Source organism: Pongo pygmaeus, chromosome 19 (assembly GCF_028885625.2).
Source record: "Pongo pygmaeus isolate AG05252 chromosome 19, NHGRI_mPonPyg2-v2.0_pri, whole genome shotgun sequence".
Lineage (NCBI taxonomy): Eukaryota > Metazoa > Chordata > Mammalia > Primates > Hominidae > Pongo > Pongo pygmaeus.
The window spans coordinates 76,868,837-76,991,701 of NC_072392.2; the positions used below are offsets into that span (position 1 = coordinate 76,868,837).

Genomic DNA, 122,865 nt, shown 5'->3' on the forward strand with positions numbered 1-122,865 from the left:
CTGCATGTACCAGCAGGCAGACGAGACACAGGGCCAGTGGGAGCTGCATGGTGCCAGCCAGAGGAGGGCACGCCACCTTCCAGTAGCACCGGCTCTGGTCTCCAGCTGAGACACGGTCGCCTTTTTAAAGCCCCCCTCTGCTTCATGCCAGCCAATGAGGACAGGCTGGGGCAGGGCTGGTCCCATGTTTCCCTCAGCCCAGGGGGGAGGGAAAGGGGTGTGCTCAGAGCAAACCCTCCCCAAAGACTTCTCCTCTAGCTCAGCAAACTTCCAAATTGCTGCTGGCACTCCCAGGTGACCCAGAGAGAGGGGGCGTGTGAGGCAGGGCCCAAGCCTGCTCTCCGGCACCTCCCACGTGCTGGCGGCTGTGGTTTTCAGATATCAAAATGAGCTCCGGCTTTTAATTGTCTGTCTCCCTGGGCCCTCGGGCATTCTCAAAACAAACTGTGGACCCGCTCAACAAAGAAAATGTGCAGTTCTGAGTGCTTCACGGGGCTGGCCCGGCCTATTCCATTTCTCAGGCCAAGTTCATTTGTCCCCCCACCAACAAATGGCCCAAGGGGTGTCTGTTTGACCCCCATAGACCCAGCCAGAGGCAAAAAGATGCTTTTAAAGAAATCCCATTGGCCCCAACTCCACAAGTCTCAGCATTCATTGTCCTAACCAAGAAAGCCTCTCTTGGTATTCTCTGGAAGGCAAGAGAGAGAACTAGAGGGTCAGAGCAAGGGTGCCCACTTGGGAGAGGGGGCAGGATTCTGGTTACAAATCGAGGATGCACTGGTCACTCAGGCTCCTGTGATGGACAGCACAGAGGAAATCCCAGCTCATGCTCTTCAGGGATCCTGTGCACTGTAACAGGCACTTCTGAGCCAGGGCACTCACTGTGGCTCGCAGGGTGATGTGCTGAAGACAGTCATTTCCTCAACCAGGCTGTGTGTGCGAGAAGACAACACCAAATTCCTTTCCTTAGCAAAAGCCACAGCCAGCGTTTTTAGTGCTGACATTTTATTTTCTTGTCTTCCAGCTGGTTACATTTTTCAAAAACCGTTTTGAGTCGTGTATGGAAAGCTTCATTGGTGCACACCACAAGATGTGTTCCATGAAGCCATCCCAGGACCAACTGGTCACAAAGAAGCTAAGAGAAATTGCTGCCTTGGCCCTGCATATAATGAGCCATGCAGGGCCAGGGGCGGGGGTCGGGGCGGTGGGCAGGCAGAGGCATGGGGGAGAAGGGTTCACACCTGAGGTGCAAGAAGAGAAAGGAAGGCCAGAGGAATCTTTCATTGAAGACAGATTGTTTGAGGACAAGCAGCTCCTGTGAAGAGGCTGCCCAGATCCTCCTGGTATTTTAACTGGGCAATGAATCAGTATGCCCCACCTGCAGAGCCTCTGCAAGCCCTTTGCCACCTGCCTCAACTTGCAAGTCACTGTGTCCATCTGCAGCCGACTGTCCTCCTTTCCATCATCCATCATCCGACACATGAATGCAGCTGCTCTGACAGTTTTACAAGCCAGACAGAAGCCCCCTCAGGAAGGGCCCTCTCTGATACCTGCTTCCTAAGTCAGTTTCCTTCAGGGCAGATGAAAACAGCTGTGGCCATTGTTGGGGGTGATCTATCTCTCCCAGCAGAGCCGGTAGTGTTGTGAGAAGCTGGCCCTCTGCGCCCCTTCCCCTTGTCTATGACCCTCCAGCCTCCTTTTCCCTTGCTCTGGAATGTGGACTGTTAACCCTCTCGTGGCCAGACGACTGCCTTTCGCAATGGACTTGGAAGAGAGCAGTTCTGATGCCTGGGTTCCTTGAGCAGGTAGGATGGATGCTTACAGCCCCACCTGCTGTTGGGAGCGGCTGGACCATCTGCATTAAACAGAGGCAGTGGGATTCATCGCTGGAACGCGTCTGCCACCTGCTGGACACAAAAGGAGGGGTGACTGCAGGATGGCAAGGCTCAGGACCGGACGTGATTTCCTTTCCTTTCCTTTCCTTATTTGGAAGTGAAGTAATATTAAACGGAAGAAGAAGAATCCAGTGGACTTGAACCTCTAAATGATCACCACCCCTCTGAATGGCTCAGCGAGAACCTGCTGTGACATCTTCTGCCGTTTCATTTAATGTTAAGTCATTGACAGCTCTTTATTTTTACTCAGTCCACAAACTTGTCTTTGTTCACAGTATTCCCTGGAATTAAACCCCCAGGGTTTTAGCTGATTCCTATTGTGAGTAGTTTAGGTTATTTCCAATTTTTTTTCCTATTTTCGGCAAGGCTGCTATGAACATCCTTGTACGGCTGAAATTTTTTTTTTTTTTTTTTTTTTGGCAGATTCTCTCTGTGGCCCAGGCTGGAGTGCAGTGGCACAATCTTGGCTCACTGCAACCTCCACCTCCTGGGTTCAAGCAATTCTCCTGCCTCAGCCTCCTGAGTAGCTGGGATTACAGGAATGCACCACCACGCCAGGCTAATTTTGTATTTTTAGTAGAGACGGGGGTTTCTCCATGTTAGTCAGGCTGGTCTCGAACTTCTGACCTCAGGTGATCTGCCCAACTCGGCCTCCCAAGGTGCTGGGATAAGAAGTGTGAGCCATAACACCTGGCCTCGGAGTAATTTTTTAAATTAAAATTTTAAAATGTGGATATAATTATAAATTTAAATATACTTAAGAAATACAAGCCTGGGCAACATGGTGAGACCTAGTCTCTACAAAAAATTTAAAAATTAGCTGGGCATGGGGTCGCACACCTGTGGTCGTAGCTACTCAGGAGGCTGAGGTGGGAGGATCACTTGAGGTTGAGGTCGAGGCTGCAGTGAGCCATACTTGTGCCACTGCACTCCAGCCTGGATGACAGAGTGAGACCCTGTCTCAAAAAAGAAAAAAAAAAAGAAAATACAGACTCTGTGTATCCTTTATCCAGTTGCCCACAACAATAACATCTTGCGAAACTATAGGACAATATCACAACTAGGATATTCATATTGACACAATTTACCAATCTTACTCACATCTCCTGTGGTTTAACCTGTACTGTGTGTGTGTGCACATGCATTCACGTGTGTGTATACTTAGTTCTATGCAATCTTGTCACTAGTAAATTTGGGGATCCACCACGGTCAAGATAAAGCACAGCTCTGTGACCACAAGTCTTTCTCCTGTTGCCCACCTCCTTCCCTCCTTTTCCCTCCCTCCCACAACTAACCCCTGGCAACTACTCATCTAATCTCCATTTCTGTCATTTTTTTTTTTTTTCACTTCAAAATTGTTACATAAATGCGGCCGGGTGCAGTGGCTCACTCATGTAATCCCAGCACTTTGGGAAGCCGAGGCAGGCAGATCACTTGAGGTCAGGTTCGAGACCAGCCTGGCCAGCATGGTAAAACCCTGTCTCTACTAAAAATACAAAAATTAGCTGGGCATGGTGGCACACATCTATAATCCCAGCTACTTGGGAAGCTAAGGCAAGAGAATCGCTTGGACTCAGGAGGTGGAGGTTGCAGTGAGTTGAGTTGAGATCACGCCACTGTGTTCCAGCCTGGGTGACAGAGTGAGACTGTCTCAAAAAAAAAAAAAAAAAAAAAGTTATGTAAATGGAATCAATTAGTATGTAGCCTTTGGGGATCTTTTTTTCACTCAGCATTATTTCCATTATCTAAGTTGTACATATCAGTAACATGTTCCTTTTTCTTTTTTTTTTTTTGGCTGAGTAGTATTCCACAAAGTTAAAAAAAAAAAACTTTAGAGTTATTTCTAGAAGTGAATGCTGTGTCTGAGGGAGTGTGAAGAGTTTGGTGGGTCTGATGAGGGTATTGCAGGGCTGTTTTCCAGAAAATCCAGCCCAGTCCCCGCCCTTACCCGCAAAATAGAGGCTCCCATAGGCGGCACTTTGATGAGGCTACCGTAACTAAGTACCACAAACTGGGTAGCATAAACAACAGAAGTCGTTTCACAGAGCTGGAGGTTAGGAGTGCAAGTTGAAGACGTTGGCAGAGTTGGTTCCTTTGAGGAAAGTGAGGAAGGCCTTTTACCTGCCTTCTGCTGGCTGCTGACAAGCTTTGGCATTCACTGGCTTGCAGAAGTGTCACCCCCAATCCCTGCCTTCATCTTCACATGGTGTTCTCTCTGTGTTCGAATTTTCCCTTTTTTCTAAGGATGTCAGGCATATTAGATTAGGCCCAGCCTAATGACCTCATCTTAACGAATTCCATCTGTAATAGCCCTATTTCCAAATAAGGTCACATTCTCAGGTACTGCGACTTAGGACTTCAGTATATGCATTTGGGAGAAATGTAGTTCAACCCATAAACAAGACTGTCAACACTGGGTTTGGGCTGTTGATTTTTTTTTTTTTTTTTTTTTTTTTTGAGACAGAGTCTCGCTCTGTCGCCCAGGCAGGAGTGCAGTGGTATGATCTCGGCTCATATAACCTCCACCTCCTGGATTCAAGCAATTCTCCTGCCTCAGCCTCCCAAGTAGCTGGGACTACAGACTCCCGCCACCACACCCAGCTAATTTTTGCTTTTTTTTTTTTTTTTTTTTTTAGAGATGGGGTTTTGCCATGTCAGCCAGGCTGGTTTTGAACTCCTGACCTCAGGTGTTCCCACAATCCCACAAAGTGCTGGGATTGCAGGTGGGAGCCACCGCACACAGCCGATTTTTTTAAACATTGAATTTAATAGTTGAACCTTAATTTCTAGAAAAGCTGCTCTTCCACGTGATTTTTTACTAGCTTTTGTTTCTATCGAGTTGCTTCTTCCAATGTTCACTTGCCAAACATTTAATAAAGCAAGGGGGACATGTACTCCCTCTCCAGGAGCTCGCATACCATGGAAGAAATAATTTCTGCATCCAAACAACTCCACTACCAGATGGAAGGTGATCAATGCCACTGAAAAAAAGGTTCAGATGCTTTTTTCTAAAAAAAAACTTTATTTTTTTCTGGAGCACTTTTAGGTTCACAGCAAAACTGAGTGGATGATACAGAGATTTCTCACTTACGTCCTGTGCCCACACATGTATAGCTGCCCCCGATATCAACATCCCGCCACCAGAGTGGTGCATTTGCTATGATTGATGAGCCTGTATGACATATCATTACCACCTGAAGTCCATGCTTTACATCACAGCACTAGTGTTGTACACTCTGTGGCTTTGGACAAATGTATAATGACATACATCTACCATTATAGTATCATACAGATGGGCAGTATTTTCACTGTCCAAAAAAACTATGTGCTCTGCCTATTCATCCCTCCCCGACTTTCCCCAACCCCTGGCAGCCACTGATCTTTTTACTGTACCTTTATTTTTGCCTTTTCCAGGATGTCATATAGAGTTGGAATATAGCCATACATAGTCTTTTCAGATTGGCTGCTTTCACTTAGTAATATTCATTTGGAGTTCCTCCATGTCTTTTCATGGCATGAACAGCTTATTTTTTTTTTAGCACTGAGTAATACTCCATCGTCTTGATGTATCACGGTTTATCTAGTCACCTACTGTCATCTACTGAAGGACATCTTGGTTGCTTTCAAGTTCTGGCAATTATTAATAAAGGTGGTATAAACATTTTGTACAAGTTCTTTGTTTTGTTTTGTTTTAAGATGGAGTCTCACTCTGTCTCCCAGGCTGGAGTGCAGTGCCGTGATCTCAGCTCACTGCAACCTCCGCCTCCTGGGTTCAAGTGATTCTCCTGCCTCAGCCTCCCGAGTAGGCGGGATTACAGGTGAGCACCACCACACCTGGCTAATTTTTGTATTTTTAGTAGAGAAGGGGTTTCCCCATGTTGGCCAGGATGGTCTCAAACTCCTAACCTCAAGTGATCTGCCCACCTCAGCCTCCCAAAGCGCTGGGATTACAGGCATGAGCCACCACGCCCAGCTGTGTGCAGGTTTTTATATGAACGTTAAGTTTTCAAATCATTTGAATAAATACCAAGGAGCATGACTGCTGGATTGTGCAATAAAAGTATGTGTAGTTTTGCAAGAAACTAAACTGCAAACTGTCCTCCAAAGTGGCTGTACCATTTTGCATTCCCCACTGAAACAAAGAGTTCCTGTTGTTCCACAGCCTCACCAGATGCATTTTCAAAAGGACAATTTTCTTATGGGCCTTCAAAGGAGAGAACAATCTCTTTCCCATGGGGAGGATCTGGGATCCTTATGGTAAGATGTGGCATTTGGACCAGACTTTGAATGACAGGCCAAATTTGGAAAGTATATTATGCTCCTTTGACTCCTTGGGATCATAGAATCTTTGATCTGGAAGGAATCTCAAAGGTCATCTGGTTTCATTCTCTTACTTGGTTCTGGAGGAGACCCCTATCTCTACTGAATGGAAACTGAGGATTCTCCTTATTGACTGCATTTTAAAACAGATTTTGCTCCCACTGGTAGGTGGTAAAAAGGAAATATCTGGATTGGGAGGGCAAACTTCTGCTTTTAGGCAGTAGCCTGCATTGACGGACGTCCAAATCACCTTGTCTTTATTTACACATCCATACACAATGGAATGCTATGCAGCTGTTAAGATGAAGGGGGTAGAACAATAAAAACAATAACCATAGTATAAGCTAAGCAAAACAAACAAACAACAAAGCAGAGATATCTCTGTATATACACACGTATGCACATATGTGTGCTTATATATGCTTGACATTTTCCTTTAAGGATATGCTTATGGGGAGAGAGATGGAAGGAGCAAGTGACTCACTTTCCCGTATAAGCCTTTTGCATTGTTTAAGTGTATTACTATGTACATATAGTATTATTTTTAATGAAAATTTTTTAAATTATACTTAAAAACTTTTACCTGTTTTATATTTTAGTACTCTGCCTTAAGATTTTGTGTAGAACCATAAAGATTATGTTGTCAGAGGCTTGACAAATAGTAAGCAAGTCCAATTGCTTCATGTGATAGAGGGAATGGGAACCTCGAGAGGCTTTTTCTCTGCCCAGACTTCTGTCTGGGAGAAAAGGCACCCACTTTATCTAAGGTTCTTTATTCAAAGGAACATAGCACCAATAGTGGAATTTAAGGCATCTGGGGGAAGGGGATATGTTTAGGGACTGTTCATTTGCAGGATCACTCAAATCTCAAAATGCCACCCAGTCATCACGTGAGGCTACCTTGAGATGAACACCCTAGTCCCCTGCTTTCTTAGAAGCACAAATCTTACCTCCTTTATTCAGGACCATTAGGGCCATTTTACCTAAGAATATTCCTACCAGAACATTTCTGATACTGGAGAGGTGTTCATCAATATCTACTGCATAAACAGTGCCATTATGGAACCTATAACTAGCTCAGAACAGCTACGTTTTAGATTATTTTTAAAAAGTTAGAAATAGCAAATATAAAAGCTAAGCCCAAACAAAAAAAGCTAAGCATAAAAACGTAAAAGAAAATCAACTATGATAAGAAGGACAAAAAAACAATACCTTTGTAATGTAAGACATTTATTTTGGCTAAAGTTTTGGTGTTTTAACACTGATTTGTGATACAATGGACATTAAACTTCCTTTAAAAAAGAAAAAAACAATTTGGTAGCTCTCCCTTTTCTGTCCAGAAAAATTCACTCTTTCACAATCAAATTACCCTAAAATTTGGCGGAGTTAAGAGGCAACAAAAGTTAAGCTTCCAACGAATCTGTTCTCTCAACCTGAAATGTCTTCTATTTCCAATCAGGATAACACCTTGACTTGCAAGGACCATCACGGTTAGCCCTTCAGTGATTCCTGATAACAGTTCTGTGAAAAAGAACATTTCCTGCGAGAAAAGCTCATGTCTTCATATTGAAGATCAGTGCTTTTTTTTTTTTTTTTTTTTTTTTTCTTTAAAACAGTAGCATCTTAACTTGTGGCACAAAAGGCACCAACATTCCCTTTCCGAACCATCCATCACCATGGGTGGAAGGCAGCGCCACCTGCTGGCCATCATATTATGACTCACATACCCATAATTTCCTTGCGGTGCTGAATTCCAAGTGGGGATTATTAGAGACCCCTCAGGGCCAAAAGGGACCTTAGAGGTCTTCTAGATGAGTCCTCTCATTTGTAGGTACTGGTTTCTGGATAATTCAGAGTGGCAGGGACACAGACCAGCCTGTGGAAAGGTATAGTGCTTTAAGATTGAGAAGAAAACCATTTGGCGCTCTAATTTTGCCTGGATGGCGCTCTGTCAGTCAAAGAAAGGGAACAGGTCTGGGGAGGGGGTAAGGGCACCCTGAGTTCCTGTTCCATCACTTCCCAGGCGGTAGAAGGCTGTCCAGGAACAGCTCCCATCCACAACTGGGCATGTGTTGGCTCTTACACAAGAGACTTTAATTTTACTTGAAGAACTAAGAGCTAAATCTCGTTAAGTAAATACACGGGGTTTCGGGGGTGAAGGACTATCAAGAAATCCCAAGTTATCAGCATAAAAGTAGTCCCAAAGTAAAGGCAGTAATTCTCCCAATGGCCTTTTCTCCCTCATGCCCCCACAGAGACTTTCGAGAGGTCCTACTTAGCCAGCCACACCAACCTGCTGTGTTTGCGTAAGTAGTTGTGCCTGTCCCATGGGGTGACCACTGCCTGGGCATGGGAGGGGAGCCCCAGCCCCAGCTCCCTAGCCTGTTCCAGGAGCAGAGCAGAAAGCTCTACTTCGGGGTGCTACATCCCACCTGGAGAAAGAGCTGCACATTCTAGCCTATGAGGGACCCACCCTTTTTACTTGCTTCTCCGGGGCTGGATCGAGGGCAGGTGCAGTACACCTGGAAATCCCAGGGAGCCCCCTTCTTGAGAAAGAGTATCGTATGAAAGAATCCAGCTTCAGGGAGCAGCAAATCCAAAATCTTGCCCAGCTCCACCTTATGGAGCTGGACAACCCTGGGGGCCAGGCCCTTAATCATTCTGAACCTCAGTTCCTTTTTTTAAAAAGGTCACAATACAAGAACAAGCTCTACTAACTTTATAGGGTTATTGTGAGGCTCAAGTTAGATTAAGTTGGAAGGCTACCTGGAAGCTGTGCAGTGAGGTACCCAGTTTAGAGGATGGCCATTTCACTTAGGTGGGTTTATCTGGACATCTTTTTCACTATCTGGAGAAGAAGACACATACTGCTTGTTCAGGGCTGCTGTGGTCGCAGAGAAAAGCGGACAGCAAATGACCAGGGTGGGCAGGGCTGCTCCTGTGTGATCAGAGACCTTCACAGCCGGGAGTGAGGCCTTACGCCACACCTGCTTCTCCGTGTCCCAGCCAGGAGCTCCTGGCCAACTCTGAAAAAGGCACATTCCCTACCTTGGCATATTAACACTGCCTGAATTTCAATGTAAAACTGAGTTGTAAATAGTCAACAAAAGTCCCTGATATTTCTTTCATTTTAGGTAAGACTCCTTCACAAGGCCTTGCAAGTGATCCTACCATGAATTCAGTCTTCTGGGAGCGTGACACACCCACCAGAACAATGCCCTATATATATTTGGTGCTCAAAAAAGTGTTTAATTTCTTAAACTTTTATCAGACACCTATGTGCAAGGTGCTGGGGGCGTGGCTGAGGACCTTCTCTTTGCCCAGAGTGACCCTGAAGATAAATAGCATCACAATCACTTTCCATAATAACAATAATGTAAAATCCTAACAAGACTGTGTTTAAAACAAAACTCTTATATTCTGGCAAATGTGCACACACATGTGAGGGCTAGTGCATTCCAATATCATCCTCTGAAAGTCTTTTGAAAGGTTTATCGTGTTTGGTTTTTTTTGCTCTACCAATAAAGGATCGATTTGGACACTCCTCCATGTCTCATGTCTGCCTGGCTGAGTCACTTCAGGGATCCCGTGCTGGCACCAGAGAGCTGTAAGAGCGACTTGCAATGGGCAGGGTGTGTGCCTGGGACCTTTCACTTCCCTGCTCGTCTTCTGGCCGCCTTTCTGAGAGGCACACCCCCCACACACACCCATGCACGCACGCTGTAATTGGCCAACTTCCTCCTTCTGTTCTTGGAATAGCAACCGAGACAAAAAGCAGTTAGCACGAGTGGCTTGGGCTTGCCAACACTATAATTCAGGACAAAACCCTTGTAATTCTCCAAATGGTGGGGTTTTTAAATAGGTTGGACTTCAACACCCTGTTTTCTAAAAAAGAAAAAAAAAAAAAGCATGCCCAAGGCATTGCTCTTCTCAAAAATGAAGTGACTGAGATAAGATCGAAGGGAAATATTCCAGAGCAGCAGATTCTGAACTCAAGGCTTCCAAAGATTCACATTTTGAAAACTCTATGGATTTAGGAGGGTTCTCCAGGTTTGCCCACACAAGGCCTCTTTGTGTAGGGACCATTCATCCTAAGGAAATCATTCAAATGCAGCCTTGCTGTGGGAATCTCCATCCACTAATAACTGACAGACACCCCCGCCCCAGCTTCAGACCTCAAGACGTGAGACGGCTGCCTATGCACAGGGTGTGGAAGGCTGTGGGGACAGTGCGGGGCACAGACGTGGTGGGGAGAGTGGCCTGCATTTGCATAGTTCCTTTACTAGGGCTCAAGGTGTTGAGGTCCCCACTCAAGAGAGGATTCGGGAGTTGGGGAAGGGAGGTCATGAGGGACCTCTGTGAGCGTCCTAGGCCTTACACTTCCACACACCTCCTGCCCTGGGCCATCGGGAAGCATGCAGGCCACAGGCCTTCCCCCTCTGAGCCCCCATCTCAGGGAAAAGACATCGTAAGTTACAGAAACAGGACAACTGGGGAGCAAGGACGCCCCCCTTGGCAAGCTTCTTTATGTGCTCCCCAGGGTGGGGAAAGTGGCCCAGGACTGTGTTGGGACAGACTTGTAGACAAGTGCCTTGTGATGCTGGGAGCAGGGTACAGTGTGTTTCCTAAACATGGCAGCTCGGGACACCTTTGCCCACGGCCTCCCCCGTGGACCTCTCGAGCAGAGGCATCGGGGGTGCCCTAGGGTTTCAACTTCCCCTCCTTGGCTAGTCTGTCATTGAGTTGGCAGAGCTGGGCCAGGAAGCCATCGTTGGGGCCGATCTCACGGTTCTGCCTCACGATGCTCAGGGCAGACTTGACGTCCATCTTCTGCCGCATCATGAGGTAGGCGATAACTAGCGTTGGGGAGCGGCTGTAACCTTCCCGGCAGTGGACGAGCACCCGGCCTGTAAGAAACAGGGGAGACGCCGTGAGCTGGGGGCGTCCCATCACACCATGGCGTTGGTCAAGACTCTTCCGTGAAGTGCCACTTAAAAGCACAATGTCATGCCACTGTGTGCCCACCAGAATGGCTAAAATGAAAAGGATGGAAAACCCAAAGTGCTGGTGAAGATATGGGGCAACTAGAACTCTTCTGCGTGGCTGGGGGAGCTGGGGCGTGAATTGGCACAACCACTTTGGAAAGCTGTGCGGCACGGCGGTATCTCCTCAAGCTGAACACGTGCATCCCCTCTGGCCCAGCAATCCCACTCCCAGGCCCAGGTCCAATAGAGATATGCATTCACATTCACAGACATGGGCCAGAATGTTCATAGGCAGCACTGTACATCATGGCCCGCAGTTAGAAACCCCCAAAGGCCCATCCACAGTAGAAAGGATAAATACAAAGAATGACCAGCCTGTCACTTAGCAGAAGCAACACGGAGGCAGCACACACATATGAGGTGGATGAGCCCACAGAGTAGGAAAGTGGGCAAAACCCATCTGTGCTGTCAGAAGCCTGCAAGGGGCTGGGCACAGTGGCTCACGCCTGTAATCCCAGCACTTTGGGAGGCCAAGGTAAGTGGATTACGAGGTCAGGAGTTCGAGACCAGACTGGCCAACATAGTGAAACCCTGTCTCTACTAAAGATACAAAAAAATAGCCGGGTGTGGTGGCGTGAGCCTATAATCCCAACTACTCAGGAGGCTGAGGCCAGAGAATTGCTTGAACCCAGGAGGCAGAGGTTGCGGTGAGCTGAGATTGTGCCATTGTACTCCAGCCTGGGTGACAGAGCGAGACTGTCTCAAAAAAAAAAAAAAAAAGCCTGCATGGCAGAGGCCCTGGGAGCTGGGGATGGGGGTGGTGGAGCATAGAGAGTGGGGGTGCTTTCCAGGGTACTGGTAGTGTTTTGCTTCTTTTTTTTTGAGATGGAGTTTCGTTCTTGTTGCCCAGGCTGGAGTGCAGTGGCGTGATCTTGGCTCACTTCAACCTCTGCCTCCCAGGTTCAAGCAATTCTCCTGCCTCAGCCTCCTAAGTAGCTGGGACTACAGGAGCATGCCACCATGCCCAGCTAATTTTTTTGTATCTTTTAGTAGAGATGGGGTTATTTTAACATAGTGTGTGTGTGCGTGTGTATATATATATATATATATATAAATAGACACCATCTCTCAATATCCACAGGGCAGATTAGTTCCAGGACCTCCTGCCGATACCCAAATCCACAGATGCTCAAGTCCCTGATTATAAAATGACATCATATATGCAAATAACCTCTGCACAGCAAATCCTCCCCTATACTTTAAATCATCTCCAGATGACTTATGATACCCAAGACAATGTAAACATTTATTAGATTGTATCATCTAGAGAATAATGACAAGAAAAAAAAGTCTGTACATGTTCAGTACAGACATAACATCTTTTTATGTTGTTTTCAATATTTTTCAGACTGCAGTTAGTTGAATCCACAGATGTGAACCCACGGATATGGAGGACCAACTGTATATTCTATTGGTTCTGTTTTTTCTAGAGAATCCTGACCAATACACTGGTTATTAACTCATGATCCACCTAACCTCAAGGTGCCTCAGTTTTCTTATCTGGCCAATAGTACCCATTGCACAAGGTGGTTAGAAGATTAAAGGAGATGACACATGAATCCTCTAGGTTAGCACCTGGCATCCATGTGCACTCAATAAATGTTACCCAATACTGGGCAACCTCTGATGGCACCTAGTACACCCTCAACTACAGCAGCCCTGGTCCTGTGTCATTGCCAGACATGCGCAGATCGACTTTTCTCTCCCAGAGGATGAATTCTTTAAGAGCAAGAAATGGCCGGACATGGTGGCTCACACCTATAATCCCAACACTTTGGGAGGTCGAGGTGGGTGGATCCCCTGAAGTCAGGAGTTCAAGACCATCCTGGCCAACATGGCGAAACCCCGTCTCTACTAAAAATATAAAAAATTAGCTGGGCATGGTGGCACACGCCTGTAATCCCAGGTACTCAGAAAGCTGAGGCAGGAGAATCACTTGAACCTGGGAGGTGGAGGTTGCAGTAAGCTGAGATTGAGCCACTGCATTCCAGCCTGGGTGACAAGAGCGAGACTCCGTCTCAAAAAAAAAAAAGGCAAGAAATGTGGGGCATTGATTTTTGGATGCGTTACAATCTCTAGCATACACTATGTGCTCAATAAATATTCGCTGATTAGCTGAGTGAATTATTACCTACTACCACCTCTGTAAGGCCATTGTTTGGCAAGGAATCTGCTCGCCCAGAGTCCAACAGAGTCTCTTCTGCTCCTATCACCCTACCCCCAAAAACACCACTCTATTTTCCCAATGCCTTCCAAATCAGGAAGCAGGAGTCCTCCACTTTCTTGCCCATTCACCCTCTGGCCTGTATGCCCGAAATATTCAGAGTGGGGCTTCCCCTGCCCCACCCTAGGAATGAGACCCTCTGCAGAGCAGCCACCTTACCATCTAGAACATACTCTGCATGCCCAGTGCACACAGAGCCTACTGGGAAAGGGGCCAGTTCAACCTCCCATTCCTCTAGGCTCAGCCCAGATGCCACCTCCTCCATGAAGCTGTTTTCCCAGCTGGAAGTGACTGCTCCCTCTTGAGCACCCTCAGCCATCCCACCCAGCTCTCAGTGATGGGTCCCTGGGCCCCACACACTGTCGGAGGCCAGCATGTTTCTGTAGACTCACTTTGCCATTCATTCTTAGAAGCATTTATACTTGGCATTAGAGCCCACGGAATTCTTCATCACTTGCTCATTAATCATTTGCAGTGTACCTACTATGTGCCTCATGCTACATCAGGTGCTAAGGAGACAGACAAGGAACAAAGTGGACCCAGCCTGAGGACAGGCTTCATGGAAGAGAGGACACCATGCCAAGGACACGGTGGAGTTTGCCAGAGGAAGGGGTAGGGAGAGGCAGAGAGAACTTTTCAGACTGAAGACCCAGCACACCTGGACTGAGACAGGTCAAAAAAAGGGCATGTTCCTAGTTGTTTGGAAAGAGGAAACAAAGTCAGAGAGCTTGAAATTCCCTGAATGAATAACCAATTGCTATTACATGAGAATAACAAAATCCTTCCCCTTCGCCCAGCCTATGTTTACACAGGGTGAGGAACTCAGTACAGCTGGAGTGGAGGGGGTGAGCAGGGTCGGGGGGTGACAGTGACCAGAAAGGACCATGAGGGGGCCTGTAAGCAAAGTCTGCAGATACTCCGCAGTAAAGCTTCTCTCTGAGCCCTGAGCGTTCACTGTCCAGTGGTCTAGAAAATTCTGTTTACTGGAAATCATTCAGACAGTGAGCCTGCTGGGCCCAAGAATCATCAGTGTAGTAGAGCCAAGGCTGTTCACACCTCATGGGGGTCCCCTCCGCTGGGAGGGTTTGGGGTGTGGAGGGAGGAAGAGGTAAAGGGAGGAGCTGAGAGAAACAGCTAAAAGCAGAAAGGGAGAAAGGGCAAGTGGCCCAGCCTGCTCAGCTGATGTCTGCTTTGTGGCCTTCTAGGGTTTCTTGCTGGAATGCCTTGGTGACTGCCAGCGCCTTGGTAGTTCTCCTTCAGTCTTATCTTATATTTGGGGGCTACAGGAAGTGTTTTGTAAGTGGCTGAAAGATTTGGCCAGGGGGGCTGTGGTTTGCTGACTGCCTACCTAAGCCGACCACAGCTACCCCTTTTCTCCTTGCCAAGCAGTCACGTGAATCTCTAGCCAATGAGATGTGAGTGGTGTTTCTGGGAAATGTTTTACTTGTTCTTAAAGAGAGAGACCGGGCATGGTGGCACGTGCTTGTAGTCCCAGCTACTCAGGAGGCTGAGGTGAGAGGATTGCTTGAGCCCAGGAGTTGGAGACCAGTCTAGACAACATAGCAAGACCCTGTCTCTTTAAAAAAGAGAGAGAGAGTGGCCAGGCGCGGTGGCTCATGCCTGTAATCCCAGCACTTTGGGAGGCCGAGGGAGGTGGATCACCTGAGGTCGGGAGTTGGAGACCAGCCTGACCAACATGGTGAAACCTCATCTCTACTAAAAATACAAAATTAGCCAGGCGTGGGGGCACATGCCTGTAATCCCAGCTACTTGGGAGGCTGAGGCAGGAGAATCGCTTGAACCTGGGAGGTGGAGGTTGCGGTGAGCCAAGATCGTGCCATTGCACTTCAGCCTGGGCAACGAGAGTGAAACTCCATCTCAAAAAAAAAAAAGAGAGAGAGAGAGAAGAGGAAAAAAAAAGTAGGAAGAGATGGCTGCAGTGCCTCATCTGCTGTACTTTGTCCTGCTTGGATGTGGTGACCGGATCCCATCTTGGGACCATGACGGGAGCACCCAACACTGAGGTGGCAGAAGAGAGAAAGGGAAAGGGCCTGGTCCAGATGCCACCATGGAGCTGCTGAATCAAGCAGCCCCTTAATCAACCAGCCCCATGCTCCTTCACCTCAGGACTTCTTGCCATGCACATTAACACATTAACACATCTTCCTCACCGTTACAGCTGTTTGAATGGGGGATGTGTAAGCAACCGGAAACCAACCTCTAGCCAAAGTACAATCAAACGCAAGGACCCTGGGGCTGCCACGGTGTGAATGAGTTGCACATCCTCTGACACATGGGGCCACTTGACAGGCAGCCAGGTGAGCAGAGAGAGACCTACAGCTCTGTCATTCACCCCAGAAGATGGGAAACAAGGGGGTTTCCAAGAAGAGACCTGTTGTGGGCCTGTTTTCCGGAGGGACAGTCCAGTCAGAGCTGCCTCCCATCTTTTCCTGGTGGGAGGTCCCTTACCATTCTTTTGAGCCAAAGCCTGGTCAATGAAGTCGGCAGCCCTTTCAAAGTAAGCGCTGAGATTGAACTCCTGTGTGTCGTTGGCCTTGATGCCCAGGTATGTGATGCCGGAGTCCTTGTAGAAGTTGGCATTGGTGTTGACGTGCATGAAGGACCTGCCCTCAGCCGCGTTCAGCACATGGGTGATGCCTAGTTTCTGCAGCTTGGGGATATCCTGAGCCACAGACCTGGACAGGAGACAGTGGTGGGGATGATTAACCAACCAAATGGCAACCCCAGGGGGAGGAAGATGGAGAAGGATTTAAGCCTCTTGGCAAAGCAAAGAAACCCTCCATGCTCTGGCCCCTGCCAGCTTCTCCTGCCTCATCTTATTACCTCTTCCCTCACTCTGGCCATATAGAATTGCCAGCAGCTTCCCCAAATAGACTGGTGGTTTCACAGCCATGCTGTCCCCTCTGTCTGGAATGCTCTTGCCCACCTTCTCTGGAGAAATGTGCCCTCTCATCTTTCACACCCTCTGCAGTGTTTGTCTCCCCTCCATTCCATTTGGCCCCATGTTCCCTAAGCTGTGGTGGGGGTGTACATAGCCAACTGGTTACAAATGGGCTCTGGGACCAGACTAACTGGGTCTGCATCCAGCCCAGGTACTAGCCAGGCAACCTTAAGCAAGCCATTTAACCTTTCTGTGCCTCAGTTTCCCTCTCTGTAAAATGGGGATAACAGTGCCTTCTCCTTGAGGTTGTTATGAGTATTAAATGGGCTATTCCGTTGACAGAGCCAGACACGGTAGTGAGCACTATGATTCTAATGCTTGATTGTGCTTCTGTGTTTAGACATCCAGGCTGTGAGCTCCTTGAGAGAGGAACCATGTCTGCTTAAAGTCTGTTTCCCCACCATCTGCTATAGCACCTGCTACATAGTAGGTGCTGAATAAATAAGCGGTGAATAAGTGCAGAAGAATAAATTTGTCACGTGCCAGGCAGCCCCCTCCCTGCCCCCAGAGGGATCCTACCTGCCACATTCCACTGGCTACATTTCCAAAGCTCTTTTGGGTGATTTAGTACTTGGGGAGTAAGTGGCCCCAACAGAACTATGGGAGGTTACAAAATAATTTATCTAAGGTCGGGTGCGGTGGCTCACACCTGTAATCCCAGCACTCTGGGAGGCCGAGGCAGGTGGATCACCTGAGGTCAGGAGTTCGGGACCAGCCTGGCCAACATGGTGAAACCCCATCTCTACTAAAAATACAAAAGTGAGCTGGGTGTGGTGGTACATGCCTGTAATCCCAGCTACTCTGGAATTACAGAGGCTGAGACAGGAGAATCACTTGAACCCGGGAGGTGGAGGTTGCAGTGTGCCGAGATTGTGCCATTGCACTCTAGCCTGGGTGACAGAGTGAGACTCCGTCTCGAAAAATAAAATAAAATTAAATTAAAATTAAAATAATAATTGGTCTGAATGGTGAAAAGGCCCCTTTATTTCATCTCACAAAACATCCCAGTCCAAATGGCAGTTTATACTTTATAAAATGCCACCTCCTATGTGATCTTGTTTGCCCACTGCGAGCAGCCCTGTGAGGAACAAGGATGGCAATATCCCTGCTTAACAGAGCTGGAACTCAGGCCCAACAGGATGGGCAGAGGGACGGGCACAGGCCCCATGTGCTGCTGGTGGCAGATCTGCGAGAAGACCTCCTTTCTCCCGACATCCAGCCCTGCTCTATCTTCCACCTCACTCTGCCCCTCATGCCCACATCTGCTGCAAAACTCCCAAGGCCTGGCACATGTGGCTCACACAGGCTCTGGCTCTGCCTTGTGAGGACGTTGCTGCGGCCCCGATTTTGTTAAGGGGATGGAGCCCAAGTCCTCTTGGTGCTTGGTGCTTACTGGTCCTCCCTGTTGAGGAACCCCCACACCCCTGGCCAAGTCAAGGTCAGAGGTGCTTAGAGGGCAAGGGATGTATTTTCTACAGTGGCCATCAGCAATTGCCACTCTGGCGACACCAGACGTGTACAACCTTGGTTTCCACTTGGGAAGTGATGACAGCTGAAAGGCCAAGCTGCCCAAGCAAGTGGGATTCCTGAGGCTAACAAGGCCTGCCTGCTGCTTGGGGCAAGAGGAAGGGTGTCTCTAGAGCTTTCCAATTCCTGAAGCCTTTGGCTGACACTGTGGGACTCTGTTTATTCCTGCTTAGGACACCGCACAAGACTGTGAAGCAGTGGCTGATAGAAAAAAACACTTTGAAGAGTCACTCCCATTCATCTCCCTTCTCTAATACTTTTTTTTTTCTTGAGATGGAGTTTCACTCTTGTTGCCCAGCTGGAGTGCAATGGTGCGATCTTGGCTCACTGCAACCTCCACCTCCCGGGTTCAAATGATTCTCCTGCCTCAGCCTCCCGAGTAGCTGGGATTACAGGCACTGGCCACCATGCCCAGCTAATTTTTGTATTTTTAGTAGAGACAGGGTTTCACCACGTTGGTCAGGCTGGTCTCGAACTGCTGACCTCAGGTGATCCGCCTGCCTCGGCCTCCCAAAGTGCTGGGATTACAGGCGTGAGCCATCGCGCCAGGCCTCTAATACTATTAATAATTCAACATTCAAAAAATGTACTATTATCATTATTACTATCCCTACTATGAATGAACATTGTACAGTGCCTGACATAAAGCAGGTGCTCAGACTGCTGAATGAATGATGGAATGGATGAGAACTGTCCCCATGAGGCTGGGGCCTGATGGACCCCTTCTAGTTCCACGATGACCCCCATTTCTGTGGCAGTCCTTGGCAGGCTAAACAGCAGGTCATAGTGGAGGTCAGGAAATACATACATGAACAAGACATTGACCCTGTCCTTGTAGTCCCTCACACACTCTGAGCCACCATTTCCTCCTCTGTAAAACGGGAGGAGGGTTAGTTTTGAGTTTTCAACATGCCATTCTTGGGCTGAGCCATGAAGCTTAGGATTTTGGTAACTGGGTCCTCAGAGTCTCATGAAAATCCAACCTGAGCCTTTCCAAGGCTGTACAGGCATGCTAATCTATTCTTTCTTGTGGCTCCTGTTTCACATCTCAGAATGTTAACACTGGTTCTCTCCTGCTGATTAGACATTCTTACTAGAAAAAAATTTTTAAATTTAAATTAAAAAAAAAAATTTCTTACTGGCGGGGTGCGGTGGCTCACGCCTGTAATCCCAGCAATTTTGGAGGCCGAGGCGGGCGGATCGCGAGGTCAGGAGTTTGAGACCAGCCTGGCCAAGAGACCAGCCTGGCCAATATGGTGAAACCCCGTCTCTACTAAAAATACAAAAATTAGCCAGGCGTGGTGGTGGGTGCCTGTAATCCCAGCTACTCGGGAGGCTGAGGCAGGAGAATTGCTTGAACCCAGGAGGCAGAGGTTACAGTGAGCCGAGATCTCGCCATTGCACTCCAGCCTGGGTGACAGAGACCGGGGGTGAAAGGTCAAGAGCCTTTTCCAGGTGGTGGCTCAGGTCCTTAGTGGGGTTATCACTGGACCGTTCCAGAATCTCCTGTAAATCAAACCACATCTGGAAGGTGGGGGGCCTGGAAATCCTGGCCCAGCTCCCCGGACTCGCTCGTTGGGGGTGTTTAGGTTCCCTGATCCGGGACTGCCGGGCCGGGAAAATTCCATGCCCGAATTGTGACGTCGGCCCGTTGCCATGGCGGCGAAGGCAGACATTCCGCGGTGACCTCACTGCAGAACCAGGCAGCTGTCACATGACGCGCGGGCAGGAGACCGGCCGGGCGACCGAGGGCCACCTGTTAAGTGAACATGGTAGCCCCAACCCCGCCCAAGGCCAAGCCCCAAGCAGGTGGCTGCTGAGGACCCGGGCAGGCGCCCCCCGGGCTCCGTGCACCCCGCCACGGGGAAGGGCCGCGCCCGGCCAGGCAGGGTTCCAGTTCCTTGGCCCCACGCGCGGGAGTAGGCGTCGACTCCAGCCCCCTCCCAAGCCCCCGCTGTGGCTCCCGGACGGGCGATCGCGCCCGGGCTCCCCCAACCCAAGACTCGCGACACCCCGACCCCAGCCTCGGGTGGGCGGGGCGTCCCGAGAGGGACGGCGGGGCAGGGCTCGCGAAGGGGACTCACGCGTTGCCCACGTAGATCCGCGGGGTGACCTCGTTGCAGGGCTGGCTCGGGAGGCTGTAGCAGCCGCTGCCGTCCGAGAGCAGGTCGTTGAGATCCTGCACCGAGAGCTCGAACGAGCCCGACATGGCGGCGGCGGGGCCCTGCACGCCCGGCAGTAGCAAGCGAGGCGGAGAGCGGCGGGTCAGCTGGGCGGGGGCTCGCGCCGGGAGCCGCCCCGTCCCGCCCCTGGGGCGGGCCCGCCGGGCTCCGGGAGCTGCGGAGCGCGGGCGCCGTGACGCGGCGGCCCCGCGCGCCACTCCTGGGCGCGTCCCGGGGGGAAGACGCCACCGCCCTCGAGTCTCAGGTGTCCTCGCCCCATCCCGGTCCAGGCCGTTTGTGTATCTTTGTAAACTGGGAAGCGCGGTAACTTCCTTCCCTGAATTAAATGCAGGGCCCAATAAACATTTCTGTGGCGGGGGTACACCTAGGGGTCGCTTCAGTCTTTCAGGATTACACGGACCGCCGGGTTCGGCTCGTGAGTGGCTGCCTGCTGTGGAGGCACCACCCAGGCGCTTGACAGAATCCCCGTCCCAGCCCAGCCCTGCTGGATCGGAGTGGACATTTTACGGACCCCAGGAAGTCCCTACGAAGGTCAAAGTCTAAGAAGCCCTACTCTGGGGCGCATCTGCTTTCAACATTCATTGTCAGTCATCGCCGTGCTTAAAAGCAGTCAGGTTTGGAATTCTGAGGAATTACTTAACCTGAGCCTGTTTGCAGAAAAAAAAAAAAAAAAAAAAGTGGGGGGGGATAGTAATAGTACCTAATTCTAAGGTTGCTGGAAGGGTTAAACGTGACATTCAAAGAAGGCACCCAGCACTGCATGGCAAGCACTCAATAAGTGTTGGTCCATCAACAAATGCGTTGAGCACCCAGTGGGTGCTATACCCTGTGCTGGGGTGGAGATAAATCAGACTCCTGCAGCCCTTCCTGGAGCAGATGCCAGCCCACCATAAGCCACTCAGCATTTCCTGAACTCCCAGTAAGTACAAAAGATAGTCTCTGTACTGGAGGAAAGCCGCCCTCCCCTACTGCCATGAAAAACTGGCACTTCCCTTCCTGCAAAAGGGCAAATTTGGCCTTGAATTCAGGAACCCCACATCCTGAGCCTAGCCCTGCCACCAACTTTGTTCTTGAGTAACATTGCTGCTGCTGTGGCCTTCAGTTTCCTCATTTGCAAAAGGAATTGGATCAGATTATCATTAGGGTCAACTTTCTCCTCCCCCGAAACTTGTGGTCTTGCACCTTCAGGGGAGCTGTTGCAGTGGAGACTACTTAGCTGATAGCCCAAGATGTGTAACCAAGGCTGGAATTTCTGTATCCCTCACCCCACCCCGTGCCTGCCCACCCCTCCCAGTGCACCACTTCTTTCCTTCTGGTGTTGGCTGGCAGCATCTGCATTCTAAGCAGGTGGGAAAGCTTTCGAGTTCCTTGACCTTCATCTTGACTTGAGCCTAGGTTAGCATTAAAAACACAAGCCCAGAGGCAGCCAGCCATGCTCTGCTGCTCCTACTCCCTTCCCGGGACCTGTCCCTGATGTCATAACTGGGTAACTATGACAGCTTGTCATGGGGACAGCTAGGCACGTCACACAGGAGTCTGGGTACCTCATTTCTGAAGTGAGACTAGGAAGAGAAGATGAACAATTCCCTGGATTATCTGGCCTACCCTGTTATCGTCTCTAATCACAGGCAAAGCACAACCTTCAGAAAGAAACTGGACTTTGGCCACTACGTATCTCACAAGAATAGAATACAAATAGGTATGTGGGCAGTTTGGGCTGGACACTGCTATTAGGGATTTTGGAATGGTACCCCATAAAGAGATCGACAGTAAACCAGACCAGGTCACAGCTTTGGGATGATATGGCCTTATCTGCTGAGTTTGGGGAAGAGGGCATTAACACCAATAACAAAATGTATCTTCCACCAGGGAGTTCACTGGATGGAAATACTCCTTTAAACTCCTTAAAGCCGAAGTACGTTAGAAAGAGGATAAGACTTTAGAAGCCAATAGACAGGCTAATAATATTGGAAAAAGATTGGAAGAGAGGCTCTTTCATTGGATTAAAAGGACATTTATCTCTGTAAATTTTACTTTCACTATTCTTTTGTTTCTGCTCAAAACTCTCCAGAGATGTTCATCTGATAAATCAAACCAAACTTCCTGAGTCGCATTAAGGTCCTAATTCAAAATTGTTCATTAGTCAAGGACATTGTCTGGTGCTGGTTTTCTGAGGCCGCTACTGGAATTCCTGTGATGTAACATTGTTCCCTTTTATCCCCCTTCTCTAGTGAAGCCTACTGTTGATACCAAACCTCCAGTGGCGCACACAAATCACATTTTAAAATTGAGCAAACTACAGGTATTTTTTCTTGCTGCTTGCAGATGTGCAGATGTGTTTTATTGACTTCCAGTCTGTTTCCTAAAGAGGTTCAATTTCCCAGAGCCTTCTAAATACCCATCTACTCAAAGATTTGTTAATACTCCTCCTCCCCACAAGTCACCCCCAGTCTTTTTTTTTTTTTTCCCCTGAGACGGAGTCTCGCTCTGTTGCCCAGGCTGGAGTGCACAATCTCGGCTCACTGCAACCTCCGCCTCCCAGATTCAAGCAATTCTCCTGCCTCAGCCTCTGAAGTAGCTGGGATTACAGGCATGTGGCACCATGCCCAGCTAATTTTTCATATTTTTAGTAGAGACAGGGTTTCACCGTGTTGGCCAGGATGGTCTTAGTCTCCTGACCTCGTGATCCGCCTGCCTCAGCCTCCCAAAGTGCTGGGATTACAGGCGTGAGCCACCGCGCCCAGCCGCCCAGTCTTTTAAGTTCTGCTCCCAGTCTCCACTGTGGCCTTCAATGCACCCCTTTTCCACGATCTCAGAGGAGGGGGACACTAAGTCATTGTGTGTTGGGGCAGTGCACTGATGGTGTCACCATGGTGAGGTGTGGTTTCTTACCAGGGTGAACAAAAGAAAATCAACAAAATCGAGTATGAAAACAAGCAACTGTGTCAGAAAATCGCAAATGCCCATCGTGGCCCTGCCAAGGTGGATTGCTGGAATGAATATTTTTCCAAGAGGTAATGTTCTTTGTCTTCATTTCAGTTTTGAAAAGTCAAAATTGGCTTTCCTCTTGGGTTTTAGTGTGAGGTTTTCCCAAGCCAGAGGAGTACTTAAGGGAAGTTATCTTGAGAGAGAACCAAACAGACCATGTTACACAGAATGAAAACTTTAAAAATGGGGACGTTTCTCTAGCATTAAAGAGCTTTTATTTCATCTAAGAGACTTTTCAGAGTCCTATTCAGTGTGTCACAAGAATGCACTGCCTACTTTTATAAAATGGTGGCCATGCGTCTTAGTCCATTATAGGGTGTTATAGCAAAATGCTATAAACTGGTGGCTTATAAACAACAAAAATTTATTTCTCATAGTTCTAGAGGCAAGGAAGTCCAAAGATCAAGGTGCCAGTAAATTCGGGATCTGATGAGGGCCTGCTTCATAGACAGCCATCTTTTCACTGTAACCTCACATGGCGGAAGGAGCAAGGGGGTTCTCTCAGGCTTCTTTCATAAGGACACTAATTCCATTAGGGTGATCTAATCAGCTCTCAAAGGCCCACCCCCTAATGCCATCACCTTAGTGCTTAGGATTTGAACATAAGAATTTTGGGGGACACAGGCATCTGGACCATAGCACCGTGGCTGGGGCTATGATGTGACATTGTTAAAATCAGTTCCAGAAATCTTTCCTGAACAACTGCTATGTGCTAGGTACCAGGAATAATAAAGATGAAATGAGATGTATATTTCCTTACCTCAAAGAACTCAAGGTCTTATAGGGGAGATATTTATGGAAATAATGACAATGCAGTGTGATTAGGGATACAAAAGAAGCGCATGCAAGAGAAAGAATTTGCTGGTGGGGAGGAGATGGGCAAGATGCCATTCTATATCCTGGTATATTCTGGTATAAGTTGAAAGCTGAGAGGAGTGAGGTGAGCCAAAACTTGTCACCAGCCATTTGTGATTTATCCACAGGGAGACCTTCCCCCAACCAGAAGTTCTCAATCCTGGTTTTACACTATAATCCTTGGGGAATTTTAACAAAATGTCAGTGTGCACGGTTCACCTCAGATCAATGAAGTAGAATCTTCTCATGGGCAACAGGGTTGAGGACCACTGATATAAACCTGCGAATGCGGAGCATGTTTCCCCGAGTGCAGTGTGAACCAACAGGCTGCCCCAGGGGCCTGTGGGCTCAGCAGGACAGTTTACTCCCTGCACTTAGACAGTCTGGCATTTACGATCTCATGACTTCATCTCCCCCATTCGTCAAGATGAGCATTTTCTTCTTCACCCATCTTGGGGTTTTGTGTTTTTCAGCTTAAACAGAGAAGCAAGGAACCGCGAGCTAGTGAGAATCACCATGGAAAACCAGGGCATTCTGAAGAGGCTTGTTGATCGCAAACCCCACTATGACCGCAGGGCATCTGAGATAGACTGGCAGGCACGTGGGCACTCATGTTATACTCCCAGTCACACACAGAGTTTGTCCGTGTTCAGCCTAGAGACAGTCTCAGAAAGATCCCTAAACAGCTAGAGTCAGATCACATGAAATGTAACAGTCGTTAAAAGAGAAACCATCCAAAGCAAATAAAGCTAATAGGCACAAACAATCAAACAAACAGCTAAAACAGCTTGGTAGCAAGGCTATTATGTGTCAGTTTCATAACATAACAATTATGTGTCAGTTTCAGAAAAATAATCTAGTAGCATCTTCCCTCACCCCTTAATTCATTAAGAAAGGCTGAATGTACAAGGATGAAGGGTATAAGATTCAGTCAGTATGCGGTTGGTTTGCTTCATTTAGGAATGACCCTTAAAAAGGCCAGGGGAGGGGAAACCATCTGTGGTGTTTTAAAAAACCTCCACTTACCGAATTTGGTCTTTAAATCTTTTCTAAGTCATCCCTGGGATTTAGAACTTCAGTAATAGCACCAATGCCCTGGCATTGACATAAACCAATTTTTTTCCTTCAAGAATTCAAGGCGCTATATCAGAAATACCACGAGATATCTTCTCTCCCAAAATGAATAGGTATGTCTCTCTTACTATCAAACATTGTGACCACAGCTGATACCAAAGCCCTGAGAACCCCATAAATGGTGAATGAGAGGCCCAGTTAAGGAGACAGATTTTGCTCTTCTCATATAATTTGACTAGTCCTCCATTTGGGAAACCTGGGGCTCTCTGACTTTATTTCTTCTCTCCATACAAGAAGGAAATGACATTGTCTTTTGTCATCGTCTTTGAGGCTTTGTGGGAGTCTAAGGGGAAGTGATTTGTTCCAATAAGACATAAACTGGAAGACCTGTGGCTTTAAAGTTGTGCCAAAGTTACATTCCAGGTCTCTGTCAGTATTCAAAAGTACCGGCATGTTGTCATTTTGTATTATTTAACATTATTAGTAATGACTAAGTGATTTCCCCCACCCAAGGGAGAAGGATAAATGGACATTCAGGCGTTCCAAAGAATAGTTCTGTATAATTGATGTGTCTCCTTCTCTCTTCTCCACTGAATACAAGGTTACTCACCATGGAAAAGATACAAGAGAAGGCCCTAGGATTTCTTGGCTGCTTAGAATCTCAAGACACTCCTGAGTGGCTGAATGCTCCATCTTCAGATGCTTCAATAAAGCTTGGAACATAAAATGAATAAGTTACATTTAGGGGACTCAAAGGCTTTACGTTCTCATTCCAAAATGGGGCAGACAGAAGGAAAGATGCAATGAGCATTTTTATTTGGGACTATGAAAAGAAGTTTTAACGAGAGAAAGAGAGAGAGAAATCTGAGAGAACTCTTTAAAACATACACCATCATCACCATCCCATGGAAGAAGAAAAGCTGGGGTGAGATCATCCAGCCACAAGTACAGCACTGTCAAAATGGAAAACAAAATCACATGACAACATCAACGTTCAGAAAACACAAGGAACAAATGCCATTAGTTCCTCTGTGAATACACACAATCGGAAAAGAATGCCTCATTGAAGTTTCCATGGACTCTGTTCATTTATAGGGAGCAGCAGCAGTGAAAATGTCTCAAAACATACGGTGAGACAATGTTGCAGGCCTGCTACGACTGGTCATGCTAGTTTTCAGCCCAACTATATTAGTGAGCATTTGCCAAAGAGACAAACTCAATAGGACAGAGAGAGAGAGAGTGAGAGAGAGAGGAGAGGAGAGGATTTATTTGGGGAATTGGCTCACAAGATCAGGGAAGCTAAAGAAGTCCCACCACAGGCCATCTGCAAGCTGGAGACCCTGGTGGAGCAGGGCAGACAACCCCCAAAGTGGGGCTTAGCCTGTGAGGGTTCTTGGCTTCACCCAGGAAAGAATTTAAGGGTGAGTCAGTGGTAGGGTAGAAGAAGACAGTTTTATTGAAGCAGCAGTGTTACAGCTCCGGCAGTGTTATAGCTCCATGACTGCTCCTGCAGAACAGGGCTACCCCAAAGGCAGAGAGTTTTGCAGTCATAGTTATACGTACTTTTAATTACATGTAGATTAAGGAGCGGTTTGTGCAGAAATTCTAGTGAAGGAGTAGTAATTTTTTTTTTTTTTGAGATGGAGTCTCACTCTGTCACCCAGGCTGGAGTGCAATGGTGTGATCTCAGCTCACTGCAACCTCCGCCTCCTGGGTTGAAGCAATTCTCCTGCCTCAGCCTCCCAAGTAGCTGAGACTACAGGCACGCACCACCACGCCCAGCTAATTTTTGTATTTTTAGTAGAGACGAGGTTTCACCATATTGGCCAGGCTGGTCTTGAACTCCTGACATTGTGATCCGCCCACCTCAGCCTCTCAAAGTGCTCGGATTACAGGCGTGAGCCACCATGTCCGGCCTATAGGAAAGGATAGTAATTTTTGGGTCCTTGGGTCATTGCCCTGGAAAGGGGTGATAACTCCTAGGTGTTGCTATGGTAATGGTAAACTGACATGGCACACTAGTGGGAGTGTCTTATGGAAAGCTGCTTCCACCCCTTTCCTGTTTTAGCTAGTCCTCAGTTGGATCCTGTGTCCAAGCCCCGCCTCTGGAGTCAAGGCCTGCCTCCCACCTCACTGGGATGCGGGTAGCATGGCTTGGTCCAAGCCCAAAAATCTCAGAACCAAGAAGAAGGTGGTGTAACTCTCAGTTCGAGGCCAAAGGCTGAGAACCCACAAGGGGGACAAGGGTGCTGGTGTGAGTCTTGGAGTACAAAGGCCAAGGAGCCTAGAGTTGTTGTCCCAGAACAGGAGAGGAAGAGTGTATTCTAGTTCCAGTAGATAGATTGACATATTCGCCTCTTGCCTGTTTTTGTTCTCTCTGAACCCACAACAAGTTGGATGATGCCTCTCCACATTGAGAGTGGATCTTCCCACATAGTTCACTCAGACTTACATGCTAATCTCCCTTGGAAACACTCACAGACACACCCAAAAATAATGATTTACCAGGTTTCTATTCAGTCAAGTTGGCACCTTAAATTAACCATCGCACTGACTTTTTAAACTTTCTATTTTGAAATAATGAAAATTCACAGGTAGTTACACATAAAGGAACACGGAGGCCTCCTGCACCCTTCACCCAGTCTCCACCAATGTTAGCATCTTGCATAACTGGAGTACAATATCAAAACCAGGAAACTGACATTGGGATGATGCATGGAACCTATGCAGGTTTCATCAGTTATACATGCACTCATTTTCGAACATATATGTATAGCTCCATGCGGTTTTTCCCACATGTATAGCTTTGTGTAACCACAACCACATTCGAGATACTTAAAAGCACTATTATCAAAAGACACTCTTGTGCCATCCTTTAGCCACAGTCACCTCAGACCCTCAAGCCTAACTCTTGGCAATCACAATCTGTTTTCCACCTCTCTGTTAGTTCACGGTATTATGTAAATGGCATCATGCAATGTATGTCCATCCTTTTGAGATTGGCTTTTTTCACTCAGGATAATTTCCTTGATGTTCATCCAAGTTGTGTGTGCCTTTTTATTGCTGAGTAGTATTCCATGGTATGGACGTACTACAATATATTTAACCATACATCCATCAAAGGACATTGGGGTTGTTTCTAATTTTTCAAACTATTATTATTAGTAGTAGTATTATTATTATTTTGAGATGAAGTCTCATTCTGTTGCCCAGGCTGGAGTGCAGTGGCACGATCTCGGCTCACTGCAACCTCCGCCTCCCAGGTTCAAGCAATTCTCCTGTCTCATCCTCCCAAGTAGCTGGGACTACAGGCACGTGCCACCACACCTGGCTAATTTTTTATTTTTAGTAGAGAAAGTGTGTCACCATATTGGCCAGGCTGGTCTTGAACTCCTAACCTTGTGATCCGCCTGCCTCAGCCTCCCAAAGTGCGGGGATTACAGGCGTGAGCCACCACACCTGGCCTGAATATTATACGTGAAACTGCTGTGAATATTTGTGTGCAAGGTTCTGCACAAAAATATGTTTTCTCTGGAATAAATGCCCAAGAGTACAATTGCTGTGTTGTATGGTAAGTCCAATTTTAGTTTTAAAAGGAATTACGAAACTTTCATGCGCGTCCATGTGAAGAGGCCACCAAACAAGCTTTGTGTGAGTGACATGGCTATTTATTTCACCTGGGTGCAGGCGGGCTGAGTCCGAAAAGAGAGTCAGTGAAGGGAGATAAGGGTGGGGCCGTTTTATAGGATTTGGGTAGGTGAAGGAAAATTACAGTCAAAGGAGGTTTGTTCTCTGGCGGGCAGGAGTGGGGGTCGCAAGGTGCTCAGTGGGGGAGCTTTTTGAGCCAGGATGAGCCAGGAAAAGGACTTTCACAAGGTAATGTCATCACTTAAGGCAAGGACTGGCCATTTACACTTCTTTTGTGGTGGAATGTCATCAGTTAAGGTGGGGCAGGGCATATTCACTTCTTTTGTGATTCTTCAGTTACTTCAGGCCATCTGGGTGTATACATGCAAGTCACAGGGGATGCGATGGCCTGGCTTGGGCTCAGAGGCCTGACATTCCTGCCTTCTTATATTAATAAGAAAAATAAAACAAAATAGTGTTGAAGTGTTGGGGTGGCGAAAATTTTCACGGGGTGGTATGGAGAGAGAATGGGCGATGTTTCTCATGGCTGCTTCAAGCGGGATTAGGGGCGGTGTGGGAACCTAGAGTGGGAGAGATTAAGCTGAAGGGAGGTCTTGTGGTAAGGGGTGATATTGTGGGGATGCTAGAAGAAACATTTGTCATATAGAATGATTGGTGATGGCCTGGATACGATTTTGGATGAATTGAGAAACTAAATGGAATAACAGAAGGAGAAAAACAGGTATAAAAGGTCTAAGAATTGGGACGACTCAGGATATCTGATTAGAGAGTGCCTAAGGAGATTCAGCATAGTCTTGCCAGCAAAGATTATTTATTTACTTCAAGAGTTTAGAGTGGCAGCTTGGGGATAGCACCAGGAGATTTCAGCTGTGATGGCTTGGAAAAACAGTGTAAACTGGCAGTGTAAACAAGAGCAGGGCATGTATGAGTAGTTGAGAACGGTGAATAGGAGTACGACTAGACAGAAGATAGTAGGGATGACCAGTTTTTTTGGGGCACAGTCTAAGTTGGTCTGGTGTCTGGAATGAGACTGGGGCCTAATAAAAAGGAGCGTCTATACAGGAGCTTAAATGGGCTGTACCCTGTAGCATTCTGAAGACAGGCCTGAATTCTGAGAAGGGAAAGTGGTAAAAGTATTGTCCAGTCCTTTTTAAGTTGGTGGCTGAGCTTGATGAAGTGTGTTTTTAAAAGACCTTTTGTCCATTCTACTTTTCTTGAAGACGGAGGACCATACGGGATATAAAGATTTCACTGAATACTAAGAGCCTGAAAAACTGCTTGGCTGATTTGACTAATAAAGGCTCATCTGTTATCAGACTGTATTGAGGTGGGAAGGCTAAACAGAGGAATTATGTCTGACAGAAGGGAAGAAATGACTGCGGTGGCCTTCTCAGACCTTGTAGGAAAGGCCTCTACCTATCCAGTGAACGTATCTACCTAGACTAAGAGGTATTTTAGTTATCTGACTCAGGGCACGTTGAGTAAAGCTAATTTGCCAGTCCCGGGCGGGGGCAAATCCTCGAGCTTGATGTGTAGGGAAGGGAGGGGGCCTGAATAATCCCTGAGGAGTAGTAGAATAGCAGATGGAACACTGAGAAGTTATTTCCTTGAGGATAGATTTCCACGATGGAAAGGAAATGAGAGGTTCTAAGAGGCGGGCTAGTGGCTTGTACTAAAGCATAACCTGCCTTTGCTGGTGTGTGGCGATTAGGCCTGGTGGAACCGCCATCAATAAATCAAGCATGATCAGGGTGAGGAACAGGAAAGAAGGAAATTTGGGGAAATGGGGTGAATGTCAGGTGGATCAGAGAGATACAGTCATGGGGGTCAGGTGTGGTATCAGGAATAATGTGGGAGGCCGGATTGAAGTCCGGGCCAGGAACAATGGTAATTGTGGGACTTAACAAAGAGTGCGTACAGCTGAAGGAGCTGGGGAGCAGAAAGTATATGCATCAGGTATGAGGAAGAAAATAGATTTTGGAAGTTATGAGAAATATAGAGAGTGAGTTGAACATTGTGATTTTTAGGGCCTCTAAAAGTATTAAAGCAGCGGCAGCCACTGCACGCAGACATGAGGGCTAGGCTAAAACAGTAAGGTCAAGTTGTTTGCACAGAAAGGCTACAGGGTGCGGTCCTGGCTCTTGTGTGAGAATTCTGACCACACTATGCCTAGGAAGGAAAGGAGTTGTTGTTTTGTAAGGGATTGAGGTTTGGGAGATTAATCGGACATGATCAGCAGGGAAAGCACGTGTGTTTTATGAGAATTATGCCGAGATAGGTAACAGATGAGGATGAAATTTGGGCTTGACTGAAGTAATGGGGGCTGTCTGTGAAGCTTTGCGGCAGTACAGCCTAGGGAATTTGCTGAGCTTGATGGGTGTCAGGGTCAGTCCAAGTGAAAGCAAAGAGAGGCTGGGATGAAGGGTGCAAAGGAATAGTAAAGAAAGCATGTTTGAGATCTAGAACAGAATAATGGGTTGTGGAGGGAGGTATTGAGGATAGGAGAGTATATGGGTTTGGCACCACGGGGTGGATAGGCAAAACAATTTGGTTGATAAGGGGCAGATTCTGAACTAACTTGTAAGGCTTGTCTGGTTTTAGGACAGGTAAAATGGGGGAATTGTAAGGAGAGTTTATAGGCTTTAAAAGGCCATGCTGTAGCAGGCGAGTGATAACAGGCTTTAATCTTTTTAAAGCGTGCTGCGGGATGGGATATTGGCATTGAGTGGGGTAAGGGTGATTAGGTTTTAATGAGATGGTAAGGGGTGCATGATCGGTCGCCAAGGAGGGAGTAGAGGTATCTTATACTTGTGGGTTAAGGTGGGGGGATACAAGAGGAGGACGCAAAGGAGGCTTTGGATTGGGAAGAAGGGCGGCAATGAGATATAGCTGTAGTCTAGGAATAGTCAGGGAAGCAGATAATTTAGTTAAAGTGTCTCAGCCTAATAAGGGAACTGGGCAGGTGGGGATAACTAAAAAGGAGTGCTTAAAAGAGTATTGTCTAAGTTGGCACCAGAGTTGGGGAGTTTTAAGAGGTTTAGAAGCCTGGCCGTCAATACCTACAGCAGTTATGGAGGCAAGGGAAACAGGCCCTTGAAAAGAAGGTAATGTGGAGTGGGTAGCCTCCATATTGACTAAGAAGGAGACAGACTTACCCTCCACTGTGAGAGTTACCTGAAGCTTGGCATCCGTGATGGTCTAGGGGGCTTCTGAGGCGATCGGACAGTGTCAGTCTTCAGCTGCTAAGCTGAGAAGATCTGAGAAGGAGTCAGAGAGCCTTGGGCCAGAGTTCTAGGGGCTCTGGAAGTGGCTACCAGGTGAGTTGAACAGTCCAATTTTCCGTGGGGTCCTACACAGATGGGACACGGCTTAGGAGGAATCCCGGGCTGCGGGCATTCCTTGGCTCAGTGGCCAGATTTTTGGCACTTGTAGCAAGCTCCTGGGGGAGGAGGTTCTGGAGGAACGCCTGGCCGCTGCAGTTCAGGCATTTGGAATTTCTTGTGTGCTAGAGACGTGGCTGGGGTTTGTCTCACAGTGGAGGCAAGGAATTGCAACTCAGAAATACATTGCTACTTGGCTGCCTCTACTCTATCATTGTACACCTTGAAGGCAAGGTTAACTAAGCCCTGTTGTGGGGTTTGAGGGCCAGATTCTAATTTTTGGAGTTTTATTTAATGTCGGGAGCAGATTGGGTAATAAAATGTATGTTGAGAATAAGATGGCCTTTTGACCTTTTAGGGTGTAGGGCTGTAAAGTGTCTCAGGGTTGCTGCCGAACGAGCCATGAACTGGGCTGGGTTTTTATATTTGATGAAAAAGAGCCTAAACGCTTCTGATTTGGGATAAAGAAAAAGGAGCATTAACCTTGACTATGCCTTTGGCTCCAGCCACCTTTTTAAGAGTAAATTGCTGGACAGGTGGGGGAGGGCTAGTCACGGAACGAAACTGTAAGCCGGACCAAGTGTGAGGAGGGGAGGCGATAAAAAGATTATAGGGTGGAGGAGCGGAGGCTGAGGAAGAATTGGGACCTAGCTCGGCCTGGCGAGGAGCAGCCTGGGGAGGAAGGGAGAGGTCAGATGGGTCTGTAGAAAAGGAAGATTAGAAAGACTCAGCGACACTTGGGGTTGGTACTGAGGGGACAGGCAGGAGGGAAAGAAGGAAGATTTGGGACGAGTTGCACAGGGCACAGAGACTAGGAAGGGACTGATGTGTAAAAGAATGCCTGGACGTCAGGCACCTCAGACCGTTTGCCTATTTTACGACAAGAATTATTTAGAACTTGCAGGATGGAAAAATTCAAAGTGCCATTTTCTGGCTATTTGGAACTACTGTCGAGTTTGTATTGGGGTCAAGCGGCATTGCGGAAGAAAATAAGGCATTTAGGTTTGAGGTCAGGTGTGAGTTGAAGAGGTTTTAAGTTTTTGAGAACACAGGCCAAAGGAGTAGAAGGAGGAATGGAGGGTGGAAGGTTGCCCATAGTGAAGGAAGCAAGCCTAGAGAAAAGAGAGAGTAGAGAAACGGAGGGAAGGGGTTCGGGGGTTCTTACTTTCCAGAAAAGTGGGAAAAGGGGTTGGGGTGCAGAGATAAGAGGTCGGGGCACAGAAATAAGGGATGGGGTGCAGAAATAAGGGGTCGGGACATGGAAATAAGTGGTCGGGGCACAGAAATAAGAGGTTGGGGCACGGAAATAAGGGATCGGGGCACAGAGATAAGAGGTCAGGGCATGGAAATAAGGGATGGGGCACAGAAATAAGGGGTCGGGTACAGAAATAAGGGTCAGGGCATGGAAATAAGGGGTCGTGGCACAGAGATAAGGGATTGGGGCACAGAGATAAGAGGTTGGGGCATGGAAATAAGGGATTGGGGTGCAGAGATATAAGAGGTTGGGGTGTGGAAATAAGGGATTGGGGCACGGAAATAAGGGATTGGGGCACAGAGATACAAGGTTGGGGTACTTGCCCCTCCTCTAGAAAAGCGGGACTTGCCGCTAAGAGTGAAGGAGAAGGGGTTGGGGGTACTTGCCCCTCCCCCAGAAAAGCGGGACTTGCCGCTAAGAGTGAAGGAGAAGGGGTTGGGGGTACTTGCCCCTCCCCTAGAAAAGCAGGACTTGCCGCTAAGGGTGAAGGAGAAGGGGTTGAGGGGTACTTGCCCCTCCCCCAGAAAAGCAGAGAAGGGGTAGAGACAAGGAGAGAAGGGGTTGGGGTACTTGCCCCTTCCCCAGAAAAGCGGGACTTGCCGCTAAGGGTGAAGGATCAAGGCAGGCGTCCCTGCATGGTCTGACACCTTTGAAATGTGGATGAATAATCAGAGAGGCATCCCTGCAATGATTAAACACCAAGGGAAGGCTGCCTTCCCAGTCCGTGACTGGTGCTGGAGTTTTGGGTCCACAAATAAAACATGTCTCCTTTGTCTCTACCAGAAAATGAAAGGAATTGAAATTAAGAGAAGGGAGAGATTGAAGTGTGGTGCCAAGATTGAAGGGAGAAAGAGGTTAAGGGATAGTGGGGGAGGTTGGAAAAGAGAGTAAAAAAGGCTGCTTACTGGATTTGAAATTGGTGAGATGTTTCTTGGGCTGGTCGGTCTGATGACCTGAGGTCGTAGGTGGATCTTTCTCACGGAGCAAAGAGCAGGAGGACAGGGGACTGATCTTCCAAGGGAGGTCCCCCGATCCAAGTCATGGCACCAAATTTCATGCGTGTCCATGTGAAGAGACCACCAAACAGGCTTTGTGTGAGCAACATGGCTGTTTATTTCACCTGGTTGCAGGTGGGCTGAGTCCGAAAAGAGAGTCAGCGAAGGGAGATAAGGGTGAGGCCGTTTTATAGGATTTGGGTAGGTAAAGGAAAATTACAGTCAAAGGAGGTTTGTTCTCTGGCGGGCAGGAGTGGGGGTCGCAAGGTGCTCAGTGGGGGTGCTTTTTGAGCCAGGATGAGCCAGGAAAAGGATTTTCACAAGGTAATGTCATCACTTAAGGCAAGGACCGGCCATTTACACTTCTTTTGTGGTGGAATGTCTTCAGTTAAGGTGGGGCAGGGCATATTCACTTCTTTTGTGATTCTTCAGTTACTTCAGGCCATCTGGGCATATATGTGCAAGTCACAGGGGATGCGATGGCTTGGCTAGGGCTCAGAGGCCTGACAGAAACAATTTTCCAGAGCAGCTATACCATTTTATATTCCCACCAACAATGGATGAGTGATCCAGTTTCTCCACATCCTCACCAACATTTGATGTTATCACTTTTTTTTTAATTTTAGCCATTCTGATATGTGTGTGGTGAAATCTCATCTGTATATCCTCTTCAGTGAAATGCCTGTGCATGTCTTTTGCTCATTTCCTAATTTGATTTTTTTTTTTTTTTTTTGAGACAGAGTCTTGCTCTGTTGCCCAGGCTGGAGTGCAGTGGCACAATCTTGGCTCACTGCAACCTCCACCTCCGGGGTTCAAGCGATTCTCCTGCCTCAGCCTCCTGAGTAGCTGGGATTACAAGCATGCACCACCAGGCCCGGCTAATTTTTATATTTTTAGTAGAGACAGGGTTTCACCATGTTGGCCTGGCTGGTCTCAAATTCCTGACCTCAGGTGATCCACCTGCCTTGGCCTCCCAAAGTGCTGGGATTACAGGCATGAGCCACCACACCTGGCCTGATTTTTTAAGTAGCAAATTTTGAAAGTTATTTACATATTATAGAAATAAGTCCTTTGCCTGCTATGCACCTTGCACGTATTTTTCTTTCAGTCTATAATTTGTCTTTTCATCCTCAGGGTCTTTGACAGAGCAAGATATTTTTATTTTGATGACAATCCAATATATCAATGATGAAACTGTTCTGTATCTTGACTCTATCAATGTCAATATCCTTGTTGTGATACTGTACCATATAGTTTTGCACTATGCTACCACTGGGGGAATCTGGTAAGGAGTTTACAGGATCTCTCTGTATTATTTCCTACATGCATGTGAATCTACGGTTATCTCAAAATAAAAAGCTTAAAAAAAAAACATGCCTAAATACAAATTCATTATTAACTGGTTCCAGTTAATCTCAGTTTGAGGAACAACCATTCTTCTAGACACCCACGTTAAAAACCTGAGGTCATCTTTTACTTCATTCTTTCTCTTTCCTCCTATCCCCCTCCTACATATCTTTGTTTTTTTTGTTTGTTTGTTTGTTTAAAGACAGAGTCACTCTCTTGCCCAGGGTATGGTCTATGGAGGTGATCTTAAAGCTACAAGTCTTATGTCTCAATCTCTATATGAGCTACTGCCATATTTCAGGCACTTGTGATTTGCAACTTGTATTACTAATGCAAAAATATATCCATATCACTTTCCAGCTTAATGGCTTCAGTGATTTGCCATTCTTGCATAATGGGCTGGAGCTTTAAATAGAGCATACAAGGCTTTTCATGATCCAGCCCATGAACTGCTCAGGTTATATTAGTTATAGTTTCAAATGTTTGGAGATTTTCCAGTTATCTTTCTGTTATTAATTTTTAATTTGATCCCATTATGTCCAGAGAATATACTCTATCATTTCAATTCTTTTAAATTTGTTAAGGTTTTTTTTTAATCAAGGTGAATATTTTATGGACATTTGAAAAGAATGTGTATTGCACTGTTATTGGGCAAAGTGTTCTATAAATATCAGTTAGGTCCTGTTGGTTGATGGTGTTCAGTTCTACATCCTGATGATTTTCTCTCTAGTAGTTCTATCAATTGCTAAGGGTGGGGTGTTGAAATCCTCAACTGTAATTGTGGATTTGTCTATTTATCTTTTTAACTCTGTTTTTGCTTCATATATTTTGAAGCTCTGGTGTTTGGCACATACACATTAAAGATTGCTATATATTTTTGGTGGATTGATTTATTGATTTTTTTTTTTTTTTTTTGAGACAGGGTCTCATTCTGTCACCCAGGCTGGAGTGCAGCAGTGTAATCTCAGTTCACTGCAACTTCCACCTCCCTGGGCTCAAGCAATCCTCCCACCTCAGTCTCCCAAGTGGCTGGGACTACAGGCATGCACCACCGTGCCCAGCTAATTTTTGTATTTTTTTTTTTAGTGGAGATGGGGTTTCACCATATTGCCCAGGCTGGTCTCGAACTCCTGGGCTCAAGCGATCTGCCCACGTTGGCCTCCCAAAGTACTGAGATAACAGACGTGAGATCTCTTTATTATTATATAATGTCCCTCTTTGTCCCTAGTAATTTTCTTTCTCTGAACTTACTTTATCTGATATTAACATACTCAGTACTGCTTTCTTAAAATTAGTGTTTGCATGCTATATTACCTTTTATCCTTTAACTTTCAACCTACCTGTCTCATCATGTTTGAAGGAACATATACTTGCAGATAGCAGATACAGACAGTCTCTGACTTACAATGGTTTGACTTAAATGTTTTTTTTTTTTTTTTGAGATGGAGTCTCGCTCTGTTGCCCAGGCTGGAGTGCAGTGGCGCGATCTCAGCTCACTGCAAGCTCTGCCTCCCAGGTTCACGCTATTCTCCTGCCTCAGGCTCCCGAGTAGCTGGGACTACAGGCGCCCGCCACCATGCCCAGCTAATTTTTTGTAGTTTTAGTAGAGATGGGGTTTCACCATGTTAGCCAGGATGGTCTCGATCTCCTGACCTCGTGATCTGCCCGCCTCGGCCTCCCAAAGTGCTGGGATTAGAGGCGTGAACCACCGTGCCTGGCATGATTTTTTTTTTTAACCTTATGATGGTTCAAAAGCAATATACATTCAGTAGAAATCATACTTTAAGTACCCATACAACCATTTCTGTTGTTCACTTTCAGTACCGTATTCAACAGATAACATGACATATTCAATACTTTATTATAAAATGGGCTTTATGTTAGGTAATTTTGCCCAACTATAGGCTAATATAAGTGTTCTGAGCATATTTAAGTTAGGCCTGGCTAAACTATAATGTTTGACAGGTTAGATGTATTAAATGTATTTTTGACTTTGAATGTTTTTCAACTTACCATGGATTTATTGGGAACATAACCTCATCATAAGTCAAGGAGCATCTGTACTTCTATTTTTATGTATTGTGTTGTTTCTTTCTTTCCCTCCCTCCTTCTTCCCTTCCCTTCCCTCCTCCTTCTCTTCCCCCTCCCATCCCCTCCTCTCCCCTCCCCTCCCCTTCCCTCCCCTTCCCTTCCCTTCCTTCTACCTTATTTCCCTTTCTTAGGTCCCAGCCTCCTGTTAATTTATTTCTGTTTGGAGAGCTTCCTTTAGCCATTCTTTAAGGGTAGGTCTCAACAAACTGTTTCTCTTCATCTGAGAATGTCTTCATTTTTCCCTTTATTCCTGAAGGCCAGTTTCACCTGATAACAGGATTCAAGATTGATAGTTTTGTTTTCAGCACTTGATAAGTGTTGGACCACTTCCAGATGGCCTCCATCATTTCTTTTACAGGTAGTGCAAAAAGTACAGTTTGAATTAACATTCCTTCCTGGTTGTTTCTCCCTGACTGTTTTAAAGATTTCTCTTTTCTTAATCTCCAGTTTTTAGAAGGTTAATTATGATGTGTCAGTATGGCTTTGGACTGTTTTCTCTATTTGGAGCTCAATCAACTTCTTGAATCTGTAGGTGTTTGTCTTCCACCGGATTTGGGAAGTTTTCAGCCATTATTTCTCTGAATACTTTCCAGTCTCACACTTTCTTCTTTCCTGCAAAGACTCTGATGATACAAATGTTAGTAACTCTATCACGGGATCCTTAGGGTGTCACTTTGCCAGCCAGAAACCTCTGTGGCTAGTGGCACCTTCTGCCTGAGTATTGCTTGTGGCCGCTGGGCTTGTTCTGCCCACTCAGCCCAGCAGGCTGCGCTCAGCTCACACTACAGGCCCAGATCCCACACCTGCCAGGGGTGAGCCAGGCATGGAGTGGCGAGGCGTGTGTGGGCAAGTGAGCGCAGGGTCTGGCCACTATGCACAGCCAGGCATGCTGGCTGCTGTGGTGGGGTGGGGAGCTCAGGTGCTGGCACAGATGCCAGCTCCATGCAAGGCTGTGGCTGGACCAGATGTACTGCACACGGCTTCCACTGCAGGCATCCACGTCTGGATGAGGGGAACACGGTGGCACCCAGAAGCTTGGAGATGCCAGAAATCGCAGAGCCCCAAAGAGGGTGTCACAGCCCTAGTTCAGGGAGCTGCAGCTCTTCTATCCTTCTTGTCACCCACAACATGGAGAGCAGGGGTGGCAGCAGGGGGGTGTTTCAGCCCTATTTGTGTTACAGCTCTTTTAGCCCTGCCATTTGAAGAGGAGGAAAAAGTGATCCTATACCATCTTGTTCTGAAACCATAAGCCTGGCATTTAAAGGAAGCAGTGGTTGGTGACTGTATTCAAAGGGCAAGAAAAATGGAGTAAGAAACTGATCAGTGGCTGGGCACGGTGGTCCACACCTGTAATCCCAGCACTTTGGTAGGCCAAGGCAGGTGGATTGCTTGAGGTCAGGAGTTCAAGACCAGCCTGACCAACATGGTGAAACCCTGTCTCTACTAAAAATAAAAAAATTAGCCAGGCATAGTGGTGGATGCCTGTAATCCTAGCTACTCAGGAGGCTGAGGCAGGAGAATAGCTTGAACCCGGGAGGCAGAGGTTGCAGTCAGACAAGATCATGTCATTGCACTCAAGCCTGGGCGACAGACACTCCGTCTCAAAAAAATAGAAAGAAAAAAAGAAAGAAATCGATCAATATTAACTCCACCAAACAGAGAAATGCTGCTCATTGGTTCTTAACTATCTGATTAAAAATGGGCTTTGTGCATATGCTGAACTCTGCAGTTATTAAAGAAATCATCAAGTGTTATCATTGTTTCAATGCATGGTCCTGTGATTGGTAGCATAAATGATGTGATACTGGATAAGTGGATACAAAATTTGGCCACATGTTTTAAAGCATGTATTTGAACATACAATTGGCTAATATATCTGAGCACTGCCTGTAAATGACAGATGGTTCTAACTTTCTTAAACCCATCTTCCACAGGGAGTAAAGTGGATAGCAGGGAAGGTTACAAATCAGTGGATTGAGAATGGCAAACAGGAATAACTCACTACTAATTCTGCCCAGCTGATACTGAACACGGTCCTGAAAGTGCCAAAGACATTACTAATTGATGACAGCACTCTCCTGTTGAGTTTAGTTGATCACAATAAGAGTGCTGTGATCACAATAAGAGAGTGCTGTGATCAATTAGTAATGTCTTCCACAGGTGCAGGAATGGGCATTGGCTGCCACATATGCCACCTATTTAACACTTCTGACCTAGAAAATTCCTCTAGAGAGCACATCCTCTCTGGCTGTAGATACAGGCAGCCAGCTTATCTGTTTGAAGACCCAAGGATTTAAAAAGGTCCATCTTGAGGGGTTTGTAATAAGGAGATTTATTAGTGTTGGGCCCAGAGTGATGGATGGAGTTTTTCCAACATTTTGCCCAGGGGCTCAGAACATATGGACTGCTAGTTGAAATGGGGCTTGGAATTACATTTACACACATTCCACCAATAAATATTTGAACACAGGTGCATTTTTTAACAATAGTTTTCTGCATGAACTGCAAAAATGCCTTCCAAATGACCTCTGTCTCTGGGGTCCTACCCTTCCTACTCCCATAAATCTGGTAGCCAATAAACAGCTGTAGACACAGCTTGTCTTGGGGATTAGGGGCTGCCTTGACAGGAAATAAAGCAAGGATCACTTTTTATTTTCTTCTTGAGACAGGGTCTCACTTTGTTGCTCAGGCTGGAGTGCAGTGGTGCAATCAGAGATTACTGCAGCCTCCATCTACCTGGGCTCAAGCAATTCTCCCACCTTAGCTTCCCGAGTAGCTGGGACCACAGGGGCACACCACCATGACCAGCTAATTTTTAAAATATATTTTAAGTTCTAGGGTACATGTGTACAACATGCAGGTTTGTTACATAGGTATACATGTGTCATGTTGGTGTGCTGCACCTGTTAACTCGTCATTTACATTAGGTATATCTCCTAATGCTATCCCTCCTCCCTCCCCCCACCCCACGACAGGCCCTGGTGTGTGATGTTCCCCACCCTGTGTCCAAGTGTTCTCATTGTTCAATTCCCACCTATGAGTGAGAACATGCGGTGTTTGGTTTTCTGTCCTTGCGATAGTTTGCTCAGAATGGTGGTTTCCAGCTTCATCCATTTCCCTACAAAGGACATGAACTCATCCGTTTTTATGGCTGCATAGTATTCCATGGTGTAAATGTGTCACATTTTCTTAATCCAGTCTATCACTGATGGACATTTGGGTTGTTCCAAGTCTTTGCTACTGTGAATAGTGCCACAATAAATATATGTGTGCATGTGTCTTTATAGCAGCATGATTTATAATCCTTTGGGTATATGCCCAGTAATGGGATGGCTGGGTCAAATGGTATTTCTAGTTCTAGATCCTTGAGGAATCACCACACTGTCTTCCACAATGGTGGAACCAGTTTACAAACCCACCAACAGTGTAAAAGCGTTCCTATTTCTCCACATCCTTTCCAGCACCTGTTGTTTTCTGACTTTCTAATGATCGCCATTCTAACTGGTGTGAGATGGTATCTCATTGTGGTTTTGATTTGCATTTCTCTGATGGCCAGTGATGATGAGCATTTCTTCATGTGTCTGTTGGCTGCATAAATGTCTTCTTCTGAGAAGTGTCTGTTTATATCCTTTGCCCACTTTTTGATGGGGTTGATTTTTTCTTGTAAATTTAAGTTCTTTGTAGCTTTTGGATATTAGCCCTTTGTCAGATGAGTAGATTGCAAAAATTTTCTCCCATTCTGTAGGTTGCCTGTTCACTCTGATGGTAGTTTCTTTTGCTGCTCAGAAGCTCTTTAGTTTAATTAGATCCCATTTGTCAATTTTGGCTTTTGTTGCCATTGTTTTTGGTATTTTAGTCATGAAGTCCTCACCCATGCCTACGGCCTGAATGGTATTGCCTAGGTTTTCTTCTAGGGTTTTTATCGTTTTGTCTAACATTTAAGTCTTTAATCCATCTTCAATTAATTTTTGTATAAGATATAAGGAAGGGATCCAGTTTCAGCTTTCTACATATGGCTAGCCAGTTTTCCCAGCACCATTTATTAAATAGGGAATCCTTTCCCCATTTCTTGTTTTTGTCAGGTTTGTCAAAGATCAGATGGTTGTAGGTGTGTGATATTATTTCCAGGGGCTCTATTCTGTTCCATTGGTCTATATCTCTGTTTTGGTACCAGTACCATGCTGTTTTGATTACTGTAGCCTTGTAGTATAGTTTGAAGTCAGGCAGCATGATGCCTCCAGTTTTGTTCTTTTGGCTTAGGATTGTCTTGGCAATGCGGGCTCTTTTTTGGTTCCATTTGAACTTTAGTTTTTTCCAGTCTGTGAAGAAAGTCATTGGTAGCTTGATGGGGATGCCATTGAATCTATAAATTACCTTGGGCAGTATGGCCATTTTCACAATATTGATTCTTCCTATCCATGAGCATGGAATGTTCTTCCATTTGTTTGTGTCCTCTTTTATTTCGTTGAGCAGTGGTTTGTAGTTCTCCTTGAAGAGGTCCTTCACATCCCTTGTAAGTTGGATTCCTAGGTATTTTATTCTCTTTGAAGCAATTGTGAAAGGGAGTTCATTCATGATTTGGCTCTTTGCTTGTCTGTTATTGATGTATAGGAATGCTTGTGATTTTTGCACATTGATTTTGTATCCTGAGACTTTGCTGAAGTTGCTTATCAGCTTAAGGAGATTTTGGGCTGAGATGATGGGGTTTTCTTCATATACAATCATGTTATCTGCAAACAGGGACAATTTGACTTTGTCTTTTCCTAATTGAATACCTTTTATTTCTTTCTCTTGCCTGAGTGCCCTGGCTGGAACTTCCAACACTACATTGAATAGGAGTAGTGAGACAGAGCATCCCTGTCTTATGCCAGTTTTCAAAGGGAATGCTTCCAGTTTTTGCCCATTCAGTATGATACTGGCTGTGGGTTTGTCATATATAGCTCTTATTATTTTGAGATACATCCTATCAATACCTAGTTTATTGAGAGTTTTTAGCATGAAGGGCTGTTGAATTTTGTCAAAGGCCTTTTCTGCATCTATTGAGATAATCATGTGGTTTTTGTCTTTGGTTCTGTTTATATGATGGATTACGTTTATTGATTTACGTATGTTGAACCAGCCTTGCATTCCAGAGATGAAGCCAACTTGATCATCGTGGGTATATCAGCTTTTTGATGTGCTGCTGGATTTGGTTTGACAGTATTTTATTTAGGATTTTTGCATCAATGTTCATCAGGGATATTGGTCTAAAATTCTCTTTTTTTGTTGTGTCTCTGTCAGGCTTTGATATCAGGATGATGTTGGCCTCATAAAATGAATTAGGGAGGATTCCCTCTTTTTCTATTGATTGGAATAGTTTCAGAAGGAATGGTACCAGCTCCTCTTTGTACCTCTGGTAGAATTTGGCTGTGAATCTGTCTGGTCCTGGACTTTTTTTGGTTGGTAGGTTATTAATTATTGCCTCAATTTCAGAACTTGTTATTGGTCTATTCAGGGATTCAACTTCTTCCTGTTTTAGTCTTGGGAGGGTGTATGTGTCCAGGAATTTACCCATTTCTTCTAGATCTTCTAGTTTATTTGCATAGAGGTGTTTATAGTATTCTCTGATGGTAGTTTGTATTTCTGTGGGATCGGTGGTGATATCCTCTTTATGATTTTGTATTGCGTCTATTTGATTCTTCTCTTTTTTCTTCTTTATTAGTCTTGCTAGCAGTCTATCAATTTTGTTGATCTTTTCAAAAAACCAGCTCTTGGATTCATTGATTTTTTGAAGGGTTTTTTTGGTCTCTATCTCCTTCAGTTCTGCTCTGATCTTAGTTATTTCTTGCCTTCTGCTAACTTTTGAATGTGTTTGCTCTTGCTTCTCTAGTTCTTTTAATTCTGATGTTAGGGTGTCAATTTTAGATCTTTTCTGCTTTCTCTTGTGGGCATTTAGTGCTATAAATTTCCCTCTACACACTTCTTTAAATGTGTCCCAGAGATTCTGGTATGTTGTGTCTTTGTTCTCATTGGTTTCAAAGAACATCTTTATTTCTGCCTTCATTTCGTTATGTACCCAGTAGTCATTCAGGAGCAGGTTGTTCAGTTTCCATGTAGTTGAGCAGTTTTGAGTGAGCTTCTTAATCCTGAGTTCTAGTTTGATTGCACTGTGGTCTGAGAGACAGTTTGTTATAATTTCTGTTCTTTTACATTTGCTGAGGAGTGCTTTACTTCCAACTGTGTGGTCAATTTTGGAATAGGTGTGATGTGGTGCTGAGAAGAATGTATATTCTGTTGATTTAGGGTGGAGAGTTCTGCAGATGTCTATTAGGTCCGCTTGGTGCAGAACTGAATTCAATTCCTGGATATCCTTGTTAACTTTTTTGTCTCGTTGATCTGTCTAATGTTGACAGTGGGGTGTTAAAGTCTCCCATTATTATTGTGTGGGAGTCTAAGTCTCTTTGTAGGTCTCTAAGGACTTGCTTTATGAATCTGGGTGCTCCTGTACTGGGTGCATATATATTTAGGATAGTTAGCTCTTCTTGTTGAATTGATCCCTTTACCATTATGTAATGGCCTTCTTTGTCTCTTTTGATCTTTGTTGGTTTAAAGTCTGTTTTATTGGAGACTAGGATTGCAACCCCTGCTTTTTTTTGTTTTCCATTTGCTTGGTAGATCTTCCTCCATCCCTTTATTTTGAGCCTATGTGTGTCTCTGCGCATAAGATGGGTCTCCTGAATACAGCACACTGATGGGTCTTGACTCTTCACCAATTTGCCAGTCTGTCTTTTAATTGGAGCATTTAGCCCATTTACTTTTAAGGTTAATATTGTTATGTGTGAATTTGATCCTGTCATTATGATGTTAGCTGGTTATTTTGCTCGTTAGTTGATGCAGTTTCTTCCTAGCATTGATGGTCTTTACAATTTGGCATGTTTTTGCAGTGGCTGGTACCGACTGTTCCTTTCCATGTTTAGTGCTTCCTTCAGGAGCTCTTGTAAGGCAGGCCTGGTGATGACAAAATCTCTCAGCATTTGTTTGTCTGTAAAGGATTTTATTTCTCCTTCACTTATGAAGCTTAGTTTGGCTGGATATGAAATTCTGAGTTGAAAATTCTTTTCTTTAAGAATGTTGAATATTGGCCCCCACTCTCTTCTGGCTTGTACAGTTTCTGCCAAGAGATCTGCTGTTAGTCTGAGGGGCTTCCCTTTGTGGGTAACCCAACCTTTCTCTCTGGCTGCCCTTAACATTTTTTCCTTCGTTTCAACTTTGGTGAATCTGACAATTATGTGTCTTGGGGTTGCTCTTCTCGAGGAGTATCTTTGTGGCATTCTCTGTATTTCCTGAATTTGAATGTTGGCCTGCCTTGCTCGGTTGGGGAAGTTCTCCCAGATAATATCCTGAAGAGTGTTTTCCAACTTGGTTCCATTCTCCCCATCACTTTCAGGTACACCAATCAGATGTAGGTTTGGTCTTTTCACACAGTCCCATATTTCTTGGAGGCTTTGTTCATTTCTTTTTACTCTTTTTTCTCTAAACTTCTTTTCTCCCTTCATTTCCTTCATTTGACCTTCAATCACTGATACCCTTTCTCCCACTTGATCAAATCGGCTACTGAAGCTTGTGCATGTGTCATGTAGTTCTCATGCCATGGTTTTCGGTTCCATCAGGTCATTTAAGGACTTCTCTACACTGTTTATTCTAGTTAGCCATTCATCTAATCTTTTTTCAAGGTTTTTAGCTTCTTTGCGATGGGTTCAAACATCCTCCTTTAGCTCGGAGAAGTCTGTTATTACCGATCATCTAAAGCCTTCTGTCAACTCATCGAAGTCATTCTCCATCCAGCTTTGTTCCATTGCTGGCGAAGAGCTGCATTCCTTTGGAGGAGAAGAGGTGCTCTGGTTTTTAGAATTTTCAGCTTTTCTGCCCTGGTTTCTCCCCATCTTTGTGGTTTTATCTACCTTTGGTCTTTGATGATGGTGACGTACAGGTGGGGTTTTAGTGTGGATGACCTGTTTCTTAGTTTTCCTTCTAAGACAGGACCCTGAGCTGCAGGTCTGTTGGAGTCTGCTGGAGGTCCACTCCAGACCCTGTTTGCCTGGGTATCACCAGTGGAGGCTGCAGAACAGCAAATATTGCAGAACGGCAAATGTTGCCGTCTGATCCTTCTTCTGGAAGCTTCGTCTCAGAGGGGCACCCGGCTGTATGAGGTGTCAGTTGGCCCCTACTGGGAGGTGTCTCCCAGTTAGGCTACTCGGGGTTAAGGGACCCACTTGAGGAGGCAGTCTGTCCATTCTCAGATCTCAAACTCCGTGCTGGGAGAAGCACTACTCTCTTCAAAGCTGTCAGACAGGGACATTTAAGTCTGCAGAAGTTTCTGCTGCCTTTTGTTCAGCTATGCCCTGCCCCCAGAGGTGGAGTCTACAGAGGCAGGCAGGCCTCCTTAAGCTGCGGTGGGTTCTACCCAGTTCGAGCTTCCAGGCTGCTTTGTTTACCTACTCAAGCCTCAGCAATTGTGGACGCTCCTCCCCCAGCCTTGCTGCTGCCTTGCAGTTCCATCTCAGATTGCTGTGCTAGCAGTGAGCGAGGCTCCATGGGCATGGGACCCTCTGAGCCAGGCGCGGGATATAATCTCCTGGTGTGCCGTTTGCTAAGGCTGTTGGAAAAGTGCAGTATTAGGGTGAGAGTGTCCCGATTTTCCAGGTACCATCTGTCACAGCTTCCCTTTGCTAGGAAAGGGAATTCCCTGACCTCTTGCATTTCCAGGGTGAGGCGATGCCCCACCCTATTCCGTGGGCTGCAGCCACTGTCTGACAAGCCCCAGTGAGATGAAACCAGTACCTCAGTTAGAAATGCAGAAATCACCCATCTTCTGCATCGCTCATGCTGGCAGCTGCAGACTGGAGCTGTTCCTATTTGGCCATCTTGGAACCTCCCCCACAACTAATTTTTAAATTTTTATTTTATTGTTTTTATTTATTTATTTAAGACACAGTCTTGCTCTGTTGCCCAGGCTAGAGTGCAGTGGCATGATCTTGGCTCACTGCAACCTCTGCCTCCCAGGTTCAAGCAATTCTGGTGCCTCAGCCTCTTGAGTAGCTGGGATTATAGGCGTGTGCCACCACGCCTGGCTAATTTTTGTATTTTTAGTAGAGACAGGGTTTCACCATATTGGCCAGACTGGTCTCAAACTCCTGGCCTCAAGTGATCTGCCTGCTTCAGCCTCCCAAAGTGCTGGGATTACAGGCATGAGCCAATGCTGCCGGCTCTAATTTTATGTTTAATAGAGACAAGGTCTCGCTATGTTGCCCAGGCTGGTCTTGAACTCCTGAGCTCAAGTGATCCTCCTGCCTTGGCCTCCCAAAGTGCTGGGATTATAGGTGTGAGTCACCACACTTGGCTAAGGATCACTTTTTAATACTCTGTTTCATAATACATGTAAAGAGAATTACCATCATTTAATCTGACAATTATGTAAAAATATTATGTAAGCAGCAGAAAATGCCTGTGGAGTGGTATAAAATGCAGAAAGAACGTCATCAGGTATCCAACCACTGTGTTCCTACACTGGAGGGAAAACCACCTACATGGGACTTTGAGACTTGATTAGGATGTCCACCATGGTGCCTCCTGAGGGGATCTTCAAAAGTAATTTTTAACGTATGTGGGTTTGTTTTGTTTTTGCCTGTGAGCAGACTTCAGATCCCAGCTCTCCTGCATAACAACTTTTTTTTTTGAGACAGAGTCTCACTTGTCACCCAGGCTGGAGTGCAGTGGCACAATCTCGGCTCACTGCAACCTCTGCCTCCCAGGTTTAAGTGATTCTCCTGCCTCAGCCTCCCAAGTAGCTGGGATTACAGGCGCCCGCCACCACACCCAGCTAATTTTTTTTTTTTTTTTTTTTAGTAGAGACGGGGTTTCACCATTTTGGCCAGGCTGGTCTCAAACTCCTGACCTCAAGTGATCCACCGCCTCAGCCTCCCAAAGTGCTAGGATTACAAGCATTATCCTGCATAACAACTTTGCATGTGCTAGTCACACTTCAGGGGCAGCTGCCCTCCCTGGCCTGGCTCTCTGGATCAGCTCAAGACCAATTTCACTTGATAAGAATCCAATACTCTGTAAGTGCAAAGAAGTCTCCATCTTTTTACTAGAAAGTTCTGAAGAATGTGATCCTGTTACGTGGACCTACCAGGTTCATGAGCTAGAGTTGCAAAGGTATCCTTGTGTAGAAGGTAAAATGGAAATTTCTAAATGGGTGGCAAACCTTCTCCCTGGTGCTTCACCTTCAACTTGGCCTCCTTTTCCTTTCATGAATAAAAGAAGTTGAAAATGTACACATGTGTATGTAGCCTCTGTTCAGTCTTAGAAGTTATGGCCACACTTCATATTATAAATTCTAGCTGTAAACACGTTCATCACTTATAAGTGAATTATATTAGTGAGTAGTCTTGATTATGGGACCAGAAAAGAATGAGCCAGTATAGTATCGTGGTTAACGATCATCTCTGGTATTTGGGCGATTTAGGCTCAAATACCATAGCTCTGCATTTTTTAATTTATTTTTTATTTTTAAAATTTTTTTGAGGCAGGGTCTCACTCTGTCACCCAGGCTGGAGTGCAGTGGCGCAATCATGGCTCACTGCAGCCTCGACCTCCTCGTTCATCCCACCTCAGCCTCCTGAGTAGCTGGGACTACAAGCACACACCACCACGCCCGGCTAGTTTTTGTATTTTTTGTAGAAATGGGGTTTCGACACGTTGCCCAGACTGGTCTCGAACTCCTGAGCTCAAGCAATCCACCCACCTCGGCCTCCCAAAGTGCTAGGATTACAGGCATGTACTACAGTGCCTGGCCTGCAATTTTTTTTTTAAATCTGTGCAAGCTTGGGCACATTATTTAAACTGTCTAAGCTTTATTTTTTTTCTCATTTGTACAACGAGATGATAAGAATCCTACCTTATTGGCTTGGTGTATTTATCAGGGTAATGTATGGCCTTAGCATAGCATCCAGCACAGAATAAAAACTGTTGTTGGCTATTAATAATAAAAAAAAATTCTCTGAGCACCTAAGATATATCATGAATCCTGGGTGATAATCATTTTTGCTCAGAGACAACCCATTAGGCCCACACTCTGGGTCTACATACTTTTATTCTTGACAGAAATGGTTTACAGTGACGTAGCCATAGTTTTGACAGGGAGAGTCATCTGGTTTCCCAAGATCTAGCACAATGGGAACCCCTGTGATCTCACGGCAGGGACTGGCTAGGACCAAGGCAACTGTCAGTAACAAAAGGGACAATGGATGGAATAGAACAAATCAAACAAAGCAAGGGCTCGATGTTAGGAATCTGAGGGTATTTAGAAAGGGAAAAGGCAACCTTACATTCCTCGAGTCCCTGAAGGCACCACTGCAGTATAGGATAGTACAGTAATTCATGTTGATGGTGAAGTGTGCCTCAGCCTTCCAGAGAAAATTTACGTATATTCACTATTTTAAAATAGGCAGAGAACCCATTTTCTATTACCAGGCAAGCACTTCAAAAAAAGATTAAGATCAACATTTTAGTGCTTGAAGACAGGGGAACTTCAGTTACATGTAAAATCCCCTGGGATAAAACAAGTTAGCTTCCAAAAAAACTACTAAGCGTCACTATGTTTAAAAAGCTTAAACATTCTGCAAATCAGTACTGTATAAATTAACCACTACCACCCACAAAAGACAGTGGCTACTTAACTTTGGTACAAAGAATCAGGGTCAGCTTGCCTGTGATACTTTAATAAAGGAAATGTGTTGTTTTCTAATATGCCCCTTTCAAATCATGATCCAAAGAGGTGCAGTGAAAAACAACAGACAAAAACCAACAACAAACAAGACTTCCCACTTATACTCTTCTCGATGATGGAATTTGTGGAGAATTCTCCCCCTCTCTGCACTTGAGATTCCTTGATGGTAAAATGAGGGAGTCTGGACTAGATGATCTTCAAGGTCCCGTCCAGCTTGGATGTTCTGGGATAAAGTTACCTGACCCAACTAACAGGTACCCAGTGAGTGTCCTTGCTCAGCTTCTCTAAGACCACTTTGAGCTGGCTGTAGGCACCCTGGAGATCCTCCTTCACCAGCACAGCGTCTACCAGGTGCCCATAATGCTGGTCTATGAAGGCGGCAGAAGCGGCCATCTCTTGCTGCTGCTCATCCTGCAAGGAAAGGGGTGGTAAAAGGAGCAACTGGGTTGTTCTCCTATAACAAACCTATAGCCTTTGTCTTGAGCAATGTTCCAACCTTTAACTTTTAAGTGATGAGTGGATGACTAGGTCCCACTGATAACCAACCGTGTACACAAGAACAGAGTGTAGGGACAACATCATGTCAAGCTTCAAAGAAAGTTAATGGGCAGTAGACACAATCACTGTTCAGTCATTCACTCACAGAATACCTCCTGAGGACCTATGAACTCAAAGCCATGATAGGAAGTGCATTGGGGATGCTGATTCTATATCTGTGTATATATGTCAATATCACACTTCCTGCCTCAGAAGTACTTCCAAAGAAGTAGTATTGTGCTGCACGACATTTAGTACACAGGTTAAATAATTATAAGAAAGAACTATAAATAATAACTATATAAAAACAGAGCAAACATTTCTGCAATCAACTGGCAGAAGGAGAAGAAATCATTCTAATGCCCTCCTGAAGACTCCTAAATTCACAGTGTAGAACTCAATTCTTTTCATTTCCTCACACCAGAGCCAAACACTAGCACAGCAAAGTGGAGTTATTTAAGAAAGCACTGGACAATTCTAATCAAATTCCCCATTTCCTTAGGGCAGCTGATCTCTTTAATCAGATTGCTTTTCTGACACCTAACATTAAGGCATAGGCAACAACTCCATCTTACCCAATGTGGGCACTGTTTGCATCTTCATTCAAAAGAACCTCTAATAAGTATTATTTCGGGTGAGTAGTTGTCTGACAATTAGCCTGGTTTTGGAAAATGGGAAAGTGGCAGGCCCATTCTAAGTAAAATTACAAAATGAAATTTGTCACTGGCATTCACTCACTGCCCTTTTTAGTCCTCTCTTGCTGTCTCCCCTCTGCTTCTAGGGGCTCAGTGTTTTCATGCTGCCACAGGGAAAGGGTGAGTTCTGTTCTCTCCCAAAGAGACCTACATTCCAAATAATCCCCCCTCTTCTCTGTCACCAGTCAAAACCCAACTCCTACTTTAGTGAGAGAATCTGAAATTTCAGGATTCGAGTCCTCAAGATCCAGGAAAAGGGTTTGGCATGCTACTTCAAAGATAGTAGAAATGTAAGAGAAGGCTGAGATAATTTCTTCTCCTTTTCTCCTCCAGGAGGGAAAAAATTCGATGAAATTGGGAGACACTTCTCAATTCTATATTCTATATAGAATATTCTTGCAGGGCTACCTTCATACTCAGAAGCCCTATCCCATAACTGCCCCCTGGTTCTTCAACCCCACCTTCCCCACTCCCTGACACACACCCATCCTATAGACCTGTCTGCTGCTTCCAGTTTCCCCTCCTCCAGGCACCGACATGGTTCATCCTGGAAGCATTTGGCTATTTGAGAAATTATAGAAGGAAAATTTTTGCCACAAAGAACCATAATCTTCCTAATAAATATCTGCATCTGGAAAGAACTTAAGTAAATCTCTAATGGAGTAAAAACGTGTGACATTTGCTTAGCAGTCATAAATCTCCTGAACCCCTTTCCTGGCCTGTAACGATGGAACTCGCCCACCTGTGTCTTCAGCAAGAGTCACAGTCCCGAAGATCACATAGGAAAGATTCCCCCATGCTGTCCATCACCCCCAGGTTGGATCAGCTTTGCCGAGTCAGAAGCCAGAAGCCCCATTAACTTGTGGTCAGCAAGGAAACAGAGGATGTTTTGGGTCCCTTACCAGGAACTCAGGTGCCAGACAATGGACAGATATTTAATGTTACACAAAACCCATGCCTTTGTGAGGAATTTCTCCCAATGTCATCTGGGGTCTGCCAACATACATCAAAACCACATGAAAGGCTGTGTGTTAAAAATGGAGTGCCTGGGCCCCACTCCAAACCCCTAGGTCGGAATCTCTGGGAGTAGAACCGGGGACTCTGTGTTGAACAGCCTCACTGTGACCTTGCTGCCTACTCACAGCTGCAGGGTGGTGGAGCATGAACGGGCCAGCTGCATTTCATCATCAGCCCACCTGCTTGGAACGCAGCATTCTGGTGGGCAATAAAGGAGATGGGATAGAAGACAAAACCAGCCAGGCTGGAAGGACACTGGCAATAGAATGCAGCTGCTTCTCCTGAAATAACAACCATGGGCCAGGGAGGGTTCTGACTCCTAGAAAGCTGGCACTGCCTGTGGACCTCATGATTTGGCCTTGAGTCCTAGGAAGCTGCCTCTTATTCTCCCTATGACTTCTTAACTCTGAAAAATGAGCCATTTCCCCTGCTTATTCAATCCTGAAATATTTGCAAAACAAAACAAAGCCAATATAGTAAAAGAAATGGGCAGATTGATCCTAAAATTCATACGGAAATGCAAAGGACCCAGAATAGCCAAAACAAGCTTGAAAAACCTGACTTCAAAACTTACTACAAAGCTAGTAATCAAAGTAAGACAGTGTGGTGCTGGCGTAAGAACAGACATGTAGACCAATGGAATGGGACTGAGACTCCAGACAGAAACCCTTACTTTTCTTGCCAATTGATTCTAGACAAGGGTGTTAAAATAATTAAATGAGAAAATAGTCTCTTCAACCAGTGATGCTGGAGTAACTGGCTATACACATGCAAAGAATGAAGTTGGACCCCTACTTTGGACAATCCACAGAAAATAACACAAAATAGATGATAGACCCAAATGTAACTGCTACAACTATAAATATCTTAAAAGAAAACAAACGAGTAAATCTTTATGACCTTGGATTCAACAATGATTTCTTAGATGTGACACCAAAAATATAAATGACAAAAGAAAAAATAGATACATTGGACTTTATCACATTTTAAAATGTTATGCCTCAAAGGATACTATCAAGAAAGTAAGGACCAGGCGTGGTGCCTCCCAGCACTTTGGGAGGCCTCGCGAGGCAGGTGGATCACCCAAGGCCAGGAGTTTGAGACCAGCCTGGCCAACATGGTGAAACCCCATCTCTACTAAAAATACAAAAGAAATTAGCCGAGCGTGATGGCATGCGCCTGTAATCCCAGCTACTTGGAGGTTGAGGCAGGAGAATCACTTGAACCTGGGAGGTGGAGGTTGCAGTGAGCCAACACCACACCATTGCACTCCAGTCTGGGCAAGAAGAACGAAACTGTCTCAAAAAAAAAAAAAAAAAAGAGAAAGTGAAAAGACAACTCAGAATGGGAAAAAATATTTGCAAATCATGCATCTGACAAGGGACTTGTATCCAAATAGATAAAGAATTCTTACAACTCAATAATAAAAAATGGACATTTAAAAATGGACAAAGTATTTGAATAGACATTTCTCCAAGAAAGATATAAAAATGGCCAATAAACACATGAAGAGATGCTCAACTTCACTGATGATTACAGAAATGCAAATTAAAACCACAATGAGATACCACTTCACACCTACTAGTAGTGCTATGATTAAAAAGACAGACAATAACAAGGGCTGGTGAGGATGTGGAGAAATGGGAACTCTTGAACACTGCTGCTGGGAATGTAAAATGGTACAGCTGCCACAGTAGAGTTAAACATAGAACTACCCTATGACCCGGCAATTCCATACCAAGGTATACACCCAAGAGAAATGAAAACATGTTCACACAAAAACTTGAATATGAACATTCATAACATGATTCATAATAGCTGAAAAGGTAGAAACAATCTAAATGTCCATTAATTGATAAATGGGTAAGCAAAATGTGGTACTCTACACCATGGAATATTATTCAGCCATAAAAAAAGAATGAAGTATTGATACATGAATGAACCTTAAAAACATTATATTAAGTGAAAAAAGCCAGATACAAAAGGTCTTACATTGCATTAATCCATTTATATGAAATGTTTAGAATAGACAAATTTATAGTGACAGTAGATTAGCAGTTGCCTGTGGCTAGGAAGGGGCTGGAGGAAAACAGATAATGGGAAATTCTAATGGGCTCAAGGTTTCTTTTTGAAGTGACGAAAATACTCTTAAATTGACTGTGGTAGTTGCAACAACTCTGTGAATACATCATTAAATTGTATGCTTTAAATGGGTGAATTGTACGGTATGTAAATTTTATCTCAGTAAAGCTGTTAACTCCCCCTCCAAAAAACACAGAAAACAAAACAAAATTTAGTCATGAGCCCACTATTCAGAGAGAATTGCCTTTAGCATTTTAGTGTATTTTGTGTGTAACACAAAATTAGAATCCTGATTTTTTATTTTCTGATTTATTTTTTCTCGTATTTAGCTATGTCATCAAATATTCCCCCAACACATGGCTTTTATTTATTTATTTATTTATTTTATTTATTTTATTTTTTTTTGAGACAGACTCTTGCTCTGTCGCCCAGGCTGAAATACAGTGGTGCAATCTCAGCTCACTGAAAACTGCCTCCCGGGTTAAAGTGATTTTCCTGCCTCAGCCTCCCAAGTAGCTGGGATTACAGACGCCCACCACCACGCTCAGCTAATTTTTGTATTTTTAGTAGAGACGGCGTTTCACCATGTTGGCCAGGCTGATCTCAAACTCCTGACCTCTGGTGATCCACCCACCTCGGCCTCCCAAAGTGCTGGGATTACAGGCGTGAGCCACCACTCCCGGCCCCAACATATGGCTTTTAACTGGCTATAATACTTCAATACACCCTGTAAGTGTCACGTAATGGAGTATATTGAACTGAGTCCCGACAGTGAACATTATTTAGGTTGTCTCTGATTTTTTTGTTATATGATGGGCATACTGTATGTTTCTTTTTTTTGTTTTTGAGATGGAGTTTGCTCTTGTTGCCCAGGCTATAGTGCAATGGCGCAATCTCGGCTCATTGCAACCTTCGCCTCCAAGTTCAAGCAATTCTCCTGTCTCAGCCTCCCAAATAGCTGGGATTACAGGCGCGTGCCACCACACCCAGCTAATTTTTTGTATTTAGTAGAGATGGGGTTTCACCATGTTGGTCAGGTTGGTCTCGAACTCCTGACCTCAGGTGATCCACCCGACTTGGCCCTCCAAAGTGTTGGGATTACAGGTGTGAGCCACTGCACCCAGCCAATATTGTATGTTTCTAAATGACTCTAGACTTAAGCTGATATTCCCCTATTCCCCTTAGAGTTTCTTGTGTTTTTTTTTTTTTTTTTAGATGGAGTCTTGCTCTGTCACCCAGGCTAGAGTGCAGTGGCGTGATTTTGGCTCACTGCAGGCTCTGCCTCCTGGGTTCAAGTGTTTCTCCTGTCTCAGCCTCCCGAGTAGCTGGGATTACAGGCATGTACCACCACACCTGGCTAATTTTTGTATTTTTAGTATGAGACGGGGTTTCACCATGTTGGCCTGGCTGGTCTCGAACTCCTGACCTCAGGTGATCTGCCTGCCTCAGCCTCCCAAAGTGCTGGGATTATAGGCGTGAGCCACCATGCCAGTCTCCCCCTTAGAGTTTCTAAAGGAGAAAATTTTTTTCTTTTTTCTACTTTTTTTTTTTTTTTTTTGAGACAGAGTCTCACTCTGTCACGTAGGCTAGAATGCAGTGGCATGGTCATGGCTCACTGCAGCCTTGACCTATTAGGCTCAAGTGATCCTCCCACTCCCACCTCAGTCTCCCGAATAGCTAGGACTATAGGTGTGTGCCACCACACCTGGCTACTTTTTGTAATTTTTTTGTAGAGATGGGGTTTCACCAAGTTGCCCAGGCTGGTCTTGAATTCCTGGGCTCAAGCAATCTGCCCACCTCAGCCTCCCAAAGTGCTGAGATACAGGCGTGAGACACCGTACCTGGCCAAAGAGAGAATTTCTAATGTTCCTTGTATGTATGCCATTCTAAATAATTTACTGAGACCAGGTACGGTGGCCCACACCTGTAATCCCAACACTTTGGGAAGCTGAGGCAGGAGGATCATTTGAGGCCAGGAGTTTGAGACCAGCCTGGGCAACACAGAGACACTCTGTCTCTATAAAAATTTTTTTTTTAATTGGCTGGGCATTGGTGGTACACGCCTGTAGTCCCAGCTACTTAGGAAGCTGAGGAAGACTGCTTGAGCCCAGGAGTTCAAGGCTGCAGTGAGCCATGATTGTACCACTGCACTCCAGTCTGGGCAATACAGCAAGATCCTGTCCCAAAAAAAATAAAAGGCTGGGCACAGTGGCTTACACCTGTAATCCCAGCACTTTGGGAAGCCAAGGTGGGAGGATCACTTGGGCCCAGGAGTTCAAGACCAGCCTGGACAACATAGTGAGTCCCTGTCTTTAAAAAAATAATAATAAAATAAAAAGTGTATCAATGTGGACAGTTAAAACTGAGAATTAGTATGAACTAGGATTGCATCAAAATCTTGACTCAGAGGCAGCTTCCTGACCAAGGGGAAGGATCCGAGAAGGCCGCTTTCAGATGAAACCAGCTATATAGGACAGCAAGCAAAGTCTATTCTGGGACTGAGTTGCTTCTGACTGTCCCCACCACCCATAACAACTTCCAACTCATTCTGCTAACTGACCCTGTTAAGAACCAAAAAAGATGAGTCACCAAGCCCATAACTCCTGGAAGAACTCTGTCAAATATTTAGGTTTTGGGTGAGGGTCTCACCATCCTGACATAGACTGGGCTGAACAAAGAATCTATGACAGTGAAACAGAAGTTCATTTAGGACACATCAGATGATCTCATCCACTAGTTTTAGAAATCCCTTCATTCACTGATGATTCAAACTGGTTTGATAGCAGTGATAATGACCTTGTTAGTTGGGGTTTCAATTTAAAATACTTGGATTTGGCCTAGGAGTATAGTTTGATGAGTACAGTCTGTCACACTCAGATGAGGTCCCTGACAGGTGTCACATTTTGGGGGAGGGTGCTTATGTGAGGGAGTGGAGGGGAGTGAGCCCAGGCAAAGCCACCTGCCTGGTTTAGGAGGCACTTCCAGCTGTTCACCTTGAGCCTTCTGGCCATGTAATCATCTTCTCTTAAGTTTTTCAATAGGCAAAATGGAAAGACAATCACATGTAGAAGGTGTGTCCCGCATCCCTCTTCAGCTGCAAGCACCCTTATGCAGCTAGAAGCATTCCTGTAACAGCCTCCCTTAGGCCTTCAGAAAAGAAACAATCTTTAAACTTACAAATGGGGCTGCCGTGTCCTCACAAGCTGGGGACATAGGTGGCGTTTTTCTTTTTTCCTGAATTGCAGGCTTTACAAATATAATATAGGGTTTAAATTCTGAGGTCCTCAGTTGTTTCAGTGCCTGAGAAAGAAAGTTCAGGAATATTATATACTTTTGAAGTGTTTTGTTGTGAAATATACTTTTGAAAGCTCAATAATCGTGTGCTTCGATCCCATAACCTCAACAGCAAAGGTCCTGGTTACATGGGTCCCACGACAATGGACTTCAGCTGGGCAGACCAACTGCTCCTTTTCTCGTCCTTCACTTTGACATTGAACTCAGCGGGGCCCTGAAGTCACACTCACTGCCAATAGAAGGTTCCTAAGCCTCAGCTCAGAGACAGTTGCTGTCTCTCTTAGCTCTGACCCCTCCGGCTATAATTAACCTTCTTAGGCTCCTCTCCACTTTCCATTTCTGAAGGGTGAGGAAGCATGAGTCAGTGTGTATCTATTTAGTCAAATGTCATCAATTTTGGACTACATTATTACAAACTTTGTGCTATTACATCTCCTCTTGGTATTCAAAGAAGAAAAGGTTTGCAAAGCAAATGAGATTACTGAACAGATCACTTAAACTGTAGACTGTAGAAATTGCACTCTTGGGCCGGGCGCGGTGGCTCACACCTGTAATCCCAGCACTTTGGGAGGCCGAGACGGGTGGATCATGAGGTCAGGAGATCAAAACCATCCTGGCTAACACGGTGAAACCCCGTCTCTACTAAAAATAACAAAAATTAGCCAGGCGTGGTGGGGGCACCTGTAGTCCCAGCTACTCGGGAGGCTGAGGCAGGAGAATGGCATGAATCCGGGAGGCGGAGCTTACAGTGAGCCGAGATCGCACCACTGCACTCCAGCCTGGGTGACAGAACAAGAATCTGTCTCAAAAAAAAAGAAAAAGAAATTGTACTCTTGATTAATGCATTTTATCTAGAATTAAGGGCTCCACTTGGAAACACTAGTATTAAACTGCTATATGCATTATCTGTACCCTTGATCAATAAAGTGATCAATAAAATCACTTTTCAAAGAAAATTTTGAAACTCAGACTTTTAATTTTGATCACTAACTCCCTGTAAGTCCAAATGAGTGAGTGTTTTCCTTTATAGGCATAATGTGCTTTTTGGAATATATTTCAAGCAAACTTCTTTAAAATAAAGCCTATAGTTTATACCATAAAATCAGAGATCTGTTTCTATAGAGGGGAAAAAAAAATCCCTAGATTGAGTTCAAAGCTTGGAAGTTTTTCTAAAAGACAAGGTTAAAAAGATGGTTAAGCCCCTGCTGAGCCCACAGCATGCTGGGTGTGAAGGAGTGGAAATGTTTTTGAAGCACTTCACAGGGCCATGTCTCCCTCCCTCTTTTTCCCCTTTAAACTGCTCTCCTCACTGCCTCCCTGAGTGGTTCTCTAAGCCACTGACTCCACCTGCCCTGGTTGGGGAGGGGGAGGCCTGGCACCGAGAGCTCAGCCCCAGCTTCACCTGGGTACTGATATCTAATTCTCTGGCACATTGCAATGGCCAGTCAGCACCACCAACTATTGTGTGATTTGTTCCATGCAGCAGTTATTAGCCTGGGTCTGTGGGCCACCAGAGTGTCCACAAGCTCCCTACAATTAATGCAGCATTTGTGGATAGAGGGGCATGTTTTGGGGTACAAGGCTTTCATTTGATTCTCAAAGGAAGACCCAAAGAAATTGAGCAGCCAGTGTTCTAGACTAAAAATTCCTTAGACTGAGGTTAAGTGTTGTGTAAAATGTACAATCCCCTAGTTATAAATTCCGTTAACCAGAAATGGCCAGTAGGCCCAGCAACTCACTTCCGGCTCCACGTCCACCAAACAAACTTTGTTTTTGGCCATAACAGCCTGAATGGCCTCCAGGCTGGTTCCATAGAGATTTTCCTTATATTCACCATGTTCCAGGAACCTAAAACACCACCAAAGGGGAAAAGGCCTTTAGTTCCTCAGCTTTCTTAAATTAGCAAAGCAAAGGGGACCTCCCAACATGACTTCTCTCCCGCTTCCCCCATCCTTTCCGGGAGCCCTCCCAGGAGCTCCAGTGGAATACAGATACAAAAACACACAACTGCCTGGAGGGCCAACGGGCCCATCAAGCAACGTACTTGTTGTGATGTAAGTCGGCCTCAAATGCTTGCTTAGACACAAAGTGATATTCCACTCCTTCCTTCTCATGACTCTTTCGGGGCCTCGTGGTATCTTTTAAAGAAAGAAGGAAAGCTGGGCAAAGAGATGTCACATCACAGCACGCAGGGACAGCAGCAGGCTTAGGCACTCATTTGGGAGTTCACTGCTGCTGTGTCTAAACCAAGCACTTCCACCTCATTGCATGTCCCTGTATCAGGCACTGTGCCTTTCCAGGCAGGCGTGTCACTGATTCACACAACTCTTTGATGTAGGCAAAAGGAGGCTTTTCCTTTTGCAGCTGAGAAAACTGAGGGACAGAGAGGTTCAGCACCGTGCACAGTGACCCACAACCAGTAGAGAGCACAGCCAGAATCAGTCTCTCTGCCAAATGCCCAGCTTATACCCTTAACCACTCTGCTAACTGACTCCCTGATGCTGTGGTTTTTGTTTGTTTTTTGTTTTTTTTTTTTTTGAGACGGAGTTTTGCTCGGTCCCCAGGCTGCAGTGCAATGGTATGATTTCGGCTCACCGCAACCTCTGCCTTCTCGGTTCAAGCGATTCTCCTGCCTCAGCCTCCCAAGTAGCTGGGATTACAGGCATGTACCACCACACCCGGCTAATTTTGTATTTTTAGTAGAGATGGGGTTTCTCCATGTTGGTCAGGCTGGTCTCGAACTCCCGACCTCAGGTGATCCACCTGCCTCAGCCTCCCAAAGTGCTGGGATTACAGGCGTGAGCCACCGCGCCCAGCAGATGCTGTGGCTTTTAAAGAATCACTTAAGGGACCCCTAGTCCTAACTTTTAATTCTTCATTGTTTTTTATTTTTTGAGAGCAAAGGAGCCACACATACACTTGACCCTGATGTATGCTTTTAATTCTTTAGTCAATTAGTTCTCAACTCCAGAAAAAGGAGACAGGAAGACAGACCGTCCCTATGTGGATCAGATGTGTTTCAGCAAGGCTGGCTCTCAAATAAAAATGTTAAAACACATGGTGTTTTCTCATTGATTTCCATAACAGAATCGGGATGCACACTTCTGAGGAAAATCAGGTCTTCCACAGAACAAGGGCACACACAAAGCTACACACACAGTATTTTCCAAAAGATAAAATAGGATCTTGAGGCACTGTGTCTTCTGGCCCATGGGAACCACCCAGGGGATGTCCTGTGTTCTTTCTGTGGCATCTTAGTCCAACCTCCGGTAGAGGTGCTAGGGTCACTTTTCCAACCATGTCATCCCCCTGCTTAAAAACTTGTATTTATCTATGGGTTACATTCTAAACACCCTAGCTGAGTATATGAGACCTGCGTGATCTGCCCAACCTCTCAGCTCCATTTTCCAGCACATCATCCACACTAACCTCCCCAGTCCCTAACACTGCTCTGTCCCTTTGCACATGTTGTTTCCTCTGTACAGAGAATTATTCCTTTCTCTTCTGCCTGGAAAACTCCTATTTACTCTTCAAAACCCAGCATAAAAGTCACTGCCTCTGGGAAGCCTTCCCTGACTCCCCCAGTTTCTAAAACAAAGGAGGAAAGTCTCCTGTCTGTGCAGTGCCTACAAGCAGGTGGGCCTGACCATCCAGGCACCTCTTCCCCAGGGGATGGATCCAGGGGGTTCTGAGCGATCAGTGTGTGAGCAACCTCTGCATGTCCTGTTTCAGTCCACCTGAAACTTCGAAGGCTGTAGCTCCCTGAAGCCCTCCAGGTCCATCACAGGTGTGCTGCCACAATGGCCTCCCCAGGGCCACCACCTCCCCCACATCCCTGCCACTTCAGATTGGGCTCTGGAAGACAGCTCTGACAACCCACAGACTAGATGCTGGGTCCAGGGGCCCAGGGAGAGTGGTGTGATCAAAGCAAGGCTTCGCGGTTGCTCTGCCCCAGAACACTCTGAGGAGGCCCCATTACCGCCGCCACAGTACCCCTCTCAGTAGCCACCAGGCATTCACACTGCATCCCTCTGAGGCCAGGGGGACTGAGAGTGAGTCCCAGAAAGGAAAGGGGCAGCCAAGGGCACGAAGTGGGAGGCGGCAGGTGAGAGGCCATTGTGCATCCTCATTAAAAACATGACTGGGGCAGGCTGCCTGGGTTTGAATCCTGGCTCTACCACTTACCAACTGTGTGATATTGGACAAGTTACTTAACCTCTCTGACCCTCAATGTCTTCCTCTGCCACACAAGATGATAACAATCTCTCTTCTCAGGGGTACTGGGAGGGCTGACCCAGGGCACTACACATAAAAGCTCTTGGTGCATTACCTGGCACCTTCGTTCTCCTCATCCTCATCCTCCTTATCACATTCAGAACCAGGATCCTCTGCCCACGGGCGCTTGACATCCCAGGGTGCCCCTGGCAGCAGTAAGCCCCAGGAATTGGCAGGGGAGGCATCACACAGGAATGTACCCAGCCACCCTGACAAACTGGAATCTGGCTATAAGGGAGTGCCGAGAAATACCACTCGCAGGGCTCTGTGGCTTCTCTGACCCGCCCTCTCATCCAAGCAGAGGGCAGGGGCCATAGGAGTCAAAATTCACTGTGATGAGGAGGAATGCCCCCTACTGTGGGGGCCCCTTGATGTCAGGTTGAGGATGCCACTTTGCCTACAATGTGCTCTGGACTCACCTCCCACCCAAGCAGGAACCAAGCAAGTGGTCCTCCAACTTCTGCCTCAGAGGGTCTCAGAGGACCACTGAGAGTGGATTTCTTCCCATCATGCCTTTGTCCCCCAATTTGCCAATAGCAGGCAGTGCCTAGTGATCCTTTAAACCCAAAGTAAGGATTTGGATGAATCTGGGGTGTTAAGTCCCCATGAAATATTTGTGCGTGTGCAGACAAACACGCACTCCCACATGGGCCCTCTTACGTGGAACAGCGACGCCAAAGTGCTGTGGGTTCTCAGCCACCACCTTTTGCTTCAGCTCGTGCAGTCGGGCTCCCAGAGACCCTGGGAAACAAGAGGAAGGCTGACCAGGGTCCCTGCTGAGCTCCCTCCCCACCTGCTCCAGGGAGGAAACCAGATCACTTCCTGGAAACCCAGGATGGCACCTACCGATCAGAACCACCAGGCGGGGCCGCTCTCCGGGCTGGTGTTGGTACCTGGCCACCTCCTCGTAAGTCAGCAGCTCCGGAGACTCAGCTCCGGAGGACATCTTCCCTTCCTGCGAGCCACCCAGTCTCTCCCTACAGCCCAGCCGGAAGCTCCTCCGAAGACCAGCTTGGGAGGAGGGACAGAGGGACACCATGGCATTTGTCCCAGGATCTCCCAGTAGAGACTTTTTCCACCTGGCCAGACCTGGAGATGGGACTGAGTCCCACTGACTTCTCCCAACCTCCTCCTGCTACTGGAAGAGGTTGTTCGGGAAATACAATAATAAGATGAAAGGGTGACCCCTGCATTCACAAACTAGGGCTTAAGGTCACTGTTTTACTTGGCATGTGACTGACCTTGAACAAGTCCCTTCATCTCTCTGAGCCTCAATTTCCTTATCTGTGAAATGAGGATATGAATCTACAAATACTATGTGTGGTCCTAGATTAGATCGTGGACCAAGGGAAAATGCCATAAGGGACATGATGGGGACAACTGTTAACATTTAAATAACAGCATACAATAGATTTGGATACATTTTAAATTCTCAGAATTTGATCATTGCCCTGAGAAAGTCTTTGGCCTTAGGAAATACATGCTGAGAGATTTAGGGTTAAAGGGACACGATGTCTACAACGAAGTCTCATATGACTCAGGAAAAAAAATGCAGAGATGTGGGAAAGGAAATTGAGCAAACATGGCAAAGGAGCAACAACTGGTGAATCTGGGTGTGGAGTATATGGGAGTTCTTTGTATAATTCTTACACCTTTTCAGTAAGTTTGAAATTACTTCAAAACAAAGTTAAGGGGCTGGGTGCAGTGGGTCATGCCTGTATCCCAGCACTTTGGTAGGCCGAGGCAGGCGGATCACTTGATCTCAGGAGTTCAAGACCAGCTGGGGAACATGGTGAAACCCCGTCTCTACAAAAAATACCAAAATTAGCCAGGTGTAGTGGCATGCACCTGTAGTCCCAGGTACTAGGGAGGCTGAGATGGAAGGATCATTTGAGCCTGGGAGGCTGAGGCTGCAGTGATTTGTGATCACACTACTGCACTCCAGTGTGGATAACAGAGCAAGACCATGTCTCAAAAAATAATTTAAAAAAAAGTTTAAAAACTTTTTAGAAAGGAGGATTGCTTGAAGCCAGGAGCTTGAAACCAGCTAGGCAACATAGCGAGACCCCATCTCTACAAAAAAAATTTTTTTAATCAGCTGGGCATGGTGTCAGGTGCCTGCAGTCCCAGCTACTCAGGAGGCTGAGGTGGGAGGACTGTTTGAGCCTAGGATGTTGAGGCTGCCGCAAGCTGCAATGTCACACACTACTGCACTCCAGTGTGAGTGACAGAGCAAGACCCTGTCTCTAAAAATTAACCAAAAAACAAAAAAAACTTTTTGCCTATCTCTAAGACCTTTGAAAAAACTGACCAAAACAAAAGAAGTGAAAAGGGGCTCTGGAGAGCCGCAAACACCCCTCACTGTGTGGTAGTGGTGTTAATATTGAATAAACTCCAATTGCGATGATGGTGATAATAATTAGTATTTTAATTAGTATTAATGTAGGGGTGTGTGTGCCTTTCCCGCCAGGACAGTGTGCCCCACGGCTGGGTAAAAGCTGGGTGGGGGCCCAACGCCTGGACATGCTCAGCTCCTGCTTAGGCTGAGAGAACTGAGGAGAGAGGGGGGTCCCACAGGCTCCGCTACTCCAGAAGGACTCCTCGGGCTCAGATCACCCTGATTTGACCTCTCCCTGACTCTGGGGCCTGGGGTGGGGCAGGTTGTGCATGTGGGTGTCAGGGGGAGCTACTTACCCACATAGTGCCCTTTGAGGTAGCCCTCACAGTCACAGGTTTCTGGGAAGCAAACAGAGGGAGGGAAGCCAGTGAGTCCCACCAGACACATCCGGCCCAGGGCACCCAGCCCCTGGATGGCCGGGCAGGAAGAGCCCCTGGGATGGTGTCTTGTGGGGAGCTCAGGGGAAATCCCGTGTCCTGGACACCCCAAGAAAGCAAGGTCCTCTGTTTTGCTCAGTTCTTCATGCTTAGGCCCCTAACAGCCTTTCCAGGCCCTGAGGGGGATTCTAGGCCAGCAGGCCTCCCCAGTCCCTGAGTGTGAGCAGTGTGAACAGGGAGGGATTCACTCCAGCCTGCCCTGCCTTCCCACCCCTTGTCTCCTATCCAGCCCCATCACAGCACAGCCAAGTCCTGGAAAGGCTGGGCCCCGCGTGTCAGGAGGGCAGGGAGGTGCCCCTAAGGCCTTGAACCCTGTCCCCACCAGCTCTGCCTGCCTCAAGGGAACAGCCCAGTCTGGCTGGCAGGGCAGGAAGAGGTGTGCAGACAGTGGGAGGGGCACAGCTGCCCAGATAGGGAAAGAACATGAGCCCCTCAGGCCCCAGACGTTCCATGGAAAAGGGGCCACGCCTGTGGACAGCGGATAGATACTGGGCCTACCTTTGTCACAAGGCTGATCATCTGCGGTTTGCACAAAAGACAGATGGAACAGCATTAGTGGAGGGAAGCGGGGACCCTGCGGCTGAGGGCAGCCATGGCCCGAGTGCCTGAGGAGCCCACCATCTGGCCTCTCTCCCTTTCCTCCAACGAACCTGTGATCTGAGCTGTGGCACATTATTAAACCCCAAGACCTGCTCTAATTAGTCTTCTTGTGGGTGTCTCATTAGCAGCCCAGAGAAAGCCAGCTCATCAGTGGCGCAGCAGCCTCAAGGCCACTGCACTCAGTGGCCCTTCTAACCTGACAGCAAGTCTGGAAAAGTGGCCATTGTCAGGGGCCCAGGGAGCAGCTTACTCTGGGATCCCGCAGTGGGAATAGGACCCACTCTCTCTTTTCTGGGTTGGAGTCTGGCCCTGGAAAATGCAGATGCCTGAGGATGGAGCGGGGTGGAGCAGAGCTGCAGGCCATCTGTGTTCTGGTCACCTGGCACCTGCTCAGGCCGCTCACTCAGTTACAAGTCTGCCCTCTAGTACCAGAGAGACCATGCCCTGGAAAAGCTTCCTCTCTACACGGGGCCCTACCCTGGGGCTCAGATCACAGGCCTTCAGAAAATGTGACCCCACCTCTGCTCACTTAACCTTGTGACCCTATATATTCCCAGCTTAGAAAAGATACCTGACTCTACTGACTTCACAGGGTTCCAAGAAGTAGGTGGATGTATATTCTAAACTGTAAAGTGCTATACGGTGTAGAGTTGCCAGATAAAACGCAGGACACCCACTTAAACTTGAATTTCAAATAAACAACAAGTAACTTCTTAATATAAGTATGTCTCAAATATTGCCCAGGACATACTTATACTATAATAAAAACTAAATAAAAACATACTTATACTAGAAACCAATCTGTCATCTATCTGAAATTCAAGCTTCAACTGGGCATCCTTTATTTGCATTTGCCCAGTCTGGCAACCTGGCAGCCCTACCAGAGGCACCGGGTCACACACGGCCTTCTCCATTCCCTTCCAACGCCAGTGCTGCTTCCATTTTCAGGGTCAGAGAGCCCTTGGGAATCTAATGAAAGCTGTGGATCCTCACACGCACATGCACACACGTGTGAACACACATACATCTGCACATCATTTTGGGAAAGCTGTTAACATACCCCCCAGCATCATCTATGGACTCCAAATATACAAGCTCCTCTCCAGGGACTAGCTGCCCCCCACCTCCTACTTCCCACCCCCTCCTTCCTCTGAAGTCCATGAGCTCAGACAAGATCCCTGATGCCCCCTCCAGCCCACTGCCTGCTTCTTCCCAGCCTGAATCCTCCCTCGCCCTAACCCCGGGCCCTCCCTGGAGTGCCATCCCTGACAATCTACTCACAGGGGGGCTTCTTGAGGCTCTGGGGGCTCGGCAGGGTGCCCGCGGCTCTCCGGTAGCTTAGTCGTCTGCAGGGACACAAAGGGATGGGCGGGCCCGTGAGCTGGGCCAGAGAACCACTTGAAAGGAACCTTCTGGAAAACTTGGGAAGCCAAGGCCTGGATCCCACAGGTGGGCACACACTGGACACTCTGAGGGCCTCCTGCTTCGCACTAAGTTCCAACGAAGGGAACACTTTCACAGGGCTCACTGGCTCACCAGGAGGAAGAAACTGAGTCTCTTGCTCCAGAAATAGCTCATCCAGCTCAAGATGGCCACACAGGGATCCAGCCCGGTATACGATCCTCAGCTCGTCATTACTCTCCTATGGCCAATTTCTAAGGAGAGGCAGCCCCTTCTCTACTCCCCAGCCTCCCCATCTCTGAGGGAGCTGGGAAATAGCAGAACGACTCCCAGGAGAGGCCGAGGACAGAAGTGACCCTAATTTAACACCTTCCCCTCAGCAGAAGGCTCAGCCCGGGCAGACTGTCCAATGTGGCTATGAGTGGAGAGCTGGGGCTCTCAGAGGTGTCTAGATTTCCACATTTAAATGCAGCTGAAGAGCCGGGTGTGGTGGCTCACACCTGTAATCCCAGCACTTTAAGAGGCCGAGGCGGGAGGATCACTTGAGGTCAGGAGTTCGAGACCAGCCTGGCCAACATGGTGAAACCCCGTTCTCTACTAAAAAATACAAAAACTAGCTGGGCATGGTGGTGCACGTCTGTAATCCCAGCTACTCAGGAGGCTGAGGCAGGAGAATCCAGGAGAATCACTTGAACCTGGGAGGCGGAGGTTGCAGTGAGCTGAGCTAGCACCACTATACTCCAGCCTGAGCAACAGAGTGAAACTATGTCTCAAAAAAAAAAAATGCAGCTGAAGAGCTCTCCCCCACATCCTCTGGTAAGATGTTGCCAAGACCTGTGAACCCTAAAATGGAGATGGGTCTGGGGTTCCCGAGCAGACAGAGCTTTGTTCTCAGACTTCAGCACCTCAGAATTGCCTGGAACATTTGTCAGAATGTGGGTTTCTGGGCGGGACCCATGGATCTGTATTTCTAACAAGTCCCCAGGTGACGCCGAAGCCCCCGGCCAGGGGGCCACACCTTGAGGGCCACTGAAATGGGTGAACCCTGAGGTTCTGTCCTTACCACAGTCCACACACCAAAAGATGTGAGGGCTACAACCCACAGTGGTAGTCACAACTGCCACCCTCTGACCCAAGACTGACCTTCTTGGAAGTCTAAAGAAATAATTTGAAACATGAGGAACAGTCTATGTGCAAGGTAAGTACTGCAGCTTTATAAAAGTGAAGAATTGGGAACAATCTAATAGAAGTGCAGCCACAGGAAAGCAGTGAAATCACTTAGCTAGTTCCTCCCAGAAGCCTTCCCTGCATTCCTGGATGAGGGCGCAGCCTCCTAATATGAACTCACACAGCACCATGTCCTCTTCCCCTGCACCCATCATGTTTATAAAAATTGTGTGTTTGAAGAGTGTCTGGCTTTTCCACTGAACTGTAAGCTCCTCCAGGACAGAAACCCTGGGTTCACAGCAGCCCACAAGATGCCCAGCACATGCCAGCTCAATTCATCCTAAATACCTGCCGCCTAGGAATGAATGGCACAGCTCCTGATGAGTTAGTATACAGCCACTAAAATCACACTACAAAAACGATGCTATAATATGGAAAATACTCATGCCAAAAATGTTTAAAAAAAAAAAAAAAAAAAAAAAGCAAGACCCCAAATTCTGTATGCAACACTCACATAAAAAGCACAGTAAAGAAATAAACTATGCAGTTTAGATAGGGGTGAGATGTGGTGAATTTTCTTTCATAGTCCTCCTCTTCTGTTTTTTTTCTGTTTTTTTTTTTTGAGTCAGGGTCTCACTCTTACTCAGGCTGGAGTGCAATGGTGTGATAACAGCTCACTGAAGCCTTGACCTTCTTGGGCTCAAGTGATCCTCCCACCCCAGCCTCCCGAGTAGCTGGGACAACAGGTGTGTGCCACCATGCCCAGCTAATTTTTTATTTTTTGTAGAGACAAGGTCTTACCATGTTGCCTAGGCTGGTCTGGAACTCCTGGGCCCAAGGGAACCTTCTGCCTCGGGTTCCCAAAGTGCTGGGATTACAGGCATGAGCCACCACCATGCCCAGCCTCTCTTCTGTGTTTTTATATTTTATTTCTCAGCATTCTCTAAGCATGCATTATAAAATATACATTAACTTAGGCTGGGCCCAGTGGCTCATGCCTGTAATCCCAGCACTTTGGGAGGTCAAGACAGGTGGATCACTTGAGGCCAGGAGTTTGAGACCAGCCTGGCCAACATGGCGAAACCCTGTCTCTACTAAAAATACAAAAATTAGCCAGGCATGGTGGTGCACGCCTGTCATCTCAGCTACTCGGGAGGCTGAGGCAGGAGAATTGCTTGAACCCAGGAGGTGAAGGTTGCAGTGAGCTAAGAATCGCCACTGCACTCCAGCCTGGGTGACAGAGTGAGACTCTGTCTCAAAAAAAAAAAAAAAAAAAAATACACACACACACATATACACACACACATATTAACTTAATAACATAAATTTCCATAGATTCCTTTAAATCTCAAATAACCATCATTACTAGTTATGGGCAAAGACCAAACACAAGTGCAACTGGTACTTACCTTGGGGGAACAACGCTCAGCAGGCCCCTCTGGCTGTGAGGACAGAGACTTGGGGATCTGCAATGTACCTGTCCCTCTGCCACGCTGGAACCAGCCCTTCACGACACACCCCAGACCCACCTCTCCTGGAACCGCTTGGAGGGGATGAGGCCGGCTCGAAGGTTGGTGTCCCCGACTCGCTTGGCTTGCCACCACGTGGGGTCATCCTGGCTCACTACCTCCAGGACTTGCCTGCACTGGAAGGGCAGGCCCGCCTCCTGGCAAGGGATGGCCCGGTCCTCCCGAGGGTTGTAGTGGAAGAGGGCGCGCATGAACACCTGCACAAGGAGGGCTCTGGTGAGGCGGCCCTTCCCCCAAGTGAGCACAGACAGGTCATTGTCACATAAAAGGCCCCATGACAACGACCATCCACACTTAGGAGGACCAAGTGGCTTTTCGAATAGAAAGCTACTTGGAAATACACTGCACATATGTTCTTAACTGTTCTTCAACCATTTGGGATACTATAGTCAGGAAGTCCATCAAGAATCAGAAAATTAATAGGCCCCATGACTGAATGTCTCTTTCCCACCTAAATATTTCCTTATTTACTTGACCAGCTGTCCTCATAACAGCCTCTTAGCATACACACAGCAACAACTAATCCTGGGAACAAAAAGTAGAGGCAAGCACAATTTCTAACTCAAGTGTTATTTTTGATACGCCAACTGCGCTGACGGAAGGCAGCAGCCATCTGTTATATAAGTAATCTAGATGTTTGGGTAAGAACACAAATATCAACAAAACTACTGTTACTGACTCCTCACCATCACTTTTCACTGGGTAATTGACACCCACAGCTCTTACGGCTCAATCCTGCCTCATCTGCCATAGACTCAGCCAAGCCCTAATTCCCCCCTGGAGAAGATGGTGTGAGGACACAGCATTTTTCACACTTCCCTGTTCTCTTCGATAATTTAGTGGCATAGTTAATTTTATTTATTTCTATTTTCAGACCATTAGGGCCCAATCACTTCAGTGGCAAACAGGAAAAAAAAAAGCAATCAAGGGTCTTCCTCAGACAGACACAAACTGTATACCTTTATATGCCAACCAGAAAATATTCCATCAGACAATAGTAAGGACTTTCTGGTATATGTTGTGGGGACAGATGCCCTTAACCAGCCACAGATGTTACCAGGGTCCTAAGCACTCAGAAGAGTGTAATCTTAAGTGGCCAGCCCAAATCAAGCATCTGGATCAAGAAGAAATATTCAAGAAGGATGGGCTGGGGGACAGGCTATTCATTTTGTCCTTTAGGAAAACCAAGTTCTCTTCCTCAAAGAGGGTTCCTCAAGTCAGAACCCTCAAAGTTGCATATGGGGACCACATTCGCTTGTCCTAGGAAGAATCACTTTCCACCAGGTAAGAGGAAATATTATGCCCTGGGATTTAACCAAAGAGCACAAATAAGAAACAGCTATATAAAGATTATTTCTTCACTTGCTGTAAAAAACTGTCATTGAAGATGTAGTCCACTACAAATCCACATTCTTCAAAGTATCGACTGACATCTCCTCTGTGCTAGATGCTGTAATGTCTCTTCTTTCATGCATTAAGTACTGAGAGGCAGGTATGGGAATCAATCTTGAAAAACTGGCATGCTTCCTTCCATTCTCTGCTCAACAGGATGTAATTCATTATGCTCTCCTTTTTGCCTTGGCTGCCAGGAAACTCATACCCAAATGTACTGTGAAATCAAAGTGATGCCCTCCTCTCTATCTCATCAACCACCATCTCACAGTTCAGGTCTTAATAATGTCTCATCTGGGCTTTTACAAGAGTCTTCTACCAGGCCTCCCTGCCTCCAACCTCTCCCCACTCCACCCTCCCCACCGTGGCTGCCTCAGGGAGCTTTCTAAAACACAAATATAACTGCACCACTCCCATCCTAGAAAAAAAATAATAATAAGCTGTTATCTCTTGGGTTGTGGGATGCCCTCCCATATGCCCCAGGGCTGGACCATTCAGTGCAGCTTGGGCTGACTTCCAGCTGCCAGCACCTGCATCTCTTTGCCTAAGGACTTACTTTCTCTGGCCACTGGAACCTACTCTTCTCTAGTCCAGCAGGCAGAAGTTACTAGGAATTAATTCCCTGGGTGCAGCCTGGCAGGAGTTGGTATATAGATCGCCCAGCTCCCAGGGCCCCTGGGTGGGATGATGGAGGCGTGTGTTCTACAGGGGAAGAAGTAGTTCCCCAAGTTTCCAGCAGGACTAAGCTCCAGCTGCCCATAGTGGTAACCTGCTTGATAACACACCGTTAGTCAGATCGGCTGTCTTCCCTTTCCCAGTCCTGTACTGCTATTTCCTGGGGCCACTTCCCAAATAAACCATTTGCATTCAATCCTTGTCTCAGGGTCAGCTTCTAAGAGGCCCCAAACTAAGCAAGGATTATGCCAAAACCCTTAACAAGGCATTCGAGGCCATTCAGAACATAGGCTTAACCCACCTCCCCAGCAAAACCCACCACCATCCTCCCCCCAAAGCCCCACCACATTGCCCTTAACGTGCTCCTCCCCAGAGTGCCAGGGAGCCTCTGTATGGGCAGACCCCACCAAGGTCCTACTTGTCTTTACCTTCTTCAGGCCTCAGTTCCAACACCCCCATTCTGTGACACCCTCTAGGATGACTGTAACTCTTTGTACAGAATCTTGGCAAAGCACTTATCACATAGCAATGAAAGACTTGCTGCCCTTCTGCACCAGGAAGCCTTGAAGCTACCAAGAGTCCCTGTCTCCAGCATCTGGCAGAGTGCCTGGCACAGAGGAGGTGACCAAATAAGGCAGGCTCAGCAGCAATTAAACAAATAGCAGTTACTTAATTGGTTCAGAATTCAGCACACTTGGTACCCTCTCCTCCTCTTCATGGCCCTGAGTTTCTATTTCAATTAAAATAACCTTGTCTTTTATTAGTAAGTCATGTCAAATCCTGTTTAGAAAGAGGCAGGATACAAACAAATGAATCACTTTGTGACGGAATTAAAGTCCTCCACTGGGCACAGATTACTAGGATCAGATCTATGATCTGCTCCCAAATGACTGTTACAAGAGGCTGGACTGGATCCAGCCCCCAGCCAGCGAGCTGCATCTCTCAAGCTGAGAGAGGGCACCACGGACCCACCTCCCCATACCTTGCTCTCTTTTAAGCGATCTTCCTCCTGGGTGGCTGGGATGATTTTTAGGGTGATGGATCCCTGGGACTGGGCCTGAAACGAAAGAGAACAGAAGCTTCTCGCCTACCAGGTCTAACCCTCCAAGAGTTCAACTCCTACTTCCCAGGCCTAAAAACTGATGTTCAGAAAGTCCGACTTGCAGCCTCCCCTGAGGCCCACCCTTCTAGGATGGTGCCCTGGTTGAATGAACTAAAACAAAATTCAGTAACCAAGTAACTGTACGTTTTTGTATTTTTTAGTATTTTTATTATTTTTAAGCCAGTTCAAATTTAGCAGTGGGGGGTTGGTAACTGTATTTTCAAAAGACAAAGGGATGGAAGACTTTCCATGAGAACCCAAGGACACTACGTGTTGAATTCCAATTCTCCATCCCTCCTGACTGCTAGGGCCCCAGAGGGCTCCCTTCCTTGCTTTTCTCTTGGGTCATCTGAACAACCCATTTTGGTTTCCTTTGCCTCTTTCCTGCCTGATTTGGGGCTGGTCTCTGATTAATACTTCTCTCTTTGCTTCCATCTCCCCAAGCTCAGGCCATGCCCAGCTTTCTAGGAGCTCCCTTCACCCCCATCTATAGAGACCCTGCAGCGCAATGCCAGGGGCCCAACAAGGAAGAATGCAGTCGGACCAGGACAGCAGGGCCCAAAAGATCACCTCCTGGCCTCTCCACTACCCAGAAAGCCCAGACCCTTGCTCTGGAGCACATGAAAGTTGGCACCCAAAGCCACAAAAAAGCAAGCTTGGGCAAAAGGACTGAAAGGCCTGCCTGCAATCTGCATCCTCTACAGAGGGGGCTTTATTTTGTTGTTGTTTTTTTGTTTTTTGAGATGGAGTTTTGCTCTGTTGCCCAGGCTGGAGTGCAGTGGCATGATCTCGACTCCCTGCAACCTCCGCCTCCTGGGTTCAAGCAATTCTCCTGCCTCAGCCTCCCAAGCAGCTGGGATTACAGGGGCCCACAACCACGCTCAGCTAATTTTTTGTATTTTTAGTACAGACGGGGTTTCACCATGTTGCCCAGGCTGGTCTCGAACTCCTGACCTCAGGTGATCCACCTGCCTCAGCCTTCCAAAGTGCTGGGATTACAGGTGTGAACCACCAAGCCCAGCCCAGAGAGGGCTTTAAACAGTTGGCCTCCTCTTTTCAGATCTCATCCTGTTTCTGCCCCCAAAACCATCAGAAGTCAGCAAAGTGTCAGGTCAGCGGAGGAATCCTGAGGATAAAGGGGACCAAGCTATGATTGGGGCTTTTCACAATTTCAGTTTTGACTTCAACTCCCCAGAATGGACCATGGAGGTTGTTTTCAGCCAAGCATTTAATACCTTAAAATCCCCTTACACTTCTGAAGGGCTTTACCCTTTTCCAGATGTTAGCATCCCAATGATAACCACACATTGGTTGAGAAAGAATCTCTATCCCAACATTAAAGGAAAGGAAATGGAAACTCAGATGATCTGATGGCTTGTCCAAGGTTGCACAGCTGGAAGGAGGCAGAGCCAGGATTCACAACCAGGATCCAGGACCCAGGAGGGGCCATGTGAAAGGGAGCCAGGGGAAGGAAGGCAGGCTATGCTGAGGAGAGGGTCTAAGAGAGGCAGATGGAAGGGAAGTTCCCCTCCTCCTGCCGCCACCCCATACCCCGGGCACACTGTTAGGGGCACACCATAAGGCCACTTTGCCTGCCACCTCCTCAGAACAACAGCAAGGCTAAGCCAGAATCTGTCCTGGCTCCAGGAAGTGCCTTGCTCTGGGTGTCTGAAGACCCAGCACATCCCTAGCAGGCTTGTAGCACGGACCAGAATCTGGCTGATCTCGTCGGGCCGCTTGTGCAGGACTGCAATCCCGTTGACTTCTCGGAGCTCATCTCCAACGTGGACCAGGCCTAGGAGACACAGGGACTGACCATCAGCACAGGAGGAGGACCTGAGCACCCCTCGCTCAGAGCTCCAAGCACCACAGGGGCCAGCCTGAGGAGCCCATTGCAGGGCCAACTCAAGGTTTAAAGTTGATGGGTGGGACTGGGGCGAACTAAGCCCCGCTAAGCGCTGGGTACCTCACTCAGCATGGAGGGCTCAAATCACCCAGTAAAATCTCCAATTCACAAGTTGGCACCTGAGACCCAGGAAGATCAAGCAGCTTGCCTAAGGCCACATTGCTAAGAAATAATGAAGCCAGTATTCAAACACAGTTATTCTGATGTAGAAAGCCTGTGTTCCTTTTGCTATAACCTCTGCTTCTTTAAAATTATCATTAACTCTTTGCTTTCCTAGGTTTACAGATATATTCCTAGAATGGCGTTCTTAAGTCTTAATAAGGAAAGACAAAGGCACCAATGAAGACATCATTAAGAGTGTAAACACACTATGAGCCTCTGCCTGAATGACTAATGTCTCTGCATATTAGGGCCCTATTTGCTACTCAAAGTAGGCACTGGCCTGGCTGCATCAGCATCACCTGGAGGCGGGTTAAAAGTGCAGAATCTTCAGCCTAGCTCAGACCTGCTGAATCAGTCTGCATTTTAACAAGATGCTCAGGGAATTCGTGTACTCTTTAATGTTTGCAAAGTGCTGGTCTAGGATTCTCTGCAACGATGACCCCCCCTAGACTTTGGGGGTAACATTCCCCTATACCAGAAGGTTTGTCTCCCAGCTTAGTAGCTCTTCGACACACCGGTGATTCTCAACCTTTCCACCCAAATGAATCTGGGGCACAAACATTCTCTTTGTAATAGCAGCTTGACAAGACCTGGGGTGGTGGGGAAGGGTGTCATCCCTGTCCCACAGTTAGTAATCCCGCAAGCCCATGCTATATTCTTAACTGTCACAGTCCTTGGACTAAACCAACGCATGAGCTTCTTCTCAATCATCCCAAAGTACTCCATGACTATGACTATTATATATATACATATATATATTTTTTTTTTTTGAGACGGTCTCACTGCGTCGCCCACGCTAGCGTGTAGTGGTGTAATCATGGCTCACTGCAACCTCAAACTCCTGGGCTCAAACAATCTTCCTGCCTGGGCCTCCCGAATAGCTAGGACTTACAGGTGTGGGCCACCCGTGCATGGCCTATACTTTCTTTTTCTTTCTTTTTTTTTTTTTTTGAGATGGAGTTTCACTCTTGTTGCCCAGGCAGGAGTGCAATGGCGCGATCTCGGCTCATTGCAACCTCCACCTCCCAGATTCAAGCAATTCTCCTGCCTCAGCCTTCCCAAGCAGCTGTGATTATAGGCATGTGCCACCAAGCCCAGCTAATTTTGTATTTTTAGTAGAGATGGGGTTTCTCCGTATGGGTCAGGCTGGTTTCGAACTCCCGACCTCAGGTGATCCGCCCACCTCAGCCTCCCAAAATGCTGGGATTACAGGCGTGAGCGCCATGCCCGGCTTTTTTTTTTTTTTTTTTTTTGAGACAGTCTCACTCTGTTGCCCAGGCTGGAGTGCAGTGGCATGATCTTGGCTCAATGCAACCTCCACCTCCCAGGTTTGTGCGTTTACTAGAAATGGGGTTTCGCCATGTTGGCTAGGCTGGTCTCGAACTCCTGGCCTCAAGTGATCCGCCCGCCTCGGCCTCTTAAAGTGCTGGGATTACAGGTGTGAGCCACCATGCCCAGCTGGCCTATATTTTCTATTAAAATTTCTACTGACTTGGGAAGGAGATGAGAATTCCAGCCACAACCCCAGAAAGCAAAGCAAATCCCAAACAGGTGACCTGATAGGAGGGAGGTAAGGGGACCTATGAGCAAAGGTGGAGGGCTCTGGAACAATGGCCATGATCGGGGCTGGGCCAGCTTTGCACTGCCGCCACTCACCGCTCCTGTCTGCTGCGCCTCCTCGCATGATCCTGGCCACCACAACAGCCCCTGAGTGCTCGTCCCGCCGGATGGTGGCACCCTGAACCCGAGACAGAAGAGACAGGTTCTTAAGCAGCAGCTCCAAACCTCAGACCCCTACTCTCTGGGCCCAACACAGCCTCCCCAGTCCCTCCTTCTGACAGTCCAGAGAGATCAGTGGGGACCTTCCCAAAGCTGAAGACAAAACAAAACCAACATCCCCCATTAATACAGCCCTGCACTTTACAGTTTACAAGGCGCAATAACGCTGCAACATTTTAGATGAGGGACTGGGGCTCAGAGAAGTTAAATATCCTCAAGGTCACCCAGCTGGTAAAGGGGAAAGCTTTTTGTGATGCCAAATCCAGTACATTCTCCATCACATCTCTGTCATATCACAGTTCCTACCACTTGCAAAGACATTTAATAATGAGGATGATACGTGCCAGCTAATTCTCACCCTGCCTCTACCCAATCACAGGGTTACTGGGCCTTCTGCTGCTGCTGAAGGAAACCAATTATGCACCCCAGCCAGGGCTTCGGGACCAGGACTTGGCCCAAGAAGCACAGCAGAGATGACACTTAGGATGAGAAAGGCACTAATGAGCCCTCGATTTCCTGCACCACACAGGCCGGACTGCAGCAGGACAGCAGAAAGCTTAAGAGCTAAGCTCTAGGGCTGGACAGCCTTGGGTGTGAACACAGTTCTGCCGTTTACAAAAAGCATGTGGCCTTCGCAAGGAAATCTCTTATCCTCTCCAAGCCTGTTTCCTGTGAGATGTGGGACAGCATTTAACTCACAGTGTTGTTGCAAGGATTCCACGCAAGGCACTTAGTACACAGTAAGCACTCAACATATGTTAACCACTTATGAGTGGCTGTAACTGCAAACACATTTGCACACTTATTGTTATCATCTGTGCCATCTACTTGAAGTACGTAAGATAATTATTGCTAGAAAGAGAGGCCATCAACTAAGAACCCCAGGACTTCTAGCCCCCCAGACCTGAGAACTTTCCAGCATCGCTATCCATCATTTATTCAGCTCTGAACTGCCAGCACCCAATACAGAGCCTGGATAGGAGGGCTCACAATGTGTTTGCTAAATCAATGGATGGCCGCTCCATTTTACAGGTGAGGAAACAGAGGCAGAGGAGAGATCCTCGTCTGTTTGCAGAAGAGGCTCGTCGGAGGTCATTTGGGGAAAGTTGGAAATAGAGAATGCCAGCTGTGGGATCCTCTGGAGCCAATCTCAATTCTCTGGGCTTCCACCACTTCTGTGCATCTCATAAACAACGCTGTCCCTTTGCTCGGTAAATCAATGCTGAACCAGGACCAAAGTGATAGCAATCTGTCTGCTGGGGAGAGGAATGCCCTGTGCTTCCTCAACATTCAGAGCAGGCATTGTCACACGTTTTCTATAAGGGGCCACATGTAAATATTTTAGGCCGGCCACACAGTCTCTGTCACAACGACTCAACTCTGCCATCACACTATAAAGGCAGCCACAGCCAATCTGTAAGTGAATGGGCCTGGTTGTGCTCCAAAAAAGCTTTATTTTAAAAAATAAGCTGTGGGTTGGGTTTGGCCCTTGGGCTATAGTTTGTCCATTTCTGGCTTAAAGCATGATCAGGGTCACCCTGTACAATTGTGCAGGTTATTAACTACACAAAGGGGGTTGGCCACAGTTGAGAGAGGCTGTATCCACCTAGAGAAAGGGGTGCCCTGCACACAGAGGCACCACAGGGATGAGCAGCAGCCCCGGCAAAGCTGCCGTCACTCACTCTGAAGACTTCGGGGAGGGTCTTGTCCAGTGTTCTGGGTGGGGGTGAGAGGCAGGGGAAGAGTGGGTTAGAGAGAGGCAGACAGCAGAACCTACCAGGGGTTCCTTGTTCTTCACCAAGCGGACGATCTTCACCGATTCCTCATCAAAATCCTCATCGATATTGTCAGGCAGAGGCGGGAGAATAGGGTCAAAATTCTTCTGGGCAACCGTGTCATGTACCATGAGCACAGCCTGCCGGGAAAGTCAGAGAAAAGGAAGGCTGGCCCGCCGCTCACAGGGTCAGCAGGCCGCAGCTGGCCGGTGGTCTGGAGGGTGGCAGACGCCATGCCAGAGAGACAACTGCCCAGACACTAGTGCTGAGGATCGCTCCCTCAGAAGTCTCCACTCCTCAGCCTCACAAGGAGAGCTCCCTCCGCCCCCATCCCAGGAGACCCAGAGGCATGGCTGGGCAGGGGCTGTGTGTGACTACCCTCAGGTGCGGGGTGGACAGCAGCTGGAGCAGCTCCCTCTCATCACTGTGCACAGAGGCGGCCTGCAACTCCTCCATCACCTGCAGAGAATGAGACAGGCGCCACTGATGGCTGGAGGTGACCCTGCCCCACATCTGCTGGGTCCTTCCTCTTTGGAAAGGCCCACCCAGCTGCAGCCCCCAGGGGCACACCAGACCCTCAGCCACCTGACGACGATGATCCTGGGAACATCACACCAAGGGTCAGGAGCAGCTCTATGGGGCCATCATCTAAGGAGCCACTGTTTTAAGCCCTAAGTGCTTTCTGCTTTATGTGGATCTTCTCACTGAACCCTGGCAACCAACTTGATGCAGAGGGTCTTGTTACTTTGCCATTTTACAGATGAGAATCCTGAGACTCAAAGAGATTAAATATTTTGCCCGAAGTCACAGAGCTCATATACAGCACAGCTAGGATTTGAAACTGGGCTTACCTGGCTCTCAGATGCTATTTTATGAATGAGGAAATGGGAGCTCAGAGAGGTTGAGTGGCCTACTTAACATCACAGAGCTGGTGGGACAGGCAGCGCTGAGCCTGGGAGCCAGGCAATCTAATGTGCCCCTAATCACATTCCACAGTGGAGAAGGGCCCAGGGCTCTGCACCCACAGGCTGCACTCATCCCTCCCCAGTCTCCTGGGGTTAGGTGAGTTTATTCAGGAACTGATCTTAGTAATCAACCAGAATGGGTTTTCCCCAACCACACAACACAGACGACTAGGTCTACAAGAAATTAAGAAGCGTTCCTTTAAAAAATGAGAAGCCTGAGCCAGTATGCGGGGACACACTGTAGGTCCCTTGACTTCAGGAAAGCACAGATACAATGTCTTATTGACCTATTCAAATCACCAGTCCTCAGGGCAGTTTGGGAACTGCTGAGCCAATCCAATGCTCTCCTTTACAGCAGAGGAAACAGACTTGCTAAAGAACACACAGTAAGTGGACAGCTCCATGTCACAGTGTCTCCCAGCCCAGTCCAAGGCTCACGGGTTCCTCCCCACCTTTCGGGGAACCCAGAGAGAGGAAGAGAAGGAGGAGGACAGGGGAAGAAAACACCTCTTCACCTTTGGGCTCCTGATTCCCGGTGTCCCCACACTAAGCAAACGAGGCAAGATGAAGGAGCCCTACAGGGTGGGGAGTGGGGCGGACACTGTAAGGAGAAACCTGGGGCTTACATCCTCAGCGAGGGCCACAGCGCTGTGCAGAACTGGGGTTGGACTTTGCCTTTCATAATAGCGAAGCTTCTCATGAATCTGCAAAGACAGAGTATTTCAGATGCACCCTGGACACCACACATCCCACCCACGGCTGTGGGGACATTTGGGGCAGCAGACTGGGCCACTGACAAGGCACCATAAGAGAAAGTCCTGTGTAGTGCGTAAGTGAAGGCCTTCCTGGGGCACGGAGATGACTAGGATGACCTCAGACGGCCACAGACAGCTAGAAAGACCTCTAGACACCCTTCCAGGCAGGATGACGTGGGACTTCACCTTCATTAAGTAACTGAGGCTTTTTTCACTGAAAACATCCCTCAGGAAGCCCATCTCCTCCTTGTGGTTGGAGTCAGGTCTGAGCTGGGAGGTCAGCAGGGCCAGGGTTTCATGCAAACCTGGGGAGAGGTGAGAAAAACAAAGGATAGCAAATGCAGTCGGTGCTCCCTGCCCCGGAGGAGCCCGAGTGAGGCCTCAAACAGCACTTCAGTCCTGCCATGAGGACGTTCTCTCCCCAGGCTCTCACTGCCAGGGCCTGGTGGCTGCCAGGCAGGCTCTTGTCTTCAGGGCTGTGGCAGGTCCAGCCCGGGGGAGGTACTTACCAGAGTCCTCCGATAGCACTGGCATGCTGGCGTTGTCACCTCCCGACCACTCCCTGCAGATTCTGAGAGAAGGGGTGGAGGTGGGTATTGAAGCTCCAACAAGCATATTTATTCAACAAACTGACTACACATCTATTGTGTTCTCTGAGACCAAGCTGTGGACAGAGAGTATGGGAACAAATAACTCTGCTTACTTTTTTCAGAGAGGAAGGAAATTAAGATGTGCTGAGTGTCCTCAATGTGCCAGGCATTGTGTGGGGTGATTTCTATGATCAACTTTTTGTCTGCACAAAGTCCTGAGAAATGACTGCGAATGTTCCCATTTTATTGATGAAGAAACAGCGGCGTGGAAGGGTTCAGTAAGTTGTGGGTCAAAATCCATATTCAAGCAGGCTCTTCCAGGCTGGCCTTGGAGGTGCCAAGTGACCCTGCCTGACAGTGTCTGCTGTCCTCCGCAGCGCGCCCCCTCCACTGTAACCTTGTAAGAGCCCTGGCTCAAGTCTCCTGCTGGGACACACCTTCCACAACTACCTGGCTGGGCCTACAAGCCCCCTCTCCCCGAACCTCCAAGACCCAACCCAAAGAGAGCCTCCAGACTGGAGTGCAGAGAGGAGGGGGAAAAATGGGAGTCGGGCTTCCACTATGCAGGAGGGGGGACCCCTATCTCAGGAGGCCCTCCAAAGGTGCTCTGCAGCACGTGGACCTCAAAAAGTCCTCCTTAGGAAAAGGAGAAGGAGAGTCATGATTGATTCATTCCGCAAACATGGAGCCAGCCCGCAGCGCCGAGCCCCGGTGCCACTAAGAGGCGTAAGAGCGGCCCCGGGCCCTCCAGCCTCCGCCCCGCCCCGCCCCGCCACGCCACGCCGGACTCACCCTCGGGCTGCTCCCCGCAGGAGGCCGAGCACCGACTCCCGCTCGCTCTCCGAAGGACCCTGTGGGAGAACAAGGAGCGCACTGGCCGCAGGAGCAGCGACCCCGGGGGACCTCGGAGGGCGGTCCCGAAGGACGCGGAGCAGCAGGGAGCGGGGGGCGCGCGGCGGGGCCGGCGCGGGAAGAGGGAGGCGGGGGCCGAGGGGCGGGGCTGAGACTCCCGCGGTGGGCTCGGTGGGCCGCTAGGCTGCCGGGGAGCACGAGAGGAGGGTCTCGGCCCGGCCTCCCGCCCCTCCCGCCCCTCCCGCCGCGGCGCCCAGCTCCCTCGTCCGTTCCCCTCGCCGCCTCCTACCTCGTCGCGCCGGGATGTGTGCTCCGCGAACGGGAGCCGCGCGAGTGCCCCGAGCCAGGGCCGCCGCTGGCTCCGCCTTCCCGGACCCCTCCCTGCGGCTGCCGCGCCGGGCGGGGGTGGCGGAGCCTGAGGAGGCGCGGCGCGGGGAGGAGGTGCGGCGCGGGGAGGAGGCGCGGCGCGGGGAGGAGCGGAGGCCGCCCTCCGCGTGTGGCACAGCCGCACCCTCCGGGCCGGGCTGCGCTAGCCAGCGTCGTACCCCCTCCCGCTCTCCCGCTCTCCCGCTCCCTGAGCCCCCTGTCTGTGTCCCCCCGCACCCTGGCACACAGCCAACCTTCCCTTCCGCCCGCGCAACCCACCCTCCGCGAGTGGAGGGGTGGACACCTGCTCAACAGAAAATTCGATTTTGCAAACATTTATTGAGCGCCCTCCAGGTGCCAGGCGCTGTGTCAGGGGCCGGGGCTTCAAAGACGACCAAGGCGGAGATCCTGGGTTTGAAGATCTCCAGAGCTGGGGTGGGGGGGCCGGTCGGATGCGAGGGCAACTCGCTGTAACAATGCAACGCGCTGGGAAAGATTTATCGGTGCACGCTGCCCTGGGGGCGCGGAGCAGGGGAGGATAAGTCAGGCTGGAGAGAAGGGGGACTCCATTCTGCCCGGCTGCAGGGGAGTGAGGCTACATAGCAGAGGCGAGCAGCATCCAGGGGCTTTACTGGAAAAAGAGCTCTGAAATGGCCATGACGATAACTGACTTCTATTGTGCTGTCTCCATGCCCAGGTACTCCTCAGATCACTTCCCTTCACAGTAGTTCCTGATATCAAGACCATTCTTATTTTGGTTCTGCAATTGAGGAAACTGAGGTTCCGGGTGAAAGAGTGTGTATAGGGGAGAGCATAGGAACTGCTGGGCGAGTGAGCAGGTGGTTGTGGGAATTAAAAGGTGAGGAGTGGGTGAGTGAGTGGACCCCCTTCCCTCAATCCCAGCAGCAAAGAACAGCACAGCACATGTCAGGAGAGGTGGACCCAGAGGTTAAGTCTGGAAGTAAATCTAGCCCTGCACAGGAACCAGGGAAAATGGGTTGGCAGGCCCCACAGGCTGTAGTGCATGGGGAGCTGTGAGAGGCAGCAAAAGGCATGATGACGTTTCCCCTCATTCCTCAAAAATTATCCTCATGCTTCAAAAAATATCTACACTATTGCTCCTCAAAATGTAACATGCCTGAGACTCACTAGGGGGTTGTGTAATGCTGGAGTGGTGCCAGATTTTGAATTTCTGACAAGCTCCCAGGTGATGTGATGCCACTGGTCTACAGACCACACTTTTTGAGTGGAGAGAGACTGCATGAGACACATTTTTAGCTGCAATGCTTACTGTTGGAAAGATAATGAGAACCATCTGATATGGGGTCAAATGATTTTGGACAAGAACACCAGGAAGTGGTGTTGGAACAAGTAGATATTTATGTGCCTGAAGGGACCCAATCCCTACCTCACACCATATTCAAAACACAATTTAAGAGAGATCATTGGCCTAAACGTAAAGCAAATTGATAAAGCTACTAGAAGAAAACAGGAGGGTATCTTTTAAATCTTGGGGTATGCAAAGATTTCCTAGAAAGGATACAAAAAAGCCAGGCATGGTGGCATGAGCCTGTATCCCACATACTCAGGAGGCTGAGGCAGGAGAATTGCTTGAGCCCAGGAGTTCAAGGCTGCAGTGAACTATGATCGGTCCACTGCACTTCAGCTTGGGTGACAGACACCATCTCTAAAAAAAGAAAAAATAAAAAAAAAAAGCATAGACCCTGAAAACAATTGATAAATGGACCTCATCAAAATTTAAAACTCCTGCTCATCAAAAAACACTATTGGCCAGGTGCAGTGGCTCATGCCTGTAATTCCAGCACTTTGGGAGGCCGAGGTGGGTGGATCACCTGAGGTCAGGATATTGAGACCATCCTGGCTAACACAGTGAAACCCCATCTCTACTAAAAATACAAAAAATTAGCCAGTCATGGTGGCACACACCTGTAGTTCCAGCTACTCAGGAGGCTGAGGCAGGAGAATTGCTTGAACCTGGGAGGCAGAGGTTGCAGTGAGCCAATATCAGGCCACTGCACTCCAGCCTGGGTGACAGAGTGAGACTCCATCTCAAAAATAAAAAGACTGGGCGTGGTGGCTCACGTCTGTAATCCTAGCACTTTGGAAGGCCAAGGCGGGCAGATCACGAGGTCAGGAGATGGAGACCATTCTGGCTAACATGGTTAAACCCTGTCTCTACTAAAAATACAAAAAATTAGCCAGGCGTGGTGGCAGAGGTTGCAGGGAGTGGAGATCGCGCTACTGCACTCCAGCCTGGTCGACAGGGTGAGACTCCGTCTCAAAAAAAAAAAAAAAAAAAAACCACTATTAAGAAAATAGGACCAGGGACCAGGTGCAGTGACCCACACCCGTAATCCCTTCAAGCACTTTAAGAGTTCAAGGCGGGTGAATGGCTTGAGCCCAGGAGTTTGAGACCAGCCTGGGCAACACGGCAAAACCGTCGGTATCTACTAAAATTACAAAAACTAGCCAGGCGTGTTGGCTTGTGCCAGTAGTCCCAGCTGCTCAGGAGACTGAGGCAGGAGGATCACTTGAGCCTGGGAAGCAGAGGTTACAGTGAGCCATGATTGTGCCACTGCACTCCAGGCTGGGTGACAGAGTAAGACCCTGTCTTTAAAAAAAAAAGAAAAGAAAAAAGAAAGAAAAGGAAAGGAAAAGAAAAGAGGCAAGCCACAGACTGGGAGACTAGGAAGAAATATATCTGACAAAGAAATTGTATCCAGAATAAAGAACTCCTGTAACTCAATAAAAAGACAAACCACCCAATCAAAAAACAGGCAAAAGATATGAACATCCACTTCACAAAAGAAGATATACAAATAACCAATAAGCATATGAGAAAGCACTCATCCAACATCATTTGTCATCAGGGAAATGCAAATTAAAACCTGTCATAGTCAGTTCCTGCTGCTATAACAAAATACCACAGTAATTTATAAGTAATAGAAATTTATTGCTTACAGTTCTAGAGGCCAGAAAGTCCAAGATCAAGGGGCCAGCCGGTTCAGTGTTGGTGACGGCCTGTTCCTCACTGATGGCATTGGATAGGTATCCTCACATGGTGGAAGAGAAAGACAGGCATAGGCCGGGCCCAGTGGCTCACACCTGTAATGCCAGCACCTTGGGAGGCCAAGGCGGGTGGATCACAAGGTCAAGAGATCAAGACCACCCTGGCCAACATGGCGAAACCCCGTCTCTACTAAAAATACAAAAAAATAGCCGGGCGTGGTGGCAGGCACCTGTAGTCCCAGCTACTTGGGAGGCTGAGGCAGGAGAATGGCATGAACCCGGAAGGCGGAGCTTGCAGTGAGCTGAGATGGTGCCACTGCGCTCCAGCCTGGGCGACAGAGCGAGACTCCATCTCAAAAAAAAAAAAGAAAGAAAGACAGGCATAAAGGGATGAACGCTGTGTCCTCATGTGGCGGTAGGGCCAAAGGGACTAGGGTGCTCCCTTCAAGTTCTCTTATAAGGGCATTAATCCCATTCAAGTGTCCATCAACAAGTGAATGGATAAATATTCATTCACTTGTGGTATATCCATACAATGGTATATTTACTCACCAAGAAAAAGAAACAAATTACAACTCAAAGACTATCCCTACCATGCAACAACATGGATGAACGTCAAAATAGATTGACTGGGCCAGGCACAGTGGCTCACGCCTGTAATCCCAGCACTTTGGGAGGCCAAGCTGGGCGGATCACTTGAGGTCAGAAGTTCAGGACCAGCCTGGCCTGCCCAACATGGTGAAACCCCATTTCTAGTAAAAAAAAAATACAAAAATTAGCCAGGTGTGGTGGTGGGCACCTGTAATTCCAGCTACTCGGGAAGCTGAGACACGAGAATCACTTGAACCTGGGAGGTGGAGGTTGCAGTGAGCTGAGATCACACCACTGCACTCCAGCCTGGGCGACAGAACAAGAATCCATCTCAAAAATTAGATAGATAGATAGATAGATAGATAGACAGACAGACAGACAGACTGAATGAAAGAAGGCAAACATAAAAAAAGTACATACTGTATGATTACTGGGGTGTTGTGATCTTGATGCCATGACTGAGGTCAGAAGCCTTCATTAGGTCAGAAACCCACTTTATTATTATAAAAAATTACCAAAACTACCTCAAAAGAAAGATAAAATATTAATAGAGCAATGTTAATAGAGTAGAACTGTCAACTGCTCCCTCAAAAAGCATTAAGTCCTGCTAGTTCTGCAGGATAATTTCACCAAACATTTAAGGAAGAAACACTTATTTTAATTCTTCTAGAAGGTAGAAATAGAAAGAAATCTTCAAAATTCTTTTTATAATAGCATTGATACTAAAACCTGTCAGAAAAGTCCAAAAAAAAAAACCCTGCAAATGAGTCACATTTATAAATATTGGTGCAAAAATCCTAAAAACTTTATCAGCTAACAAATTCACCAGAACCTAAAAAGAATAACACCCTATGAATAAGTAGAGTGTATTCTAAAAATGATTTAATATTTGGAAATTAAATTTTTTAATATTTGGAAAGCTATTACTATAACTCCATGTAAGACAATCTATTAATAGGATAAAAAGTTAGGTGGGGCACAATGACTCACACCTGTAATCCCAACACTTTGGGAGGCAGAGGCAGGCGGATCACTTGAGGTCAGGAGTTTGAGACCAGCCTGGCCAACATGGTGAAACCCCATCTGTACTAAAAATACAAAAATTATCTGGGCATAGTGGCACACACCACCACAGCTACTTGGGAGGCTGAGGCAAAAGAATTGCTTGAACCTGGGAGGTGGAGGTTGCAGTGAGTAGAGATCATGCCACTGTACTCCAGTCTGGTCAACAGAGCAAGACTCTGTCTCAAAAAAAAAAAAAATTGTTCTTATTAAAAGTAAATGGTCTAGACCAGGTGCAGTGGCTCACATGTGTAAATTCCAGCACTTCGGGAGGCCAAGGGGGGAGGATAACCTGAGATCAGGAGTTCCAGCCTGGGCAATATCGTGAGACCTCATCTCTAAAAAAAATAATAATAATAAACAAAACGAACCAGGTGTGGTGACACTCATCTGTGGTCCCAGCTACTCAGGAGGCTGAGGTGGGAGGATTGCTTGAGCCCTGGAGATGGAGGCTGCAATAAGCCATGATCATGCCACTGCACTCCAGCCTGGGCATCGGAGTGAGACCTCATCTCTAAAAAACAAAAACAAAACGAAAGAAAACGGTCTAAATCCTCCAATTATAAGGCAAGAATTGTCAGACTAGATTAAAAAGCAAGACTTAATGTGCTTTCTAGAATAAACTCACTTGAAAAATAAAGATACAGATATCCTAAAAGAAAATGAATTAAAAAAAGATTTACCATGGAAACACTAATTAATAAGTTGGAATGACTACATTAATATAAGGCAAAGCAAGCCGGGCACGATGGCTCATGTCTGTAATCCCAGCACTTTGGGAGGCCGAGGCAGGTGGATCACAAAGTCAGGAGTTTGAGACCAGCCTGACCAAAGTGGTGAAACCTTGCCTTTACTAAAAATAGAAAAATTAGCCAGGCGTGGTGGCATGCGCCTGTATTCCCAGCTACTTGGGAGGCTGAGTCAGGAGAATCGCTTGAACCTGGGAGGTGGAGGTTGCAGTGAGCCGAGATTGCGCCATTGCACTCCAGCCTAGGCGATGGAGCAAGACTCTGTCTCAAAAAATAAATAAATAAAAAATATATATATGACAAAGTAGACCTCAAAACAAGGAATATTACTAGGAATAAAGGGGGATATTTCATAATGATAAGTGATCAGTTGATCAAGAGGGCATATCTTATGTGTATGAATCCAATATGAATCCCTAAGGGGGTATGAATCTAATAATCAAGACTCAAAGTGCCTACCAATATGAATCATTTAATATCACTCTGAATGTCGGCCAATATCAGCAGATGAGAAAAAGAAACAATAGACATAGATATTAGAAAAAAGGAGGCAGCACAGGTTATACACAGGTATACCTAGAAACTCAAAGAAATTGACTGAAAAGCTAGTAGAAATGATGAAAAAATTTAAGATGGCAGAGTATACAATTGATATTAAAAATTTATGACTTTCTGGCCAGGCACGGTGGCTAACACCTGTAATCCCAGCACTTTGGGAGGCCGAGGCGGGCGGATCACAAGGTCAGGAGATCGAGACCATCCTGGCCAACATAGTGAAACTCCATCTCTACTAAAAATACAAAAATTAGCTGGGCTTGGTGGCACGTGCCTGTAATCCCAGCCACTCAGGAGGCTGAGGCAGGAGAATAGCTTGAATCAGGGAGTCAGAGGTTGCAGTGAGCCGAGATCGCACCACTGCACTCCAGCCTGGTGACAGAGTGAGACTCTGCCTTAAAAAAAAAAAAAAAATTATGACTTTCCTATGAACAAAAATAATTATAAAGTATAATGAAAGAAAAAATCCAAACTAAGATATCAAGAAAGATTAAATACGAATTTATAAACAATAGGAAAAATGAAAGACCTATTGATATTTGGGGGAAAAAACTTTAAAATTCTAGTGAAGGACATAAAAGATAAAATGTACCTCAAATGGCTAGGGAAAGAACAGTTCAATAGTGCAATTATATTAATTCATTCTGAAATAATCTTTATACCCAATGCAATTCCAATTAAAATATAAGAAGTATTTTTCACAGAGAATTTATTAAATGCTACCACAATTCATCAGGAAAAATAAACATTGGTGAATAATAGGAAAGTTCTGGGAAAAAAAGAGTTATGGGACCAGGGGAGGTGGGATTTAAAAATATGAAAACAATTTTTAAAGTTTAGTACTGAGGCTATAGTCCCAGGACTCTGGGAGGCCGAAGCAGGTAGATCACTTGAGCCCAGGAGTTCAAGAATAGCCTGGGCAACACGGCAAAACCCCATCTCCACAAAAAATGCAAAAATTAGCTGGGTGTAGTGGTGCTCACCTGTAGTCCCAGATGCTCAGGAGGCTGAAGCAGAATTGCCTGAACCCAGGAGGTCGAGGCTGCAGTGAGCCATGACCACGCCACTGCACTCAAGTCTGGGTGACACAGCAAGACCTTGTCTCAAAAAAAAATGAATAAAGTTTAGTACTAAAGAGGCAATCAACAGCTAGACAAATAGAACAGAACTGAAAGAACAGAAATAGTCCTCATGTATACTGTCTTTTAATATTTGAGAAAGGTGACATTTAAGTGAAAGGAGAGGAATTTTTATTTATTTATTTTTATTTATTTTTTTTAATGTGGGGACAGGCCAGGTGCAGTGGCTCACACCTGTAATTGCAGCACTTTGGGAGGCTGAGGCGGGAGGATCTCTTGAGCCCAGGAATTCAAGACCAGTTTGGGCAACATAGCAAGACCTCGTCTCTACTAAAACTAAAAAAATTTAAAAAAACTGATGCATGTGCAAGTAGACCCAGCTACTCAGGAGGCTGAGGTGGGAGGATCGCTTGAGCTCAGGAGATAGAGGTTGCAATGAGCCGTGATCATGCCACTGCACTCCAGCTCGGGCATCAGAGCAAGACCCTGTCTCAAAATAAAATAAAGTATGGCGACAATTACAACTAGCTACTCTTTATGAAAAAAAAAGAGAGGAAAAAAGGCTGGGCGCAGTGGTTCATGCCTGTAATCCCAGCACTTTGGGAGGTGGAGACGGGCAGATCACCTGCCCTCCTCTGCAAGATTATAAAAATAAATCTACTGAGAAAATATTTTGATGTGAGAAGTGAGGTAGGGATACAGCTTTCTTTCGCTTTTGTTTTGAGATGGGGTCTTGCTCTGTCGCTAGGCGGGAGTGCAGTCGAGATCTCGTCTCACTGCAAGCTCCGCCTCCCGGATTCAAGTGATTCTCCTGCCTCAGCCTCCTGAGTAGCTGGGATTACAGGCACCCGCCACCACACCCAGCTAATTTTGTTGTTGTTGTTGTTGTTGTTGTTTGAGACGGAGTCTCGCCCTGTCACTCAGGCTGGAGTGCAGTGGTGCGATCTCGGCTCACTGCAAGCTCCGCCTCCCGGGTTCACACCACTCTCCCGCCTCAGCCTCCCGAGTAGCTGGGACTACAGGTGCCCGCCACCATGCCCGGCTAATTTTTTGTAGTTTTAGTAGAGACGGGGTTTCACCGTGTTAGCCAGGATGGTCTCAATCTCTTGACCTCGCGATCCGCCCGCTTTGGCCTCCCAAAGTGTTGGGATTACAGGCGTGAGCCACCGTGCCCGCAGTGAGGGAAACATTTCTAAGTTAATTCCAAATCCAAATCTATAAAGGAAAAGGTGGATTGTGTGACTAAAAAAAGGGTAAACATTTTTATAGGTAAAAATATTATTTGCAACATACGATATCATATGCAATAAGATAAAGTTAAATTCCTCAATTTAAAAGAGTTTACATAAATAAATGAGAAAAGATGAAAAAATTTAAAACTGTCAAAGAAAATAGTCTAATACAAAAAATATATAGCCAATAAACACAGAAAACTGATGCTAGATCTCCCATTTTAAAAAAAAAAGGAAAAAACATCCAAAAGATGCACAACCTCACTCATAATCAAAGAATTCTAAGCCAAAATAGGAGGCGATGTCCCTTGTTAAGACAAAAATGTTTAAGTCTGTTGACATCCAGTGCTGTCAAGGATGTGGGGAAAAAACACATTTACACATTTGGAAGGAATATTATTTGGTGCAAACTTTCTGGGACACGATCTGGTAATATTTGTTAAAATATTATATGTACATGTCCTTTAGTCCAGAGGATATTTGGGCAAGCAGAATGGAAGAAAAGAGAAGCAGAGAGAGATGTTTGGGTGGATAAGAGCTTGGAGCAGGAGTGCTGGGAGAGGCTGCATCCTAGGATAGGGCAGGTGCAGCCAGGGCGGAGTTGGCCCAGATGGCCGGATGCTCAGGGCAGGAGTCGCCTCACACATCCGGGGCTCGGTCAAGGTGCTCGTTTAGAGCAGCTGCACAGGGAACAGGAAGATGAGCTCAATGCCAGAGGAATGAATGACTTCGGGTCCATCTGGACAGGGAGAAGAGAGTTTACCAAGCATGCTCTGGGAAAAAAGAGAATGCCAACGATCCTTGAAGAGGTGACAGAGAGAATCTGCTTCAGGCTACAGGTGTGCATTGTCATTGCATTTGGCATTCAGCCCAGACACCACAGGGAACCAGAAATAATTCCAAGAGGAGCAGTGGGCTGGTGCCCAGGCATGCAGCAAGAGCGCAAGTCAGAAGCGGGTGGAGAAAGAGCAGGCTCAGCTCCATTTACTTCTCAATGAGAAGGGAAATTACTGTACTGGGGTTTTGGGGATTTTTTTGTTTTGTTTTGTTTTTTGAGATTTCTGATAACTTTTCCTATTGTTTGTGGCTTTTGTTACCTATTTCTCTTATTTTTATTTTTATTTTATTTTTTTGAGACAGAGTCTTGCTCTGTCACCCAGGCTGGAATGCAATGGCAGGATCTCGGCTCATTGCAACCTCCGCCTCCCAGGTTCAAGCGATCCTCCAGCCTCAGCCTCCCAAGTTGCTGGGACTACAGGCATGCACCACCATTCCCAGCCAGTCCTAGAATTCTTATGTTGTTCTGTTTTCAAATCTGCTGTCACTTTTTATTCTTTCCAGTTCCCTGCCAAAAATGTCAAGCTTGACTTTTACCTCCTTGAGCACAGTAAGAATAGTTGTGTTAAGGCTGATCCTGCTATTTACAGTATATGGAGTCCCCACAGGTCTGTTTTGTTGTTTCTGCATATTCTTGCTTATTGAGTCTTCTCATAGATTTGGTTATCTTTTATTATATATTAGATGGTATTTGAAAAAATTACTTGTAAAAATGATCAACTTAGGCTGATGCTGTTTTCCTCCAGAAAGGATTTTTCACTGATATCTTTAAGGTACCCGAGGGTACGGATGGGGAAGGTGCTACCAGACGAGAGCCACTTTTAATTCAAGTTCAAAGCTTGAAGTTTCTTGGGACACCTAAATGACAGAAAGCTGGGTAGAAGTCCACGGTGGCCTGGTTTGTACAGCCTTTTGGGGTCCCAGCCTAATGTGACCAAAAATATGCCAGATTCCATTCCCTGCCCCCAGAGGGCCCTAGACTCCTAGTTCATCCTCTTAGCTGCTGCTTTGGAATCAGTAAATGCCCACAGGGAAAACAAGCACATACACTGAGCTTATCTTGCTGGCTTCCTGCCTACTTGCATGCAGACTTATGCCTGGGAACCCCCATGCTCTTTTTAGCTTTTCACAGCTTTTTTTTTTTTTTTTTGAGATAGTCTCGCTCTGTCACCCAGGCTGGAGTGCAGTGACATGCTCACGGCTGACTGCAGCCTCGACCTCTCAGGCTCACGTGATCCTCCCACCTCAGCCTCCCCAGTATACTTTCTTTTTTCTTAATAAACTTTATATTTTGGAATAATTTTAGATTTACAGAAAAGTTGCAAAGATAGTACAAAGAGTTCCTGAACACCCCCTCCCCTGTTTTCTCTAATGTTAGCATCTTACATAATCATGATACATTTGTCAAAACTAAGACATGAACATTGGAATGTTATTATTAAGGAAATTCCAGACTTTATTAATCTTTCACTAGTTTTTCCACTAATATCCTTTCTCTGTTCTGGGATCCAGTCCAAGATAACACATTGCAGTTAGCCTTCAAAGTTTCTGAGAAGATTTGAAATTTACCTATCAGTAAACATGGGCATTTACTGATTCAGCTTCTGAGGCATTACCAGTCTCCCATTACTGCCCTCCTCCATCATTTTCCCTGTCATTCCCAGAAGTAATTGGTCAACATAAAAAATTTGAAAGGGGCTGGGTGCGGTGGCTCACACCTTACATTGGTTAACATAAAAAATTTGAAAGGGGCCGGGTGCGGTGGCTCACACCTGTAATCCCAGCACTTTGGGAGACCAAAGCAGGCAGATCATTTGAGGTCAAGAGTTTGAGACCAGCTTGGCCAACATGGTGAAGCCCTGTCTCTACTAAAAATACCAGAAAATGAGCTGGGCATGGTGGCGCGCGCCTGTAATCCCAGCTACTCAGGAGGCTGAGGCACGAGAATGGCTTGGACCCAGGAGGCGGAGGTTGCAGTGAGCCGAGATCGCGCCACTGCACTCCAGCCTGGGTGACAGAGTGAGACCCTGCTGTCTCAAAAAAAAAAAAAAAAATGAAAGGGAGTTTTCAGATTTGTTTGATGGAGAAAGTTGAAAAATCGAGTTTGCAACCAGCTAGGGTAGGGAAGCTGCGAGGAGACTAGAGGATGAATGTATGACAGAAAACAAAAAGCATGGTGGTGGTTTACACTGTGCTACAGCAACCAGCAAACTGCAAGATCTCTGTGGCTAAACACAGAAAAGTCTAACTCTTGCTCACTCCAAGTCCGCCGCACGCTTGGTGGCTGTCCAGGGCAGCTGTCTTCCAAGTGGTAGCTCAGGAATCCAAATCTTCCTGTCTTGTGGCTCATTTGTCTTTGCCGGGGACACGTCTTCCCCACTCCCGATGTTTCCTTCCATAAGCAGAGAACCCCACTGGCACAAAACTCTTAGTCTCTCTCCACGCCTCTCTCTACGCCTCTCCACGCCTCTCTCCACCTCTCCACGCCTCTCTCCACGCCTCTCCACGCCTCTCCACACTTCTCTCCATGCCTCTCCACACTTCTCTCCATGCCTCTCCATGCCTCTCCACGCCTCTCCACGCCTCTCTCTACACCTCTCCACGCCTGTCCATGCCTCTCCACGCCTGTCCACGCCTCTCTATGCCTCTCTCCACGCCTCTCCACGCCTCTCCACGCCTCTCCACGCCTCTCCACGCCTCTCTCTCTACGCCTCTCCACGCCTCTCCACACTTCTCTCCACGCCTCTCCACGCCTCTCTCCACGCCTCTCCACGCCTCTCCACGCCTCTCCATGCCTCTCTCCACACCTCTCCACGCCTCTCCACGCCTCTCTCCACGCCTCTCCACGCCTCTCTCTCTACGCCTCTCCACGCCTCTCTCTATGCCTCTCCACACCTCTCCACGCCTCTCTCCACGCCTCTCCACGCCTCTCTCTCTACGCCTCTCCACGCCTCTCTCTATGCCTCTCCACGCCTCTCTCCACGCCTCTCCATGCCTCTCCACGCCTCTCTCCACGCCTCTCCACGCCTCTCTCTCTACGCCTCTCCACGCCTCTCTCTATGCCTCTCCACGCCTCTCTCTCCACACCTCTCCACGCCTCTCTCTATGCCTCTCCACGCCTCTCCACACTTCTCTCCATGCCTCTCCATGCCTCTCTCCAGGCCTCTCTCCACGCCTCTCTACGCCTCTCTCTACACCTCTCCACGCCTCTCTTTACGTCTCTCCATGCCTCTTTCTACGCCTCTCTCTACGCCTCTCCACACCTCTCCACGCCTCTCTCCACGCCTCTCCACGCCTCTCTCTACGCCTCTCCACACCTCTGCACCCCTCTCTCCACACCTCTCCACGCCTCTCTCTATGCCTCTCCACGCCTCTCCACACTTCTCTCCATGCCTCTCCATGCCTCTCTCCAGGCCTCTCTCCACGCCTCTCTACGCCTCTCTCTACACCTCTCCACGCCTCTCTTTACGTCTCTCCATGCCTCTTTCTACGCCTCTCTCTACGCCTCTCCACACCTCTCCACGCCTCTCTCCACGCCTCTCCACGCCTCTCTCTATGCCTCTCCACACCTCTGCACCCCTCTCTCCACACCTCTCCACGCCTCTCTCCACACCTCTCCACGCCTCTCTCTACGCCTCTCCACACCTCTGCACCCCTCTCTCCACACCTCTGCACCCCTCTCTCCACACCTCTCCACGCCTCTCTCCACACCTCTCCACGCCTCTCTCCACGCCTCTCCACGCCTCTCTCTACGCCTCTCCACGCCTCTCTCTACGCCTCTCCACACCTCTGCACCCCTCTCTCCACACCTCTCCACGCCTCTCTCCACGCCTCTCCACACCTTTCTCCATGCCTCTGCTGATTTGATTGATGAATGTTGAAGGAGGAACAAGGCGTGTGTAACCCGGCCCCCTTCTTCCTTTTCTCTGGTGAGCTGGCCCACCTGCAAAAAGTTTGTGTTCTAAACTGATACACCACACCTCACCCTGAGTATTACGAGGATGGCCCCGCTCCACTGAGGGAAGAGGGATGCAGTTTTACCTAATTCTGGGGTTCAGCATTAGGTTCTGCCCACTGTCCTGTTTCCAAAACCTTGTTACTATGCCTACATCAAGCTTATCCACCTGCGGCCCACAGGCTGCATGCAGCCCAGGATGGCTTTAAATGCAGCCCAAAACAAACTCGTAAGCTTTCTTAAAACATTATGAGATTTTTTTTTAACTCATCAGCTATCATTGGTGTTACTGTATTTTATGTGTGGTCCATGACAATCCTTCTCCTTCCAACGTGGCCCAGGGAAGCCAAAAGATGGAACACCCTGACCTACATGAACAATAAACATCACTTACGCAAAAGTGCACTTATTTGTTCCATAGAGTTATTCATCATCTAAGACAGCTGTTCTCAACCCAGGGTATTTTTGCCTCTCAGTGGGATGTTTGACAATGCCTGGAGGCTTTTTTTTTTTTTTTTTTTTTTGAGACAAGGTCTCACTCCCATTGCCCAGGCTGGAGTGCAGTGGTGGGATCTCAACTCACTACAGCCTCGACCTCCCATGCTCAGGTGATTCTGTCACCTCAGCCTCCTGAGTAGCTGGGACCACAGGTGCACACCGCCATGCCTGGCTAATTTTCTGTATTTTTTGCAGAGACGGGGCTTTGTCATGTTGCCCAGGCTGATCTCAAACTCCTAGGCTCAAGTGATCCACTCACCTTGGCCTCCCAAAGTGCTGGGATTATAAGCATGAGCCACCTCACCCAACCTGGAGACATTTTTGATTGTCACAACTGGGAAGGGACTACTGGCATCTAGGGGGTACAGCTGGAGATGCTGCTAAACATCCTATAATTCACAGGACAGTCTCCCACAACAAAGAATTATCTAACCCAAAATGTCAACAGTACTGAGGTTGGGGAAACCTTGATCTAAGAGGAGCAAGTGACCCTCTTGGAGCAGCTGAAGTGATTTAGTCCAAGTCCAAACCGAGAGGAATTGGACCAGGGTGGCCATCGAAGACCAAGCAGCTCAGTCCCCTCATCCCTGCCACTGCACCTCTTGGGTACACAGAGCCCTTCCTGAGGAGGCGATGAGGCTGCCACGAGCCCAGTGATCTGTCCAGGAGCCCTTGTGCCCCATTGCCTCTCCCAGGTGCAGTGATGGTGGGGCACCTCCCCATGCTTCTGGTGGGAAGCAGGACAAAAATGTCCTCTCTTCTCAGATCCCCAGCCCACCACAGAGGTCTGTCTGTTGGCCCCATCTACCCCAGAGTGTGGCCTAAGGGTAGAACTAGGTGTGAGGCTCATGCCAGCACCTCACTTTCACCCTTCTCCCCAGCCCTTGCTCCACTTCCCAGTCTGGTGAATCTGTTTCTAATGGAGTTCTCGAGCCAGCCTCCTGGGCTAGGTGTGGGGCTGGGAAATGGAGGGGAAGGACCTTCAAATATGCAGGAAGAGGGCAGGGACCCACTCAACACCCTCTTTATGTAAATAGACATTTGATAACACCTCGCTTACTCTCCTAAAATGACAATCATAAATAATATGCCTTCACAAGCACTTACTTCTTTAAAATCACACTATAGTGCCTGAGCTATACTAGGGAGAAAAAATAAAAGGAAAGCAATTTTTAACCAAATAACACATATTTCAATCTGTCAGTGCTTAGGTCCCATGACACTAGAAAGCATAATGAAGTGTCAGATGCTTGTCCTTGCATATAATAAATAAGTCTGAATTTAAGAAATGTAGAGGATCAGAAATTATTCTGTGTGAGGACAAAAATAAATAAATAAAAGAGCAAAGATACGCTATCAAATGCTAGAATAAGTATTATTTTAAGGCCAGGCGTGGTGGCTCGTGCCTGTAATCCCAGCACTTTGGGAGACCAATGTGGGAGGATCGCATGAAGCCAGGAGTTTGAGAACAGCCTGGACAACATAACAAGACCCTGTCTCTACTAAAAATGAAAAATTAGCCAGGCATGGTGGTGCACGCCTGTAGTGCCAGCTACTTGGGAGGCTGAGGTGGGAGGATCACTTGAGCCTGGGAGTTTAATGCTGCAGTGAGCTGTGATGACGCCACTGCACTCCAGTTTGGGCAACAAGAGTGAGACCTGTCTCAAAAATAAGTAAATAAATACTTTTTTTTCTTTTTTTAGATGGAGTTTTGCTCTTGTTGCCCAGGCTGGAGTGCAATGGCATGATCTCAGCTCACTGCAACCTCCACCTTCTGGATTCAAGCGATTCTTCTGCCTCAGCCTCCCTGAGTAGCTGGGATTACAGGCATGTGCCACCACGCCTGGCTAATTTAATATTTTTGGTAGAGACTGGGTTTCTCCATGTTGGTCAGGCTGGTCTCAAACTCCCGACTTCAGGTGATCCACCCTCCTCAGCCTCCCAAAGTGCTGGGATGACAGGCGTGAGCCACCGTGCTGGGCCATAAATATTTTTTAATCTGTGTTGTTGTTTTTTAAACTGCAAAAACAGATCACCTTTTGTAGTCTGTACATGTAAAAGGGAGTCACGGGCTGAGATCACAGTAACAGAGTTTTCACCAGCGTGAACAGCTGTCCCTGCCCACTAAATGGCAGCAGTGCTTCGCAGTCATTGTGAAATTAAAACATTTCTCCCCACGTTACTAGACTCACACACACACAATCTCCCCTCCCAGAACCACTGACTTAATGCTTCAAATATTAACCTGACAAGTCAGTAAAATTCCAACTGAACATTTGGAAGGATATATGCCAAAATATTAATGGTGCTTTTCTAAAGCAGAAGGTGAATTACAAGAAGCACTCCCTTTTTTCTTTCTTTCCTTTTTACGTTCTGTATTGTGTAAAATTTTGCTTACAACCTGTATGAACTTTGCAACCAAACCAAGAAAAAAAAAGAGTCATTTTTGAAGCCAGTGTGTCAGAGCTCCCAATAGTGTGCATGTTTGTTTTGGTCCTTTCAAGGAGGATTCAAGTCTGCGATGGAGAAACCACCAATTCACTTTTTCAAACGCCAGAACAACTCTGCAGGCGTGGAGGAGACCTATCTTGCAGCGCTGTAGGCCCAAGGCGCCAGGGAATCCGGCCCAGCTCAGCCCTACGGCTTTGCTCAGCCCCGTCTGCACCGCCGCCCCGTGGCCAAGGGCAGTACTGCGCCCTCCAAAAGGCAAGGGCGGAGGAGGGGCCAGGGGCCTTGCCCCAGGGGCAAGCTTCTTTCTGTCCCACTGACCACATGGCAGTCTGGTGAAGTTTATGGACCCCTCTCTCAGTATAATGGCGGGTAAATATATAAATAAAATACATATGCTGGAAAGAAAACTAATACTGGTGAGATGATTCTTAAAACTCTTTATAAATGTGTAATATAATAATAGCCGTTTCATTATTGTAAATAACCAGCTCTAGGGGCAGGTCTAGGAACTCATTATTTTCCAAGCAGTGAGGGGTATACACGACGTTTCGAGATATCCACAACCTGATGTGCCAGTGTCTGTGATTGTAATTGGTAACAAAGTTGCAGGTACTGCTAACAGTACACTCTTAATAAGAGGAAAAGCTAAATATTAGAAGTTGGTGAAAGTCAACATGTAACTTTTTCCCATGCGAATTCGACTTACAGACCCCTTAGGGCGCACGGACCGCATGTTAAGGCCCCCTTGAAGGGGCACGAGTTTAGGAGAAGCTCTGGTGTGGGTTTTCAGTCCTGGAAGGTGAGCCCCGGGGTAGGCACGCGTGGGCACTCAGAAAAGGGAAGGCAGAGGCGCCTCCCCGGCTGGGCCTGCGGAGGGATGACCCACACCCCCCTCCCCTCGCTTCCTTGGCCTGGTTTCACGCTACTAGAGGAAGTTAAAGACCCGTGTGACTGAAGAGGAGCTCACAGTTCCCAGCGTCTGCTCCCGCGGTGTCCAGCGCCCAGAATGCGGCTTCTGGTCCTGCTATGGGGTTGCCTGCTGCTCCCAGGTGAGATGGGGAGGGGGGTCTTGGGAGGGATGTGGGGCTCACCCTTGGGGTCTGCAGGGAAAGGACCTCCTGACTGCCTGATAGCCCCACCCCACCTATCCTCAGCCTCCTCAGCCCTAGGAGAGCGGGGCCGGGTGGGGGTAGGGGGAGGTGGGGGTGGCGCCGGGGCCGCACTTGCTGTTTCTGGAATCTAGAGTCAGGTTTTCTCCAGACCTGTGGGTTTCCCCTCATGGCAATGTGGCTGTGAGAGTTGCTTTGCCTCTCTAATCTTAATTTTTCTACCCTGTGCCAAGCCTGGAGGCGGGCAAGACATCCCATCTGGTTGCCCGGTTAAACTCAGCAAATATTTGTTGAACCTCGGCTACGCCTCTCCCCACAACCCTGAGAGATGAAGAATTATCACGTCTCATCAATTCTTTTGCTTTCTTTTTCTTTACCTTCTAATACTTAAAATCAGTATGTATGCATCCTACAACTGATGTCAGTTGTTCAGTTGGCAATAGTGAGACCCCATCTCTACAAACAAACAAACAAACAAACAAAAAAATTATCCAGGCATGGATGTGCACACCTGTAGTCCTAGCTAGTGGGAGGCTAAGGTGGGAGGATCGCTTGAGCCCCAGAGGTCAAGGCTACAGTGAGCCATGAGTACCATTGCCTCCAGCCTGGGCAACAGAGTGAGATCATGTCTAAAAACAAAACAAAGCCAGGCGCAGTGGCTCATGCCTGTAATCCCAGCTCTTTGGGAGGCTGAGGCGGGCGGATCACAAGGTCCTGAGATCAAGACCATCCTGGCTAACACGGTGAAACCCCATCTCTACTAAAAATACAAAAAATTAGCCGGGCATGGTAGCACGTGGCTGTAGTCCCAGCTACTCAGGAGGCTGAGGCAGGAGAATCACTTGAACCTGGGAGGCAGAAGTTTCAGTGAGCAGACATCGGGCCACTGCACTCCAGCCTAGGTGGCAAAGTGAGACTCCACCTCAAAAACAAACAAACAAAACAAAACACCCAGAAACCCTGCTGGCTATCTGGCTGTCAGATTCTATCTGAATCTAGAACGCCACCCCCAACCCCAATTCCTCAATGGGCCAGGGTTAGGGAAACAGCAACAGCCCTGCCCCAAGTTCCCCCAGAGTGGGAGGGAAGTAATGGCTCTTCCAAGGCTGTCCCCAGAAGGGATGACTGAGAAAAGCCTTCCTTCCTCCTCCTACAATGGAAGCTCTGGCCTTGACCTTGGTACATGGAGCCTTTTTATTCCAACCTCCACTCCTGCTCTGATTTTAGGTTATGAAGCCCTGGAGGGCCCAAAGGAAATCAGCGGGTTCGAAGGGGACACTGTGTCCCTGCAGTGCACCTACAGGGAAGAGCTGAGGGACCACCGGAAGTACTGGTGCAGGAAGGGTGGGTTCCTCCTCTCTCGCTGCTCTGGCACCATCTATGCAGGAGAAGAAGGCCAGGAGACAACGAAGGGCAGGGTGTCCATCCGTGACAGCCACCAGGAGCTCTCGCTCATTGTGACCCTGTGGAACCTCACCCTGCAAGACGCTGGGAAGTACTGGTGTGGGGTCGACAAACGGGGCCTCGATGAGTCTTTACTGATCTCTCTGTTCGTCTTTCCAGGTAACAAATATCTCTCCTTCCCCAGGCTGGGGACAGGAGCTGCAGAGGGAAGAGGGAGGGGTGGTGGGGCATAATCCTGGTACCAACCTTATGGGCACTGAGTCCTCAGGGAGATCATGCGGGTCAAGCGCTGAGCAAGGCTTGGGGCACAGAAGGAGCTGCATGAGTCTTGGCCATTGTTTCACTCTTGCTGCCCAAGATCACAGCAATAGTAGATGTCAGAGCAGGACTGGACCCAGATCTGTCCAGGGCTGGGCTCGGCGCCTTTCCTTTCTGCCCAGGTGTGCTGGAGGGAGATTTCCATAGGCTGGGTACAGGATAGACATATCAGGGGATAAAGAAGACTCCTCGCCTGGTGTCAGAGATATTCCTGAGGCCTCCCGAGGCTGGGCCAACCATTGCTGCATTCCAGACCCAGCCCACAGCATCACCTGAGCCCTGGCCATGCTGGCCTCACCCTGCTTGTGCCCTGAACTCTCCCCTCCTGGCCTCCACCTCCCCAGATATTGAAGTCCAGCCGTAGGTGCTAGAGTGCCTGGGAACCAGCCTCTGGGTAGGGTGCCTGAAGGAGGGATCATTAAATGCAGGGACACTAGGGGGCTGGGGCTGGAGCTATGGGGCCTGGGTAGGGGATAGAGCACCTCTCTGGGAGCCCAGAACCCCAAGTGGACTTGCTGAGCTAAGGAGAAAGAAGCCAGAGAGGGCCCAGGGGAGTGGGAGCCTTGGTCTGCTGGCCAGTGTGGGTGAGGTACATCTTTGTATCCCCGTTTCACAGATGAGGGACTGAGGCTCCAAGAGACTAAGTGATTTGCCCAAGATCTCACAGCAGGAAGTGATGGAACTGGGATTCAAACACAAGTCGTTTCCAGCTTTGATGTCTGCTTTAATTCCTCTCCTAGCCCCATAGCTGGGACCTATCCCAATCCCAGGCCCATCCCTACCACCATAGCCCCTATTTTTTTTTTATTCCTTTATCCATGGAGCTTTAATTTGGGGAAATAAAGTTAAACTTGCCAAATAGCAGCAGCATCGAACCACATTGAATCTGTTCTTCATTATTTACAAGATTCTCATCTCTTCCAATTCTTATCAGTGTTCACATGTCATTTCTACCAGTTATGATCAAGTTCGCCTGTGTTTTAGGTTTACCCTCATTTGTAATTCTTTATTTGTGTATGACATGTGTATTGCTATATTATCCTCCTATATCGGACTCTGTTGGCCTCTCTCTGATGGCCGTTGGGATGTTGAAAATGAAGAAGACTCACGACAGTGGTGTGCTGGTAAATGTTTAACAGGCTGGGGATGCTGTCATTGTGTGGTGTTTTCCAATTTCTGTGGTGTCCATTTCTGTGGTCCAATTCCCATGGCCAATTTCCAGCCATCGACAGTTTAACAACGATCTCACCAACTCCTGGAAAGTTAACAATGAGCTCTTGTGAGCCAGTGCGAGCCATCTCCAGCACACCATCGAGTATGGTGAACCATGAGAAGAATTTCTAAGAAAGTCAGAAAAAGACAAATGTACCCACTATCATTTCTTTTCTTTTTATTTATTTATTTATTTTTTATTCATTCATTCATTCATTCATTTTTCTGAGATGGGGTCTCACTCTGTCATCCAGACTGGAGTGCAGTGACACAATCTTGGCTCATTACAACCTCTGCCTCCCTAGCTCAAGTAATCCTCCCACCTCAGCCTCCAGAGTAGCTGGGACCACAGGCACAAGTCACTATGCCTGGCTACATTTTGTTTTTTTGTTTTTTTTTTAGATGTGGTTTTGCCATATTGGCCTGTCTGGTCTCAAACTCCTGGACTCAAGCCATCTGCCCACCTCAGCCTCTCAAAGTGCTGAGATTACTGGCATGAGCCACTGTGCCCAGCAAGCCTACTATCATTTTCTTTTATTCATCTTTGCCTGAAGGCCCTAGGCAATGAAATATGCAACATTAAGAAGTGTAAGGCTGGGCATGGTGGCTCACGCCTGTAATCCCAGCATTTTAGAAGGTCAAGGCGGGTGGATCACGAGGTCAGGAGTTCAAGACCAGCCTGGCCAAAATGGTGAAACCCTGTCTCTACTAAAAATACAAAAATTAACCAGGCGTAGTGGCAGGTGCATGTAATCCCAGCTACTCAGGAGACTGAGGCAGAGAATTGCTTGAACCCGGGAGGCGGAAGTTGCAGTGAGCTGAGATCGTGCCACTGCACTCCAGCCTGGTCGACAGAGCGAGACTCAGTCTCAAAAAAAAAAAAAAAAAGAAGTATAAATGTTGGAAAGGAAAAGATAAATACTCTGTATTTGCAAAAGATTTGATCATCTACTTAGAAAAATCCAAGAATAGACTGACCTAGTGTTACAGATTGAGTATTCCTAACCCAAAAATGCAAAATACTCCAAAGTCCGAAATTTTTTGTGTGCCAGCATGACACACACAAAGGAAATGCTCATTGGGGCATTTTGGATTTCAGATTTCTGGATTAGGGATGCTGAATCAGCAGATATAATGCAAATATTCTGAAATCTGAAACACTTCTGTTCCCAAGCATTTTGGATAGGGGATGCTCAATCTGTAGAAGAGAAAGTGGTGGAGAAAGAGGGAGAGTCCAGGATGGCACACAGTCAGCAAGGACTGGGGAGGTGACAGATAGACTTGGGGAAGTGGAGACCGGAGTAGCTCCTGGGGGTTTGGTTGCATCAGGCTTCTGCCCACTGTGCTGGGCACAGAGGATAGGCATTTTTTTTTTTTTTTTTTTTTTTTGAGACGGAGTCTCGCTCTGTCGCCCAGGCTGGAGTGCAGTGGCACGATCTCAGCTAATTTTTTGTATTTTTAGTAGAGACGGGGTTTCACCGTGTTAGTCAGGATGGTCTCGATCTCCTGACCTCGTGATCCGCCTGCCTTGGCCTCCCAAAAGGATAGGCATCTTGCCCTTAAGGAGTCTCAGCCTAGCAGGGAGACCCAGTACACAAGAAATTGCAGTGTAAGTGAGCATTAGCGCCACTGGAGGCACGCACAGGGGACTGTGAGTGCACAGAGGAAAAAGAGATTCGCTGCTTCCGGGGAAGACATTACAGAGGAGCTGACCTTGAGTTTGTGCTGAAGGACAGAAAGAAGTGCTTTAGGCAGAGATGGAAAGGAAAGGCATCGCACACAGAGGAACAGCATGTCCAAGGCACGGAGGTGCGCAGGACACTGGTTTAGTCGGGAATAGAGAATGACTCTATGGCTGGAGCACCGAACAGGGAAAGAGGCGAGGCTGACAAGGTGGTTCAAAGCCTCAAAGCCTGAGTTTTGTTCTTTGCTTTTTTTTTTTTTTTTTTTTAAGAGACAAAGTTTTGCTCTTGTTGCCCAGGCTGGAGTGCAGTGGCGCAATCTTGGCTCACTGCAACGTCTCCCTCCCAGGTTCAAGCAATTCTCCTGCCTCAGCCTCCCAAGTAGCTGGGATTACAGGCATACACCACCATGTCCAGCTAATTTTGTATTTTTAGTAGACAGGGGGTTTCACCGTGTTGGCCAGGCTGGTCTCGAACTCCTGACCTCAGATGATCCACCAGCCTTGGCCTCCCAAAATGCTGGGATTACAAGTGTGAGCCACCACGCCTGGCCTGAAGCCTGAGTTTAAGAGTCCTCGAAAGGCATACTAAAAAGTTTGAACTTTGGCTTTTAGGCAGTGGAGAGCCACTGACTGTTCTAAGGCAGAGAGGGATGGGATCCAACACCGACTTTTGAGACAAAACTGGAGTAGTGTGAAGGGTGGCAGGGAAGAAACAGGCTGAGAGGCAGGTGGGGAAGCTGAGGGTCTGAGCTAGGCGGGAGGCCAGGGGGCTACAGAAGGAGAAGACCAGGGATCTGCTGGAACATGCCACATGGCTCCTGGTTGGGCGAGGCGAAAGATGGCAGTGCTCTGTGCTGAGGTGGGGGGTAGGAAAGCTGCCAGCTGCTCCCAAGGAAGGAAAAGGGGTTCAGAGCGGTGCCGCCCCTGAGAGCAGCCTCTCCCTTTCCTCTAGGACCCTGCTGTCCTCCCTCCCCTTCTCCCACCTTCCAGCCTCTGGCTACAACACGCCTGCAACCCAAGGCAAAGGCTCAGCAAACCCAGCCCCCAGGATTGAGTGAGTGAATGGCGATTCCGCCCTGTCCCTTGCCACCCTTCTTACACAAGCAGCCAGTGAGTGCCTGCCTGGTACCAGACACGATAGTTTATGGCCACCTAGATGTCCCCACAAGCCTGGGAGCTGGGTTGTCCAGCTGTGGAAGTGGAGGCTCAGCAGGGTTAGGTCACTCGCTCAGGGTCACGCAGGAAGTGCCAGAGCCCGGAAGTGGTCACAGCCTGACCCCAAAGCTCGTATTCTGTCTGTGCCATCCAGAGTCTCGGGGGCAAGCCAGAAAGGCCAGGCCTTGGGACCTGACCTCTGGACTCATCCCTGCCACCCTGCCCTTCCTGGTCTCATGGCTGCAGAAGGAAGTCAAGGCCTTACTGAGGCACAGGTGGTTGGGGAGGGGGCACATGGTGGTGAGGGGAGGACCTGCCCTTCTGGTGAGGAAGGAGGTGACAATTGACTGGGACTGTAGGGGAGGGCAGGAAGGTGCCCACTGAACGGTCACTGGAAAGGGTCATGGAGGCAGGGAAGGGGAGTGCTTATACCTCCTCACAGAGGGAACAGGCTGTGGGCACAGAAAGAGACTGAACATCGCGCACAGCTGTGGGGTGTGCCTGATCTACGGTCTCCTTCCTCAAAATGGCTTCATCTAGATCTGTTTGCTTACTGGGGTATCCTTTAGCTGGGGATGTTCTGAGAAATGGGTCCCAGTGAGACTAGGGTTCAGGGGTCAAGGGTCAGAAGTCAGGGATGCTGGGATGCAAGGGTCAGCAAGGATGCTGAGGCATTGCTTTTGGACTTGTAGCTTCTCCTGGGCTCTACCTGGCAATCACCACAGCCAAGCAGGGGAAGACAGGGGCTGAGGCCACTCCATTCCCAGGGACCTCCCAGTACGGGCACGAAAAGACTTCTCAGTACACAGGAACCTCTCCTCATGCAGCGACCTCTCCTCCTGCAGGGAGCTCCCGCCCCCCCATGCAGCTGGACTCCACCTCAGCAGAGGACACCAGTCCAGCTCTCAGCAGTGGCAGCTCTAAGCCCAGGTGAGCCCCAGGTGACCAACATCTCCTTTCAGGCCATCACTAAACCACAAGGTGCCTTTGAGAAAATAGGAACTCAACGCTCTTTCCTCTAAGCAGACACATCCTCTTGTCATGGCCACAGCCTGTAGCACAGAGGGTCACTCACAGGGGCCCTTGAGCAGTGGACATCTTGCACTATAGGAGCCAGCAGCTCTGCTGCCTGTCCAGTGTGAAGGGTCCACCAGGGTCCCAGTCCTGACCTCTCTCCCTGCCCCAGCCTCAGGGACGGCCACCCCAGTTCTGGGGCTTTTGCCTGTATACTGTGCACTAAGCCCTGTGCCAAGCATGAAAATTCAGAATCCAAAAGAAAACAATTTTTTTCCTTACAACTGGAGTCCCAGCCTGAAGGATTGGTTCTTGGGAGTTGTAAATGCACTTGGCTACTGACATCCAGACAGCTGCTGGCAGGTTCAGGCCCTGCTGAAAGTGAATCCTGGGTTGGCAATGGGGGCAGGGATCCCTTCCACACCAGACAGGGCTGATGGGACTCATGGTCCCTAGTGCCCTCTGATCTTCTTCGGAGAGGGAAAGGACATGGCTTGACTCACAGTAAGAATGCCAGGATGCCCCACATGCCTGTGCCAGTGACACCAGCCCAGATACAGGCCACCGGGAACTTCCCTGCACACCACTGCGTGACCTAGCGAGTTGCTCATTGCTTCAGGTGCCAGTTTCTCCAGTGTGGAATTGGGCCACTCCTACCTAGTTACACAGGGATTGTGGAATTTAACAGCTAACATTGACGTGGTGCCTGGCATGTGTCTGGCACTGAACTATGCACTTTACACATCCTGACCCATTTTATCCCCACCACAGCCATTTTACAAAGGAGGAAATTGACACCCTGGGTGGTTTAGTCACTTATCCAAGGTATAGAAAGGTGGTGGAGCTAGAGTTTGAACCCAGACAGCCTGACTTCAGGGTCTGCGCTAATTAAATCACGTTTGTCAAGAGGCAATAGCACTAAATACCACCCCCCGGCACCACAATCCCCCACAAGTCTCTGCTGCATTGAATTGGATTCCACACTAGGGATTGGCTTTCTCAGCCTGTGCCTGGGACCCCCAAAGGACATAGACTCTGGCTTATCTGGTAACAGCCACTAGGCTCCTTGCGTCTTGTCTCCAGGGTGTCCATCCCAATGGTCCGCATACTGGCCCCAGTCCTGGTGCTGCTGAGCCTTCTGTCGGCCGCAGGCCTGATCGCCTTCAGCAGCCACCTGCTCCTGTGGAGAAAGGAAGGTGAGCAAAGGTGGGTGGCAGGAAGGCGGGAGGCTCACTGGGCCAGGGACCTCACTGAGACCTGCAGCTCCCCATCCAGCCCTGGAAAGACCCTGTGGGTCTCATCGTGTCTGTCTGAGATATGAGCATCAGGAGCTGTGGCCTCCCTTCTGAAGGGGCCACGAGGTAGTCAACATTAGGAAAGCAATTCGCAAGGGGAAATGGGAGAATGAAGGGTTCTCAGCTGCTTCCTGCCTGTCTGAACTGATCAAGCACTTCTCTACCTATTGATCCCAGGGAATTCATTGCCAGCTCCCTGTGTGGGAACCAACTGCCAGGGGCAATGCAGGACCAAGCACTTGAATTTGAGCAGGACAGACATTGTAACCCCACTCCTGCCACTGGGTCTCTAGAGCTGCTCAGTCCCTTCCATAGGCTGGGGCTCAAATCCCAGCTCTGCCACTTTTTAACTGTGTGACCTCAGGCAAGTCACCTAACTGCCCTAAGCCTCATTTACCTCAAATCACAGATATACATCAAACAGAAATAGAATACAAGCCACAAATGTAATTTAAGACTTTTGAATAGCCACATGAAGAAAAGTAAAAAGAAATGAGTGCAGTTAAGTGTATTTTACTTTATTTTAATTACTTATTTTTTAGAGATAAGGTCCCACTCTGTTGCCCAGACTGGAGTGCAGTGGTGTGATCATGGCTCACTGCAGCCTTGAACTCCAGGACTCAAGCGATCCTCCTGCCTCAGCCTCCCGAGTAACTAGGACTACAGGCATGAGCCACTACGCCCAATCTAGTGAAGTTAATTTTAATAATGTACTTTATTTAACCCAACATATCCAAAACATTATCATTCTGATATGGAATCAATATGAAAATATCAATGATACATATTCTACTTTCATGTTTTTCATATTGAGCCATCAAAACCCAGTCTAATGTGAAGTAGTCACATTTCAGTGCCTGATGGCCATGTGCGGCTCCCGGCTCCTGTACTGGATGGCAAAGACTAAAAGGATTAACCAAAATCTCAGTAATAAGAGCTACCATGTGCCAGCCACTATCCCCAGCTTATCTTGCTTATCCCCTTTAATCTCCTCCACACTGTGGAGTACACCCATTTTCCAGGGGGAGAAACTGAGGCACAGAGTGGTTAAGCAGCTTGCCCTTTGTTTGCATAGCTAAGAAGTGGTGGAGCCAGAAAGATAATCACAATGTCGTCCCCATGGAGGCGGCCACGGGGGAATCCTGGGCCAGCTTTCTGTCTCTTCCGTGTGTGGCTCCTAGGAGGAAATGTGGGCTTTGTCCAGGTCCCCTCTGAAGAAGCCAGAGTGGGAGCATTCCTGGTCACAACCTCAGAGCCACTTAGCACCTTGCCTCTCAAATTTTGATTGCCAGCTAGCAGCGGTGGCAACCCTTGGTAGTCTGTTAGAAATGCAGACCCTCAGACCCTCACCCCAGCCTACTGAATTAGACTCTGCACTGTACCAAAACGTCCAGGGGTTCCTATGTGCACACTAAGGCTTAAGTAGCAGTGACCTTAGCACACAGATTTATTTTCCCAGCCAGTTTCTGACCCTCATGAGATAATCTCCATGCACTGATCTCAGAAGACTGGGTCATTCCCAAGGGGCTGAGCTGGAAGGAGCTCCCCTGCCCATCTGGCTGCCTCCTCCCTCTGGGAAGCCCCTGCTCTCGTGTGCAAGGGGGCCAGTCCACCTTTCTGGGAGCAGCTACAGGCCACTCCCGGCTACTCCTGGCTTCAAGGGGCTCCTCCTTCTACATCTCTTTCAGCTCAACGGGCCACAGAGACACAGAGGAACGAGAAGGTCTGCCTCTCACACTTGGTAAGGACAGAGGCTATGGAAGCCCAAGCTCAGATCCCCTTGGGGCTGGAAGTCAAGATTCCTGGGCTTTGCCTCTGTGACTTCCTACCTGGTCCTCCTTGCTTGACCTAGAGGCAGCGCTTGCTCCCCACCTTGGAGGAATCTGTGTGAGCCCCAAGATCAGCCCTTCAGGGTGTGAGCCGGACAGAGTGCCCATGGGGAACTCACAGATGGGAACCTGATTTCCCGCCAGGTGCCAGGCAGGGTGGACTCCAGGAGCCATGTGAGCATCTTCTCCAGGCGCCTTCTTTCCATCCCCCCTTTTAGAATCACAGAACATCAGAGCTGGATCCAGATGAAGCCTCTGAGATCTCTAGCCCGACTTTTATCTCGGTTTGAAGCAAATCGCCTTTCAGAATGCCCAGGGGTCAGGGAGCTGTTAGAGATGCACTCTCCAGGGCCCCAGACCCAGCTGAACCCTCCAGGGGTGGGGTCCAGGGACTCTGGCAGTGCTACAAACTAGTATGCTTTTACAAAAGATGAGACTGAGGCCCAGAGAGGGCAAAGGTCTTGCCCATGGTCACACAGCAGGTGGTGGCCCAAACAGAGAACAGGACCCAGATTTCTTGACTCCCTGCTCTTCTCTTTCCAGAACTCCCTGATGTTTTCTCTGAGCCTTCCTTGGCTCTGAGACCAAGGTGGCATGGCTGCCCTGGGACCCAGGCTGAGGGTGGTGCTCTGGGGACCAGGGGCAGGAGAATAGGGGTCCCTGTGCCCATTGTCTGGAGCAGGGAACCTGCCCCAAGGCTACTGCTGCAAGAGGAGACTGTGCCCTCTGAGGCCAGCACTCCAACGGAGGGGGCTGCAGCATCGCACTTCAGGAAACAGAAGCCCCTCCTGGCCCCTCCTCCCTTCACTGTTTACTGAGATGCCTCCACTCCATTCCTTTAAACACAAGGGCAGGAAAGCGGGGCTACCATTGCCTTCTTTCCTGGCGCCAGTGAGGACAAAAGACTCAAGCCTGGTCACCCCAAGGAGGGTCTGAGGTGGAAATGGGACTTTGGGCTGTGGCTTAGGAAGCAGCTGTTGTTGTCTCAGGAAGCTCAACAGGGACAAAGGTAGCAGAGGAGAGTAAGGGAAAAGTCATGGAGACACATGGATGGACCGACGGTGGGTGCCACTGGCCGCCTCCAAGCCCGGCCTCCTGGTTCTGCGGGCTGGGGCCTGGGTCTCACCCCACCTAGCTCCAGAAGAGGGGCTGGGGTCCAAGGAGGCTGAGAGCACCGGTACCAGCCACAGCTCCCATGCTACTGCCTTCTGGCAACCCTGGGAAGGGCTGCTTTGGGCTTTTTCCTGCCTGAGGCACCTGACCCAGGCTCTGCTGAAGAGGGAGGGGACAGGAAGGGGCACACGGCCAGCAGGCAGAGGGGCTCTAGGGGGCGGCCCCTTGTTGAGGGAAAGATGGAACAGGGCCTCCCAAGAGGGTCAGAGGCAAGAACCCTGTAAACACGATCAGGTGGGTGCTTCTGCTTTTTCTTGATTATTTCCCTTGTGGCTTCTCCATAGGATTTAGCAGAGTCTGGAGATGGAATTGAAGGGGTTTGGGGCTTTCTTTGCCCACATTCAGGTCAAAGAGGGAGAGGGATGCATTACTTATACTTTGAGAGAACCTCACAGGGGTGTGAAAACCCTGAGGGAAGTGTTACGGGTCAGACCAGCATTTTCTTTCCCAAAGAGATCTTGCTAGAAGGATTGCCATCCATCCATTCATCTGCCTCATCTTTTACTGAACACCTACTACATGTCAGGGGCTTTATATATGCCATTGAATCCTCATCATTCCCACACGAGATAGAGTTTAGTATCCCCTTCATTTTGCAGATGAAGAAATACAGGCTCAGAGAGAAAAGGGAAATTGCCCACAGTGACCCAGCCTGAAAGAGGCAGAACTGGGGAGGCTGACAGGTCTATGGGGCCAGCTGCAGACCCCTCTACGTCCTCCATCCCGCTGCACTGAAGTACAAGGGGTTTGAGGAATGGAGCCAAGTTCGCAGCCCAAGACTCCTCCCCCAGACTCAGGAGAAAGACCCTGGGACAGCTGCAGACCCTCACTCCTGGAAACGAATAGCCTGCTAAGCTCCGATCAGAACTCAGCCCTGGCTTCCCAAGACTTCCCTCTTTCTTTACTACGTTTATTACTAGTACCTAGAAGCAGGGGCTCTGATATATATCTTGCATATTTAGCAACCCAGAAAATGCCTCTGTGCTTGCTGGAACAGGGCCGATCGTCCACAGTGGAGGCAGGGGGCAGGGGAGAGGTTGCGAATCACACCAGACTTGCGGTAGTGGGCCTGGCTGCTGCCTAGGTGTGCCGTTTGGCCTCTGCACTGAGAGACTCTTTCCTCAAACTCAGTCACCCTGGAACAGGTGACACTTCTGTAGCTGCTGGTGGTCCAGGGTCAGCAGTGGCTGGGTTATAACCAGATTGCAAAGCTGTAAATATGGACTCACGGGTATGATGTCAGGAGTCCTCTGGTGTAGCACCAGGTCTGCCTTGCATCAAGGCCCCCTCTGTCCTCACCATGGGCAGGGCTAGGAGGGACAAGGGCCCTGAGTGGCAGCATTTGGGGATTGCCTTACCCCTCCCAGTGCCCTCATCCACCACCCACACTTCTCCCAAGGAATTCTGCTCTAATTCCTACCTTGTCCCCAGAAGGCTGAAGATGTCATCCCTGTGTTTCTTTTCTTTGGTATATATTTTATCTTTTTAATTTAAGGTTTTAGAGAAATGGGGTCTCACTGTGTTGCCCAGGTTGGTCTCAAATTGCTGGGCTCAAGTGGTCCTCTAGCCTCAGCCTCCCAAAGTGTTGGGATTACAGGCAAGAGCCACCACACCCAGGCTTCATCTTAGCATTTCTAACAAGAGATGGCTCAAACATCGACCTCTGCCCCCATCCACAGCCGCTAGGTATTGAGAGAAGCTGGGGCCCGGTTAGTAGATCATGGACACCAAGCCCAAGAGGAATGTGTCACACGCCCTGCCAGGATGGCAGCAGGGTATAGGAAAAGAGCTTGGGTTTGCGGTCAGACAGTTTCCAGTATGAGTCCCAGCTCAGCCATTTGCCAGCTGTGTGATGTCAAGCAGGTTGCATCACCTCTCTGAGCCCCTGTTGCCATAGCTCACATGGTTGTAAATAGGAAAGAGTGAGATGATATACCCTATACATGCCCAGAAAATGGGAGCTTCTTTCTCTGGCATCAGTGCCCATTTGACCATGGGATTCACTGTCCAGGAAACCTCAGGGCAGCCTGTAGCCTTGGGAGTCTTGGCTGGGGACCTTGGCCGGCTCCAGCCTCTGCTCTGCCCACCTGCTAGGGCAAGGTCTGAGATGGACAGGCCTGGCATTCCTGATCTGAGGACCCATGGGAGCAGCCAGGCCCGGGTCAGAATATGGGCTTCCCCACTGACCCTGGACTACCTGCTCTCTTCCCTGGGCCGTGGTCTCCTTATCTGATGGATAATGGATTGCTCAGACCCATCATCTCAAGAATTTTTCATGTGTCCCATGTTATTCGATGAATCTTTGGCATGTCCAACTTTGCTTTCTCTTGGCCTATTACAAAGAACCTGCAGCCTGCATGATCTTTCTGCTTTAAAGGATAGAAAATAATGAAAACAAATCAGTCATTCCAGAATTTCTCATTAGTTGAGTGGTAGGATGCTATTATGAATATTATAATCCCAAAGGACAAATTCTTACCTAGTTTTACAGCTGAGGAAACTGAGCTTCAGAGAGGTGAGACAGCTTGTCCTTCCTTGGACAAGGCAGGCAGGAAGGAAGTGGCAGAGGCATCCAGGAGCTTAGTATTCTCCCCTCCTGGCACCTCCCTGCGTTGCCTACCCCTCCCACGTTTCCCTCCTCTTGCTTGGGCTTGGCTGGGCTCGCAGACCATCCTTGCTGCCAAGAACAGGCTGTTCTGACCAAGTCTCTGTTATAGCCGCTGGGGAATGGCCGGGACCCAGAGGACGCCGTGATCAACCTTGCAGGGCCCATGGGGTCTCTCACCATCCCCGAGCCCTCTCCCAGCCTCTACACAGAGATAGAGTATCTAAGCCAGGTATGGACAGAAGGGCCCTGGGAGGGGAGGGGCTGCGGAGCCACCTTGCCTGCCTCCACTCTGACAATTAGAGGAAGTGGAAGAAGGCCTTTTCCTCAGCATCTGCTCCCCAAACCCCACACCCCCGCATCTACCCACCTTCCGCATCACAGCCATAGGCCTAGCCCATTTCACCTGGGAAGCCAGAGCTTTTGACCTCACATCCTCTTTTTTTCCAGTCCAGAAAATTCCTGAATAGCTTGTTGGGAGTCACGGCTGACAGTGCTGTGGGCTGGCAGGAGGCCATAACTGCACCAGAACCCAGCCTGGGGCCTTGAGGGCACCCTGCGGGAGGGATGGATTGGGGTCATGAGAGGCCATGAATCAAAGCCTGGGAGTTCTGGGGAGGAGAAGTTGTTAGGTCCTGTGCCTCTGCAGATGGACGGAGGGCTGGAACTTGTGGAAAAGGCTGGGTGGACGCAGCAGCTACCTGGGGACCACCCCTCACACCCCCCACCCCTTCATTTGGGCTCTGCTCTCCAAACCCCACTGTTGTCTTTACAGACTACAGAGGAAAAGGAAGCCCCTTCCCAGGCCCCTGAGGGGGACGTGATCTCGATGCCTCCCCTCCGCACATCTGAGGAGGAGCTGGGCTTCTCGAAGTTTGTCTCAGTGTAGGGCAGGAGGCCCTCCTGGCCAGGCCAGCCACGAAGCAGTGTGGCTGGCTGGATCAGCACTGATTCCCGAAAGCTTTCCACCTCAGCCTCAGAGTCCAGCTGCCCGGACTCCAGGGCTCTCCCCACCCTCCCCAGGCTCTCCTCCTGCATGTTCCAGCCTGACCTAGAAGCGTTTGTCAGCCCTGGAGCCCAGAGCGGTGGCCTTGCCCTTCCGGCTGGAGACTGGGACATCCCTGATAGGTTCACATCCCTGGGCAGGGTACCAGACTGCTGACCCTCAGCAGGGCCAGGCAAGGCTCAGTGGATCTGGTCTGAGTTTCTATCTGCCAGGAACTCTCCTGGGCCTCATGCCCAGTGTCGGACCCTGCCTTCCTCCCGCTCCAGACCCCACCTTGTCCTCCCTCCCTGGCGTCCTCAGACTCAGTCCCACGGTCTCCTGCATCAGCTGGTGATGAAGAGGAGCATGCTGGGGTGAGACTGGGATTCTGGCTTCTCTTTGAACCACCTGCATCCCAGCCCTTCAGGAAACCTGTGAAAAATGTGATTCCTGGGCCCCACCAAGACCCACCAAAACCATCTCTGGGACTTGGTGCAGGACTCTGAATTTCTAACAATGCCCAGCGACTGTCGCACTTGAGTTTGAGGGCCAGTGGGCCTGATGAACGCTCAGACCCCTCCAGCTTAGAGTCTGCATTTGGGCTATGACTTCTCCCACCTGCCCCCATAAGATCTGCTCTGTCCATGACACCATGACCCAGCTGGGGACTCCCCTGAGGCCTGCCTAAGTCCAGGCCCGGGTCAGGTCAGGTGCACATTGCAGGGATAAGCTCAGGACCAGCAGAGAGTGGTTGCTTTTCCATTCGCCCTCCCTGGCCATGCCTTCTTGCCTTTGGAAAAATGATGAAGAAAACCTTGGCTCCTTCCTTGTCTGGAAAGGGTTACTTGCCTATGGGTTCTGGTGGCTAGAGAGAAGACTAGGAAACCAGAGTGCACGTGGGTGTCTAACACGGAGGAGAGTAGGAACAGGGCGGATACCTGAAGGTGACTCTGAGTCCAGCCCCCTGGAGAAGGGGTCGGGGGTGGGGGTAAAGTAGCACAACTACTATTTTTTTTCTTTTTCTATTATTCTTGTTTTTTAAGACAGAATCTCGCGCTGCCGCCCAGGCTGGAGTGCAGTAGCACGATCTGCAAACTCCGCCTCCTGGGTTCAAGCGATTCTTCTGCCTCAGCCTCCCGAGTAGCTGGGATTACAGGCAAGCACCACCACACCTGGCTAATTTTTGTATTTTTAGTAGAGACAGGGTTTCACCATGTTGGCCAGGCTGGTCTCGAACTCCTGACCTCAAATGATCCTCCTGCTTCAGTCTCCCAAATTGCCGGGATTACAGGCATGAGCCACCGCGCCTGGCCCTATTTCCTTGAAAAAGTGAAATTAAGAGTTGTTCAGTATGCAAAACTTGGAAAGATGGAGGGGAAAAAGAAAAGGAAGAAAAAATGTCACCCATAGTCTCACCAGAGACTATCATTATCTAGTTTTGTTGTACTTCCTTCCACTCTTTTCTTCTCCACATAATTTGCCGGTGTTCTTTTTACAGAGCAATTATCTTGTATATACAACTTTGTATCCTGCCTTTTCCACTTTATCGTTCCATCACTTTATTCCAGCACTTCTCTGTGTTTTACAGACCTTTTTATAAATAAAATGTTCATCAGCTGCATATTCCATCCTATCAGTGTGTCTCAACTTATTTAACCAATTTTCTATCACTCGATATTTAATTTGCTTCCATTTTTGCTATTGTAGATAAGTGTGGGTGAATCTTTGCCTGGGGGTTTATCTGCATTGGGAGATTTCTTTTCTTTTTTCTTTTTCTTTTTTTTTTCTTGGAGACAGAGTCTTGCTCTGTCGCCCAGGTTGGAGTTGAGTGACGCAATCTCAGCTCACTGCAACCTCCACCTCCCTGACTCAAGCCATTCTCCTGCCTCAACCTCCCAAGTAGCTGGGACTACAGGCGTCTGCCACCACACCCCACTAATTTTCGAATTTTTAGTAGAGACAGGATTTCACCATGTTGGCCAGGTCTTGAACTCCTGACCTCAAGTGATCCGCCTGCCTCAGCCTCCCAAAGTGCTGGGATTACAGACATGAGCCACTGCACCTGGCCGGGAGATTTCTTAAAGAAGGATTTGCGTGCATGGAAAGTGAACATTTTTGAAGTTACTGATGCCTCTTGCTAAACAGCTTCCTGGAGTGGGAGCACCAATTTCACCCAGACCCTTGAATCAGTGTTTCTTGAAGTCCTCTGCACCTGTCCCTCCTGGAAAGGCAGGAGAAACAGTTCAATAATGGCCCTGTGGTCAGAACCTCGAGGGCCTGGGGGACTGGGTGGAGGTGGAACTGGTCTGATGAAGCTAGAGCAGCTCACCGGAAGGTGCCAGCCTGTGCCCGAGGCCCCTGGGCTGGGGTTGCACTAAGTACCTTCTCCAGGTGGAGAGTGAGCTGCCAGGCCCGAGCTCTGTGTGCTGCACCCAGGCTGCAGGCACTGTGTGTGCCAAGGTGTTTGGGACATAGGAAGCAGCAAGTTTCAGATGGTCCCAAATCCTCTGCTGGGACCTGGGCACACACACTGTCAGAATGCACCCTAGAAGTGCATCAAAAGCAGGCTTCCCCCCTGAAAAATCCCTTGGCTGGGGTTTCCCTCGAAGGAAAGAACCCTCCTGTCCTCTGAATCTCTCCTCACCTACTGGAGCCGGGGCTTCCTGGGAACCAGGAGGCAGTCAGCTCAGCCATCCCACTCCCATCCCTTGCCCATTCGCAGACTAGGCTAAATAAATTGACATATTTTGAGAGTCAGAGCACTCTCCCAGGCAACCTAGGATTGGCATCCATGGAATTCCAAGTTTCAGTGGATTTATGAGACATGCAAATATTACTCAAAGACACTCTCTTATTCCCACAGTACCACCAAGAGGGCCCAGCTCCTGACAGGTAGGGGAGAAAGGCCACTCCCTTACCAGCTGACACTTTGCAATCCCCCATTTTGATACACCTTGGTTTTGTGTTTGTACCTGAATACTCAGATCTGCAGTCTTTGGTATTTACGTGAGGTTTTATTCAATCCCCTTAAACAAAAAGAAGCAACAAGTCACTGCTCACCTATCCTGAGAATGAGGGACTTTTGCTGGGAGGTAAAACTTCAGAAAAAATTGGAGGAACATCAAAGAATTGCAAACATTTAGTTTTGCCAAATTAGGACAGTAAATATAACAAAAATAACAAACTGTCACTTACCAGTCCAGGTATTTCTTTAAAAGAAACTTTTTTTTTTTTTTTGAGATGGAGTTTTTGCTCTGTCGCCCAGGCTGGGGTACAATGGCACAATCTCGCTCACTGCAACCTCCGCCTCCCGGGTTCAAGCGATTCTCCTGCCTCCCAAGTAGCTGGGACTACAGGTGCGCACCACCACACCTGGCTAATTTTTGTATTTTTAGTAGAGACGAGGTTTCACCATGTTGACCAGGCTGGTCTCAAACTCTTGACATCAGGTGATCCCCCCCCTACGGCCTCCTAGTGTGCTGGGGTTACAGGTGTGAACCACCACGCTGGTGGCCAGAAAGAAACATTTTAACACCACAATGGATTATTTAAGGCCTCTCTTCCCCACCTTACTCTTGACAAAGAATTGGAGATTATGATTCTAATCCATTGAGGTCTATTAAGGAGAAATTTGTAAATTCATCCAGGAAGTGGGTAAGGAAGGGGCATATAGGGGGAAAGAAAACAGAAACAGAGAAGGTGGAAAGTGCCTAAGACATGCAAGAGGCTGTGATGTGCTTTGGGGGAGTCTTCCCAGGAGCAGGGAAGAGCTCTTCGCCAGTATCACTTCAAGGTGTGGCAAGCAAGCACCTGGGGCTGACAGCTGGGACGGCACCATGGGGCTGGATGTGAGTGCTGAGGCCCTGAGTCTGATGCAAAGCAGCAGATCTGCCCATCTGCAATCACACATGGGCTGGGACAGAAGAGACAAAACCAGTGGCCCTTTCCTTATTGTCTTTCTTGCCTTTTTTTGGATTGACTAAGTTCTGTTTTTGTTTTCTTATGCCATTCTTTTTCCTTCTACAGTGTGGAGGTTATATCCTCTATTTTGAATCTTGAACTTTGTATTATACATAGATTTTCAACAAAGACTACAGTTAATATCCTCACAATCCTTAATTTTTCCTTGAATAATATAGGATCCCCAAACCCTTTAACTCCCATCACTCGCTCCTATCTTGCAGACCATTTTCTTCCAGTTTTTAATTCTGTTCATTCTCTCTTTTTTTCTTTTCCAATGAACTGGACATCATTGTTAATTACTATTTTTAACAGCTTTATTAAGTTATAACTGGGGACAGGCACATTGGGTCATGCCTGTAATCCCAGCACTTTGGGAGGCCGAGGCTGGTGGATCACCTGAGGTCAGGAATTCGAGACCAGCCTGGCCAATATGGTGAAACCCCGTCTCCACTAAAAATACAAAATTAGCCGGGCGTGGTGGCGCTTGCCTGTAATCCCAGCTACTCAGGAGGCTGAGGCAGGAGAATTGCTTGAAACTGGCAGGTGGAGGTTGCAGTGAGCCAAGCTCGCACCATTGCACTCCAGCCTGGGCAACAAGAGTAAAACTCTGTCTCAAAAAAAAAAAAAAGTATAGTTGGCATTCAATAAATTGCACGTGTTTAGAGTATACTATTGGATAAGTTTGGTATTATGTATATACCTGTGAAACAGTCACCACAATCAAGATAATGAATATATCCATCACCCCCAAAAGTTTTCTTCTGCTCCTTTGTAATCCTGCCTCACTCCCATCCTCATTCACCAGTCGATGGATATTTGGGTTCTTTCCAGTCTGGGGCTATTAAAAATTGAGCTGCTATGAAGATTCATGTACAAGTCTTTGCGTGCTATCACTTCTCTTGGGTAAATACCTCGGAGTGGAACATCTGGGCCATATGGTAGGTATATGCTCATGTTTTCCAAAGTGGTCATAACATTTTGCATTCCCACCAGCCATGCAGAAGAATTCCAGTTCCTCCATTGACACTCGCTACTATCAGCCTTTTTCATTTTAACCATTCTGATAATTGTATAAACTGCACCAAAACTGTAGCTTTAATTTATATCTCTCTGATAACTAATGACTTTGAGCATCTTTTTATGTGCTAATTTGCCATCCATTTATCTTCTTTGGTGAAATTTCTGTTCAAATATTTCATCTATTTTTATTGAGTTTAGAGAGCTCTTCATATATTCTAGAAATAAATCCTTCATCAAATATGTGATTTACAGTTATCTTCTCCCAGTGTGTGACTTGTCTTTTCATTCTCTTAAAAAGGTCTTCTTAGCTTGCTGCACTGAAAAAGGGAAAAAAAGAGTCTTTCACAGAGCAGAAGTTTGACATTTTGATGAAGTTCAGTGTGTCAATTTTTTCTTTTATGGGTCATGCTTTTTGGTGTTGTATCTAAAAAATCTTTGCCTAACCCAGGATCATAAGGATTTTCTCCTATGTTTTCTTCTAGAAGTGTTATAGTTTTAGGCTTTACATTTAGACTTATGATTGAACTTGAGTTAATTTTCATATACGTGTGAGTAAAACAGCTTCTTCTTCTTCTTCTTCTTCTTCTTCTTCTTCTTCTTCTCCTTCTTCTTCTTCTTCCTCTTCTCCTCCTCCTCCTCCTCCTCCTCCTCCTCCTCCTTCTCCTTCTCCTTCTTCTTCTTCTCTCCTCCTCCTCCTTTCTTCCTTCATCTTCTTCCTTTTTTTGTGTATGGATATATCCAACTATTCCAGCACCATTTGTTGAAAAGGCTACCTTGTCCTTCCTCTACTGAATTGACATTGCACTACTTTGAAATCAGTTAAACACATTTGTGTGAGTCTGTTTCTGGCCTTTTCTGTTCTATTGACCTATTTATCTATCTTTATGTCAATACCACACTGTCTTGATTGCTGTAGCTTTATAATATGTCTCAAAATCAAGTAGTATAAATCCTCCAACTTTGTTCTTTATCAAAGTTGTTTTTGCTCTTTTAGATTTCTAGTATTTCCATGTGGATTTTAGCATCAGCTTATCAATTTATACCAAAAAAAGCTTGCTAGGATTTTGATTGGGATTACATTGATTACATAGATCAGTTTGGGGAGAACTGACCTCTGAACAACATTGATTCCAACCCATGAATATAGTATAACTCTATTTATTTAGGTCTTTTTCTTAATTTGGGCTGCTATCACAAAGTGCCATAGTGTTGGTGGCTTCTCAACAACAGAAATCGATTTCTCACAGTTCTGTAGGTTAGAGGTCCAAGATCAGGGTGCCAGCATGATCAGGTTTTGGTGACAGCCCTCTTTTGGTGTAGTGAATTCTTATAATTTTATGTTTCCTTGGCATCCATTTTACATATAAGCTGGACTTTCTCATATCAGAAGCAGGGCCCCTTCCAGCCACAGTTTCCAGTTCTCTGCCCTCTCGCAGTTCCTCAATATGATCGATCCCAGTTCCTGCTTCATACAACCACTTCCTCGTGACCATCTCTCTATGAGACAGCTAGATATGACCCACCTGACTTGCCCTACCCTCTTACACAGGGACTGTGCAAATATGCCACAGTGACTACCTCACAGTCACAGCATGACTCCATGGAACTCGTGCCTGCTTGCTCTAAACCCGTCAATTAGAACTCTGTACGGGAAACTTGCTTGGGTAAACCCCTGGACTCCGATAAAAGCTTTGCCCCAAGGTCTGTCACCATCTCTCTCCTGCTCCCACTCACTGGTTGAGCTCCTTGCCACCTCCAGACTTCCCATTGGCAACCAGTAGATGCCCCTAATGTCTCTGGGACCTGTAAGTAATACATTTCTTCTGTTTCATGCATTTGGGTTTCACTTTCTCATTGTGTCTCACCTGACCTACACGCTGTAACTTAACTTTCCCCTGATTGGGGCTCTCCTAGAAAATTGCTATCTCAGACCGGGCGCAGTAGCTCACACCTGTAATGCCAGCACTTTGGGAGGCTGAGTCCAGTGGATCACTTGAGGCCAGGAGTTTGAGACTAGCCTGGCCAATATGGTGAAACCCCATCTCTACTAAAAATATAAAATTAGCCGGGCATGGTGGTACATGCTGTAATCCCAGCTACTCAGGAGGCTGAGGCAGGAGAATCACTTGAACCCAGGAGGTGGAGGCTGCAGTGAGTCGAGATTGCGCCACTGCACTCTAGCCTGGGTGACAGAGCGAGACCCAGTCTCAAAAAAAAAAAAAAAAAAGATAAGAAAAGAAAGAAAGAAAATTGCTGTCTCCGCTTATGGCCACTGTCAAGAGAGACCTAAAGACCAAATTAAAAGAAACCATGGGCCAGGCATGATGGCTGATGCCTGTAATCCCAGAGCTTTGGGAGGCCAAGGTGGGAGAACTGTTTGAGCTCAGGAGTTCGAAACCAGCCTGGGAAGCAAAGAAGACCCCATCTCTGCAAAAAATAAAAAAATTAGCCAGGCGCAGTGGCATGTACCTGTAGTTCCAACTACTCAAGTGGCTGAGGCAGGAGATTTGCTTGAGCCAGGGAGGTTGAGGCTGCAGTGAGCCATGATTGCACCACTACACTCCAGCCTGGATGACAGAGCAAAGACTCTATCTCAAAAAAAAAAAAAAACTATCTTCCTCTTCAATGACACCTATGGAGTCCACTCATTAAAGATAAAGTGTTGGCTGGGCACGGTGGCTCACGCTTGCAATCTCAGCACTTTGAGCACTTTGGGAGGCTGAGGCGGGCAGATCATGAGGTCAGGAGTTCGAGACCAGCCTGGCCGGCATGGTGAAACCCCGTCTCTACTAAAAATACAAAAAAATTAGTCAGGCATGGTGGTGCACGCCTATAGTCCCAGATACTCGGGAGGCTAAGGCAGCAGAATTGCTTGAACCCGGCAGGTGGAGGTTGCAGTGAGCTAAGATTGTGCCACTGCACTCCAGCCTGGGCAACAGAGCGAGACTCCATCTCAAAAAAAAAAAAAAAAAGATGAAGTCACAAGATGGAAAGAGGCTAGATCCCTGAATCAATGCTAGTAGCACCACTCAACATACATGAGATGTCATGTGAGCAAGAAATGAGTAACGAAGTTATTAAGTTGCTGAGATGTGGTGGTTGTTACAAGGGTTGGCCCCTCCTGAACTTCTGATCTAATTGATCTAGAGAAGGGCCTAGGCAATTGTATTTTTAACTCCCCAGGTGATTCTAACGGGCAGCTAGAATTGAGAACCACTGGATTGAGACAGAAATACAAGTGCAGAGTTGCTTACTAGAGAAATACTGAGTTTCCAGGAATGCCCCAGGAAATGGGAAGAAAGTTGTCCAGAAATGAGAGAAAAAAAGAGAGGACAGAGAGGACCCAGCAACATGGTGGAGGCAAGGGACCAAAAGAGAAGAAGTTCACCAGAAAGACATTCTTTGTGCTAAGAATGGTCAGAAGTTCTTTGGAATAGAGGTGTTTAATAATCAATGCCAAATTCCCATCAGAACTGTGAGGTGATATGAACCCCCATGGATGCTTTGGGGAAATCAAAGGAAGGGTGGTTGCTCATCTGGCCATTGCAGGGAGAATGGAACCGCCAAAGCTCCTGAGAATCCTCAATGATCCCGAAGGAGTGGCACGCAGCTCTGCTGAATAACTCAGGTAGGAAGAAAGCTGATCCCTTAACCCTGAAGGATTTGCCAAACATTGCCCTTGGGTGGTCTTCTGATGTCACTTATGGCCCCTGTTTTTGAGCACCTGGAAGCAATTCTAGTGTTACCACTGGGAGGGTCCATGACACTTTTACAGAAGATGAACCTGAAGCCCAGAGAGGTAGAGGGACCTGCTGGGGGCCACAAAAGTTCCAGGTGGAGCTGAGTGGATTAGCCACAGCATGTCTGAGTCCTCTAGCCCCATGAATGCTCGCAGACACCTGGGTGCAGGCATTTATTTTTTTTTAAATTTTAGATTTTTAGGGGGTACATGTGCAGGTTTGTTACATAGGCATATTGTGTGATGCTGAGGTTTGGGTTTCTATTGAACCTGTCACCCAAATAGTGTGCAGAGAACCCAATATGTCATCAATATGTAGTTTTTCTTTTCTTTTCTTTTTTTTTTTTTTTGAGACGGAGTCTTGCTCTGTCCCCCAGGCTGGAGTACAATGGCACAATCTTGGCTCACTGAAATCTCCACCTCCCAGGTTCAAGTGATTGTCCTGCCTCAGCCTCCCAAGTAGCTGGGATTACAGGTGCGTGCCACCACACCTGGCTAATTTTTGTATTTTTAGTAGAGACGGGGTTTCACCATGTTGGCCAAGCTGGTCTTGAACTCCTGACCTCAGATTATCCGCCCGCCTCAGCCTCCCAAAGTGCTGGGATTATAGGCGTGAGCCACTGTGCCCGGCCAATATGTCATTTTTCAACCCTTGTCTCCCTCCTTCCCTCCCTCCCTCCCTCCTCTCATCGTCCTCAGTGTCTAATGTTGCCATCTTTATGTCCATGTGTACCCAATGTTTAGCTCCCGCTTATAAGTGAGGACATACGGCATTTGATTTTCTGTGTCTATGTTAATTTGCTTAAGATAATGGCCTCCAGCTGTATTCATGTTACTGCAAAGGACATGTTTTTTTTTTTTTTTTTTTTTGATACAGCGTCTCACTCTGTCGCCCAGGCTGGAGTGCAGTGGCGTGATCTTGGCTCACTGTAACCTCTGCCTCCCAGGTTGCAATACAAGCAATTCTCCTGCCTCAGCCTCCTGAATAGCTGGGACTACAGGCACGCACCA

The 122,865-nt window shown here is 47.7% G+C and overlaps 5 protein-coding genes across 16 annotated transcripts in view; 2 read left to right on the plus strand and 3 right to left on the minus strand.

Moving 5' to 3' along the window:
* SOST (sclerostin) overlaps positions 1-99 on the minus strand; it is a 5,061-nt gene extending 4,962 nt beyond the window's left edge. The window contains exon 1 of the mRNA XM_054457776.2: positions 1-99. This exon is cut by the window's left edge and continues 171 nt beyond it. Within this exon, the coding sequence (XP_054313751.2) occupies positions 1-49 (49 nt within the window). The 5' untranslated portion in view covers positions 50-99.
* A 7,329-nt stretch (positions 100-7,428) lies between these two features.
* DUSP3 (dual specificity phosphatase 3) lies at positions 7,429-20,292 on the minus strand. The gene is made up of 3 exons (XM_054457777.2): positions 20,058-20,292; positions 15,954-16,180; positions 7,429-11,122 (listed from the first exon to the last, which is right to left on the minus strand). Exons 1-3 carry the CDS (start codon positions 20,180-20,182, stop codon positions 10,917-10,919), a joined length of 558 nt encoding a protein of 185 aa, XP_054313752.1. The 5' UTR covers positions 20,183-20,292; the 3' UTR covers positions 7,429-10,916.
* A 1,254-nt stretch (positions 20,293-21,546) lies between these two features.
* CFAP97D1 (CFAP97 domain containing 1) lies at positions 21,547-26,141 on the plus strand. 2 transcript variants are annotated; one of them, XM_054457778.2, is made up of 6 exons: positions 21,547-21,855; positions 22,388-22,458; positions 23,052-23,170; positions 24,473-24,596; positions 25,130-25,186; positions 25,675-26,141. In XM_054457778.2, the coding sequence occupies exons 1-5, from the start codon at positions 21,732-21,734 to the stop codon at positions 25,184-25,186; spliced, it is 495 nt and encodes a 164-aa protein (XP_054313753.1). In that variant the 5' UTR covers positions 21,547-21,731; the 3' UTR covers positions 25,675-26,141. The 2 variants fall into 2 exon arrangements, with proteins under 2 accessions (XP_054313753.1, XP_054313754.1); XM_054457779.2 differs by lacking the exon at positions 24,473-24,596 and having other exon boundaries at positions 21,683-21,855.
* Positions 26,142-49,510: 23,369 nt separating this feature from the next.
* MPP3 (MAGUK p55 scaffold protein 3) lies at positions 49,511-81,360 on the minus strand. The gene is made up of 20 exons (XM_054457780.2): positions 81,234-81,360; positions 80,885-80,943; positions 80,012-80,073; positions 79,689-79,807; positions 79,374-79,451; positions 78,161-78,241; positions 77,785-77,922; positions 75,885-75,966; positions 73,870-73,955; positions 72,041-72,115; positions 68,992-69,188; positions 66,176-66,240; positions 64,793-64,813; positions 64,154-64,195; positions 62,306-62,470; positions 62,120-62,200; positions 59,229-59,322; positions 58,924-59,032; positions 57,068-57,190; positions 49,511-49,970 (listed from the first exon to the last, which is right to left on the minus strand). The coding sequence occupies exons 3-20, from the start codon at positions 80,034-80,036 to the stop codon at positions 49,794-49,796; spliced, it is 1,758 nt and encodes a 585-aa protein (XP_054313755.2). The 5' UTR covers positions 80,037-80,073; positions 80,885-80,943; positions 81,234-81,360; the 3' UTR covers positions 49,511-49,793.
* Positions 81,361-98,269: 16,909 nt separating this feature from the next.
* CD300LG (CD300 molecule like family member g) lies at positions 98,270-114,760 on the plus strand. Of its 11 annotated transcripts, none has more exons than XM_054457782.2 (9): positions 98,270-98,398; positions 99,686-100,021; positions 104,029-104,130; positions 104,924-105,161; positions 106,329-106,441; positions 108,229-108,281; positions 108,588-108,653; positions 112,260-112,379; positions 113,420-114,760. In XM_054457782.2, exons 1-9 carry the CDS (start codon positions 98,356-98,358, stop codon positions 113,636-113,638), a joined length of 1,290 nt encoding a protein of 429 aa, XP_054313757.2. In that variant the 5' UTR covers positions 98,270-98,355; the 3' UTR covers positions 113,639-114,760. The 11 variants fall into 11 exon arrangements, with proteins under 11 accessions (XP_054313757.2, XP_054313761.2, XP_054313760.2 ...); XM_054457786.2 differs by having other exon boundaries at positions 105,077-105,161; XM_054457785.2 differs by having other exon boundaries at positions 112,923-113,555.
* Positions 114,761-122,865: the final 8,105 nt, after the last annotated feature.

Excerpts from the sequence above, each read along its gene's own strand:
- CFAP97D1 (XM_054457778.2), top strand. The coding sequence starts at position 21,732 with ATGAACAATTCCCTGGATTATCTGGCCTACCCTGTTATCGTCTCTAAT. Across the intron at positions 21,856-22,387 it reads CAAGAATAGAATACAAATAG|TGAAGCCTACTGTTGATACC; the intron begins GTATGTGGGCAG and ends CCCCTTCTCTAG. Across the intron at positions 22,459-23,051 it reads TAAAATTGAGCAAACTACAG|GGTGAACAAAAGAAAATCAA; the intron begins GTATTTTTTCTT and ends GTTTCTTACCAG.
- MPP3 (XM_054457780.2), bottom strand. The coding sequence starts at position 80,036 with ATGCCAGTGCTATCGGAGGACTCTG. Across the intron at positions 75,967-77,784 it reads TGAAGAACAAGGAACCCCTG|GGTGCCACCATCCGGCGGGA; the intron begins GTAGGTTCTGCT and ends TCTCGGGTTCAG. Across the intron at positions 49,971-57,067 it reads AGGACACGGCAGCCCCATTT|GATGAGCAGCAGCAAGAGAT; the intron begins GTAAGTTTAAAG and ends CTTTCCTTGCAG.
- CD300LG (XM_054457782.2), top strand. The coding sequence starts at position 98,356 with ATGCGGCTTCTGGTCCTGCTATGGGGTTGCCTGCTGCTCCCAG. Across the intron at positions 105,162-106,328 it reads AGTGGCAGCTCTAAGCCCAG|GGTGTCCATCCCAATGGTCC; the intron begins GTGAGCCCCAGG and ends TCTTGTCTCCAG. Across the intron at positions 112,380-113,419 it reads AGATAGAGTATCTAAGCCAG|ACCCCACCTTGTCCTCCCTC; the intron begins GTATGGACAGAA and ends CTCCCGCTCCAG.
- DUSP3 (XM_054457777.2), bottom strand. The coding sequence starts at position 20,182 with ATGTCGGGCTCGTTCGAGCTCTCGGTGCAGGATCTCAACGACCTGCTC. Across the intron at positions 16,181-20,057 it reads CGGATCTACGTGGGCAACGC|GTCTGTGGCTCAGGATATCC; the intron begins GTGAGTCCCCTT and ends TCTCCTGTCCAG. Across the intron at positions 11,123-15,953 it reads GGCTTTGGCTCAAAAGAATG|GCCGGGTGCTCGTCCACTGC; the intron begins GTAAGGGACCTC and ends TGTTTCTTACAG.